This window comes from Schistocerca cancellata, chromosome 9 (assembly GCF_023864275.1).
Source record: "Schistocerca cancellata isolate TAMUIC-IGC-003103 chromosome 9, iqSchCanc2.1, whole genome shotgun sequence".
Taxonomy (NCBI): domain Eukaryota; kingdom Metazoa; phylum Arthropoda; class Insecta; order Orthoptera; family Acrididae; genus Schistocerca; species Schistocerca cancellata.
Genome location: NC_064634.1, coordinates 136,577,520 through 136,721,698, shown reverse-complemented (window position 1 = coordinate 136,721,698; position 144,179 = coordinate 136,577,520). Strand labels below are relative to the sequence as shown.

General features: G+C 41.2%; 1 protein-coding gene across 3 annotated transcripts; it reads left to right on the top strand.

Moving 5' to 3' along the window:
- Positions 1 to 33,836: 33,836 nt before the first annotated feature.
- LOC126101557 (uncharacterized) lies at positions 33,837 to 110,121 on the top strand. Of its 3 annotated transcripts, XR_007522339.1 has the most exons (9): positions 33,837 to 34,044; positions 41,815 to 41,939; positions 46,685 to 46,851; positions 56,109 to 56,306; positions 72,270 to 72,456; positions 81,599 to 81,706; positions 91,428 to 91,545; positions 97,465 to 97,551; positions 97,584 to 97,948. XR_007522339.1 is itself a non-coding variant. In XM_049912196.1 (8 exons), exons 1-7 carry the CDS (start codon positions 33,907 to 33,909, stop codon positions 91,543 to 91,545), a joined length of 1,041 nt encoding a protein of 346 aa, XP_049768153.1. In that variant the 5' UTR covers positions 33,837 to 33,906; the 3' UTR covers positions 110,103 to 110,121. The 3 variants fall into 3 exon arrangements, 2 of the variants coding, with proteins under 2 accessions (XP_049768153.1, XP_049768152.1); XM_049912196.1 differs by lacking the exons at positions 97,465 to 97,551; positions 97,584 to 97,948 and adding an exon at positions 110,103 to 110,121; XM_049912195.1 differs by having other exon boundaries at positions 97,465 to 97,948.
- Positions 110,122 to 144,179: the final 34,058 nt, after the last annotated feature.

The window sequence follows — 144,179 nt, the reverse complement described above, 5'->3', positions numbered from 1 at the left end:
GAAACGTGTTGCTTAGATCATAAAACAACTCAGTAGAAGGCAAACGACATTTGAAGTACCGGGTGATCAAAAAGTCAGTATAAATTAGAAAACTTAATAAACCACGGAATAATGTAGATAGAGTCGTAAAAATTGACACACATGCTTGGAATGACATGGGGTTTTATTAGAACCAAAAACAAAACACCCCATATTGCTAGATGCGTGAAAGAACTCTTGCGCGCGTCGTTTGGTGATGATCATGTGCTCAGCCGCCACTTTCGTCATGCTTGACCTCCCAGGTCCCCAGACGTCAGTCCGTGCGATTATTGGCTTTGGGGTTACCTGAAGTTGCAAGTGTATCGTGGTCGACCGCCATCTCGAGGGATGCTGAAAGACAACATCCGACGCCAATGCCTCACCATAACTCCGGACATGCTTTACAGTGCTGTTAACAACATTATATCTCGACTACAGCTATTGTTGAGGAATGATGGTGGACATATTGAGCATTTACTGTAAAGAACATCGTCTTTGGTTTGTCTTACTTTGTTATGCTAATTGTTGCCATTCTGATCAGATGAAGCGCCATCTGTCGGACATTTTTTGAACGTTTGTATTTTTTTGGTTCTAATAAAACACCATGTCATTCCAAGCATGTGTGTCAATTTGTACCTATCTATCTACATTATTCCGTGATTTATTCAGTTTTCAAATTTATACTGACTTTTTGACCACCCGGTATTTATTAAACATCTAGCTCTGTGTCGCACGCCGTATCATGGTTTTTTCCTCTTACTCTTTGGGAAGTCAGAATTGTACTAAGAATGGCGGTTACCGCTGAAACACCTTAGTTTTTGGTTATACCGGCTTTTTTCAACGCCAGTTTAGACTTTTAAAGTTACAAAATTTTGACTCCCTCTGTTTCAAGATACATAGAATCAAAATACGCTCTAATACAAAAAAAGACGGACTACGAATGAGTTATGCAAATGGGTCACAAACTGATATTAATACAAGTATCGAAGGAAAATGCAAACTTGTAAAGTTCAAGTCCGATAGATGAATATGTGTGGCTGCAGCGCAGTTTCAATGCACAACCGCGAAGGATAGTAAATAGGGGACAATTGATATCAGGGTATAAAACCTTTGCGAATTCCATTCCGTGTATTCACAAGGGAACCTCCCCATCGTACCCCCTTCAGATTTAGTTATAAGTTGGCACAGTGGATAGGCCTTGAAAAACTGAACACAGATCAATCGAGAAAACAGGAAGAAGTTGTGTGGAACTGTGAAAAAATAAGCAAAATATACAAACTCAATAGTCCATGGGTAAGATAGGCAACATCATAGAACAATACGAGGTCAGGAGCGCCGCGGTCCCGTGGTAACGTGAGCAACTGCAGAACGAGAGGACCTTGGTTCAAGTCTTCCCTCGAGCGAAAAGTTTACTTTCTTTATTTTCGCAAAGTTATGATCTGTCCGTTCGTTCATTGACGTCTCTGTTCACTGTAATAAGTTTAATGTCTGTGTTTTGCGGCTGCACCGCAAAACCGTGCGATTAGTAGACGAAAGGACGTGCCTCTCCAATGGGAACCGAAAACATTTGATCGCAAGGTCATGTTGTTGTTGTGGTCTTCAGTCCTGAGACTGGTTTGATGCAGCTCTCCATGCTACTCTATCCTGTGCAAGCTTCTTCATCTCCCAGTACCTACTGCAACCTACATCCTTCTGAATCTGCTTAGTGTATTCATCTCTTGGTCTCTCCCTACGATTTTTACCCTCCACACTGCCCTCCAATACTAAATTGGTGATCCCTTGATGCCTCAGAACATGTCCTATCAACCGATCCCTTCTTCAAGTCAAGTTGTGCCACAGACTTCTCTTCTCCCCAATTCTATTCAATACTTCCTCATTAGGTATGTGATCTACCCATCTAATCTTCAGCATTCTTCTGTAGCACCACATTTCGAAAGCTTCTATTCTCTTCTTGTCCAAACTATTTACCGTGCAGGTTTCACTTCCATACATGGCTACACTCCATACAAATACTTTCAGAAATGACTTCCTGACACTTAAACCTATACTCGATGTTAACAAATTTCTCTTCTTGAGAAAGGTCATAGGTCATAGGTCATCCGATTCCTTCACAGGAAAACACGTCTGATATATTCTATACGACACTGGTGACGGCATGTGCGTCACATGACAGGAATATGTTGTCGACCCAACTAACTTGTACACATGGCGAATGGGTAAAAAGATCAGCTGCTCACGCTAACCACGGGACCACGGCGCTCCTGCGCTCACACGACCCTTGGTGTTGCCTATCTTGCGCATGGACTACTCAGTTTGTATATTTTGCTTATTTTTCATAGTTCCACACAACTTCTTCCTGTTTTCTCGATTGATCTGTGTTCAGTTTTTCAAGGCCTATCCACTATGCCAACTAAATCTGAGGGGGGTGCGATGAGGAGGTTCCCTTGTCAGTTGGACAGTAACTATGCCTCGCAGACAGGCGCGTGAACAATATTCGCAGATGACAAAATTTGAGAGAAGACGTGTAGTTGAGAGATCAAAACAGCTGATTAGAGTAATTGACGAAACCCTCGATATCTGAATAGGAGCTATGCCACTATTCGACGATGTTGGCGGGAATAGGTGGACCATCGTCCAGCATAGCATCGAGAAGGGAGCGGTCGACCTGGAGAGGCGACAGAGCGTCAGGACCGAGCAATCGTTAGAGAGGCACTCAGAGCTCCGGCTTCATCATTATCATCGATCTAATGAGCAGCTGGTGCTTCAATGACCATTAAATGACCATTAATAGGCTAGCAAATGTCCACATCAAGTTCGGAACTCAGCCGATTTTACCAACAGAATGAGGGCTCTCCATCTAAGTAGTACGGATCTTTTGTTGAGTTTTTATATTGTATCTCTTTTTAGACAGGTACCTCTTACTGATTCCTTGGCCCTAATTGATGGCAGCCCCTTGTCTCCCCTGGTGGCTAATTTTGTTATGGAGGATTTGGAGGAAATCGCACTTGAATCAGTGTTTCTTAAAATAACTGTTTTTGGGAGGTATGTGGATGATACTTTCATAGTGTGGTCCCACAGAGAAGATGAGTTAATAGAGATTTTACATAATCTTAACTCCATTCATGAGTACATTCGCTTTACTATAGAATTAGAGAAAGACTGTTGTCCCCCATTCCTGGATGTTTTGGTTAGATAGAAGAGTTACAGCCCTCTGGGACGTTCTGTTTATCGTAAGTCCATTCACACTGATTAGTACTTACACTCTTCAAGTTGCCATCATCCATCCCAAACCATGAGTGTGATTAAAACCCTTGTATTTAGAGCCTATAGAGGTCGGATGCAGATAATTTGCGTAAGGAGCTTGCACATTTAAAGACTGTGTTTAGAGTCAATGGCCACTTTACCCTGAAATTAACAGGGCACTCTCTGCTAAAACCAAGAACCGGGAAGAGGATAAAGAGGAGAACCCGTCAGCGAAGTCCCCAGTTTTTTTTCTCTTCGTTTTAAGAATTTCCTGCAGTATAGCAAGAAACTTTAGTAATTTTCAGATGAAAGTGATTTTCCGCCCACCATCCAAGATTCCGAACCAGTTGCGACCAGTGAAGGATAATTTGTTATTGCGGAAGGCCTGAATTTTTAAAATATCTTGCCAGTGTGATGTGGCCTACATAGGACAAACAACACACACAATGGGAGAACGCTGCACAGAATATAAACGTTTAACTCGCCTTTTGTAACCCAGCAACTCTACAATTATGGAACGTTGTATCTCCAACTGGCATTGAATGGTGTATGACAAAACATTAATTTTGGCCACAGTAACATATTTTCGGGACTCCATTATGAAAGAATCCGTTGAAATGCCCATCACAGAAAATCTAATGAACCGTGACAGCGGCTACCAGCTGTATAGTGCGTGGAATTCCATCATCTCTGAGATCTACTCTAGATGAAGACACCAGAACACTCCGTTGGCAGCGGCGAGCGCCAACGCCGAAGACAGCTGATCGTTGCAGTTCCACCAGCAACTGTGCTGCCACTGCGCGATGTCATCCTGTCTTCGTGACTGACGCATGCGTCGAGTGGAGAATGTCTTCGTCTCCTCTGTTATGCCAGCGTTGCCTGGATCTCCGCACCCACCCACTTTTACAAGGCCCTCCAAATCCTTGAATGCCATGCGCTCCACCTTGCCTTCCGTATCCGCCTTCCTTCCCCCACATGGCTCCTGTATGAACTGATCCCCTTCCCCCACCTCCTCCTGTTCCTCCAACATCTCCGCATCCTTTACATTGTCCACAGGCTTGATGCCCCCCCACCCTCTGGTTTTCTCCTTCCTCTCCACCCCCCATCTGTTGCCACTCCTCTATCGCTGTATCCCTCCCTCTCTCCACCTCCACACCTTCCATCTCCTTCATCAGGGCAATTTCCAGCGCCTCCCCCTCCTGGATGATGAACTTCGCCTTGACATCTACCTTTCCTTCCAACTATAACCTGGCCTTGTTCCCCTCCCTTCCCCAGGGCCCCGTTTTTTCTCTCCCCTCCTTCTCCCAAGGCGGATTTTCCTCCTACCCCCGCACCTCCCCCCCCAAGACCCTGGACCCCATCCTTGCCTCTTTCTTTCCCACATCCCTCCCTACCTGGCCCTCTTCAGCGAGCCCCCCGCCCATCTCCACCCTCTCTTCCCCTCCCTCCCTTGTTCCGTCTCCCTCATCTCCTTGCGCCTGGCAGATCCTCCGTTTTGATCATCGTCAGTGTTGTGTTTAGTGCTGTTTCTCCTGTGCATCAAGAGGTGTGATTTTAATTGTGTGCTGCCTTGAGGTTTGCTGTCAGTGTTTGTTATGTGCTACGCCATCCGTCAATACTTTTATGCTCCGGTCATACTGCGCCTTGTGTTCTTTTAATTGTCGCAGTGTGTGGTTTTTTGTGTGCACTACTTTTTTACGCTTTTTATATCCCTTTCACAGTCGCCCCTTTTTTTGTCTATTGCCTTCCATGATGTTTCCCCTTTTTTATATCTATGTTCAACATATTCTCTCCTTTGTACATTTTTAACTGTCTTCTGTTGTTTGTTCTATGTCTTTTGGCTGAAGAGCAGCGCATATGCTGCTGCCAGCCCATCCCGATGGGGAATTGAAATACAATAAAGGAAAAAAAAAGTCTTCATCAATCTTCGCTGGCTCACCTGAAGATGTCTGGCAGGTGTCCAGTCGAAATATCGTGGAGTGAAGTTTATGATGACTGGTAGCAATCCCGAAATCTCTTCTAACATTTGATTCGCCAAGAAAATTTTAAATTTCACATCAGGCGCCTTTATGATGGAAGTAAGTCACTTAGAATTCTAGTACACTGTTCCCGAACTAATCCTGCTTAGATTTGTTGGTTTATGGGGGCAGTAGGATATTTTGCTCTCTTCTGCATCCCTGCGACGCCTCTTCCCTTGTGCCTGCCGCCGCCACCAACTCACAATGGAACAGCGGGCACAGCCGCCACTATAAAACGTCTGTGAACCTGCAGACTGGAGTTTCCCTCAGAATGCAGCCCTTAGAAGCATTCCTACTGGTTCGCGCCAAATTAGTGGCTTGATGCTTCGAGAACTGAAATAAGAATCCCTGGAGAGAAGAGGATGTTCTTCTCACGTAAACTATCGAGACAAATTAGAGAAGCGACATTTGAAGCTGACTGCAGAAGGATTTCACTACCGCCAATATACATCTCGCACAAGGACCACGACGATAAGATATAAGAAATCAGCGCTCATACGGAGACATATAGACTGTCTATTTTCCCTAGCTCTATTTGCCTGTGGAATATGAAAGGAAATAACTAGTCGTGGGTAGCGGTATAGGGTACCCACCGCCACGCGCTGTATGATAAGCATAAAGACGTAAATTTAGTCTATCTATTAAGATGTCACTCCATCTATTTATATGGACACAAAACTTACAGAAGTTGTCTCCCATTTATCGAAGAAATAAAGAAAGGAACTTCTACTGCTGACTGTCTCTCGGTAAAATTTTTTGTATTAGCCCCTAACTTTATCATTGCAGTCGGTTCGCGAGAGGTATGTGAGAGGTAGTAATGTTTTCCCACACCACATGGAAGAAGCTGTATAGAGATCACCTCTCAACTCATCTTTCTCCAGAGTATCGCTTGCCTGCCATATTCTCTTGAATCTTCCAGTCTTCGTAATATACCATTTGAAACCAACTAATTTCAGTGTGTAAGAAATGTATCTCGTCAAAGCACAGAATTATCCTAATTCTCTCGAAATACCTTTACGTTTCGACGGCACTGTTCCATTAGTTATAAGGCCGTCTAGTCCTCCACGTGTCACTGGTTAGGTAGAGAACAATTACAACGAGAAAAATAGCACACTAACGTACAAGAGAAAAGTCACAACAATGCACAGTGTACCCGAGCTGCACAAACAAGTTCAGAAGCGTAACACCTACAATTCATCGATATAAAATGATTGTCCGCAGCTCGTGGTCGTGCGGTAGCGTTCTCGCTTCCCACGCCCGGGTTCCCGGGTTCGATTCCCGGCGGGGTCAGGGATTTTCTCTGCCTCGTGATGACTGGATGTTGTGTGATGTCCTTAGGTTAGTTAGGTTAGTTCTAAGTTCTAGGGGACTGATGACCATAGATGTTAAGTCCCATAGTGCTCAGAGCCATCAAATGATTATAAATATCCTCGTGTACATGTCGTAATCTCCTTTATCAATTTCCTATGGTTTCTAAGCTAAAAAGACGACAGCGTAATGGTGTCAGAGTCTTCGTTGAGAGCGTAGCATTGCATGAGAAATGCATCCTTTTTTCAGGCGGAGCATATTTCCATAATACGAATCTAACAGTATCACAGAGCATCCAATACAATATCAATTGAATAATTTACATTGGTGCAACAGCCTCAAAGCTTCACGCACATTTCAGGGCTATTGCAAGAGTAGGGGGAGATACGGGATTTAATCACAGCACTGAGCATTTCTTTACCCCGATGTGAGTTCGATAGTGGGTGAACTAAGATACCATATTCTTCTGGAGCAGTGTCTGTCCAAATGGGTAGTAAGCATTCCATAAGACTAGTCATTTATTTAGATGAAAACCCAACACTGACACGCTTATTCAACCATCATACATCGAGAGCAATTAACCCACAAGTACAAGCCACACCAAACCAATGTCAATGTTTTCTCCAGCAACAGCAGTCATCTTAGGACTTCTTACATCTCAATCTGAATTGTAGTGCACCAGTCTCTAGGTGACGTATCGACGGGATCTGCGGTCAATCGCCTACTACACCATCACATCTTAATGGGCGGATCACACTCCTCTTAAAAATCCATGCAGATGAATTTGAGCCTGACATATTTTTCTGATCTAGTTCAAAGACCAGTCAGTTCACAGTGTTTGAACTGCTTCCCTTAATATTCCAGCAAATGAATCCGTACCAGACATTTGCCTTCTACTTCAGCTCACTCCAGTGCTTACTGCTACTCGTTTTACGTCACTTAACGCTTCCTATGACAGATTACGGGATTTCTAGTCCTATTACTGTACAACACATTTAGTTACATTCAGGTTAACTACCAGCTTCAGCACAGGTCTTCCTGCCTGCTTGCAGACAAGTCCATCACCCACGAACATCCCACATTTAAAACATGTTGTTGGTTGGCAGGAGAGCCAACACCGGTTTACTAGAGGAAGCCGAAAGGCACGCGTTTTAGCTTACGCAGGCTGGCGTGAGGTCTGGAACAGGACAAGGAAATTAGACTTTAGAAAAACGGACGTAGCTGGTGGAATACTTAACTTTAATCCATTAATGATGAGCGTCGCTCTTGACTGTACATGATTCAGTATCAATAGTAACTGGCAATGGCGCCTTGCTAGGTCGAAGCAAATGACGTAGCTGAAGGCTATGCTAACTATCGTCTCGGCAAATGAGAGCGTATTTTGTCAGTGAACCATCGCTAGCAAAGTCGGTTGTACAACTGGGGCGAGTGCTAGGAAGTCTCTCTAGACCTGCCGTGTGGCGGCGCTCGGTCTGCAATCACTGATAGCGGCGACACGCGGGTCCGACGTATACTAACGGACCGCGGCCGATTTAAAGGCTACCACCTAGCAAGTGTGGTGTCTGGCGGTGACATCACAAAACAAATACACTGCAAGAGGCTGTACAGTACGTGGTGGAGGTTACACCGCACCAGTATTATCAATTACACATCCATCCCAATCGCACACGCTGGTCGAGTAAAAAATTTCCTGTATACTTACATATATATCACAATCCACGCTGTTTTTCAGGGTGAAATACATCGTCTTTCTCAGAGGTTTTTCTTTGTGCTTCATATATTCGAATGGAGTATCAAAACCTCCAGTCTCACATGCTGATCGAGTAAAAAATTTCGTATACACTTCCGTACATACCCTAATCCACCCTATGTTCCTGAGAGAAATACGTCATAAAAAAAATGGCTCTGAGCACTATGGGACTCAACTTCTAAGGTCATTAGTCCCCTAGAACTTAGAACTAGTTAAACCTAACTAACCTAAAGACATCACACACATCCATGCCCGAGGCAGGATTCGAACCTGCGACCGTAGTGGTCTTGCGGTTCCAGACTGCAGCGCCTAGAACCGCACGGCCACTTCGGCCGGCAAATACGTCATCCTTGTGATAGATTTTCTTGCGTCACGTATTCGAATGGAGTATGCCCACCTATACGATCCTAGCCTCATCCACAAGATGCTTTTGCTTCACAGAGCAGTCACATAACACGAACAGATGTGGACCGGAACTATGCAATGTCAAGCTGTCGAATCGATGGCACTGTACAGCAGTACATATCATATATCCACAAATTGGTATATATATATATCCGTGGCAGTTGGCGGCTAAGTACGACACATTTATGTCACAGCATCCCCATCACCGACAGCAGAAGTGTTACTGCATTAGCACTCAATGTGCTTCATGTTGCTACGTTAAAATCAACAGCTTGAGGGTCACCAAAGGACATATTTCTAAGGCAACAAAGTACCATGACTGTTCTGCATTGAGTGGTATGTGCTGTAGTGGAGTGAGAGTGGCTCTGTTGTATTGTTTTGCTTAAGATTATGGGAGCATTGGCATGAAGATGTGCTGTTCATGATTTTGGTCACTCAGTAATTCTAAGATCAAGGAAGTTAATTGCAAGATAGCGTATCTAAATTTTGCATGCAATAAATGTGGAATTCAAAACATGCAGAAAACAATTCGTTGTGAAATACTGTCACATAGTTTCCAAACGTCAGTCAGTGCTTTCTAAGTACAACGGTGCAGATGTGGTACTCCCTCCCATCATTAACATGTATTCCATTAAAACTAGTCTTCCATGACGAATACCGGCATATCAACTCCATCCTGATTTTGAAATGTTATCGGCTTATGGTGAAAATACAGCCCATCCAGGACCCAGTGAAGCGTTGGAATCAGATGTCCGTAACATAGCTACCAAATAATTGTCCGCCTAATTAAATAAAGTGTTGTGTGTGGTGCTCCCTCCCACTGTTAACAAATGCGCTATTAAAACTACAGCCTTCCATGCCACATATGTGCATATACACTCCTGGAAATGGAAAAAAGAACACATTGACACCGGTGTGTCAGACCCACCATACTTGCTCCGGACACTGCGAGAGGGCTGTACAAGCAATGATCACACGCACGGCACAGCGGACACACCAGGAACCGCGGTGTTGGCCGTCGAATGGCGCTAGCTGCGCAGCATTTGTGCACCGCCGCCGTCAGTGTCAGCCAGTTTGCCGTGGCATACGGAGCTCCATCGCAGTCTTTAACACTGGTAGCATGCCGCGACAGCGTGGACGTGAACCGTATGTGCAGTTGACGGACTTTGAGCGAGGGCGTATAGTGGGCATGCGGGAGGCCGGGTGGACGTACCGCCGAATTGCTCAACACGTGGGGCGTGAGGTCTCCACAGTACATCGATGTTGTCGCCAGTGGTCGGCGGAAGGTGCACGTGCCCGTCGACCTGGGACCGGACCGCAGCGACGCACGGATGCACGCCAAGACCGTAGGATCCTACGCAGTGCCGTAGGGGACCGCACCGCCACTTCCCAGCAAATTAGGGACACTGTTGCTCCTGGGGTATCGGCGAGGACCATTCGCAACCGTCTCCATGAAGCTGGGCTACGGTCCCGCACACCGTTAGGCCGTCTTCCGCTCACGCCCCAACATCGTGCAGCCCGCCTCCAGGGCCAACACCCGGCATCATGGTGTGGGGAGCGATCTCCTACACTGGCCGTACACCACTGGTGATCGTCGAGGGGACACTGAATAGTGCACGGTACATCCAAACCGTCATCGAACCCATCGTTCTACCATTCCTAGACCGGCGAGGGAACTTGCTGTTCCAACAGGACAACGCACGTCCGCATGTATCCCGTGCCACCCAACGTGCTCTAGAAGGTGTAAGTCCACTACCCTGGCCAGCAAGATCTCCGGATCTGTCCCCCATTGAGCATGTTTGGGACTGGATGAAGCGTCGTCTCACGCGGTCTGCACGTCCAGCACGAACGCTGGTCCAACTGAGGCGCCAGGTGGAAATGGCATGGCAAGCCGTTCCACAGGACTACATCCAGCATCTCTACGATCGTCTCCATGGGAGAATAGCAGCCTGCATTGCTATACACAAAGGTGGATATACACTGTACTAGTGCCGACATTGTGCATGCTCTGTTGCCTGTGTCTATGTGCCAGTGGTTCTGTCAGTGTGATCATGTGATGTATGTGACCCCAGGAATGTGTCAATAAAGTTTCCCCTTCATGGGACAATGAATTCACGGCGTTCTTATTTCAATTTCCAGGAGTGTAGATTCCCTTCTGTTTTCGAAATATGATTCGCTTAGCAAGGAAAAAAAAGCGCCCAGTAATCGAGCGCCGCAATGGAATGAGATGAATGTAGCGTAATCTTCAGATCTCTGTCAGGGCTATTTATGTACAGTGATGCTATCTGTGATACTCCCTCTCGCCACACTATGTGTGGGAGGTTCACTTGTTCGGTACCTATACATGTCTGTGATTCATTACATCTACTTTTTTCTGCTCTAAAGTGTCTTCTTGATAGAAGGACGAGTACAACTGACAAACACTTTCAAATGTGTGTGGTGGCTTTAGCAGCTATCTAGGTGATATATTTCTCAAGGTCACCTTTGTCGTGGCAGAGAAACCATGTCTTCTACACGGGGACGACAATGTGATGGCTTTCCAGATAAAAACAGCAAGAAAGGATCTAAAGAGCCTTGATCAAACCATATTAGGTGGTAATGGCTGATGTTAAAAGTTGGTTTTTTGATGGTGCAGATCTCTGGAACATTGCAGTAGATGCCTGTTCTCACCGTTCTTTTTCCTGTAGCTGCGCTTATTTACTTAGAATTTCAAACATTTGTTCACCACTTCATCGGAAATGCAACTTCCTGGCAGCTATTCTCTCACAGACTCTCCCACTTCTGTCGGAGTATGATAGGAATACCCTTCATAACGGTCGTATGTTGGAAGAAACTGAGAACAGCTGTAAAAGAAAATATAACTGTTAGACCTTTCACAAGTAGCGGTGTAGGGGTGAACGTATGTCAGAAATAGCACACTTCATCTAAGTGCTTCCAACGTTGCATGTGAATAGCATCCTATAAAAAGTCATAATTCTTATATGAATGCGTGGTGTCTGTTATTTCAAACACGTTCAAAAAAGTAGATACATTGCATTCACATAATTGATTTTCCTTGGTGGCTAATAGAGTGGATGCACAATTCCATCCGGCCTGCTGCGGGAATATTAAGTACCTAGCGTGGAGGACATGGAGAGGGACTGTGGATAGGTGGCGCTAGGTGGAAGTGTGGGTCAGCCTAAAGACATGCCGAGATAGTCCACACAGTTACGACAAACACTTTGTCCGTGTGGTGCAGTGATTAACACAACTACCTAGTAAGCAGGAGATCCCGGGTTCAAATCCCAGTACATTAAGCTCTGTTTGTAGAACGCTCCTACTATATGCATACTTTGCCTTCTTCCACTCTCATCTCGCTTATGGGATTATACTATGGGGAAACTACCCAATTTCAAAGACTGTTTAAATGGCAAAAAAAGCAATGAGATGCCATGCACGACTACAACCCACAGACTCATGCAGGCAGCATTTAAAGAATTACATATAATGACAGACCCAGGCGTGTATATTTGTAGTTGCCTGATATACACCAAAGAAAATTTAAATAACTTTAACCTTAGGATGGCAATGAATTCATATGGTACAAGAGATCACATTTTTTAACGAATTACCCAAAAGTGCACATTCTATGCCCATGGATAAATTTAAAGTAAAAGTAGCAATATGGATAAAAAGTAAAGTATTTTATACAGTTCAAGAATTTCGAGAAAGTGCAATAAATGATATGGAATTTTGATGGTACATTTTGTGAAAGGAGTATATATTACAAAATTAGAAATATAATACTATGCAGGCAATTTGTCTTGCCAAATATATGTATATATATAGATGTGTACAAAGTATCTGCAACTTTTATTATACGACACCGATTACATGTAAAATGTTTAAGGATGCATAAATATGAATATGGCACACATTCTCATTCAGCACCGCTGATGGCGCACAAAGTCTGATGCAGCTGATACAGATAAGCCCTTCTCTTTCCTTTCTCGCCCCTGCTGCTTCAGTTTACATAACAAGTTATATCCCTGTTGTCGTTATAACAGCTGAACTGTTAAAATCCACCTCACGTAAAATATGGTAGCACGAAAGCACCTCAAGACTGGTGATCGAAACATATAGTTTGGAAATGGCTGACAAAAACTGGTATTCTGATGAAGCAGTTGACCAGAATATCACTCCAGCTACCAATTCTTGCAATTATCTTACATATAGCTTATGCTTATTTTCTTAGAATTTCAAACATCTAGACATGACCTTACCAGAAATCTACCTTCACAGCAGTGACTGTGTCACATACTATTCCCGCTTCTTCAGTGGTGTGATAGGAGGATCCATCGGCTACAAAGAACCTATTTTTAAAGATCTGATTTATAACTATGGAAATGGACTGTTCGAACTTGATCTTATCTATGTGCTGGCGATATGTAAGTACATTTCAAAAATTATTATGGAATATGTATTGTGTGTAAGGCTGCATTGTTTATCGAATATTTGTTAATTACGGAAGGAAGTACCCTGCACAGCATCACTGTACTTCAATATCCTTGACAGTCGTTTAGGACCTATGTTCCACACATTTGATTCCAGTGCACTGTAGAATTACTGGGTGTTCTTTTCTTTGTATGCAAATTATATTTAGAAATTAGAATGGAGTCTATATGCATGTATATCTCATGAAGGACTCTTAGTTATAATGGCATACTTGTTAATGGTGGGAGGGAGTACCGCATACTGCGTCATTGTACTTAGAAAGCACTGGCTGACGTTTAGAAACTATGTGACAGCATTTAACAACTAATTGTTTTCTGTATGCTTTAAATTCCACATTTGTTGCATGCAAAACTTGTTGGAGTAAGCACACTATCTTGCAATGAACTTTCCTTGATCTTAGAATTACTGAGTGTCCGAAATCACGAACAGCACATCTTCATGTCAATGCTCCCACTGTCCTAAACAAAACAATACCACAGACCTACTCTCGCTCCACTACAGCACATACCACTTAATGCAGATCAAGTGTGTTCATGGCATTTTGTTGTTTTGGAAATATGTCCTGTGATGACTCTCAAGCTGTTAATTTTAACGTAGCAACATAAAGCACAATGAGTACTGATGCAGTAACGCTTCTGCTGTCGGTGGCAGGGATTCTGGGACAGAATGTGTCGTATGTAGCTGCAACTGCCCCTCGAGATATACGAGGGGTGTTTTTAAGTAAGGTCCGTTTAAACATAAGTACACAACGAAAGATTATTTCAAAAAAGTAAATTTATTTTCCGAAAGTACATACTATTTTTCGATATAGTTGCCAAGATTGTTGAAACACGTATCATACCTCTCCACCAATTTTAAAATACCCTCTTCATAAAAACTTGCCACTTGCTCCAATAACCAAGAGTTCACTGCCGTTTTCACGTCGTCGTCATCATTGTGACGGTTGCCACTGAGGTGGAGGAACAGATGGTAATCACTCGGCGCAAGATCAGGACTGTAGCGTGGGTGGTCTAAAACTTCCCAGCCAAAACTGTCCAATAAATCTCAGGTCTGACCTGCAGTGTGAGGTCTTGCATTGTCATGGAGAAGGACAATTCCCTTTGTCAGCATGCAACGTCTTTTGTTTTGAATCGCTCTGCGTAGCTTTCTCAGGGTTTGGCAGTATGCTTCTGCAATGAAGTCGACCAACAAAACACCATGCCTATCCCAAAACACCGACGCAATGATTTTGCGCTCGGACAGCGTCTGTTTGGCCTCCACCTTTACAGGCGACTGTGTGTGTCTCCATTCCATGCTCTATTGCTTCGACTCGGGCGTGATATGCGAAACGCATGTTTCGTCTCCAGTTACGATCTGACTCAAGGAGCCGTCACCTTCTTCGTGATAACGAGTCAAGAACTTCATTGCACACTCAAATCTTTAGTTTTTGTGGTCCTCATGCGACTCATTGCTCTACAGTACTAGCATCAAGCACATCAGTACGTAGCATCAACAGGTTAGTGTTCATCACGAACGTGGTTTTGCAGTCAGTGCAATGTTTACAAATGCGGAGTTGGCAGATGCCCATTTGATTTATGGATTAGCACGGGGTAATAGCCGTGGCGCGGTACGTTTGTATCGTGACAGATTTCCAGAACAAAGGTGTACCGACAGGAAGATGTTTCAAGCAATTGATCGGCGTCTTACGGAGCACGGAACATTCCAGCCTATGACTCGCGACTGGGGAAGACCTAAAACGACGAGAACACTTGCAATGGACGAGGCAATTCTTCGTGCAGTTGACGATAGCCATAATGACAGCGTCAGAGAAGTTGCTGCTGTACAAGGTAACGTTGACCACGTCACTGTATGGAGAGTGCTACGGGAGAACCAGTTGTTTCCGTACCATGTATAGCGTGTGCAGGCACTATCAGCAGCTGATTGGCCTCCACAGGTACACTTGTCTGAATGGTTCATACAACAATGTGTCAATCCTCATTTCAGTGCAAATGATACGGATAAGGCTTCATTCCAAAGTGTTCAAACTGTAAATTTTCACAATCAACATGTGCAGGCTGACGAGATTCCGCACGCAATTGTGCAGTGACGTCATCAACACAGATTTTCTGTGAACGTTTGGGCAGGCATTGTTGGTGATGTCTTGATTGGGCCCCATGTTCTTCCACCTACGCTCAATGGAGCACGTTATCATGATTTCATACGGGATACTCTACCTGTGCTGCTAGAACATGTGCCTTCACAAGTACGACACAACATGTGGTTCATGCATGATGGAGCTCCTGCACATTTCAGTCGAAATGTTTGTACGCTTATCAACAACAGATTCGGTGACCGATGGATTGGTAGAGGCGGACCAATTCCATGGCCTCCACGCTCTCCTGACCTCAACCCTCTTGACTTTCATTTATGGGGGCATTTGAAAGCTCTTGTCTACGCAACCCCGGTACCAAATGTAGAGACTCTTCGTGCTCATATTGTGGATGGCTATGATACAATACGCCATTCAAAAAATGGTTCAAATGGCTCTGAGCACTATGGGACTCAACATCTTAGGTCATAAGTCCCCTAGAACTTAGAACTACTTAAACCTAACTAACCTAAGGACATCACACACACCCATGCCCGAGGCAGGATTCGAACCTGCGACCGTAGCAGTCCCGCGGTTCCGGACTGCAGCGCCAGAACCGCTAGACCACCGCGGCCGGCAATACGCCATTCTCCAGAGCTGCATCAGCGCATCAGGGATTCCATGCAATGGAGGGTGGATGCATGTATTCTCGCTAACGGAGGACATTTTGAACATTTGCTGTAACAAAGTGTTTGAAGTCACGCTGGTACGTTCTGTTGCTGTGTGTTTCCATTCCATGATTAATGTGATTTGAAGAGAAGTAATGAAATGAGCTCTAACATGGAAAGTAAGCGTTTCCGGACACATGTCCACATAACATATTTTCTTTCTTTGGCCGTACCTTTTTGTAACACCCTGTATTCATCCCTTTTTATAAAATATGAGAGAAGTTCAATGAGCAATGTAGCACATTTTTTGTCAGCTAATTTTGCTTTAAAAAATGCGTAATTTGTTGTAGGACGTCTTGGAATATTCCTGCTTCAGCCCCTATAGTTTCACGAAGCGCTGATATGAGTGGCACTATACATAGTCTTCAAATTGGCCTTTGTAGTGAAGGTGTGTTCTAAGGAGAGAGCAGTCACTGAGTTTCTATTGGTGTAAAACCAGAGCATGAGAGATATTCGTTGTAGAATGTCTACAGAGATCTGGTAGTGAATAAAAACATGGTGAGTCGTTGGGCGAGGCGTTCTCATCATCAACGAAAGGTCATACAAGCCTATATGATCTCTTGAGTGCTGGCCAGCCACACACAGCTGAGATTCCTGCAATTTTGGTTGTGCGGATCCTCTCATTCGAGGTGATTGACCGATCATAATCAAACACCTCGCTGCACAAGTGGATGTCTCTGTTGGTAGTGCTGACACATTGATTAGCTAATTGCGATACTTGAAGATATGTGCCCGCTGGGTTCCTCACCACCTAACATCTGACCATAAAGAGAACTGAAGGACAATCTGTGCGGAGTTGCTTGCGTGTTATGAGGCTAGTTGTAACAATTTTTTGTCGAACATTATCACAGGTGATGAAACATGGGTCATCACTTCGAAACTGGAAACTAAATGGTAATCTATTCCTCTGACGGAAAAGTTCAAAGCCAAACCATCCGCTGCTGAAGTCATGGCGATGCTCATCTAGCACTCCGAAGGGGTTCTTGTGTTTGATTTCCCCCCTCATGGTGCAACAATCGACTCTAAATGTTTTGTGCTACTCTCATCTCCATGGCAACACAAGGCCTCACATGTTGGAAACTGCGGTAATCTGCTTACCGCAATGCACCATAGGAGGTCACAATACTAAAAATGTCACCTATATCTGCGACGTTTTTCACCATCAGAGGCTGAGCCACCTGTGAAAGCAGTTACGTCACATGTCAGCTCTGCTGAAATCATTGCCCAGCTTTTTATATTGGTATGACTACCAACCATCGGTGATGAAGAGCCATCGCCAAACTGTGGCCCTGTTGCGCAGCATGCAGCTGGACATTACGTGCTGGATTTCAAAGAAATACTCCTCTCCATCACCAGCTTTTCTGAACTGGACAGATGGAAGTTATACTTACAACACATTCACTGCTCCCAAATATTCCCCACCTCAACTTACAGTAGCCTACTGTCCCCACACCTTCTACCCAACAGTTACCACCACCTCTGTCGTATCCACACCTCCCTATTCCCGTCCCCTCACACTCTTTCGGTGTTGACCTCTGTCAATGCATCCATTTGTCTTCCCTCTTCCTTGCCCCTACCCTTTTTTGCTCCTTGTTGCCCTCTCCTAACTTCCCTGTCCCTCAGCCACTTGATGATGCACCCATTAGCACTCTAGTCCCTGTGTATCCAACCAGACAGTGCTCTACTCTGCCATCACCTCTAGCCTGCTGTCCCTTCCCCTTCCTTATCTTGAGATTGCTCCTTCTGTTCTACGTGATATTTGCATTGAGGTTAGAGCCGCCAGAGATGACAGTCACCTGTACGTGAAATATGCTTCCTTGTGTGAATGAATGTGTGAGCATTTCCTCTACTGAAGGTGGCTTTGGCTGAAAACTAATATGTACCTGTCCTTCCTTTGTGCCTGTCTGCAACTCTGTGCCATCTTTATGGTGAGCAACAATATGTATTTTCTTTATAGTGTTGTTACCTTGCAGTGGAATTGAAGCAGGTAGTTCCTGTTGGTTACTATGGGTAGAGGTTATACTTAATTGGTTCCTTTACTGACCCACTAGCTCAGATGGTACAGTTGCTGCATAGTTCAATGAAAACTTGAGTCTAGTTTCAAATTGATACCCTACACATAAAATTATAGTTGGTGATAACTTCAATCTACCCTCAATATGTTGGAGAAAACAGATGTATATAGGTGGCGGATGGCATAAAACATTGTCTGAAATTGTACTGATTGCAAAATGGCTCTGAGCACTATGGGACTCAACTTCTGAGGTCATCAGCCCCCTAGAACTTAGAACTACTTAAACCTAAATAACCTAAGGACACCACACACATCCATGGCCGAGGCAGGATTCGAACCTGCGACCTTAGCGGTCCCGCGGTTCCAGACTGTAGCGCCTAGAACCGCACGACCACTCTGGCCGGCTACTGAATGCATTATCAGAAACTTATTTTGAACAATTAGCCCTAAAGCCCACCTGAAGTGCAGGTGGGTGAAAAATCATACATGATCTTTTAGCAATAAATAATCCTAAGCAAATAGGGAGCATCATGACTGATACAGGGATTAGTGACCGCAAGGTTGTTGTAGGGAGATTCAGTACTATAACATCCGAACCCCTCCAATTTAAACGCAAAATACCTCTATTTAAAAATGCAGATAAAAGTTCGCTTAATATTCTTATCCATTTAAACCTACCTTTTTGAGTGCCTTACAGAGCATTGAATCGTGAGGTTATGCAAATTTTTTATGTTATTAGTATGAGTAGTCAATGAGAACGCATACAGTTTTTTCCTTCTTGCTTTCTTCATACTATAATTCAATAACCTCGTTTGTATTTCTTATAGCAATTGTAGTTCAGCTGTTAGCTGCAATGAGTTAGCTCATAGCAGAGCAGACTTTGCTAGGGCCGAGCGAGGATTCAGGTTTTACAAGGGACGGTCAGCAGTGGCATGTCCTTGGCCTCCAGATACGTGCCTTTACAACGCCAGTGAGGTGAGGGTGCCACAAGGGTGACAACACCCACTGTGGCAGACACTGTGGATCTGCAGTGGGCCTCCGCTCATGGGCAGCCACACGTAGAGGGCAGTTTTTGTCCCTGAAGTAAGCAACAGGCTTCTAGTTCAGCGAAAACTCTGGACAAGCTTTCTCGTTGCCGTTTCACTGTACGGCACGGGGAAAAGAGCGTTCTGCACCCCCACAGTGAGGCGACAGCTGTCCTGGAAGTCAAAATCTTAAAAATTTCGGCAGTCTGACACCTCTCAGAATCACTGCTGATTAGTTTTCTCTTTTTAGAGAAATTCCAAACTGAGCGTGAGAACGCTGTGACTTTAGCAACATCTAGAAAGAGAAGTTCTCATTGGGTTAAATGCCACGACGTCAAAGGAGCGATAGGAGACATTTCCCTGGCAAGCAAAAATGCAACAACATGCGGGACAGGACTCAATTTCTTTTCTCCTTCTGTGATACAGATCTGCACTGTTATGTTTCGTGTGACTGGGAGAGGCATGCAAGAAATGATAGAAAGTGGAAGAATGCGAAGCTTCGTAATTTCCATCGTGAGAGTCTGGCGTCATTCTGCACTCTCGTTCTTCTTCTATCTTCTGACTCAGGCGGACTACTTTATAAGATCAACAGGTATCTCCATGTCTGGCTGCCCTGGTAACAGACAGGAGGTACTTCTCATTGATAATTAGCAAGTGCAGATTGGTTAGCTGCCATAGTACAACCTTCAGTTGTGGCAGACCGAGCTCCGTTGTTAGAAAGCAAAATTTGACAGATTGCTGGTCATGATTATAGAAAGTGAAAAGGGCATAAAATTTTCGTTTGCTGAGCCACGTTAGGGGTTACTTTGGATCTAAGTATGGGTTTACTCGGTAGCTTCATTCAGGATTGTATGTTTACCGTTATGTTAGAAGTTCTTCTTCACTCTGCGTTGAACTTCGCCAAAGTGTAAAGATAGGTTTCGCTTGTGTTCTGAGCGCATGTCGTCGTCCTCTTTAATTCGAACTGGGACAGGACTTTTTCGGAAAATTATTTCAGTGTAGGGCAGGTCTAGTCGTGATTCTTCCACCGCCAGACGAGTCTGCAATCTCAGAGCCGGTACAGAGAACACACCCTGACCAGCGCTAGCCGTCGCGACGCCGACGCCGCAGAACCGTCACTCGCTGTGGTCAAGTACCGCTCAGCTCCGACATGGCAGGGAAGTCAGGTGGCAAGACTCATGGTAATTCATTTCGGTTCAGTAGTGTTTCTTTTCTCTTCCAGGCACGCACAATGTCGTTAGCATCTGTAATGCACGTTCATTGTTACTCGCGAAGGACAATCTGTCTTGTGAACAAGAAGTAGGAAATCTATTGGTTTCTATTTCCACCATTCCCGTAACCAAACACGCGCCATCTAATTCAATTACATTCATTCTCGTTTTTCTAACGGAGCTTATGATTCATGTTTAATCTAATCAGCAGTGTTGGAAACATGTTAAATGTCCATTTTTATGTGGTTAAAATAAATGGTAGTCACTGAACGTAACATCTTGTTTCACCCTTGAAATTTGTATGTTATGGATGCAGATTCAAATAAGTACCAACTTCAGTTCACGTAAGTCAGATGTGTTATGAAGAAGTATTAACTATAAATAAATGCAAGTCAGGTGCATTATTAAGAACCACCAAATTCATTCCACATCCACATCTACATTTATACTCCGCAAGCCACCCAACGGTGTGTGGCGAAGGGCACTTTACGTGCCACTGTCATTACCTCCCTTTCCTGTTCCAGTCGCGTATGGTTCGCTGGAAGAACGACTGCCTGCCGAAAAGCCTCCGTGCGCGCTCGAATCTCTCTAATTTTACATTCGTGATCTCCTAGGGAGGTATAAGTAGGGGGAAGCAATATATTCGATACCTCACCCAGAAACGCACCCTCTCGAAACCTGGACAGCAAGCTACATCGCGATGCAGAGCGCCTCTCTTGCAGAGTCTGCCACTTGAGTTTGCTAAACATCTCTGTAACGCTACCACGCTTACCAAATAACCCTGTGACGAAACGCGCCGCTCTTCTTTGGATCTTCTCTATCTCCTCCGTCAACCTGATGTGGTACGGATCCCACACTGATGAGCAATACTCAAGTATAGGTCGAACGAGTGTTTTGTGAGCCACCTCCTTTGTTGATGGACTACATTTTCTAAGGACTCTCCCAATGAATCTGAACCTGGCACCCGCCTTACCAACAATTAATTTTATATGATCATTCCATTTCAAATGGTTCCGTACGCATTCTCCCAGATATTTTACAGAAGTAACTGCTATCAGTGTTTGTTCCGCTATCATATAATCATACAATAAAGGATCCTTCTTTCTATGTATTCGGAATACATTACATTTGTCTATGTTAAGGGTCAGTTGCCACTCCCTGCACCAAGTGCCTATCCGCTGCAGATCTTCCTGCATTTCGCTACAATTTTCTAATGCTGCAACTTCTCTGTATACTACAGCATCATGCTTTGTTCTATTTGCTAAAAACTCTTGAATCCAGCCACACAGCTGGTCTGATATTCCGTAGGCTCTTACTTTGTTTATCAGGCGACAGTGCGGAACTGTATCGAACGCCTTCCGGAAGTCAAGGAAAATAGCATCTACCTGGGAGCCTGTATCTAATATTTTCTGGGTCTCATGAACAAATAAAGCGAGTTGGGTCTCACACGATCGCTGTTTCCGGAATCCATGTTGATTCCTACAGAGTAGGTTCTAGGTTTCCAGAAACGACATGATATGCTAGCAAAAAACATGTTTTAAAATTCTACAACAGATCGACGTCAGAGATGTAGGTCTATAGTTTTGGGCATCTGCTCGACGACCGTTCTTGAAGACTGGGACTACCTGTGCTCTTCCCCAATCATTTGGAACCTTCCGTTCCTCTAGAGACTGGGGTACACGGCTGTTAGAAGGGGGGCAAGTTCTTTCGCGTACTCTGTGTAGAATCGAATTGGTATCCCGTCAGGTAAGTTGGATGCACTATTAGAAATAGTTAGGAGCAGGAGTCATTTGTGCTAAATGCTGGACCTTAAATTGAATGTCACAGGGCGAAATTCATTCCCTTGGATGCAGTTTTTAGATCCTTGCGCAAGTTTATCAGACAATCAACTTGAGGGAGTAGTATGTCATTTCACTTATGCACACACGAGTCAGACGACAGTTAATAAATCAATCAGTGGCATAAAAATGGCGATCGCTGCCTGGATGAGAAATTTCGTGGTTATCCTGTAAAGCAACCATTAAATAAATTTATCTTTGAATGTGCATTTACAATTCAATAGTAGTCGCGTGATATTAGTAGCGTGGCGCAGACGCGTTTTATAAACGCTTCTAATAATTACAGCTTGGTTCTGTGGGTTCTGCCCTATATCTCGTACTTGTACTTTGAGAACACAAAGGCACTTTTGTGATATGCAAATTAATTCGAGTCAGGATTGCGTGTTGCTCAGTCATACACATTCTATTGTCTTTGTTGTTTTTATTGTTAAAGTAAATGTTAACTAGGAGAGAGCTCGTAGTCAAAAGGAAAGTCAAGTTGACAGAGCAGTCAATAACATGGAACAACAGCAGAATAATTTTCAGATTGAAAAGCCAGAGCCAGAATCGTTTGTTCCGGCAGAACAACCAAATCCTATCGGTTTCGAAAGTGAACCATCTGGTGACGAAATGTTGACACCAAATAACGCAAAATCTGTGGACAGTTTCATATCTGAATATGCAATTCCACAGCACATACAAGCAATTGTAGCCAATCAAAATTTCGGTGATAATGAAGATGAGAGGGCAGTCTCTCCACCATTCAACCATGAAAATGTTCAGATCAACTTTCATGGGTCGTCACCTAACAGAGACTGATAATACAACAAGGGAGAAAGAGAAACTCGATATGTTGTTTGATTTTATGTAACGTTCTATCGAAGGAATCGTTTATCATATTGTTCGCATGAATCAGAGAACGGCAAAGGAGCTAGAGATAAAATAAACCGTGTTGAGGACAAGCGCAATGAAATCGATGAAATTAAAACAGTTCAGGAACAAATGCGAAAATACTTTGATGAACGGATAAAAAATACAGTAACAAAATGCGACATTAATAGTATCAGTATCACAGGTTTAAACAATTCGTTGTCTGCTATGAAACTGCTAGCAAAGCATGCCCCTGCGATGCACAAATCAATTAGCGAATTACAGAAAGGGCAGTCAAATCACGAACAGCATATTGAAGCCGACGAGAATAAGATGAACCATGTAAAACAACACATTGTGACCAAACTTGGCCAGGCTCCCGAACAGTTGTCGAGAAGCAACTGAAATGCGTTAGGACAAGAAATTCGTAAGGTGCTTGAGGGATTAGCTATGACGAATCCACGTCCAGCAGGTGAAACCGAAGAAGTACAGGACCTTTTGGTTATCAAAACGAGACGGTAGGTGTACAGGAAGAGTACACGAAAAGCTTGGAAAAGTGCATTGATGATCTGCAGAGTGAAACAACCCAAACGAGAGTTGTCGAAGTTAGTGAATCTTTGACAAACAATTACGTACCTTTGCGAATGTCTGTTGCCGGAATGCACCTGCAGCGCACGCTGACACTAGTAGAGTGGCGATTTTGTAAGCAGGAAGCTACAGGTTTCGATTTCAAACACTCACGCACCGAGACACCGGAAATTCTTTACATCCCAAGATTTGAGTGTCTCAATTTGGAGTACTTTTGTCAACAAATTGGTCTTTGTAATTCAAGTTAGCCTTCCGTTGTGGGTATCTAGAAGGAAATGTATCAGAAAAAACGTTTGGCATCGCTACCACACGCAAGTCTTCTGAGGAGTTCAAAGAGACGTTCTTGGATAGATACTGGTCCAAGGCTATGCAGGAAACGATAAAGCAAGAAATTACGACGTGTAAAGATTTCGGACCATCCGGTTAAAGCCCTATCAAACATTTTGACGCAATGGTTAAGAAAAATCAGTTGCTGGATAAAATCATCCGTTTGTGCTACAAGAATCTACCATTGCAGCACTGTCAATCCTTACGAGAAAATCTGCTAGAGACGTAGAAGAATCCAAAAACTTATTACAGGGCTTAGAATTTGCGTTTGAGGAAGGCAATGGAAGGGGACGTAGGAGAGGACAGAGACAAAGTAACAACAATAATAATCGGTTTGGCGGATCACCACATCGTAATAAAAATGATAATGGCAGATACAAAAATAGGACTCCGGAAGGAGGAAATTAGAGATCACAGTCACATAACAGAGACAACAGAAACTGTATCACAACTATAGGTATAAAGGAGGTCCATAATCAAAGACAGAGGAACCAGCCTCATTGCGAAAATGGGCAGAGAGCGGAGAATTCCTGACGAGATGAGAGAATGGATGGCCAGCCAGTACAAGTTATTGAAACTAGGTCACCACAGCTGAGATTACAAGACTTAAATCCCAATACATCTCAGCAATGACGTAAAATAGACGTAGAAATGGCTCCTCAAACAACCGCAAAAACATTGGGATCGAGCGAAATTGACTTGCTAACTCATGACGATGGCACACAGGACCTGCCTTACGAAAAGAGGGAGAGGGCCAGTGAAGCTCTCCGTCTGATTATCAAAGTATCGATGAGGAATGTCGCTTTAAAAAGGAATTGTTAATGGTGACAACCAGCTTTCAGCTATTTCCAAAGCAGCATATGATAAATGTACAAATTATGACCACTGGCACACTCTGAAGATGAAGAAATTAAAAATATGAGGAGTCCTTTGAGGCAAATGTGCGGAGGTGCCACAACAAACTCATGTAGATTTTATCTGTCAAGGTAACACACTTGATGGCAACTTCTTATTTATTACAATTCTAGGAATCGAGATCATCATCAGCATGATCTTTCTAAACGAAAATAAGGCAGTCCTTGATATGGGCCGAGGTATAATGCTGCCACACAAGCGAAACGTATAAGATCTGAGGAACAGGTTCTCTCTGCCCAACTTTCAACAAAGTGATTGAAACTGTGAGAAGAGGAGGAAAGAAGCATGATCCATGACGAGAATGTGAGAACGAGTATATAAATGAAAAGACAAGGAAGAGGCAGTAAGAGAGAAAATTGAACAGGGAATCCAAAAGAAGGTAGAGGCATGTGAAAACATATAGGAACAAGAGAGAGAAGAGCTAGCCGAAGATCCTGCCGGCTAATTCTGAGGTGTTTTCATCAAAACCTGGGGAAGTTAAAAATTTACGATAGGAATTCAAAACGAAGAAACACGGCATATTCAGGGTATCTTCATACGCCGTTTCTTTGTCTATGAGACACAAGATTTTTGAGGAAAAAACGTGCTAGAGAATGACATAATTGAACATGCCTTGTCATCTCCACTGGTAAAGAAAAAGGATGGTTCAGTTAGGCTCATTCTGGGCTCACATTAAGTCCAGACTATGATTGCTCCAGAAACTGACCGACGCAAAACCATGAAGAGCTTCTGCAGAAATTACGTGGAGGGTCTGTTTTCTTTTCAACGGATCTACGTTCTAGGTTTTGGTAAGTGGAACCCCAAACCCCCGTCGGCCGTGTACTGCGTTCTTGACCTTTAGACGACATCATAAATATAAAAGGTTATCTTTCAGGTTAAATATCTCGTTAGCAGCGTTAATTTGCAGTCTGAATGCCATTTTAGAGGACAACTGAGGTCAGCATATTACGATGCATGTCAGCGGTATTTTAATCGCAGGAGGTTGTCGAGAAGAATATTATAGTATCTTGAATGGTTTATCACATACGTTCAAGGAGTACAGGGTAAATGTAAACATAGAGAGGTCAGATTTCAGCAGACAAAGGTGAATTTTCTGGGGCAAGTAATCTTGAGTGAAGGAAACTCTCCTGATCCGGAAGAATTAGATTCAATCAAACATTTTGCTACGCCAACTGTGCAAAAGTAATTAAGAGGATTTTTCAGTCCAATTAAGTTTTACGAAAAGTTTATTTACATCAACAGCCTTGCCTCCCCAAGTCCCAACTGTCAAGAAAACGCCATGGGTATAGGACGAGGTCGTTGAGAGAGTTTCAGGCATTGAAGAAAGCGTTGTTGTCTGCAGCAATTCTTTCACATTCTGACTTGAGCAAAGAATTTTGTATGACCACGACATGGCAAAAACGGAATTAGGAGTTGTCCTTTCCAGGGATTTGAAACCAAGGATGGCAAGATGATAGGATTTGGGAGTCAGGTTCTGCCTAAATTTGATAGAAACTACTCCGTCACGGATCTGGAGACACCCATGGTGGTTTGAGCGTTCCAGAAATTCAGATATTTATTTTTTGGACCCAAGACAAAGGTGTATACGGACCATAAAGTTCTTAACTTCCTGTTGGTGTCAAAGCTGACCCCAGGAAATTAAGAGAGATGGATGTTGTACGTACAGCAGTACAACTTCACCATTCTACATATATTGGCATCAACAATAATTATCATTGCAGATGCCATGTCCAGATCTCCTATCCGATCAAACTGTACAGTGCAGGAAGACCTAGAACAGAATAATTTCACTGCCTGTTATTTACGAAAAGTTGCATTCGAAAACGAAATCACTGCCTCCTTGCGAGATACTGAAAGAGAACAGCACAGGGACGTTGCGCTTATGGACGTAGTGAACTCACGTTGGTGTCTCGGCGACCAAATTCGCCCGATATAAATCCCATGGAACCCATCTGGGTAGCTATCAGACGCCATCACCGCGTACGCACATTAGCGGCTCGTTATTTATGCGAATTACATGACCTGTAACACATCTAATGCCACATACATTCACAAACATACTAACAAACTGTCGGATCCCTGATGCGCAGAATCAATGATGTATTCCGTTCCAAAGACGGACAAACAAACTTGTAATCAGGTGGTCATAATGATTTGGCTCATCGGTGAATCTATCTCAACAGTGACGACAGAAGTAGATAATTACACGGATTAGTGCCTCCGCAAGTAGATAATAGTTCAATGTACCTATATACCCATCCAGAACCACCGTCTACCCAACTGACAAAAGCCCAACAAACATAAAATATGAGATAAGACAAATCTAACGGAAATTTTGTACTTAAATTAAATATGACATTACAAACACAGGATATGCACTGAAAATAAAAAATGATAATCAACCCTTCATCTTTATATTACTTAATATGATTTTGTTCTTATTTCTTTGAGTTGTAATGATAAATCCTGGAGCAAATGGTCTCAGACGTGTAAAAAAATAGTAAGTTAGTACACACATCAAAAAAAGTTATGCACCACCTCGGTTCTGAGAATTCCGGAACCTGTACAGAATATTGGAATAGAAATCAACGTAAACATCATTTCCGCACTTTTTATTTCTCATGAAAATCACACATAGCATGTTGTACCACCATACAGCGAGACCTTCAGAGGTGGTGTTCCAGATTGCTGTACACACCGGTACCTCTAACACCCAGTAGCAAGTCCTCTTACTTTGATGCATCCTGTATTCATCGTGGCATACTATCCACAAGTTCATCAAGGCACTATTGGTCCCGATTGTCCCACTCCTCAATGGCGATTCGGCGTAGATACCTCAGAGCGGTTGGTGGATCACATCGTCCATAAACAGCCCTTTTCAATCTATCCCAGGCATGTTCGATAGGGTTCACATCTGGAGAACATGCTGGCCACTCTAGTCGAGCAATGTCGTTATCCTGAGGGAAGTCATTCACAAGATGTGCACGATGGGGGCCTGAATTGTCGTCCATGAAGATGAATGCCTCGCCAATATGCTGCCGATATGGTTCCACTATCGGTTGGAGGATGGCATTCACGTATCGTACAACTGTTATTGCGCCTTCCATGACCATCAGTGGCGTATGTTGGCTCCACATAATGCCACCCTGAAACATCAGGCTACATCCACCTTGCTGCACTCGCTGCACAGTGTGTCTAAGGTGTTCAGCCTGACCAGGTTGCCTGCAAACACGTCTCTGACAATTGTCTGGTTGAAGGCACATGCGATCCTCATTGGTGAAGAAAATGTGATGCCAATCCTGAGTGGTCCATTCGGCATGTTGTTGGACCCATCTATATTATGCTGCATGGCATCGTGGTTGCAAAGATGGACCTCAGCATGGCCGTCGGGAGTGAAGTTGCGCATCATGCAGCCTATTGCGCACAGTTTTAGTCATAACACGATGTCGTGTGGCTGCACAAAAAGCATTATTCAACATGGTGGCGTTGCTGTCAGAGTACCTCCGAGCCATAATCCGTAGGTAGCGGTCATCCACTGCAATAGTAGCCCTTGGGCAGCCTGAGTGAGGCATGTCATCGACAGTTCCTGTCTCTCTGTATCTCCTCCATGTCTGAACATAGCTTTGGTTCACTCTGAGATGCCTGGACACTTCCCTTGTTGAGAGCCCTTCCTGGCACAAAGTAACAATGCGGACGCAATCGAACCACGGTATTGACTGCCTAGGTATGGTTGAAATACAGACAACACAAGCTGTGTACTTCCTTCCTGGTGGAATGACAAATTGATCTGCTGTTGGACCCCCGAAGGTCTAACAGGTGCTGCTCATGCATGGTTGTTTACATATTTGGGTGAATTTAGGGACATCTCTGAACAGTCAAAGGGACTGTGGCTGTGGTACAATATCCACAATCAACACCTATCTTCAGGAGTTCTGGGAACTGGGGTGATGCAAAACTTTTTTTGATGTGTGTGTATTAGCATTTTTGTATTTTTTTCTTGTGATGTTTTTGTTCCATATTTCTCTCTTCATGGGGCAAGTTGTCCCAAATCTGTAAAACTAGGATATTTCGGAAAGTTTGTACTATTTATGAATACCACAGGGTATTTCTATGTGTGTGTTATGTTGTACTATGCATGAGGAAGAGAATTCTTGTCGATCCATACAAAGATGCTGAGCACGTGGGTGCAGACACACAAGCAACACAGACAACAGTCCTTCTGATAGGACGACAAAACACAACTAGCAAAACCCATGTTGTCAGCAGGGCCTACCCTCGCATTACAGCAGGCAGCAGCAGGTGTGCGGCAGACCAGAGATCGCCCGCTAAATAAGCTTCGCCACAGCACGTTCTCGTTGCCATTTCACTGGGTCATCACCTGGGTGCAGCAGTTATATTTTCCAGGCAACAAGATATAATGCTGTCGACCCACAGTTGGTCACCGAGCTTAGTGTTTAATTTTTGGGATCTACAGAATGAGTTAAGGAGGCCTGAAGGGATGCTCTCACAGCTGCAGCAGTTTGTGAGTAGTAATGGGGTGTTTAGGGAAATTGCCAAGGAGCACAGGAAGCTACTCTTGAGATATGCACATTTGAAAGAGCAGACACAGAAGGTAATCAAACCAGTACCAGAAGTCAACATGCTGTAAAAGGCCAGAAGGGTAAAAAAGGGATGGATAAATGCAACAGGTAGGATACTGGAAACCTTGTTTGGGACAGGAGGTGCATTTGATATGAACAGATTGAATGAAACTGTGGAAGATGTGAAAGAGTTTGCTGAGCAAACGCAGCAACAGCAGAGTGGCATTTCATACAAATTATGAATCTAGGGGTTGGATGCTAAATAACACATGCACGCTGCAGTTTACTAAGAAGATTACAGATTATACCATGCCCTTTGCTAGTACTTTGAATGAAGATTTGGGTGCCATATAAATGAGAATGCAGATACTGGCTGTGAGGATAACACTAACATGATTGTGGCAATCTGTATGAGATAGCATTTGGGATGCAAGAGTGGAGCTGATAAACTTACAGGAAGCCATGTATCAGAAGCTTCAAGAGCAAATAGATCTGGTCTTGCTGTCACCTGAGCACGGTTTAAGGAAGGTTCAGGAAGAGCTACTACTGAAATTGCAGCTGGTAGTGGAGCTGGGTTGCCAGAATCTGTCATTCTAATAGTGTAGTGCCACACTGAAGGTGACAACAGATAATGCACAATTGTTTGTGTCAGTTAGGGTACCAGTAGTGAGCAAGCATGCACTATTTAAATCTTACACCTATCCGGTGAAGTTGATGGCATTGGGGATTTTGTGCAAGTTAAATAAGAGGGGGTGTTGTTAGTAGTGGAAGACAGGGATCAACATCTGGTAATGACTGAGGATGATTACTATATGCCTGGCATGCAAGGTTGCCGCAGGTGGAAGTGTGTGTGTCATGCAATTTTTCAGAGGCGGAGTGGAGGAACGTCAATGTTAGAAAGAGCTGATCAATCTGAAATCATATTTTCACACATTTTTGTTGTGCCTATTGCATCTCAGCATCTCCAGTATATGGTGAGTAGCAACTTTCTTCTCAGTATTGTTTCACAGATGAGGTTTACACCACTCAGTATACAACAACGTGATAGTGGTAGCCAGTTGTTATGAACAGGGGAGGATTACAGGAGCAAAACGTTTAGAGTTGCAGGGTAGTGGATTGCTGATCAATGGGCCAAAGTGTGATATTACAAGACCTATGTTTCATTTGCTAGCTTCTATGGTGGTAGTGACTCTACTAAACATAACACAGCCACAACTTGTGACAAAGCAAGTTGTGATCTCTTAATTACCTTTCTTGTTTTGCCACCTGCCTCCTTAAATTCATTTTATTTTCATTTTTGCCTAACTATCATTAACATACATGAATATAATCTGCATTTCCATAAACGAGAAAGGTTATCCCTCAGTCTTATGGAATATAGCACTAGGTCTAATTTTGTGCTTAGTTTTGTGTATGTAATTAATTTTCTAATTTATTTTGACTATTCCTAGTTAATATCTTTTGTTATAGGGTGAAATCAGTGATTGTTTCATGACATAGATTCTATTGTTGTTGACTTACAAACAAATACAAATTCTGTACTAATTATAATTATTTGGAAAAAGAACTGCTAGGATTCTTAAAGTGTTTATTTGGCTCTATTAAAAACAAATTTGCAAAGCCAGCCCTTAATTAATTCCAAAATAATTACCAGATTTGTCAAAAGTATTGTTTGTATAACTATATCTGTTATTTTCATTATTTAAACAAATAATTTTGCCTAACTTTTGTGGTAGAAGGAACTGTTAAAAAGAAGAAATTTTTCCATGGATTCAGTGGCAGTGTTTGTTCAATTTATTTGAAAATAGTGTCACGCTTACCGTATTATTCTGCAATAACTGTGAACTGTGTCATTAGGTTTTTACTGCTCATAGATGTTCAACAGCAAACTATTGTAGCAATATGCCGATGTTTGCCTGCAACCTATTAATGTAGTGTATCAAAATTTACCAACAGTGAACTGGCCATATAACTGTATAATGTTGGGGGATTGTGAAACAGTGAAAGTAAGGAACTGTGAACAAAAAAAATTTGTGTGACGTTCTCCTGCTTTATTTCTTCATTAATAGTCCTTGGTGTCGATGTACTGCATTGTTATACTGGCTGAAAAATGGGGGATGGAAGTTCATCACTGACTACTGTAAATGATGTAGCCAACTGTTGCACAGTTGTGTTTCACAGTTCTTTACTTCCACTGCTCACAACCCTCCAATATTATGCTGTTATACGGCCAGTTCACTGTTGGTAAATTTTGATAAGCACCATTAATAGGTTGCAGGAAAACGTTAGCAATGCAGCCTCATCAATGAAGAGGACACTCACTGTGGAGCTTCAGTCTTCAGTTGATACCTGGAGAAACCACCACACATGTCCCATGCACTTGTTGCAGTCCCCTGGTTGCTATGCCTGGGCATGTTGGAAATAAAACAAATGGTGGTCTCCATTGGGACAATGCTCCAGACAGAGGGTTAGGGGACATCAGTAGAATGGGATACACCTCATGTGCTTATTGACGGCGTATGCTGCACCCTTCTGAGAATGCTTCCTTCTGTCACAACTGTCCATGTTTTCTTTGGCAACCAGCATCCAGCTTATGTGCACAGGAAGAGCCAGTTTTGCATGATCAGTCATGCAGGGTGGTGAATACTGTGTGGCATGGCACCTTTCTATTTGAATATTTCGTACAACACAATTGCACGGCTTGTCATCCAATGCATTTTGCCACTCTACAAGTCAAGTGCATCTGAGCCATTTTATGGTACATGTAGCTAGTAATGTCACTCCCAATGCATCCACAGCTCAAATAGCAATGGTCTCCATGTGCTCTGCCCATGTTTGTACAACATTGCCCTCTTGTAACCATAGCACCCTATCGTGACCATGGCGCACTCTCATGATATTTGCGACCCTTGGTTTCTGTATGGTTACTGACCCTTGTTTTATGCCTGATGTGCTACATCAGTCTATAAACCTTTTTTTAATCCCCCTCTATAATGTATATCTTTATATATTATTTGTATTAAAATATAAAGACTATTGTCCATCTAAATGTTCCTTTGAGTATTGAGTAAAATTTTAAGAATATCTGCCAAGAACATTTTGTGTTGGCACACACACACAACTTACAGACACTCAGCCATTATTGACTCCTAATAATGTGTCTTGACTGGTAGAAGTAGTGATTTTGTCTATAACAGGTTGCGCATAAACGACCCGCCAGGGTAGCCGATAATGCTAATGCGTTGCTTCCTGGACTAGGGTAGAAGCGCCGGCCACGGATCGAATCCGTCCAGCAGATTAATGATGAGGGCTGGTGTGCCAGCTAGCCTGGATGTGGTTTTTTAGGCAGTTTTCCACATCGCACTAGGTGAATACTGGGCTGGTCCCCATGTTCCGCCTCAGTTACACGGCTCGCAGGCATCTGAACACATTCGCACTATTCCATGGATTACACTCGACGCAGACAGTTGGGGTACACTAATTCCTTCCCAGGGGGTACGGGGTGGTGGCAGGAAGGGCATCCGGCCACCCGTTAAACATTAACATGCCAAATCCAATTAACGATGGCTGACCCTGCAGGACAAGGCTCAAGCGACAGATAGATAGATAGGTTACCCATAAATGAAAGGCTGTGGGTTTGAGAGGAAGAGAAACAGGAGAATATTTGATTGGGAGAGATCCTCATGTGAAACACATAAGTGTGTGATGGGGAGGTGACAGGAACCTACTCTGGGAGCCAAGGGCAGGAAAGAATGTGCTGCAAGAAATGCTGAACAAAAATATTACAGGGTATAGGCAGAGGTTCCAGGGTGAGAGATAGAGATGAAGAGAAAAGTTAAGATTAAAATGGATTCATTGACATAATGTTGTAAAGTAACCAAGAAGTGTTAAGCTGGTGTGGAAGCAATAGGTTGAAGTTGGTTGGAAACAGGTCTCCTGTGAATCCCTATGTTTCTTTATCTGTATTATTACTGATGTATAATGATTGTTAAATACTGCTTACATTACCTGCAAATAAAATTTTTCTGTTCAGTGACTAAGGTATCTGGTAACTGAGAATCTAAATAATCAGTTAATATTGAGAAGGCTACACTTTTAATATTTTTTTAAATAAATATGAAAGAACCAAGAACTTCATTTTGTGCCCTACAAAGATGCACAGGATCATAAACTAAGTAATTATCTCCCAACTTTATTGTACTATGATTTTTGTCCCTGTACCTGCATGTTGATGAATCTCATATAAAACACATCTGAGGTATAGTGAATAACAAATGTAAAACGTATAAACAGTGTTTGTTAGTAAATCTCTCATTTATCACAGTATGTGCTTCGGTTTTCTGCTGCCAAGAAATCTGCTTTAATAAGATAATTTGTCAAACATGTATTAATTATACAACAAGGATAACCCCAGCATGTCACAGTTCACTTCTCTTATCAGTGTTATATAAAGCTACTCTCATTAGCCAAGTTGCCTCTTGACTCAAAATACTTGTTTAACTTCAAGGCACAATAGTTTATCCAGCAATGGAAGCATTACAGTTCAATTCCAAAACCAAGACAGTTTCACTAATTAAAAAATCTGTACCATCAGTTAAGGAAGGTTGGGTCCTAGTCAAAGTTGCATATTCAGGAGTGTGTGGCACTGATCTACATGTTTTTGAGGCAAGTACCAAAATTATTTGTTTGACAAATATGTTTTTGACAAAAGATATTTGTGTGTGTGTGCGTGTGTATGTTTGTGTGACTTACATGAAAATACAGAATTAATGTTTTCCTGGAGGTAATTATAGGCACTGTAAACTGGATTTGCCCATCACAGTTTCATCATTTTTCTAACGTTATTGATTGGATATGTCATATTGCTAGCTCAAGCTGTGTGTAAGGTTTTGAGACTTAACTGGTCAGAATCAGTTCTTCCAGGTTATTTCTAGCAGTATCATATTAAATAATGTCAATAATTATTGGCCAGTATCCTTGCTTACAGCATTATCAAAAATCTTTGAGAAAGTAATGTACTCAAGAGCAGTTAGCCACATCAACAGTAATGGTATACGTAGTAAATCACAGTTTGGATTTCAAAAATGCTGTTCCACTGAGACAGCAATATACAGTTTCACTGTCCACATAATAGAGTCTTTAAATAGTAAAATGTCATCAATATGAATTTTCTGTGACTTGTCCAAAGCATTTGACTGCATGAACCATGACATTATGTTACAGAAATTACAATTTTATAGTATAAATGGAATAGCATTTAAATCATACCTACAGAACAGGAAACAAAAGGTTTCTTTATATGGGTCAAGTGATCTGAATAAGTTTGCCACTTCATCTAACTGGAGTGAAATTACATTAGGTGTTCCACAGGGTTCAATCATGGGTCCCCTTCTGTTCTTGATGTATGCGAACAACTTCCCTTCTTATCTGAAACAAGAAGCTGAACTGTTTTCCGATGATACAAGCACCATTATTAATCCAGTAAAAGAAACTCCAATTGAAGATGGTACAAATAAGTTCTTTGGAAAAGTCATTAATTGGTTTTCTGCAAATGGCCTTGCTTTAAACTTTGATAAAAAGAAAAAAAAAAAGAAAAAAAAAGAACAGTACATCCATACATCCAATTTTCTGCTGCAAAAAGTAAAGTTCCTTCAATAAATCTAATGCAGCAACAGAAGTCAGTAGACAGGGTAGAGCATACTACGTTTTCAGGTGTACATATAGATGAGAATCTTAATTGGAAAATTCATATTTTGTATCTTCTAAAGCGACTAGGTTCAGCAATGTTTGCAATCAGAATAATTGCCAATTTTGAGGATATAGAAATTATAGAAATTAGTAAGCTAACATACTTTGCATACTTTCACCCTCTGATGTCATACGAAATAATATTTTGGGGTAACTCAACACTTCAACAAGAAGTATTCACTGCTCAAAAGAAAATGTTTAGAATAATGTGTGGGATTCATAGTCACACATCTTGTAGGCATCTTTTTAAAAGATTGAGAACTCGTACAACAACCTCACAGTACATTTACTCACTAATGAAATTTGTTCTCATCAACAAGGACCAGTTTAAAAACAACAGTGACATTCATGATTATAATACCCAAAAAATAATTCTTACACTATCCTTTACTCAACCTATCTTTGGCACAAAAAGGGGTAAAATATGCTGCTATAAAAATTTTTGAAAAATTACCAGATGAAATAAAATGTCTAATAGCAGTAATAGCTTCAAAAATAAATTGAAATCATATCTCCTTGACAACTCCTTCTATACCATAGATGAATTCTTGGATAGGAAGAAATAAATCTATAAATATAATATACTCGTGTTGTGCCATTTAAGGGAATGGGGTAAATATTAGAAATACTAATCTTTAAAACTGTAATATATATATATATATATATATATATATATATATATATATATATATATATATATATATATATATATATATATATATGTACACTCCTGGAAATGGAAAAAAGAACACATTGACACTGGTGTGTCAGACCCACCATACTTGCTCCGGACACTGCGAGAGGGCTGTACAAGCAATGATCACACGCACGGCACAGCGGACACACCAGGAACGGCGGTGTTGGCCGTCGAATGGCGCTAGCTGCGCAGCATTTGTGCACCGCCGCCGTCAGTGTCAGCCAGTTTGCCGTGGCATACGGAGCTCCATCGCAGTCTTTAACACTGGTAGCATGCCGCGACAGCGTGGACGTGAACCGTATGTGCAGTTGACGGACTTTGAGCGAGGGCGTATAGTGGGTATGCGGGAGGCCGGGTGGACGTACCGCCGAATTGCTCAACACGTGGGGCGTGAGGTCTCCACAGTACATCGATGTTGTCGCCAGTGGTCGGCGGAAGGTGCACATGCCCGTCGACCTGGGACCGGACCGCAGCGACGCACGGATGCACGCCAAGACCGTAGGATCTTACGCAGTGCCGTATATAATATAATATAATATAATATATATATATATATATAATATATATATATATATATATATATATTTTGCCTTTAAATATGTCTGCTTGTGTCTGTATATGTGTGGATGGATATGTGTGTGTGTGCGAGTGTATACCCGTCCCTTTTTCCCCCTAAGGTAAGTCTTTCCGCTCCCGGGACTGGAATGACTCCTTACCCTCTCCCTTAAAACCCACATCCTTTCTTCTTTCCCTCTCCTTCCCTCTTTCCTGATGAGGCAACAGTTTGTTGCGAAAGCTTGAATTTTGTATGTATGTCTGTGTTCGTTTGTGTGTCTGTCGACCTGCCAGCACTTTCATTTGGTAAGTCACATCAGCTTTGTTTTTAGGTACATTTTTCCTACATGGAATGTTTCCTTCTATTATAACCATATATATATATATATATATATATATATATATATATATATATATATATATTGTTTTTAGGTGTGTGTATGTTTGTGTGTCTATCGACCTGCCAGCGCTTTTGTTTGGTAAGTCTCATCATCTTTCTTTCAGATATATATATATATATATATATATATATATATATATATAATAGAGGGAAACATTCCACGTGGGAAAAATATATTTAAAAAGAAAGATGATGAGACTTACCCAACAAAAGCGCTGGCAGGTCGATAGACACACAAATAAACACAAACATACACACAAAACTCTAGCTTTCGCAACCTACGGTTGCCTCGTCAGGAAAGAGGGAAGGAGAAGGAAAGACAAAAGGATTGGGTTTTAAGGGAGAGGGTAAGGAGTCATTCCAATCCCGGGAGCGGAAAGACTTACCTTAGGGGGAAAAAAGGACAGGTTTACACTCGCACACACACACATATCCATCCACACATACACAGACACAAGCAGACATTTGTAAAGGCCTTTACAAATGTCTGCTTGTGTCTGTGTATGTGTGGATGGATATGTGTGTGTGTGCGAGTGTAAACCTGTCCTTTTTTCCCCCTAAGGTAAGTCTTTCCGCTCCCGGGATTGGAATGTATCCTTACCCTCTCCCTTAAAACCCAATCCTTTTGTCTTTCCTTCTCCTTCCCTCTTTCCTGACGAGGCAACCGTTGGTTGCGAAAGCTAGAGTTTTGTGTGTATGTTTGTGTTTATTTGTGTGTCTATCGACCTGCCAGCGCTTTTGTTGGGTAAGTCTCATCATCTTTCTTTTTAAATATATATATATATATATATATATATATATATATATATATATATATATATATATATATATGGTTATAATAGAAGGAAACAATCCACGAAGGAAAAATATACCTAAAAACAAAGATGATGTGACTTACCAAATGAAAGTGCTGGCAAGTCGATAGACACACAAACGAACACAAACATACACACAAAATTCAAGCTTTCGCAACAAACTGTTGCCTCATCAGGAAAGAGGGAAGGAGAGGGAAAGACGAAAGGATGTGGGTTTTAAGGGAGAGGGTAAGGAGTCATTCCAGTCCCGGGAGCGGAAAGACTTACCTTAGGGGGAAAAAAGGACGGGTATACACTCGCACACACACACACATATCCATCCACACATATACAGACACAAGCAGACATATTAGCAGACATGCAGTCTCCCATCCTTCATCAAAGACACCAACCACTTTCTCGAACGCCTGGAATCCTTACCCAATCCGTTACCCCCAGAAACCATCCTTGTAACCATTGATGCCACCTCCTTATACACAAATATCCCGCACGTCCAGGGCCTCGCTGCGATGGAGCACTTCCTTTCACGCCGATCACCTGCCACCCTACCTAAAACCTCTTTCCTCATTACCTTAGCCAGCTTCATCCTGACCCACAACTTCTTCACTTTTGAAAACCAGACATACCAACAATTAAAGGGAACAGCCATGGGTACCAGGATGGCCCCCTCGTACGCCAACCTATTCATGGGTCGCTTAGAGGAAGCCTTCTTGGTTACCCAGGCCTGCCAACCCAAAGTTTGGTACAGATTTATTGATGACATCTTCATGATCTGGACTCACAGTGAAGAAGAACTCCAGAATTTCCTCTCCAACCTCAACTCCTTTGGTTCCATCAGATTCACCTGGTCCTACTCCAAATCCCATGCCACTTTCCTTGATGTTGACCTTCACCTGTCCAATGGCCAGCTTCACACGTCCGTCCACATCAAACCCACCAACAAGCAGCAGTACCTCCATTACGACAGCTGCCACCCATTCCACATCAAACGGTCCCTTCCCTACAGCCTAGGTCTTCGTGGCAAATGAATCTGCTCCAGTCCGGAATCCTTGAAGCATTACACCAACAACCTGACAACAGCTTTCGCATCCCGCAACTACCCTCCCGACCTGGTACAGAAGCAAATAACCAGAGCCACTTCCTCATCCTCTCAAACCCAGAACCTCCCACAGAAGAACCACAAAAGTGCCCCACTTGTGACAGGATACTTTCCGGGACTGGATCAGATTCTGAATGTGGCTCTCCAGCAGGGATACGACTTCCTCAAATCCTGCCCTGAAATGAGATCCATCCTTCATGAAATCCTCCCCACTCCACCAAGAGTGTCTTTCCGCCATCCACCTAACCTTCGTAACCTCTTAGTACATCCCTATGAAATCCCCAAACCACCTTCCCTACCCTCTGGCTCCTACCCTTGTAACCGCCCCCGGTGTAAAACCTGTCCCATGCACCCTCCCACCACCACCTACTCCAGTCCTGTAACCCGGAAGGTGTACACAATCAAAGGCAGAGCCACGTGTGAAAGCACCCACGTGATCTACCAACTGACCTGCCTGCACTGTGATGCATTCTATGTGGGAATGACCAGCAACAAACTGTCCATTCGCATGAATGGACACAGGCAGACAGTGTTTGTTGGTAATGAGGATCACCCTGTGGCTAAACATGCCTTGGTGCACGACCACCACATCTTGGCGCAGTGTTACACCGTCCGGGTTATCTGGATACTTCCTACTAACACCAACCTATCCGAACTCCGGAGATGGGAACTTGCTCTTCAATATATCCTCTCTTCCCGTTATCCACCAGGCCTCAATCTCCGCTAATTTCAAGTTGCCGCCACTCATACCTCGCCTGTCATTCAACAACATCTTTGCCTCTGCACTTCTGCCTCGACTGACATCTCTGCCCATACTCTTTGTCTTTAAATATGTCTGCTTGTGTCTGTATATGTGTGGATGGATATGTGTGTGTGTGTGCGAGTGTATACCCGTCCTTTTTTCCCCCTAAGGTAAGTCTTTCCGCTCCCGGGACTGGAATGACTCCTTACCCTCTCCCTTAAAACCCACATCCTTTCGTCTTTCCCTCTCCTTCCCTCTTTCCTGATGAGGCAACAGTTTGTTGCGAAAGCTTGAATTTTGTGTGTATGTTTGTGTTCGTTTGTGTGTCTATCGACTTGCCAGCACTTTCATTTGGTTTCATTTGGTAAGTCACATCATCTTTGTTTTTATATATATATATATATATATATATATATATATATATATATATATATATATATATATATATATATATATATATATATATATATATATATATATATATATATATATATATATATATAAGACGATGAGACTTACCACACAAAAGCGCTGGCAGGTCGATAGACACACAAACAAACACAAACGTACACACAAAATTCAAGCTTTCGCAACCAACGGTTGCCTCATCAGGAAAGAGGGAAGGAGAGGGAAAGACGAAAGGATTTGGGTTTTAAGGGAGAGGGTAAGGAGTCATTCCAATCCCGGGAGCGGAAAGACTTACCTTAGGGGGGAAAAAGGACAGGTATATACTCGCACACACACACATATCCATCCGCATATACACAGACACAAGCAGACCATTATGAATGAAAGCAAAACCCAGCAGATGGTATTCAGATTAAGAAACAAGTTTCCATCAGATGATCCTAGTTGTGTTAAATTTTTGGGGGTATATTTAGATGATAAACTTTCTTGGAATCCACATATTAGGTATATTAGCGGTAAATTGTTTAGGGTAATCTATTTGTTATGGCGATTAATGCACTGTGTACCTAAAAATTATGTTAGAGTATCTTACTATTCATTTTTCCAAAGCATCATATCCTATGGTATTATTTTATGGGGAAACTCCACTTGTATGCATGATATACTATTGCTGCAAAAGAAAGCTATTAGGATAATTACAGGTTCACCATACAAGGCTCATTGTAAACCTTTGTTTACTCAACAAAAAATCATGACAGTAATAAACCTGTATATTTATTATGTTTTAATCTACACACAAAAGAACTTACCTAAAGTAAAACACAGGGCAAATATACATTGTTACAACACTAGGACAAACAGCTGTATCCATACGCCCTACCACAGACTGTCAAAATCAGTTAACAGTTATGAACTTATGGGCCACAAATTATTTAACAAACTTCCACAAGCTATACAAAATTTACCAGAGCAACAATACAAACAAACACTTTATGACTGGTTAGTTGTAAATCCATTCTACAATATAAAGGATTTCATGACCTGTGATATTAAACTGTAATGTTATTAACAATTCTGTTCTTTTATAGCATGTACTGTATTGTATTATGTGTATGACTTTGTCTATTGCTATTATGAAAATATGGTAATTCAGTTTAAAGATATCTAGACATATTCTACTACAGAAAAACTGGAAGAAGTTTGCCTGTCATGCATGGTGAATGAGAAATTTAATTCATTTTTGTAGATATTCGTTTCTCAAACTCTGTGAAGCCATCTTTTCCCTAATACAAATAAAAGTTAATAAAAGAAGTAGTGAGAAAAATTTACTGGTATGTGAGAAAATTTTGTGTCCTACAAAGAAAGAATTTTGTCTGAAGTAAAGGGCTTGTAAGAACCAAGCAATAAATTTAAATCATAGAAACTACTGTAAGTTTGAAAATGTGTAAGCAGAAATGTAAAAATCTTGTATTGTGCACATAAAGTAAGTGGATGAAGTAATAAAATTAAATATTTTACAGTTTTATCAAGAGACAAAGAACAGAAACATAAAATCAGAACAGGCTAGAATAATACAGTCGTCTTACACTAAGACAAAGTGAAAGAAAAAGAGTTTCCATAAAATTCTCAGGTTTTTCACTCATCATGCCTGCATAAAAAAATCCAAAGAAGGGCAGCTCATTTTGTATTATTACAAAATAGGGAAATGTCATATGCAAGGTGGTGTGGCAATCACTAAAAAAAAAGGTTCCTTTATATTTTAAAGGCTTTTTATATTTTGACAAAATGTGCTGAATGGGAGATTTTTTTGTAGTTTTGAATATGTCCAAAATGCAGTGTTTTCATCTACTATGATTTGTCATAATAATGTTTATAGCTATTATGAACCTCTGTGTTTTTGTAATAGTTTCAAAAAGTACCTGATGAAAGCACAAATTTTCCTGTAAAAATAATGGTTTCTATGTTAAATAGGGTTCATTTCCATGCTCTGACAGTCCAGTTGTCATGGGACATGAGTTTAGTGGAACTGTTACAGCTGTTGGATCAAACGTGACTCACTTAAAAGTAGGAGACAGGGTTGCTGTTGACCCAAACAGGTAAGAATCCTGCACATGAAACATATGGGATGTCAGCTTCTCAGTCATTAAGCAGCTTGTTTGTTTTTATTAAGAGTAAAAAAAGGACACTAGATAGTATAACTACCACAGACAGCAAAGTATTCCCTGATGCTAGCATGAAAGAGGTGATTGCCAGTAACATTGTTACATCTATGGACTGACTTTTATAGTTAATCTCTTAAGAAAAGTCATAGAACTAACAGGTACAACAGTCAACATGAGAGCAGTCTGATACAGTTTTACCTAAAATGATGTAGTACAGAGTCAGATGACATAGGAGTGAATTTTATAACTAGGGGCCTGTGCGTGATCATTTTAAATCGGAACAAAATATAGGCTCTATAAACGCAAGTTACTCATAAACGTTCAGCTACTTTGCTTGTTTTTAACTTCCATAACCTTACATTATTTCTAGATTTTCTTCATTCATTGTTCAGACATACATTGTGTTCCATACATGCCATGATGGACAGGGATGTTGAATGAGTCGAGGTACAAAGTAATAGAGAGAAGTACCGGTACCTGCCAGAGACTGCTGCTATTAGCTGTAGTCATTAACTAGCTATGCTCTATTTGTTCTCTTAAAGTCATAAATGATGATAATGAATTAAAAGGAAAAAAATGTATATAAAAAGAACTGTTATTTTCCCAGATGTACAGAGTAGCTTTTGTTTAACTTTTACTGCTTTCTTAATAACATATACTGAAAATTTTTATAAGTTGACAGTTTTCAATATCCTGTAAGAATATACAGTTAAAAGTTTTGCCTATTTGGTGTTACCTTCTTCAGTTCCAGATAATCTGGATGTGACATTCACCTGCTTTATTCCTTCATTAATAGTCCTTGCTGTTGACAAACTGCGTTATTATACTGGCTAAAAAATGGGTGGGGGGGGGGGGGGGTGGAATTTCAACACTGACTACTGTAAATAATGTAGCCAACAGTTGCACAAAACTACTTTCACTGTTTACAATCCTGCAAAATTACACAGTTAATATGGCTAGTGGACTATTGTTTAACTTTCAATAAGCCTCATTAATAGCTTGTAGTCAAACATCAGCATACTGCTACAATAGTTTACTGTTGAATATCTATGAGCAGTAAAAACGTAACCAAACAGTTCTTGCAGAATAATGTGGCATGTATTGAACAGACACTGTCATTGTTTTAACACATGGCCTGTTACACTTATTTCACAGTTAAGTTGATGCAGCTTTGTTGACCTAACCAGCATGAGTGTCTTGTCTGAAAATCGGCAGTTAATTGACTGTCTCGGGACCAAATTTCGGGCCCTTATATATAATCACAATAATAGATACTGAAACTATACATTGTTTGATGTTAGAGTTACAGAAATTACAATTAAGTATACCTCATTCAATTAACTGAATACATGGAAAAATTCTTTCTTTTTAACAGTTTCTTCTATTACAAGAGTTAAGCTGAGTTATTTGTTTAAATGGTGAAATTAACAGATATAGTTATGCAAAAAATACTTTTGATAAAACTGGTAATAACTTTGGGATTAATTAAGGGCTGGTTTTGCTGATATGTTTCCGTGTAGTGCCAAATAGGTACTTAAAGCATAACAGGGTTTTGTCTTTCAAATGTTTATAATTAATACAGAATTTATATTTGTTTATAAGTCAATAACAGAATTTAAGTTAAGAAACAATTACTGATTTCATCCTATAATGAAAAATATTAACTCGGAATAGTCAAAATGAATCAGGAAATTAATTACACACACAAAACTAAGCACAAAAATAGATCTGGTGCTATATTGTTTAAAAACATGGGCCAACCTTTCTCTTTCATGAAAATGTAGATTGTACTTATGTATGTTAATGGTAATTAGCTAAAATGAAAAAAAAGAAAGAATTTAAGAAGTCAGATGGCAAAACAAGAGAGGAAGTAAAAAGATCCCAGCTTACTTCTTCACAAGGAGAAGTGGCTAATAAAGCACAATTTTAATTTTTTGTTAAATATTGAGAGATTCTCAGTTTTGTACTTCACATCTTCAGATAGCATATTGGAGACCATAGTCCCAAAATACTGAATCTGACCAAGAGCTATTGACAGGAGGATGTGGTAGCCCACAGAAAATTTTCCAAGATCGAGGACCTTTTCTAAACTGGCCTTTTTGATATGACAAATGTGGTTAGTTTTGAAATATGTATTTGAAGAAATAAATTTGTCAAGAAGTTCACAAAATTTATCATATCTCAAATGATTGATAGTTGCTCAGTAATTTTCAGGTAAATTTCTGATACCTAAACAGTGAGGATATTTCAATAGTATATGCAAAGCAAACCATTTTATATTATTAATGTCAATATGGATGCCATACTTTTATTTAATTATCTGAATTTAAATCTTCATATTATTAAATTGTGGGTATCCAAAAAATTACACTGCACAACACAATTAAAGGGTCACTTTTTTGAAACTCCATAATTATCTTCCACTGCATTGTAGAAGTCTGAAATTTGGCTCAAAGATGCCTACAGCCTTCATCTGTAATAGTTAAAAAGCATGACATCTTGTGACTTCAGCCTTAGGCTCAGTGATACTTCTAACAGCAAGGTGTTGACACATGTGAAAAAAAGGCAGAACTCAGAAGTTCACATGAGGTATAGGATGGGTTAATAATGTCACATTAACATAACATTTCACATCAATTATGCCCATTGTCACCATGGATGTGTCAGACAAGGGGAAGATCATCATACCCTTCTTATCCAATTTTACGCCTTTACTTGATGCCACTGCAATAGAGGTCCTAACCTCAATGCCCAGTATTGAAATCATGTAGTTTTCTTGTGGTGGCTGAATAAAGTATTTCAGACACAGTGCTGCTCAGAATCAACACAGAAAGGCTTCAGGGAGTGGGATAAAGTACATCAATTAAATCACCCCTTCCTTTTGGGTGTTGATTCCCACACATTACACAGTAAAAAATGACTGTTCCCAGTGTGATGAACAACAGGATGACATTCTTTAGAACCTTTGACACTACTGACATCCCCCTGGACAATTCACCCTTCTCTAAGAACACTGTGGGCCTGCAACACTGCTGATCATGATTGCACATCCTTTGGAGGGTAGTGCAACAAAAAATTTTGCTCTGGTGTACTGAGTGAAACCACTAGGAACTGTTTAAAACCATTTGATGAAATTTTAATATGAGCTGAAGCATCAGATGGTGTTTATGCTTTATCAGCCCTCCTTTTCACACCCTTCTGTACCTGGTGCTTACAAAAATTCACTTCTGATCTTGTTAACAGAATTACTGCATTACTTTTATGCTTTCTGTTTTTTAAATGTGATTAGCATAAATAAATTTGAGCAAAATGTTCTTGGAAGATACATTTTCTAGGCTGACAAGTAAATTGTAGCTGAAGGTCAGTATATCACTAGATGAATATGGGAAATCTTCTAAAACCATCTTCAGATTGGCCAAAAGAATTGACATTCAACAGCAAATTACTGTACCTTACCTCTCCTGTACATCACGTTATTGAGTATCCATGCCAAATCATGCGCAGAATTCATTCCATGTCCTAACTCCTGGAGAGGACATCATTTTGATCCTAAAGTTCACACTGTTTTCTCTCTCTTCTTTAGTGAGAGAATGATGTTTGCTTTTACTGACAGATGTATATGGTCCAGAGATTAAGTATAGATGTGCACATCTATCACATAATAAGACTGTGTTTTCAGCCATGTAAAATGGAATGTGGAATTAGCAAACCATCACAGATCTTCTTTCTCCTCAGACAAATGATAAACTACTGTTGTGCTTCCATTGTCAAGCAAAGATAAGGGGGAATGGGTGAGGCATTCCTGTGGAAACTGATAATGCATGACATGCACATATACTGCTGACATGTTTATGGTGCTTGGAAACCATACATCTGAGTGTTGGTCCTGTCCATTTTTGTAGCTCAATAGCTCAACATCTCAATAGCTCTGCAAGGAGGTGGCAGGTGAAAGATTGGGGGCACATTTTCAGCACTGCCCTGTAATTATGAACATCAGTCTTGACTTCAGGACAGTTCCAAAGCCTTCACCAATGAATCAACATAATTTCCTGTGAACAGTATGGCAACCAAAAAATTCCAAGATTTGTAGTGACTGCTGAAGTCACAGTACTTCCTGTCACACTAAGTAATGTGTAATCTGCAGACAGTTGTTGTAAGCCACAATTCATCTGACATTGCTTTATATATATAATCACAAATGCTACTAAAGAGAAATATACTGGAAACTGAATGTGATGATATCACAATCTTAGAAGACTCCTCTGTAATATGTCCTACTTTATACTTTAAACTGGATTCTTATGCTTAACACTATGTTCTTACAGCTCATTTTTGTAGGATAAATATATTTTTAATTTTAATTGTTACCCCCAGAAGACTATTCCACAGTGCAACAGAAAATCAAAGCATGTTTGTGTATTACCATTTTTATCATCAATGGTATGCTCACATATACTTCATAGATTTTACTACAAACATCAGGCCTTAATTGTATCTGATCTAGGATCTTACTTGTGGTATTGAAGAAACAAATCCAAATGGTATATTATTAAAGGAGAAATTTCAGACTCAAAAAGTTAGCATATTTGTTACTTTTTGTTTGTATCCATGTCTACAAATTATAACATTTCAGTGTCATAGTCATTGATGCTTCAGACTACATATGGTACACATTTCAGTGGCTGTGACACATGTGATGCCTGTACTGGAGGACAGCCTCACTACTGTGAGATTGGTGGCATCTACAGAAACTTAGGAATGATGAATGATGGTGGGTGGGCTGAGTATTGCCTTGCACCTGCCAGACAAGTGTATAAACTACCAGACAACATTACCTTTGAGCAAGGTGAGTGGAGCTCTCTCTCATTCTCTCTCTGACCTTCTGTGTGGGTGTATTATGAAAATTTATTTTCATTTTTTATGAATCTTGAGTTATCTAGCCTATTAATAAGGACAAAATACAGCGTTCATTCATTCATACATCACATTTCATAGATATAGAGGACATTTTTTTTATAATATGAAGCAAGTTGAAACAGATATTAATACAGAGCAGTAGTTATCCCAAACTGCTTCTGTAGGTTGTATTACCAACTATCACAATTTTTAATTAACTAATTCATTCAGGTAACATGTTCTATAAATCTTACAGTGAAAGAGAGTGTTATGGGATGTGAAGCAAATCAAGTTACACATTAACATAGAGAAACAATCACTGCAGGCTATCACTGTAAACTTATGCATGTATGCTGTAAATAAAATTCCACCATGCCCTCAATCTCCTTGATTCACAATGCTGTCAGTTTCAGAAGACTAGGCCTCTGTCTTCAGACAGCTGTCAAATATAATTAGATTATTGCCTATTTTTCAAAACTGGCAGCATAAAGGACATTGCGACAGATGTGTTATTTTAATTACTGCATTTATGTTAAATTGTACAAGCTACTGGTTAGAACTAGAAATAATTTAGTCACACTGATAATTAAAGGAATTGCAGTACCTCTTGGGTATTAGGAGAAAACCAGTTAATGAAAAAATGGCCACTGTTCTTCCTCTCACCTACTGCTTTCATTTATTGAATTGTTTATATGAGTTTTTTGATTGCTTTGATCCATGGCTTTCAGGATGTAATGTCACAATATCACAGATTATGTCTTGCAACACCAATGTTTTTGGAAAACATTTTAGTTGGCATGGAGTAGCCATTGTATTTGAGGTAATAGTTACATTTGAGATCACAGTATGTTTAAAAATCCTGCAACAGGTGGATATCGTGATACTGGATAGTAAATCTGTAAATCACTTTTGCTACCTTTCTTGTAGATCAGTGTGACCTGTGTTTTCAACATATGAATTGAACATGATTTGTATTATCAGTAGCAATACAGTATTTTTGTTAGTAACCAGTTTTGTAATGGAAAAAAATTAGAGGTATTCTCATCATGTGGCCTATAAATTGAGAGTAATAGCATGTGCAGAAGAACATGGAAAAAGAGTAGCTGGTCAGCAATTTGGCCCTCCACTAATGGAAAAAATCATTCATGAGTGGTGTGCTAATAAAGAAGAAATGAAAAAAATGAGAAAGGTTAAATGTGCAAATAGAGGACTGAATGCAAAATGGTCAAAACTAGAAAATTATGTTATGGGGATCAAGATATATGTACGGTAATATCAAACCCAACATTAAGTATTCGCTTGTTCATAATGAATTAACTTTATTTTAATCAAGTCGGTACAAACACATCGGCTTGAATACAGAGTTCGGAACACACTGAGATCAACAGTTTTATTGAGTTATCTAGCCTATTAATAAGGACAAAATACAGCATTCATTCATTCATACATCACATTTCATAGATATAGAGGACATTTTTTTTATAATATGAAGCAAGTTGAAACAGATATTAATACAGAGCAGTAGTTATCCCAAACTGCTTCTGTAGGTTGTATTACCAACTATCACAATTTTTAATTAACTAATTCATTCAGGTAACATGTTCTATAAATCTTACAGTGAAATCTTACTGGTTCATTCTCAAAGATGAGGTGGTCAACTCTTGCAGTCAATAACTGCCTCAGAGCCCTTGCCGGTAGTGCAAGGATGATGAGAGGCGTGTGTGCACCCGGCCAGCTGATGGCGCAGGTGCGTGTGACCAATCGTGTCATAGCTGGTGCTAGTGCGAGGCACGATCGGACCGTTTCTTGATGTCTTGGTAGGCACAACCGTGGAGGGAAGCAGGCGTGGAAGGTGTCCGCAGGTTGACCGTGCCATGCTGCTAATGGCACTGTGGGGACAGAAGGTGGTGGCGTGTCAGTGGAGAGAACATCGTCATGCCGAGGCTGTGTGGCACAGCAGAGTTTTGATCCGATCAAAGGCACGGTGTGCGTCGAAGATCTGATGCGATGTATTGCTGAAGTATTTGCCGGCAAGTGCCACGGTAAGTGAAACATGTCTGGTAACAGTTTGTTATTGGCTGTATGACATAAAGGAACAAGCATGCTGTGGCTTAACAAGTTGCGTAAGAGATGCCGGATGAGCAACACTCGCAATAACGACGGAGTTATAGAGGCCCTTGATGTCACAGCAGGGGAGAAAGCAGCAAGCTGCACATGACAGACCTTGGCGGCGGATGACTTTGGCGTAGATGGAAGCGTCACCTCAGAGTCCGTGGACGGTGGGTGTGGTACAGCGGTAGATGGCAGGATGTTCCAAGCTGTGATCGAAGGTTGGGGGGTGTGACCGTGAGCCCTGTGCATGAGGCATGGCGACGGCGAGAGGTGGTGGAAGGCGGACGTGGTCAGCGAAACCATGGTCGGAGCAGGAAGGCGATGAGACATAATGTGAACGTGAAGAAGTCGAATTGGTGGATGAACTACTGGTCCGTGGCAGAGAGGTGACACAGTTCGATGGAACTGGAACAGCATGTGTGCTGTTGCTGTCAGCGCTGCGGTCAAGTCATAAGGCTGCAAGCTGCTTGCGCAAAACTGCTGCACAGTCGTGTGTCGGAGCGGAAGGATGCTCACTCGTCGAAGCAGAAACGGCAGATGTTTTGGTCGTACATTGCGGAGATAGTGAAGAGGGCAGCAAAGCAAGAGGCACTGGAATGCGGCTGGTTATGCTGCGGTACAGAAATGAGGTGTTTGGAACTACCAAGGAAAGGTGGCAGCGGCATAAATAAGATGCTTGTATCACATCAGTAACGTAGAATTCCCACTTGAGGTGGCGTGATGATGACAGTTGTGACATCTGGGACATAGATCCATGTAGCGTGATCATCAAGGTATTAGCTGTAGGTGGTAGTAATGGCGAAGGATCGTCAGCAGTCGGAGGCGGAACAATGACAGGAGCATCTCGTTGCATGTCGTACTCGGTCAGTGAAGGCTGCAGCATGTGTAACTGATCTTGTACCAACAAGTTGTATGTTGCAATTTGCCCATGTAGCTGTTGCAGTTGTTCAGGCGAAAATGTATGTCGTGAAGCAGTCTGCTGTGTATCACTGAGTAAGATGGGGTCGACATCAGAATCTGTCTCTATCAAAGGGTAACCTGCCATACAAGACAAGGTCGCGGCACAGTAATGACGTAACAGTTCGAGTAGAAGAGATCATGTGGGCAATCGTGAATGTGAAACTCAGTACTCGGCGGCAGCAGAGTGAGAACACGTTCATTGCTGTATGAAGCACTGATACGGCTGAAATCGTCTTCTGGGGTGAGTAAACAAGTTGCGGGCAACATTGAGTAGTGAACGGCCGGGCAGTAAGCGTGCGTAGTGTCAGCGAGTTGCTGACATGCGCAGCTGATTGTTTTGACTGGGTCGAGTTCAGTGAGCCAGCTGGCAGTGGCCGTGACGTGGCTGTCGATAGCGGACAAGCGGAGTCAGTGCGGCTCAGGTGCTGCGTAGAGGTAGGCGTGGCATGTCCAGTGTTGCACTGAGAAACAGCCAGCATTGTCGTTGGTGTAATTGGTGCACTGTCATTGATTGGTAGGATGTCCTTGATGAAATTGTTCCTGTGAATTCAACCAGGCATGCAATTTAGCCATAATTTGGAGTTCGTGCTCACTGGGATTTGCAACATAGTCCCCATTTGTTGCAGTCCATTGTTTGGCATGATTGTCCAGTATCAAAGCACTGCACAAAGTTAATTCATTACACAAAAGCAAGTCAAGATAGTCCAAATTAATTGGCGAAGGAGCACTGTGCTGTCCGGAAGTGAAATTACCGATGCGTTGAGCGGGTTTCGACGGACGACGTGTGCGCCTCGGTCACATTGTTGATGTGTGAGAAGGCGATGAAAGTTGTCAAAAAGCATGATTCACACAAGAGTCAGGAATTTACACATTAATTACACTTCCTGTACACTGCATCCAGATGTGGCGCGATGCAAAGTCGATGGACGTAGAAATCCGACAAAGAGTTGCTGCATTGTTTGTCCATGGTGATGTTCCAGTACACATTTCTGGCATCATAAGCGGCATTCATGAGGGTCAGGCTCACCAGTGTGGGGATCACGATGTTATGTACAGTAATATCGAACCCAACATTAAGTATTCGCTTGTTTATAATGAATTAACTTTATTTTGATCAAGTCGGTACAAACACATCTGCTCGAATACAGAGTTCGGAACACACTGAGATCAACAGTTTTCAAAGAAGTTCATTCTCAGAGATGAGGTGGTCAACTCTTGCAGTCGATAACCTCTACAATGTATTGAAATGCATTCAGTGACACCATCAAAATGGCATTGGAATTAGTACAAAAAAGATTCAAACACATGCTTGTAAGCTAGCGCTACACTGGAACTTAACAGACTTTAAGGGTGGAGTTGATTGGTGCTACAGGTTTATGGAGTGTCATGGACTTAGCATGTGAACCAAAACCAAAATATCTTATAAAATGACACAAGAGTATAAAGAGAAAATATTAACCTTCCATCACTTTATTACTGTACGCTGAAAGAAAACTAGTGTAGAATTAAGCCAAATAGCAAATATGGAAAAAACACCTTTGACATTTGATGTGTCAAGTAAGACAACTGTTGCAATGGAAGGTACTAAAATTGTAACTATAAAAACTAGTGGACCTGAAAAAATGTATTACACTGTTTTCCTTTCATGTTGTGCTGATGATACTAAATTTAATCTACTGATCATTTTGAAGAACAAAATAATGCTAACACCTTCTGAAATACCACCAGGTGTTGTTCATGTACATGAAAAGGGTTGGGTGGATGAGGCTGGTATGAAATTATGGATTAATAGGGCATGAGAGAGAAGGAAAGGTGCTTTGTTGAAGAAGAGTTATCTTATCATGCTACATCAATTTGAAAAATTCTGTGAAAGAGAAATTGAGACAGGTTAATACAGAGCTTGCCATTATTCCAAGAAGACTTACTTCACAATTGCAACCTCTTGGTGTTCTGCTAAATAAACCATTTAAAGTATACAGGGTGTTACAAAAAGGTACAGCCAAACTTTCAGGAAACATTCCTCACACACAAAGAAAGAAAATATGTTATGTGGACATGTGTCCAGAAACACTTACTTTCCATGTTAGAGCTTATTTTATTACTTCTCTTCAAATCACATTAATCATGGAATGGAAACACACAGCAACAGAACGTACCAGTGTGACTTCAAACACTTTGTTACAGGAAATGTTCAATAGGTCCTCCATTAGCGAGGATGCATGCATCCACCCTCCGTTGCATGGAATCCCTGATGCGCTGATGCAGCCCTGGAGAATGGCGTATTGTACACAGCCGTCCACAATATGAGCATGAAGAGTCTCTACATTTGGTACCGGCGTTGTGTAGACAAGAACTTTCTAATGCCCCCATAAATGAAAGTCAAGAGGGTTGAGGTCAGGAGAGCATGGAGACCATGGAATTGGTCTGCCTCTATCAATCCATCGGTCACTGAATCTGTTGTTGAGAAGCGTACCAACACTTCGACTGAAATGTGCAGGAGCTCCATCGTGCATGAACCACATGTTGTGTCGTACTTGTAAAGGCACATGTTCTAGCAGCACAGGTAGAGTATCCCGTATGAAATCATGATAACATGCTCCATTGAGCGTAGGTGGAAGAACATGGGGCCCATTCAAGACATCACCAACAATGCCTGCCCAAACGTTCACAGAAAATCTGTGTTGATGACGTGATTGCACAATTGCATGCGGATTCTCGTCAGCCCACACATGTTGATTGTGAAAATTTACAATTTGATCACATTGGAATGAAGCCTCATCCGTAAAGAGAACATTTGCACTGAAATGAGGATTGACACATTGTTGGATGAATAATTCGCAGAAGTGTACCCGTGGAGGCCAATCAGCTGCTGATAGTGCCTGCACACGCTGTACATAGTATGGAAACAACTGGTTCTCCCGTAGCACTCTCCATACAGTGACGTGGTCAATGTTACCTTGTACAGCAGCAACTTCTCTGATGCTGACATTAGGGTTATCGTCAACTGCACGAAGAATTGCCTCGTCCATTGCAGGTGTCCTCATCGTTCTAGGTCTTCCCCAGTCGCGAGTCATAGGCTGGAATGTTCTGTGCTCCCTAAGATGCCGATCAATTGCTTGGAACATCTTCCTGTTGGTACACTTTTGTTCTGGAAATCTGTCTCGATACAAACGTACCGCGCCACGGCTATTGCCCCGTGCTAATCCATACATCAAATGGGCATCTGCCAACTCCGCATTTGTAAACATTGCATTGACTGCAAAACCACGTTCCTGATGAACACTAACCTGTTGATGCTACGTACTGATGTGCTTGATGCTAGTACTGTAGAGCAATGAGTCACATGTCAACACAAGCACCGAAGTCAATATTACCTTCCTTCAGTTGGGCCAACTGGCGGTGAATCGAGGAAGTACAGTACATACTGATGAAACTAAAATGAGCTCTAACATGGAAATTAAGCGTTTCCAGACACATGTCCACATAACATCTTTTCTTTATTTGTGTGTGGGGAATGTTTCCTGAAAGTTTGGTTGTACCTTTTTGTAACACCCTATATATGAGAGAGGAATGGAACAAATGGATAATGGATGAAACACAACATGAATTCACTCTGAAGGGAGGTTTAAAATGACTTACAATCCAACAAATGTGTCAGTGGATAAAACAGTCATGGCCTTGAGTGAGAGAAGACATTGTTAAATCTTTCAAGAAGTGCAGCATAAGTAATGCTCTCGATACAGTGAAGATTGTCTTAAGTATGAAGAGGAAAACAATGACAAAAATGAAGAGGAAGAAGAAGAACAAAGTTCAGATGAAGATTTTGAAGGATTTTAAAAGTCAGTTTGGTTTTATAAACTAAGATGCTTTTTAGTCTGGCGCTGCAGTCTACTTGTAAAAGTCATAAAAAATGTTATATTTTAAAAAAGTGCTTAAAAATTTAGGCGGGTCATATAGTCCATAAAATACAGTAGTGATAAAAGTTTCAGTGCGGATATCCTCAAAGGATCATGTCTACCTGTTGCTATTAAAACTAATATATTTCTAATCATGACTTTGCTCCTGAACTATATGTTCTAAGCAGTGGCAGCTGCTGTGTAAGAGGACAAGAGTACGTGACCATCCTAACTTTCAACACCTTGCAGATTTATTGGTTATTTTTCTGTGAATGCTGTTAAACATAACATAGATGCTCCAAACTGAAAGATATGGCACTTAAATCTACTGCATTACTGTTCATATAGATTCCATGAAACTTGGCATCTGGGTCATGAGCACAGCTTCAGTTGTGCATGTTTTAAGGAGCTTTTGCACATGAATGACTTGTGTGACATAATTGACTTAGGGGCCAAATGCATATGGATTTGATAAACAGCTTGTATGGTTCACAAGGTGCACAGCTAACTCTTGCCACTCCACTAGAAGTTTACACCACTGCCACCAGAGGGTAGCACACTGCGACAAACTTTTATCCCCATTCACGTGACATAAACCTCACTAGATGATAGCACACTCCTCAGATACACTAATTCATTCACTATATAGTAAAGTATGTTAAAGTTGTACCGACAGTAAACCTATTTTGTGCATTTCTTAATGAGTTATAAAATATTAAGTTATGAATTTTATCATACAGAAATCCATTGGAGGTGGTGACAATCATAAGGGCCAAAAGCACATCACTGTTTATTGTGAGATTGTAGCATTTATTCATATTTCTGAAATTTGTTGATCTTAATGGTGAGTCAAGTTTATCTGTGTTGTAGGCACAAAATATACATATAGTAAAATTCCTCAAAAGCTATATCACTGGTTTCTCTGATATTCACTTAAATGTGGAACCAATGGTGGTGTCCTTTAGGCCATTATGTATCTTGGCACCTCTTTTGAGTTCTAGTCAAGTGACCGTGTTGGTAGTCATTACTACTTGAGTTTAACCATTTCTCCCAAATGGCAGTTTGTTTGGAGTTGGTTGTTTACTGTGTGGGAATCGGCTTTTTTGTGCAGTGTAAACATGAACTGTGTTGAATCTATTTTAAATGCTAACAGAAAAGTAAATCTGTGAGGATATGTCATGAGTTCTGTTTGGGTAGCTCATTCAGTAGAGCACTTGCCCACAAAAGGCAAAGGTCCCAAGTTCAAGTCTCAGTCCAGCACACAGCTTTAATCTACCAGGAAGTTTCATATCAGCACACAATCTGCTGCAGAGTGAAAAATCTCATTCTAGGAATGTAAAAGTAAATTATTAGGAAACGTTAGCCACAAAGGAACTAGAACCATTGAGAACAGATCCTTTGACTGTGGGAGTGATGAACTCAAATAAGCGTGACTACAAGTGAACATTTAACAAGGAAAGTGTACAGTTAGCACAAGATGTTGTTTAGGTGCAGCATAAGAATATCTGATTTTCTGCCCGGAAGTAAATTTGTGAATTAATACATCTGTTAGGGATCTTGCACACTTGTCCAAAAAAAAGTAAAAGCACAAAAACTCCCACTTGCACAAAAATGTGAAACAGAGAGTTGTGGAAGCTTACACATTATTGTCCTAAACTGTACATAATTATGTACAAAACAACAAAATTCCACAAAACAATTCTTACTTTTGTCAGATCGGTTATGAATCTTATTATTGTCATTGTTATTATTATTGACAGTAGCTGTAGTTGTATAAACTTGTTGATAAGCACAACTGTTATAGAGCAGATGCTTTTAATTTCACACTCCCAAATTTATTTGAATCTAAAAATTTGTGAACACCCACAATGTACACTCACGAGCCACCACTAGTTCTAAGTAGGTTTCAGAGAAAGCAATCCCCTTACTAATTACCTACCACCTGTGACATTTGCTTCACAAGAAACATAATGACCAGTCTGTGGTTTTCAATGGCAAGAAGGAATGCCACTTGGTATCTGTAGAGGATAACTTCCTCCAGGAATCTTAGACTCCCAGAACATGATGATTAGGGAACTTGTAGAAATATGGAACCAGTATGATACTGTTTCTCAGTTGATAACCTAAGAACAGTTCACCAATCTTTATGATGATTTAATTTTATCATTATTAAGATTTTATTCACTTACATAGTGTACTTTTTTACATTAGTTCACAAGTTTTTCTCATTATTTTTCAGGTGCACTGGTAGAACCAATTTCATGTGTGTCCCATGGTTGGGACATGCTCAGCCCTGTACCTGTAGGATCTCACATTCTTATCATAGGTGCTGGCATTATAGGCAACTTGTGGGCCTGTATACTTCATGTCCAGGGCCATCGAAAGGTTACTGTTTGTGAGCCTATGCAAGACAGGCGCAAGATTGTTGAAAATCTTGGTTAGTACTCTTATCATACTAATTTTGTGACAACCATAAGTAACTACTAATTTCTGTAGCAAATATCAAAATTAACTTTCATCAACTGTAGAATTCCAAAAATTGTGACAAAATGCTATGGCCTTCAGTTAGGCATATGTCATCTAATAACATTATTTTAATTGATTTTGATTTAATTCTATTAAGATGTATTGTGAACTTCATAAAATTTACGGAGTGAAGGTAACAGCTCACTGAACAGTAGAGGCTATGAACATTGAAAGGTACACATGACATGTGGTTATAAAATAACAGGACCATGTGAGGTGGAGCCATGGTTAGTTCATTGCAAGGATAACAGTTCAAACCCATGTCTGGACATCCAGATTTAGGTTTTCTGTGATTTTCCTAAACTGCTCTAGCAAATGCCAGGATGATTCCTTTGAAAGGGCACGGCTTATTTCCTTCCCCTTCCTTGACACAGTCCAAACTTGTGCTCTGTCTCTAATGACCTCTTGACAGTTCAAACCCACATCTGGCCATCCTGATTTAGGTTTTCCATTATTTCCCCAAATTGCTCTAGGTAAATGCCGAGATGGTTCCTTTGAAAGGGCACGGCCGACTTCCTTCCCCGTCCTTCCCTAATCTGATGAGACCGATGACCTCGCTGTCTGGTCTTTTCCCCAAAACAACCCAATCTAATGACCTCAATGTTAACATGACATTACATCCAATCTTCCTTCCTTTTCTTTTAGAACAACATGCCATACCGTGAATGACCAATGGCTGTGAAGAGTGGAGCCTTCTCAGTCAAATGCAGCATCTCCGGTGTCTGTAGTCAAATCACCGTGGCTGTGGCCTTAATTTGTGTAAGAGGTGTTATTTTGTTTTCCCAAAAGTAATATGTGTAATAATACAGCAATGAACTGTTGTGAAGTTTCATATGAAACTTGGAAAAACTGCCACTGAAACTTTTCTTTTTCTAAAAGAAAACATACCAAAGACTGTTCATCACATATACAAGTTTTAAAGAAGTTCAAGCATTTCCAAGGTGACCCAGATGGTTGAAGATCAATCACACTTGATTCACCATTCAGCATTAGAAATGGATTAAAATATTGAAAATTCCGCAATGTGATTCAATCTAATTGTTGGTCAAGTATTTGATTTCTGAAAATGTAGGAATTGACAAAAAGTGCTTAAGGCAAGATTTACATAATTAATGTAAGTTTAGGAAAGTGTGTGCCAAATTCATACCAAAAATTCTCATGATCAAACAAAAACAAGACCACAAAAAGGTTAGCACTTACTTGGAATACCATTTAAAATGATCTTAAATTCTTGGAAAGGGTGACAACATGTGACAAATCTTCATTTGTCACTTATGATCCAGAAACTAAGTGCTAATCCTTGCACTGGAAATGCCCAACTTCACTGAGTGGGAAAAGATAGAATGAGCTAATCAAGATTCAAAGCAATGTTGATTGTGTTTTTTTCAATATTCATGGAACTGTATATCTTCCTGAAGGTCAAACTATCAATCAACATTATTACCTTGAGCATCTTGCTCAACTCTGTGAGAAAATAAGGGAAAAAGACATGGACTGTGGAAGAACAAGTCATGGGTCATGGGTTCTGCATCAAGACAAAACACCGCCATGTACTGCATTAAATGATAAGTATTTGAAACCCTTAGCTGCCGCGTAAGCAGGAGATCCCGGGTTCGAGTCCCAGTCGGGGTACACATTTTCAGCTGTCCCCATCGAAGTATGTCAACAACACCTGTTGGCAGCTGAGGGTTTCAATTAATTATCATTTATTTTAGAGAAGCTGCCCGGTCATGAATGGTATCTGTTCTTTCGAGAACAATTACTATCTTCGTATATATTGCATTGTCTGTCTCTAGCAAAGTACAGCATCCCATTGTTAGACCACCCAACTTATTCACCTGACTTAGCACCATGTGATTTTTATCTATTCTGAGATCAAAGCTGTATTAAAAGGAACAAAACTTCAGTCTGAGGAAGCAGTGAAAGAAAAAGCTGCACACCTCATCACGGAGCTTGCAGAGAAAGACTTCCAGCACTGTTTACATCAGTGGAAAATTCTCATAGAGTGTTGCAGGGCTAGAGGAGGGGAGTATATTGAGGATTCCAATAACTAAATATGTATGTTTTTGAAATAAAATTTTTTCAGCAATTGCTCCATTATTTTATAGTGACACCATATACAGGGTGGTCTATCTGAAGTTTCAGATGAGATTATCTCAAAAACTATACATTGGGTAAAAATAGTGGGTAAGACAAGTTTGTGAATTCAAAGGGGGACATCAAATGATACTACACATGACTGGCAGCCCCTGCCCCATTGGGTGGGGCGGGGGGCAACTTTTAAATCTTGAACAGAAACCCCCATTTTTTAATGCAGATTCGGATTCTTCATAAAAAGGTAATCAAGTTTAGTCTGAAACATTTCTTTAAACCATTGACAGATGGCACTGAAATGGAGAAAAATTAAAATTGTGAAGAACTACAATTTATTTAGAATGATCCGAGAAGGACACATCAAATAGATACAAAATCTGCACCAATTCTTTCGTTACACCAATTAAGCTATTTTTTTACAAAATGTATCCTACCCGCCACAGTTTTTGATGGAGGGAGGTGGAATGGTATTAAAATCTCATTAGGGAACTCTTCACAATTGCATTACTCACCCAACTGTGGTGCTACCATGACCATACTGTGAACTATGGCTCAGTATTAAAGTCAGTGCAATGCGATTAGACGTCATTTCACTTTCAGATTGTGAACCGTAAATATCAACTGACGAAAGTAAATTATTCTTTAGCAAAACATGCTCACTATCCTCCTTCAGAGATTGTTGATATGATGTTAATTTTAGGTGAATGCCATTACAATAATGATGCAGCTGCGCATTTGTATGCGGAAGATTTCCCAAACAGACGACATCCAAGTGAAAACATTATTCAAAATTGCACTCAACAAGCTTAAAATGGATACATGCACCGCCCACCTCATCATCGCGAATACAATGAAAATGACACTTGTACCCTTACTGTTCTCGCCTGTGTCAACTGGAACCTGAAATGAGTAGTCGTGCGATTCAGAGACAAACTGGAATACCGAAATCAACTCTTTTGAGGATTTTGAAGGCACATAAATATCATCTACATCTACATCTACATCTACATCCATACTCCGCAAGCCACCTGACGGTGTGTGGTGGAGGGTACCTTCAGTACCTCTATCGGTTCTCCCTTCTATTCCAGTCTCGTATTGTTCGTGGAAAGAAGGATTGTCGGTATGCCTCTGTGTGGGCTCTAATCTCTCTGATTTTATCCTCATGGTCTCTTCGCGAGATATACATAGGAGGGAGCAATATACTGCTTGACTCTTCGGTGAAGGTATGTTCTCGAAACTTTGACAAAAGCCCGTACCGAGCTACTGAGCGTCTCTCCTGCAGAGTCTTCCACTGGAGTTTATCTATCATCTCCATAACACTTTCGCGATTACTAAATGATCCTGTAACGAAGCGCACTGCTCTCCGTTGGATCTTCTCTATGTCTTGTATCAACCCTATCTGGTACGGATCCCACACTGCTGAGCAGTATTCAAGCAGTGGGCGAACAAGCGTACTGTAACCTACTTCCTTTGTTTTCGGATTGCATTTCCTTAGGATTCTTCCAATGAATCTCAGTCTGGCATCTGCTTTACCGACAATCAACATTATATGATCATTCCATTTTAAATCACTCCTAATGCGTACTCCCAGATAATTTATGGTATTAACTGCTTCCAGTTGCTGACCTGCTATTTTGTAGCTAATTGATAAAGGATCTATCTTTCTGTGTATTCGCAGCACATTACACTTGTCTACATTGAGATTCAGTTGCCATTCCCTGCACCATGTGTCAATTCACTGCAGATCCTCCTGCATTTCAGTACAATTTTCCATATGCTCTTACTTTGTTCAATAAACGACTGTGGGGAACTGTATCGAACGCCTTGCAGAAGTCAAGAAACATGGCATCTACCTGTGAACCCATGTCTATGGCCCTCTGAGTCTCGTGGACGAATAGCGCGAGCTGGGTTTCACATGACCGTCTTTTTCGAAACCCATGCTGATTCCTACAGAGTAGATTTCTAGTCTCCAGAAAAGTCATTATACTCGAACACAATACGTGTTCCAAAATTCTACAACTGATCGACGTTAGAGATATAGGTCTATAGTTCTGCACATCTGTTCGACGTCCCTTCTTGAAAACGGGGATGACCTGTGCCCTTTTCCAATCCTTTGGAACGCTACGCTCTTCTAGAGACCTACGGTACACCGCTGCAAGAAGGGGGGCAAGTTCCTTCGCGTACTCTGTGTAAAATTGAACTGGTATCCCATCAGGTCCAGAGGCCTTTCCTCTTTTGAGCGATTTTAATTGTTTCTCTATCCCTCTGTCGTCTATTTCGATATCTACCATTTTGTCATCTGTGCGACAATCTAGAGAAGGAACTACAGTGCAATCTTCCTCTGTGAAACAACTTTGGAAAAAGACATTTAGTATTTCGGCCTTTAGTCTGTCATCCTCTGTTTCAGTACCATTTTGGTCACAGAGTGTCTGGACATTTTGTTTTGATCCACCTACCGCTTTGACATAAGACCAAAATTTCTTAGGATTTTCTTCCAAATCAGTACATAGAACTTTACTTTCGAATTCATTGAACGCCTCTCGCATAGCTCTCTTCACACTACATTTCGCTTCGCGTAATTTTTGTTTGTCTGCAAGGCTTTGGCTATGTTTATGTTTGCTGTGAAGTTCCCTTTGCTTCCACAGCAGTTTTCTAACTCGGTTGTTGAACCACGGTTGCTCTTTTCCATCTCTTACGATCTTGCTTGGCACATACTCATCTAACGCATATTGTATGATGGTTTTGAACTTTGTCCACTGATCCTCAACACTATCAGTACTTGAGACAAAACTTTTGTGTTGAGCCAACAGGTACTCTGAAATCTGCTTTTTGTCACTTTTTCTAAACAGAAAAATCTTCCTACCCTTTTTAATATTCCTATTTACGGCTGAAATCATCGATGCCGTAACCGCTTTATGATCACTGATTCCCTGTTCTGCGTTAACTTTTTCAAATAGTTCGGGTCTGTTTGTCACCAGAAGGTCTAATATGTTATCGCCACGAGTCGGTTCTCTGTTTAACTGCTCAAGGTAGTTTTCAGATAAAGCACTTAAAAAAATTTCACTGGATTCTTTGTCCCTGCCACCCGTTATGAACGTCTGAGTCTCCCAGTCTATATCCGGCAAATTAAAATCTCCACCCAGAACTATAACATGGTGGGGAAATCTACTTGAAATATTTTCCAAATTATCCTTCAGGTGCTCAGCCACAACAGCTGCTGAGCCAGGGGGCCTATAGAGACATCCAATTACCATGTCTGAGCCTGCTTTAACCGTGACCTTCACCCAAATCATTTCACATTTCGGATCTCCGTCAATTTCCTTCGATACTATTGCATTTCTTATCGCTATAAGTATCATATCACACTGACACAGGCATTAATGCCAAAAGACAGGCAAATATGCGTGCATTTCTGCCAGTGGGCCTTGGAAATGATAAGAGGTGACAATGATTTTTTTTAGATACATCATGTTCACTGATGAAGCCACATTCAAAAATAATGGCAGATTAAATTGTCATGATTGTCATTATTGGTCCCCTGTCAATCCACACTGGCACAGACCTGTTGACAATCAACACAAATGGTCGTTAAAGGTCTGGTGTGGAATTTTAAACAGTTACTTGATATGACCATATTTTTTTGATCGAAATGTTATTGGGGAATCTTATTTACAAATTCTCCCTGATGATTTGTTGGAGCTAATGGAAGATGTTGATTCAGAAACTAGGCAACAAATGTGGTTCCTACAGGGTGGAGCAGCTCCCCATTATGCTAAAAATGAGTGGAACATTTTAGATTTATGGTGCCCTGGTCAGTGGATAGGATGCGGTGGACTAATTCAGTGGCCTCCATGTTCACCAGACCTAACATCTCCTGATTTTTTTCTTGTGGGGTTATTTAAAAAATATTGTTTATCAAAGACAGCCAACAACCCAAAATGATATCGAGCAATGCATTTGAAGAGCATGTGCAGCCATACCACAGGATGTACTGCTCAAAACTGTGGGCAACTTTCACAGACGATTGACGTTATGCATTGAAGCAAATGGGGATAATTTTGAACAATTTCTTCATGACTAATTTCATTAATTAAGCACCCCGTATTGTGAAAGGCAACGGGACTCACACTTATGAAACACCTCATGGGAACATCATTCTACTGCGTCCATGTCATTGTTCCTGAGTAATGCTAAAAGTAGGATACAGTACATTTTGTACAAAAATAGCTTAATTTGGGGTAAAGAAAGAATTGACACACATTTTTTATTGATTTGATGCATCTTTCTCGAATAATTCTAAATAAATCCTAGTTCTTCCCCACTTTTACTTTTTTCTTGATTTCAGAGCGGGTGGGCGCTGGAGGTCACATGTAGTATCGTTTGATGTCCTCCTTTGAGCTTACGAACTTGTCTTACCCACTATTTTTACTCAATGTATAGTTTTTGAGATAATCTCATCCCTCTCTCTCTGTCCATCACCTCCTCCTACCTCTCTATCCGTCCATCTCATCCTTCAGACAGACCACCCTGTATACACACAGATTTCAAAATTCGCATTCTTATTTGTGTTCCTTTCAATGGACCTGTGTGTGTGTGTGTGTGTGTGTGTGTGAGAGAGAGAGAGAGAGAGAGAGAGAGAGAGAGAGAGAGAGAATCTATAGCTCTGAAAAAAGGTTTTGTCCAAAAGCTAGCAATTTTCTCGTTCTCTTTTATTTGCCTTTCAGAAAATCACTGACTTTACTATTCAATGAGTTGCTACCTTTGTTCCTTAAATTATTTACATGTGCCCAGAACTTACCATTAACACTTTTCTATCTCTAGCGAGACAAAAACACTTCTTTATTGGATAAAATACCTTCAATTCTTCCCTGCCAAATTTCAATAAATGTATTTCTTTTTGTGGCTTACTTCTTACTAGTTTTCATTATTCTGTATGTTTTTTCCACTAGTGCTCTTTGCTGTTGTTTAATAACAATTCATTTTACTCTATCTTTGCTTTTCACTTTTCCTCTTCTATATTCAATTCTTCTTCTTCTCATTTGTTTCAATGTTTCCTCCCTACTATCTTTCAGTATGCTTGTTGTAATATATATCAGTTTTCAGGCAATTTACTGTTTCTTGTATCTTTCTCTGATTTTTACTTGCATTTGCATACTTTTTCACCTACTTCATTTTTATATTTCTTGAATATAATTTTGCTGTCTTGTCATTCTTTCAGCTTATATAGATATTTATTGTAAGTATTGCTCACAACATTTTCTTCACTAATTCATATCCTACAGAATGGGAGACTGCACGTGATGGGTTGAAGGTATTGATCTACATAGGCAGAGATGCATTCTGTGGGGGCTTGGTAACCAGCTACAATGGGACGGCCGGGATGATTGGGTTTGTGAATTTTAGGAAGAAGGTAGAAGGTAGGGGTGCGGGGTGTTGGTGGGGTCAGGAGGTTGATCGAGTCACGTGAAAGGTTTTGTAGGGGGCCAACCCATCACATGCAGTCTCACATCCTTCATCAAAGACACCAACCACTTTCTCGAACGCCTGGAATCCCTACCCAGTCTGTTACCCCCGGAAACCATCCTTGTAACCATTGATGCCACTTCCTTATACACAAATATTCCGCATGTCCAGGGCCTTGCTGCAATGGAGCACTTCCTTTCACGCCGATCACCTGCCACCCTACCTAAAACCTCTTTCCTCATTACCTTAGCCAGCTTCATCCTGACCCACAACTTCTTCACTTTCGAAGGCCAGACATACCAACAATTAAAGGGAACAGCCATGGGTACCAGGATGGCCCCCTCATATGCCAACCTATTCATTGGTCACTTAGAGGAAGCCTTCTTGGTTACCCAGGCCTGCCAACCCAAAGTTTGGTACAGATTTATTGATGACATTTTCATGATCTGGACTCACAGTGAAGAAGAACTCCAGAATTTCCTCTCCAACCTCAACTCCTTTGGTTCCATCAGATTCACCTGGTCCTACTCTAAATCCCATGCCACTTTCCTTGACATTGACCTCCACCTGTCCAATGGCCAGCTTCACACGTCCGTCCACATCAAACCCACCAACAAGCAACAGTACCTCCATTATGACAGCTGCCACCCATTCCACATCAAACGGTCCCTTCCCTACAGCCTAGGTCTTCATGGCAAATGAATCTGCTCCAGTCCGGAATCCTTGAACCATTACACCAACAACCTGAAAACAGCTTTTGCATCTCGTAACTACCCTCCCGACCTGGTACAGAAGCAAATAACCAGAGCCACTTCCTCATCTCCTCAAACCCGGAACCTTCCACAGAAGAACCCCAAAAGTGCCCCACTTGTGACAGGATACTTTCCGGGACTGGATCAGATTCTGAATGTGGCTCTCCAGCAGGGATACGACTTCCTCAAATCCTGCCCTGAAATGAGATCCATCCTTCATGAAATCCTCCCCACTCCACCTAGAGTGTCTTTCCGCCGTCCACCTAACCTTCGTAACCTCTTGGTTCATCCCTGTGAAATCCCCAAACCACCTTCCCTACCCTCTGGCTCCTACCCTTGTAACCGCCCCCGGTGTAAAACCTGTCCCATGCACCCTCCCACCACCACCTACTCAAGTCCTGTAACCCGGAAGGTGTACACGATCAAAGGCAGAGCCACGTGTGAAAGCACCCACGTGATTTACCAACTGACCTGCCTACACTGTGAAGCCTTCTATGTGGGAATGACCAGCAACAAACTGTCCATTCGCATGAATGGATACAGGCAGACAGTGTTTGTTGATAATGAGGATCACCCTGTGGCTAAACATGCCTTGGTGCACGGCCAGCACATCTTGGCACAGAGTTACACCGTCCGGGTTATCTGAATACTTCCCACTAACACCAACCTGTCAGAACTCCGGAGATGGGAACTTGCCCTTCAGCATATCCTCTCTTCTCGCTATCCGCTAGGCCTCAATCTCCACTAATTTCTAATTTCAATTTGCCGCCGCTCATACCTCACCTGTCTTTCAACATCATCTTTGCCTCTGTACTTCCGCCTCGACTGACATCTCTGGCCAAACTCTTTGCCTTTACAAATGTCTACTTGTGTCTGTGTATATGCGGATGGATATGTGTGTGTGTGCGAGTGTATACCTGTCCTTTTTTCCCCCTAAGGTAAGTCTTTCCGCTCCTGGGATTGGAATGACTCCTTACCCTCTCCCTTAAAACCCACATCCTTTCGTCTTTCCCTCTCCTTCCCTCTTTCCTGACGAAGCAACCGTTTGTTGCGAAAGCTTGAATTTTGTGTGTATGTTTGTGTTTGTTTGTGTGTCTATCGACCTGCCAGCGCTTTTGTTTGGTAAGTCTCATCATCTTTCTTTTTTGACAATATTAACATATTTATTTCTATTAATCTGTATAGCTAGATTTATTTCCTGTCTGACATTTTTAATCCCATCATTTGTATATACATTAAATAAGGTTAATGATAGGCTACAGGCTTGTTTGAGTCCCTTATTGGTAGTGATTTCTTCAGATGTATTATTACCAAACCTTATTATTACTTTTGTGCCCATGTATAATATTTTTGTAGTTTCAATAAGATGTCTAGGATATCCAGCTCTACTCATTAGGTCCCACAGTTTCTTCCTGTTCAGCCTGCAAAAACTTTTTTTGAAGTCAATGAAAACTATGTTTGTCTCCAAATTGAATTTTCATAACTTCTCTAAAATTCTTTTTATGGTAAATATATTGTCACTGCAGGAATGGAACCTGTATTTGCTCAAACAGTCCACAGGTGTACTGCTGGTCCATAGTGTCCAATGGGCAAATATGCTATTCAATACCGCTTCAACCACATGCGAGCTATGTGCTGGACATCTATCATGTTGGAAGTACATTGCTATTCTGTCATGCAGTGAAACATCTTGTAGTAACATCAGTAGAACATTACGTAGGAAACCAGCATACATTGCACCATTTAGACTGCCATGGATAAAATGGGGCCCAATTATCCTCCCTCCCATATTGCCGCACCATACATTAACCCACCAAGGTCACTGATGTTCCTTTTGTCACAGCCATCGTGGATTTTCCATTGCCCAATAGTGCATATTATGCTGGTTTACAGTACCACTGTTGGTGAATGACGCTTTGTCGCTAAATAGAACGCGTGCAAAAATTCTGTCATCATCCCGTAATTTCTCTTGTGCCCAGTGGCAGAACTGTACATAACATTCAAAGTCATCGCCATGCAATTCCTGGTCCATAGAAATACAGGGTGTTCAAAAAGAATACCACAACTTTAGGTATTTAAAACTCTGCAACGACAAAAGGCAGAGCTAAGCACTATCTGTCGGCGAATTAAGGGAGCTATAAAGTTTCATTTAGTTGTACATTTGTTCACTTGAGGCGCTGTTGACTAGGCATCAGCGTCAGTTGATGCTAAGATGGCGACCGCTCAACAGAAAGCTTTTTGTGTTATTGAGTATGGCAGAAGTGAATCGACGACAGTTGTTCAGCATGCATTTAGAACGAAGTATGGTGTTAAACCTCCTGATAGGTGGTGTATTAAACGTTCGTATAAACAGTTTACAGAGAATGGGTGTTTGTGCAAAGGGAAAAGTTCTGGACGGCCGAGAATGAGTGATGAAAATGTAGCACGCATCCAACAAGCATTTGTTCGCAGCCCAGGAAAATCGACTCGCAGAGCTAGCAGTGAGCTACAAATTCCACAATCAACTGTATGGAGAGTCCTACGAAAAAGGTTAGTTATGAAACCTTATCATCTGAAATTGGTTCAAGCACTGTCTGCAGCTGATAAGATTAAAAGAATCGATTTCTGTGATTTTATCCTTGCTCAAATGGAAACAGATGAATCTTTCATTTCAAAGATTGTGTTTAGTGATGAAGCAACTTTCCACACTAACGGGAAAGTCAACTGTCACAATGTCTGTATATGGGGCACAGAGAATCGGCGGGAAACAACTCAGTATGAACGTGACTCGCCTAAGGTGAACGTTTTCTGTGCCATTTCAGCCAATAAAGTTTTTGGTCCCTTTTTCTTCAAAGGTGCTACTGTAACTGGACTACAGTATCTGGAGATGTTAGAGAATTGGCTGTTCCCTCAGCTCGAACAAGAAGCACAACAATTCATATTTCAGCAGGATGGAGCGCCACCACATTGGCACTTATCTGTCCGTAACTACCTGAACGTCAACTACCCGAGGCGATGGATCGGCCGCCAGGCAGCCCGTGACAGAGCACTTCATCACTGGCCTCCAAGAAGCCCTGATCTTACCCCCTGCAATTTTTTCTTATGGGGGTATGTTAAGGATATGGTGTTTTGGCCACCTCTCCCAGCCACCATTGATGATTTGAAACGAGAAATAACAGCAGCTATCCAAACTGTTACGCCTGATATGCTACAGAGAGTGTGGAACGAGTTGGAGTATCGGGTTGATATTGCTCGAGTGTCTGGAGGGGGCCATATTGAACATCTCTGAACTTGTTTTTGAGTGAAAAAAAAACCTTTTTAAATACTCTTTGTAATGATGCATAACAGAAGGTTATATTATGTTTCTTTCATTAAATACACATTTTTAAAGTTGTGGTATTCTTTTTGAATCACCCTGTATGGTACAGGTGCAATTGATGTTGATGTAGCATTCTCAACACCGACGTTTTTGAGATTCCCGATTCTCATGGAATTTGTCTGCTACTGATGTGTGGATTAGCCACGACAGCAGCTAAAACACCTACTTGGGCATCATCATTTGTTGCAGGTCATGGTTGATGTTTCACATGTGGCTGAACACTTCCTGTTTCCTTAAATAACGTAACTATTCAGCGAACGGTCCGGACACTTGGATGATGCCATCCAGGATACCATGCAGCATATGTAGCACATTCCCGTTGGGCATTTTGATCACAACAGCAATACATCAACACAATATCGACTTTTTCCACAATTGGTAAATGGTCCATTTTAACATGGGTAATGTATCATGAAGCAAATAGCATCTGCACTGGTGGAATGTTACGTGATACCACGTACTTATACGTTTGTGATTATTACAGTGCCATCTATCACAAAGCGAAAAAAGTAGTCCAGCTAAAACATTCACATTTCTTTATGTACTACACGAATATGTAATAAAAAATGGGGGTTCCTATTTAAAAAGCACAGTTGATATCTGTTTGACCTATGGCAGCACCATCTAGTGGGCCAACCATAGCGCCGCCTGGTTTCCCCTGTCAAGCTAGACAAGTTTTGTTCTTTGTAGTTTTCTTGTTTGACGCTTATTTCGTGAGATATTTGGCCCGGTCATGATCAATGGACCACCCTGTATAGGCAGTGGCTATCTCTTCCTCCATGACTTCTTCTGTTTCCACACGCTGTACTGTAGAGGTGGGGTGGAGAGCGTATCTGATCTGCCATCCCGAGTACCCGTTTTTCTGGAAAACAGTTTTGAGGTGTTCCAGCTCATGGGGCAGACTCTCTGTGTCAGAGATGGTGCACACCCTGTGTATCAGTGTTTTTAGCACCCCAATCCTCTGTGAAGAGTCTATGAAGGGCCAGATCATGAACGTGTCATCCACAATGGTGGAGAAAACAAGTAAGTTTCCGTTTGGATGATGCCAAAGCTTCCTGCTCGAAGTACTCCATATAGAAATTCGCAACCACAGGCAAGAGTTGGCTCCCCATTGTGACTCCTTCTGTTTGTTCATAGTAATCTACATTAAAGAAAAAATGCATGGAGGTCAGGACATGCCTGAAAAGGTCGGTCATCTTCTTGTCAAATTTATGTGCAATAAGCTCAACTCACACTTGAAGAGATACCCTGGTGAATAATGAAACAATGTCAAAACTCACCAGGGTATCTGAGTCTTTCAGCTTGAAGCTGTTGAGACATTTTACAAAATCCACAGAATTAAGAACGTGATAAGGACATTTACCCACATAAGGGGTTGGTAATTCTGCCAGGTATATGGCCAGCAAATATGTATGTGCCCTAATGTTGCTGACAATTGGGCGTAATGGCACCCCTTCTTTGTGGGCTTTAGGGAGTCCATAAAGTCTTGGCGGTACAGGTCCTTGAGGTGTTAAATTTTTTGGCAACACACTCCGGTACATCCATGTCCTTGAGAAGGGTCCTAGTCTTGTTCTCCACCTTCTTTGTGGGGCCAGCATTGATCTTCCTGTAAGTTTCATCAACTAGCAGGCTCTGCATCTTCTCAATGTAGTCCTTATGGGAAAGAATAACCGTAGCATTGCCTTTGGCAGCTGGTAAGTCAACAATCTCATGGCTCTGTCTCAGATCTTGAATGGCTGCCCTCTCCCTGCTGGTAATATTCAACTTGATCGGTTTAGTTCGTATCAGAGCACGGCAGGTTTCCTGGCATACTTCTTCAGCTGCTTCAGGTGGTAGTCGCACAGCAACCTCTTCAACTGCACTGTCAATGTCCACTACCAGCATGAACCTAGGTGTGGGAGCAAAATTAAGTCCCTTCTCCAGAACAGAAACTGCATCCCCAGTCAGCTCAATGTCCATGAGATTGATGACCATCTTGCATGGGGCCTCCAGTGATGGTTTGTCAGAGAGATGAGAGAATTTAGATATCTGACATCCCGAGGCCTTCTTATGTGCAGAATTGGTGGTCACCCAGGTAACACAATCAAACCAGTTCCAGGTCCCAGAATTAAAATGATTGGCTAGTTGTAGATGCAGTTTAAGTTGTTCCTAGGAGTTGTAGTCAATGCTGCACCTAGTAAAGTGCACCCTATCATGAACCAAGGCAAGGCTAGCACCTTCTTAATTCTCTTAGCTGCTGCAGAATCGATGTGATGCGTGACCTTAGCAAGATTTGGCACAACCTGATCAGCATGACACCTCTTCAGAAAAGCAAGACCACTCAGCAAATGGCTCCTTTGGTGGCACAGCTTGTCAAATTTTTTCATGCTGTGATACAGCTCCTCCTCGTAGTAGTATATGATGTGATCGTTCAGTTTCTCCCAGCATATTTCTTGGTTGAACAGCCCACGGGTGTACTGCCAGTCCATAGTGTCCAAGGGGCACAATATTTCAGCGATCAGAGATGTCACCATCATCAGGTGCGCTGACGAACTGAGCTCCTGAGGGTGGGCGGCCATCTTAAATCCCCTCCCTCTGCAAGGCATTCTCTCCGCGGTCTGTGCCTGCTGCCGCATGTCAGCTGCTGCTGAGACCCTGGTGTCGGCATCTGTGGTGGCATCATAGCTCAGTTCGTCAGTGCACCTGATGATGGCGACATGTCTGATCACCGAAACATTTTGCCTGTTGGACACATGGACCGGCAGTACACCCTTGGACTGTTCGAGCAAGAAATACACCAGGAGAAACCGAAGAATTGGAGCCTGTATTTTATTGTTTATTAGTAGATGAAGCATTTTCTGAACTGCAATGAAGTAATCATTGAATATGGTTACCAATGATTTAAAAGTGCCACAGTTTCTTTCTGGTAGAGCAATCTTCTAGGGGATCAACAGCCACATGTGGTGGATACATTGTTTCTGTCAGGTCATCTTAAGCACTGTCAGGTGCAGTTTCCACGTGGACTGGTAGCCATCTGAGCAGCCATATGCGGTTGACCTTCCTGGGAGCAGTCAGCCTCATGATGTCAATTGAGGATTTACTTGACTGAGAGTAGTGGCTCCAGGTCATGAAAACTGACAATGGCTAGGAGAATGGCATGCTGACCTAAAACCCCTCCATATCAGCATCTGAAAACAGCAACTGGCTGAGGATGACATGGTGGTTGGTCAGCAAATTGGGCCTTGGGGGAGGGGGGGGGGAAGGGTGGAAGAGGGGGGGGGGAGAAGAGGGAGAGAGGGGGATGGTCAGAGGGAGAGGGAAAGAAGGAGGGAGAGGGAGAGAGGGGATGGGGGAGAATTTTCTAGGGGACTCAGATTCATTTGTGTTGTACTTTTGTTTGTATTACGTCTAATAATATTTCAAATTCTTTTTGCATTATTCTGGTTGTATTTCATTTCTCTTGAACACTGCAAACAACTTTCACTCTTTTAATAACAGACTGGATGGTTTTATAATACTGGTCATAATAGAGTTTCAGCTCTTAAACATAGCTCTCCTCTGAATTAGGTAACTCTCTCAACCTAATATAAGATGCCTCAGTCCAAACAGTGATGAATCACTTATTCTTGCCTCTCTTTGACTTTACCCCTTTGGGTTTAGGGGAAATGACCCACAAAGTACAATTATAATATGTTTCAAAAAAAGAGTGAAATTTTCCATCTAAACTGTCTGGTGTTCAATTTCAGTGATTTGCATAAGATTTCTAATATGTGTAACAAGTTTTCTTTGCATCCATGGTATTTAAAAGCTGTACCAACACCCTGCACCACCCCAACCTCAAAATCTAATCACATCTTTGACTATATCATCCAAAAAAAACCATTATTACAAGCTTTTTTTCAGGAGTTCTCTTTGTCATGAATCACTTTACTAGTTGAAGGAGTAGCCTTTAGGGGACACCTAAATTTCATCAAACTACTCTAGTAGTGAGGAACTTACTTTCCTTGTTCACGGTAATATTGGAAACTTTGCTTCATCACCCACTATACAAACTTTCTGACACTGAAGCTTCCATATAGCCACGCCTAGACCTGTTTTTCTTGAAAATATCTTACTCATAACCATCACTACAGACACACCCATATATTCAATATAATAAAATGATATATCCACTATTATTTCAGCAGCTTCTTTGGGGGATTAATGTACAAGCTACTCTAATTTCTAGGATTTGGATTTCAAGTCATCACTCCAGACAGTTTAAAAAAACTGAAGGAAAAAGATGAAAAGTTTGGTTTTGATGTTGTTATTGACTGCAGTGGAAATGGAAAAGCAATAGAAGATGCTGTGTGGATGCTCAAATGTGGTGGGAAACTGGCCATCTTTGGTTGTGCTGCACCAGAAACAAGAGTAAGGTATAGCAACTGTGTTTAATTAAATCTTGAGGTTGATACTTAAACTGATTATGAGATTAGTTTTTTTTGTGTTGTAAGTATTTGGAATTAACACTTTAGGTATTATACACAAAAACTTGGAAGCCATCTGTCAAACAATAACATCTATTTAATTATACTTTATAAAGAAACATTTAGCCCACATAAGAACAAAAAAATGATTGACTGAGCAAATAAATTACACAGGCAAAGAGATATAATCATCACTAATCAAACATGTCACACAGATAATAACATAATGGGCAAAAACATATGTAAAATGAAACAAGAGATTCTAAAAATAAGTTTGCATCAGATTCTGTGTGAGAAACATAGGAAAACAGTTCCGACTTTCGCGTGAAACTATATTGTACCACAACTTTGATGTGTCTCCTTTACCTGAATCAAATGATTTAAATTATGTCTGTTATGAGACTAATAAACCACAATTACAAAATAAGTTCAGGTTTTGGAAGACTCATGTCCCCTCCATCTCAGGTTAATAATTCCTACTTTTCTAAAAACATGACATATATAAACTGTTAGGTTACAGCTAGAAACTTTTTATAATCTTGAATACAAATTTAAGGATGATAGACAAATCCAATTTCCTTTAGCACCAATCACATTCTGAAACACAGTAATCTGAACAGTACAGTTTTAACAGAGTTTGTCAGGACATCCATCACTAGTTCCTCGAAGCTGGTCTATTGAGCATACAAATGTCCTTTGTTGTATGTTGGCATATCAAGTTGTATTTAATGTCTAAATGTTTCAGTTGATGGTGCTCCAATTTCTGCAATAGTATTATGCATGGCTGGTTGTCTGCAAAAGTTGTTGGAGTCTTTTGAAATATTTTAAATTTTTCAAGAAGACTCTTCAGCCACAAGAATTCTGTTGTAGCTACTGCAAAAGCAACATATTCTGCTCCTTTTTAAGATACTGAAACACATGTCTGCCTCCTTGTTGTCCAACAGACAGCATTTCTAAAAATTTGGAGACTGTATCCTGTTTTAAATGTTGTGCATTCTTCACTTCCCTAATCAGAATCAACAGAAATTTTATTAATCAGATTAAAATCAAGTGTTCCTTTAATCTAATGAAGAATTCATTCCAAACATTTCCAATATCATTCAGTACGTTTATTTCAATGTCTGCTGAAATAATTAACTCGTGCACTGATATCCGGTATTGTAGCTGTCACTGCATCCAACAGAGAGCCTATTAATTCTGTATGTTGTTTGTGTTTAACTAAGTCTATTGAAATATTCACTGAGGCTGACTTCTGCTGATTTCTTTCAGGGTTTACAGTTCACCATATTGGAAGTTTTCAATAAATTCTGGAAATAAACACATTGACTAAGGAACGGTTTCCCAATGGTTCTCTGTATATTAATTCCCAAGAAGCACTGGTGCTTTTCAGGATCTCTCACTTATGTTTGATTTCAGTTTGAATTTGTTTTTACAATTTCCAGCAAACAGAATATTATCAACATATAATACAAGGTAAATATTAGAGTTATCAAAGCATCAAACACAGAGGCATCTATTAACCTCAGATTGTTGTAGACTGATTTCCTTCAAAACATTGTCATATGTGAATTTCTGAACTCTTGGTGCCTGATTGATCCCATATATGGCTGTATTTTCAAGCCTTCCTTAATCTTTGATCCCTGAGGCACTTTCACATAATTTTTTTTCAGTTTGTCCTATACGCAGAAATGCACTCTGTTTGCCCATTTGTTGAGAAGATCGTGACCATTCACTGCACTGAGTAAGGTCTTCAGTGCAGCAGGATGAAAAACTGGAGCTGTCCTTGTAATGCATTGTTTAATTTGTGTTTAACTTTTATAACAAAATGTTGCAGACAATCAGCTATGTGCCCGGAAGAAGAAATTCTTCATGTTAATTCTTCACTTCCACAAATTTTGGAGTACATCTTCCTCAAACCGTTCTTCATTCTAGCCACATAGTCATTCATTCATCCATTCTCCATAATTGTTATAACTTCAAGTTGAACAAATATATTTCAAGGAAGACGCAATACATGAAAGTCACAGATCAAGTAAACAGAGTAAGACGTGAGTACACTTTAACAGTCAAATCATAACAGAGTTCGAGTCTAGCGGCTGCTGGCTGGCTGGCCTCTTAGGTGGTGCTGCTGCTGTATGGCTGGCAGACAGCGCCGCATGTAGAGGACGCGCGTAACTGCGCGGCGGCACTTTGAAAGATCGGCGAGTCACAACACCTTTCCCCCTTTGTAGTTTTTGCACAGGTCTTGATGGAGGTGGCCTGTAGATTGCTAATGTCCATAGGTGTTGTTTGACTGGCCGTAAAGTCTCGAGGAGGAGGCTTCCCGTACAGTCAGAAGTGTCCCCGATGGTAACAGGTCGAGATGACAGGAGACATGGGGGTCGAATCTGCTGGGGCCCTGTGCACCAATCGGCCCGTTGCAGCAAGTCCGGTTGTTATAACAGGAGACATGGGTTATACGTCCGCGTCCGTAGGAGAAGGAGGCGAGTAGAGTCGCTCCGACAGATGATGGTCATCTGGTTCCTGCATGGGCATGTCTCCTGTTGGCGTCAGTTCTTGTGCTGGCACTGATATGATGGTGAGAGGACTGCATTGTGAGTAATGATAGATTCCAGTATCCTGAGCATCAGATAGAGCCGAAGGTGGTGTAGCGGCATCCAGAACAGGCGTTGCCGGCACACGAGGCTGAAGCTGGTCTGAATGATGCACTGCAACACCTGTGTCCATCTGGATTTCATACAGGCGTTGGCCACGGTGTCCTAAGATGCGGCCAGGACTCCATTTTGGCTGCCTGCCATATCCCTGTACCCATACAAGGTCATCAGCAGTGAACTGACCAAGCGAAGGCACCTGCGGCCATGAGGTGGAAGGCCGCAGAAGATGAAGTAGCGGGCGGGGTTGTCGGTCATGTAAGAGCTCAGCCGGGCTGTGGTCGCCCATGGGGGTGAAACGGTAAGAAGCCAGAAGTTGGAGAAGCACATCATCAGCAGCAGAAGAAGTCAGGAGTTTCCTCATCTGAGCCTTAAATGTGTGGAACAGTCGTTCAGCCTCACTGTTTGACTGTGGCTGGAACGGAGGGGCCGTGACATGCATGACGCCATGACGGGCACAAAAATCTGCAAAATCGGAAGAGGAAAATTGTGGACCATTATCAGTAACAAGAGTAGAGGAAAGGCCTTCCAAAGAGAAAATGCAAGCTAGAGCATTGGTGGTTGCCGCGGTGGTAGGCGGCGTGCAATGGACAATGAAAGGAAAGTTAGAGTAGTCATCAATAACGAAAAGCCAATAAGTACCTAAAAAAGGTCCTGTGAAGTCGGCATGAATATGCTCCCGGGGCTTCTCAGGAAAAGGCCACGGTGACAAAGAAGACTTTGGGGTAATGCCCTGTGACGCACAAGGGCCGCAGGCAGCGACCACGTGTGTAATTTCACAGTCGATGCTGGGCCAGTACACATGACAGCGCACCAGAGATTTTGTGCGAGAGACACCCCAGTGCCCTTGGTGAAGGAGGTGCAAGAGCGAAGCACACAAAGACGCAGGTACCACAACATGCGGCGAAGCATTTTTGGTGGAAAGGAGGATAACACCATCCCTAGCCGTGAGGCGGTAACGCAAAGCATAGTATTTCTGCAACAGATCAGAAGTCTTAGTGGATGGATGATCTGGCCAACCCTTCTGAATACAGCATAAAACCCAGGAGAGGGTAGGGTCAGAACCCGTAGTAGCCGCCAGCCGGTCCCCGGTGGTGGGGAACCCATCCACAACACGCTGCTCGGCAACATCCAGGTGGAAACACAAAAGTTCGTCCCTATCGAATGCCAGATCAGGACCCATGGGAAGGCAAGACAGTGCATCAGCATTCGCATGTTGAGCCATCAGCTGGAAATGAATCTCATAATTGAAACGAGACAAGTAAAGAGCCCAATGCTGGAGGCAGTGTACAGCCTTGTTGGGAAGTGACATTGATGGATGAAACAAGCAAACAAGTGGGTTGTGATCTTTAACAAGATGAAATTTGGATCCATAGAGAAAAACACCAAACTTATGAAGAGCATAAATAATGGCCAAAGCTTCTTTCTCAATTTGAGAATACTTTTGTTGGGCATCCATGAGCGTTTTGGAGGCATAAGCAATGGGTTGTTCAGAACCATCGAAAAACGGTGAGCAAGGACTGCACCAACCCCGTATTGAGCAGTGTCCATGGCAAGAACAAGATGTTGGCCAGGTCGATAAGAAGCCAGGCACGGGGCCTGTTTCAGCATAGTCTTCAATTTCTGGAAAGCCGCATCGCATGATGCGGACCAGTGAAAAGGCACGTTTTTATGCAACAGGCGATGCAACGGCTTAGCCACCAAAGCAGCAGACGGAAAAAACTTGTGATAGTATGCTATTTTCCCCAAGAAGGCCTGCAGTTCCTTAACAGATGTAGGGTGAGGAAGGGCATCGATCACAGCGACAGTTTGCTGAAGTGGACGAATACCATCCCGAGAGAGTTGAAACCCCAAGTACGTGATAGATGCCTGAAAAAATTGTGATTTCTGAAGATTACACTTAAGACCAGCAGTCTGTAAGACATGAAAAAGTGTGTGGAGATTTTGAAGATGTTCATCAGTGGTGGAGCCAGTGACAACAATGTCTTCCTGGTAATTTATACACCCAACTACAGTGAGCAATAATTGTTCCAAGAATCGCTTAAAGAGAGCAGGGGTGCTGGCAACCCCGAATGGCAATCATTGGTATTGATAGAGGCCAAAAGGCGTGTTAAGGACCAGAAACTGCCAGGAAGCAGCATCGAGAGGAAGTTGATGATAAGCTTCTGACAGGTCAAGTTTAGGAAAATACTGGCCTCCAGCAAGTTTAGTGAGCAATTCTTCAGGTCGAGGCATAGGGTAAATGTCGATAAGGCATTGAGCATTTACAGTGGCTTTGAAATCGTCACAGAGATGAATATTACCATTTGGCTTAGCAACAACAACGACAGAAGAGGACCACTCACTGGAAGTGACAGGAAGCAAGACCCCTGAAGCAGTGAGATGATCCAGCTCCCGTTTGACCTGATCACGAAGAGCCACAGGAATGGGCCGCCGAGCAGTGGGTTTGAGCATGATATGAGCTTCAGAGTCATTTGCACAGCCTAACCCAGGAGAAATAAGGGACGAAAATGTCATCGACAAGGAATCCAATTGAGCATAAGGAATAGCATCAGAGACGATATTGACAGAGTCATCTAAGGAGAACCCAAAAACGTGAAAGCCATCGAAACCAAAAAGATTCTCCGTGTTACTATGGTCGAACACAAATATGGGAACAGTGCGAACGACAGATTTGTAAGATACCTCAGCATCAAATTGTCCCAAGAGAGAAATCTTCTGTTTATTGTAAGTCCGTAATTGCCTAGTGACAGGTGACAGGATTGGAGAACCCAACTGAATATACGTCAGAGAACTGATGATAGTGGCAGCGGAACCAGTATCCACCTGCATGCGAACATCTCGACCAAGTATTTGGACAGTGAGGAATAACTTCCTTGAAAGGGAAGAAGAACAATTGACATACAACACAGAATCAGAAACAGCGACATGTTCATGAACATCATGTATGTGGTCGAATTTGCAAACGGATGACACATGACCCTTTTTTTTGCATTTGTGACACACGGCCCAACGTTGTGGACAATCTTTTCATGAATGTTTCGTATAACACTGTGGACATGAAGGAAATTGCCGTGGGTTTTGCTGCAGTTTCTTAGAGGTTTGTTTACGGTTAGGCCGAGGCTGCGCTTGGGAGTGTACTGCGGCCACATCACACGCTTCGTCAACATCACACAGAGGTTGTATTTCCCTGACGTCGCCCCAAGCCTCTATTTGCGCTCCAGCGGCGTGAGAAATTTCAAAAGACAGAGCGATGGATAGGACTTCATCTACAGTCGGATTTGCCAACTGAAGGGCACGCTGCCTAACTTCTTTGTCGGGCACTGATCGGATAATAGCATCCTGTACCATGGAATCGGCATAGGATTCTTTGTGAACTTCAGTAACAAATTGACACTTTCTACTGAGGCCGTGAAGTTGAGCAGCCCAACGCAATAGGATTGATTCAGTTGTTTTTGACAATGATAAAAGGCAACACGAGAGGCTACCACATGTGTTTGCTTTTGAAAATAGACGGGCAGAAGTGAGCACATTTCAGCAAAGGACAAAGACACAGGATATTTCAAAGGAGCCAATTGCGACAACAACCGATACATTTGAAGTGAAATCCATGAAAGGAACAGAGACTTACATGTTTGTTCATCCGCAACATGAAATGCCAAGAAGTGCTGTCAAAGACGTTTTTCGTAATCAGACCAGTCTTCTGCTGTCTCATCGTAAGGAGCAAGAGGAGGTAGAGACAACGATGAGAGATGCCCCACATTTGATGCCGCAACAAAATCATGAATCGCATTCATGAGAAGCGTTTGCTGTTCTTGCAATAGTTGCTCTAAAGTAGCCATGGAAACGTGTGGGTCAATGATGGAAAAGAAAAATCACATCCTTGTCACCAATTGTTATTACTTCATGGTGAACAAATATATTTCAAGGAAGACGCAATACACGAAAGTCACAGATCAAGTGAACAGAGTAAGACATGTGTACACTTTAACAGTCAAATCATAACTGAGTCCAAGTCTAGCGGCCACTGGCTGTCTGGCCGCTTACGTGGCGCTGCCGCTGCATGGCTGGCAGACAGCGCCGCATGTAGAAGATGTGCGTAACTGTGCGGCGGCACTTTGAAAGATCGGCAAGTCACAACAATAATCATCCACATATTTTCGTCTTCTTGTTAGTCTACTGCTTCATCCAACAGATCAGTTTGCTTAATTTCTTCTGAACACACAATTCTTGAAATTGATTTCATCAGATGTCCTTGATGTTCTGCTGTATTTTGTCTGAACAGTTCCCTTTATGAGTCATCCATCACTTGTTTCATTTTTAAACAAAAACCTCCATGCTTCGAGAATGACATATTTTCTGAAAACAATTTTACATTCTTCAGGACCCAATAGCCCATAACCATCTGGACAATGATCAGTCATGAAACACTTCAATGATTTCATTTCAGACATGTTTGTGATTAATTTCTTAGGAATCTGCAAATACGTACTTTACACAAAAGTAAGTAATGTTTCTTAATTTGATTTCCAGACAGAACATAGTGTTTATGCAATTTCTCCATCCAAACCTGAAGCAGGGGCATAATTAATGATAAAACTTGTGCCATTATATCTTTTTATGAAAAACTGCTTTCCAAGTTTTCCTGTAATAATCATGATGCAACCATTTTCAATTATAATATGACTTACTGGTAACAGCATCCTAAAATCAAACTGTATGAAATTTTCTTTGAAGAATGTTTTCATTTTATTTTAAATACATTTTCCACCATCACCACATTTACATCTGCTGATTTTAATGTTAAAATGAGCAGTAATGAAAAATTTCTGGCTTTGAAGAGTATGAGCTGCTCTAAAGTGAGTATAATCATCAACAAAAGTCACTATATATTTCTTTACATCTAAAGCCACAAAAATGTTAGAGGCCCATATGCAATACTAGGTACCAATTGAAATGGTTTTTAGTGGGAAAAGAGACTGAATGTGAGATAAATGAGTCTACTTATCTCTTAGGCAGTCCAAACATATATTTAAAGGATCTGAAACCTTGGCCTTTCCCTGTCCATGTATTAGCAAACAAAATTTCTCTATATTCTTGAAGTATTTATGCAATGAGGTTTTGTCACTAATGAAAGACAAACACTTGACATTGCATTCATTCATTTGAACATGAAAACATACAATCCTGAGTCTTTTCTGTGAGCTGCAGCTGTAATTTTTTCATCATTTCAAAACAGAGTGAATTTCTGACAATAATGTGATCATCAGCCATTTTTAAGTTCCTCTGGCAAGAAGCTGTTTCATAATCATTGTATTACAAGAATATATTTTATTTTTATTTGAAATACTTTTCCAAAAACAGTATTTTCAGCATCAGTTTCTCAAAACTTCTGAGCTAGCAGAAGTTTGCAGTTGATGATATCAAGGACATCTTCTTTTATGTTGAAATTCATTGTTAACAACATTTTACATACTGTCACAAAATGTTGAATCATCATAATTTTCTGCTCACAATTTTTTGTTAGTGAATTTCACAAATAATAGATGGTCTCCATGTCATTGATATACTCCGAGTAGCTGTCCAAGATTCACTAGATTATTTATGAGTTACTTTCTCTATTCATGTTGTGGTGTTCTTTCGTCAGTTCTCCTTCTGTGTCCAGCTGTGTCATCTCGAAGAAGGTCCAAAATTTCCTTTTACTGCCTTTTGAAAAAAAAAATAGTAACTTAAGTTTGCTTATGAGAGTTTTCAGCCTGAGTTTTCAATTGCTGAAGTTTGCGCCATCAAACAAAGGTATGTTATATTTTTTTCCATTACCTGCACCATTATAGTAGGATATGTAATTGGTACACTGTATTTCACATGCTACTGGTTTTACTGGTACACCATAACACTTGGATTCACTGTGTCTGGGCCCATAACTGGTTGTAATAACCAGGAATGATACTTTACCTGTTCCATTCAAATACTGGAAACCAATCTGACAAATAATAACATTCATTTAAAATTTAGTTAACTGCTGTTTCCAGAAGAATTGCTGCTCAACGCATGAATGAAAAATGGATGATTGACCAAAGGTATTACACAGGCAAAGTGACCACTAATCAAAGATACTACATGACAATTAAATTGTTCACATTTTAATGTTCTGAAATACTGTAACCACATTATTGTTTGAAAATTGTGAAAAGACCATGAAACTATATAACTGTGAAAGAATGATGCTAGCAATGCCTGTAAATATGATGAAACAACCTTCAAATATGAAAATGTTTTTCTAAACATCTAATATTTTGTGGGATGGCTTATTAAGTTATAGAAAAGCTGACGAGTCAGTGTTAGTAATACTTGCCACTTGAGTATGTACATTTGACACTAAAGTTATCACAGAGTAACACAGTGAACGTTTGATGTGCATCCTTTTCTTCTGCTTTCAGTGTATCACCATACCTCTTGTACAAGAATGAAATCACAATTTTTGCAGTGAAGATCAACCCATTTAGCTTTCCGAAGGCACTGGGCTTTCTAGAATCCATGGGTGCAAGGTAAAATGCTTACAACTTTTAGTAGAATGTTTTAGCATACTCCTTTTCAAATGTGATATTTTTATTATTTTGTTTTGTTTGTCAGTGAACAGCATCTTACAAATACTAGATGAAAATGTGCACCAAAGGAAAGGATACCTGTAGTCCAAATACAGTAAAATTGCAATGTCTGATTGTAGTGTCTGATCTGTTGATTATGAGTGATATGAACAAAACTGGGGAAATCACTACCTATCATTTCCTTATCACACAGGTAGTAACACTCACTTGAAAGTCTGCTATCCATGGACCATGAGACTTATTCATTTGGCAGGTGTTTTTCAGTGCCTGATTGATTAACTAAAAAAAGGGGGCAGGGGGGAACCTACAGATCAATGATAGCCAGTAAGAGCAATTAAATTTGAATAATACAGTACATTGCAAGAAGAAAGACAAATGCAAGGTAACCAGTCATAGTATTTTATAGAAACAGTTTTGGACAACTTGGCAAGATGTCACCATGCTGTGGGCCAGGAATGAGACTAAAACAACACATCTCACACAATGAAAATCTAATCAAGAATAGGTCCAGTCCCCAGAGAGAGTGAGGACTGTTTCACTGAAACAAACCAACAAACTGAGAGTTGCTAGCCATGCCACGATTTTTGTGTTATAGGCACAGAGGCAGGATCCAAACAGCAGAACATACCACATTGTGATCAGTGGAATTGCAATTCCAGATTCTTGTGGTGAAAAATGGCATGATCATACAAAATCAATCATTTTAAGAGCTGCACATTTCCTAACAAGAAACATGCTGATCACACCAGATGGTCCCATTACAATGCTGCTCCCTGGATGGTGGAAGGCAACACTTACATACCAGAATGGCTGTAAATGCCACACTCTCCTTCCTATATTGTGTATTTGTCCAAATCAGCAACTGAATTGACTTCAAGAGTGGCCCTTAGTGCTGTTTGTGAACTTGGATGCCACGCCATAGTGCATCTCCATAATTAACAAGTAAGTCTTTACAGTCAACATGACAGAGGAAGAAAACAAACTGTTGGTGCAGTGTTGCCTTGGCAGGTGGCTCAGTCTCTTTGTCGCAAAGGTTGGGCCACCTGTTTGGATGCAAATTCCCCAAATGAGGTAGAAACTGGTATGCTGACAGTACTGCATGCAGTCACCTTAAATTAATATAAGTTGGTTATGAACTTCTAAGGAAATTTGCCATCTAGAGGATTTTCTGCATGAAACAAATGGAGAATGTTGAAATTACTTTGCCCTTCCATTTGATTGTCCTCCATGTAGGCTATCCATTGGTGGTACTCATTCGCTGGGGAAAATTAATATAATTTCACAAACTGACTGTTTAATTTTTATGTCTTTTTAATTGATGATCCATTTTGTCTGAGATTATTGTCAATAAGTTCAAAATCTTGTAGGCAGCTGAATCTGTAGTTGGAATTACAAATTCAGTTTTATTTGACTCTCTTTCTTTGGGATAGGGACTGGTTTGGACAGCTATTGTGTCTATGCCATTCATGCTATATGCCCTCAAAAGGTCTCCGCATTGCAAAATATTTTTTGTGCTGCCTTGGTCATGCAGCTTGAGGCTGTTGCCAGTGAATAGCACTGTGGAAGAGCAAGACATGGGGATCCAAAAGGTGTCCAGCATGTCCCTCATGTCCCCCAATCATTCCACTGCTGTGGATTTCCTGGTTTCAGCCTACTTAGAGATTGACCCTAACCCAGAGTCGAGTAGAAGGTTGTTTTAATGCCAAGCATAAGACTTTCCTGGAGACTGGTCAAAAGGCCTCCACAGTATGTCTGACAGTCATGTTGCAGGTGCTGTCTGTGGCTGATAGAGATCCTGAACCAGATGCAGCCAATTTCTCTGTTTCTGAGCAGACTGCAAGATCTGGGCATTTATAGAGGGTGGGATTATTGTTGGTTGGTGGCTGCAGTGTTAGGTGCATGGCGGAGCCCCTTAGGAATATGTCTGCCAAGGAGTGGAACAAATCCAGTGTACACATAGAGTCCACTCTGGAGGCAGACATCTCAGATGTGGAACAAGTACTACAAAATGACATAAAGGGCAGAGGGTGCAGCCAACTGCTGGTGGTGGCTTATGTTGATACCAATTATGTGTGTCACTTCAGATCTGAAGAGATGTCTCCACTATCTAGTGACTATCAGAAGTGGTAAAGACAGCCAGACTTGCTTGCAAGATGAAAGCAGAGCTTACCATGTGTAGCATCATTGACAGGACTGACTGCAGATTTTTTGTGCAGAGCTAAGTGGAGGGTCTAAACAGAGGCTCAGATGGTTCTGCAACCATGTAGGCTGGAGATTCCTTGACTTGGGCCATGCAATGGAAAGGTGTCGGGATCCACTTAATAGATAATGGGTCTACTACACACATGATGTGGCTGCATGGGTAGCGAAGGCTATGTGAAGTGGACTGGGTGGATTTTAAGGTTAGAGGGTCTCAATAAAGTACAAACAGAGGTACAGTCTCAAAGGGAGCAGGCTAAACACAGGACAAGGATAGATCTAGGAAGCATTGGTAGTAGCTGTATTTGAAAAGAACCAGAGCTTTAAGCACTCATAGAAATCACTGAAGTGGAATTTGTTATATCTGCTGAAAGCTCGCTAAAGCCAGGGATAAGTTCAGCAGAAGCATTTACCAAAGTTTCTGTGAGCTAGTATGGATAGAGGTGATACTCAACAACTGGGATAAATTAATAATTGGTTCCTTTTAGTGATCATCCCTACCCCTCCAGCCCACTCCCCTGACTCAGAAAATATACCACAGCTTCTGAATGATCCAAGGAAAATTTGAACCTCATTTTGGATAGGTACCTGGCCTGTACAATTATAGTTGGTGGTGACTCAATGTACCCTCAACATGCTGACAAAATACTGGTTTAAAGTTGGTGCTAAGCATAAAAAACCCATCAAAAATGTACTACATGTGTTCTCCAAAAATTATTTTGAGCATTTAGTTCATAATCCCACACAAAGTGTAAATGATGGTCAGAACAGATTTGGCCTATTAGCAAGAAATATCCATGAGCAAATAGAAGCATCATGACAGATACAGGAATTAGTGATCCCAAAGTGAGTGCAGCAAGACTGAAAACCATAACAGTCAAAACTACCAAAAATAAATGCAAAATACATTTATTTAAGGAAGTAGATAAAAATTAATTTCATGCCTTCATAAGCAACAGTCTCCATTCCTTCCACAGTAACTACATAAGCATTGACCAAATGTGGATTAAATTCAAAGAAATGGTGCTCATGGCAACACAGAGTTTTATACTGAGTAAGCCGGCCGGGGTGACCGAGCGGTTCTAGGCGCTACAGTCTGGCACCACGCGACTGCTATGGTCGCAGGTTCAAATCCTGCCTCGGGCATGTGTGTGTGTGATATCCTTAGGTTAGTTAGGTTTAAGTAGTTCTAAGTTCTAGGGGACTGATGACCTCAGCAGTTAAGTCCCATAGCGCTCAGAGCCATTTGAACCATTTTTATACTGAGTAAATTAATAAGAGACAGAATGAACTCCCCTCCTTGGTAGAAAAAAAAGATCAGGACACTGTGTAGAAGCCAAAAAAAAATCCTGATTTAAAAGAACACAAAATCTTCAAGACTGACAATGGCTTATAGATGCTCAACACTTGGAATGGACTTTAGTGCGAGATGCTTTTGACAGTTTTTACCCTGAAGCTCTACCTTGAAATCTGGCAGGAAATCCAAAGAGATACTGGACATATGTAAAATATACCAGTGGCTAGACAGCTTTGTTGGTGGCAGCAGCCTATATGCATGCTGCCCAGGGGGCATTATCCACATGTAACCTGGGGGCATGTCTTGGTCTTGTCTTGTCATAGTTGTGCCTAGTTCAGTACCTGCTATGCAATGTTTCCTAGGGCCAACCAGTGTGCTGGTGAAGGCATATGCCAGCACATTCCTCCCCCCCCCCCCCCCCCCCCCCACACACACTCACACCAAAACACCACACATTGTCATGTACTGGATATGTGAATGACAATGGGGAGGGAGGAAGGAAGCTGGATATAGAGATAAGCTGGGAGCCATAGCTGTGGAGGGCCGTGTACTCTCGGCTGTACCCCATGATCTGGCTTGTGAGAGCAGAGGAATATCCTCCTGAAAACACTGATCAGGACACGTATGTCCAGTCCTGTGGGCATCTACTTGGGCAATGATGGTGATGGAAACTGTGACAGCAGGTCCAGATCCACTGAGTCGAAGAGTGGTGATGTCAATTGGCTCATCCTGGTGTGCTATGGCTGTGAAGACAATGTGATCCTGTGAGGCCATGAACCTGGGGGAAGAAAAGCAGCAGAATCATGGGGCAAATGCCAAATGTGAATTTGATTTGGAGGATGGTGCTACAAACCATCGGGACCTGCAATCAAGCACATAAAAGAGCCAATGTGTTCTTGGATCATGACTCTCTCCCAGTGCCAACGGTTGCCACAAACCCTAAAAAGGACAGGACCATGTGGTGGAATGTGATAATATGTGGATGCTGCAGTGGGTGTAGCAAGTGTAGCAGCATCCAATGGCGGTGGCCATGCAGAAGTTCTGGTGGTGATGGTCTGTCTCGTGAATGGGAGCTATAGGAGGTAAGGAAGCGTTGCACTGCCTGTTCCTATGTGTGGGAGGTGTGAAGCTTGGATATCTCTTGTTTAAAAGTGCATATGAAGTGTTGTGCTTTGCCACGGACAGGGGGTGATTACACTTTTTGAGACAACACTTGAGTCCTGCATTTGACAACACTTGAGAAAGAGTACGCAAATTGGCAATGTGTTCTTCTAGTGTACTACCTGAGATGGATAAGTGTCAATTATTGTCTGTGGATTGACTGTAGTTTTGAAGTCAACACAAATGTGAATGCAACCAGAAGGCTTTGGCATCAAAACCAACGGACTTTCCCACTGACTAGCTCGTATTGGCGGAATCACTCCATAATCTTTTCATTCACTGGCCACTTTGTCTCATAAAGCAATGGTAATGGGCCAAGCCCAGAAAAACTTAGGCTGTGCATTGTCTTTCATGGTAATGTGCATTACAAAATTATCAGCGTTTACAAGTCCATCAGAAAGGAGTTCAGGAAATTCCTTGAGCAAACTAGTGACACTGTCGTCGGATTAAAAGCAGTCACTGAAAGTAGACTGTCTTGGATGCTAAGGCCAAATAAGTTAAACAGATCTAAGTATTCACTGTCTCTTGATTGCAACACAGTAAATTTCACTGTCCTAGTGTGAGAGTTGTAAGTGACAGGCAAACTACACTGTCCAAGCACTGGGATTTCCTGTCCATTGTACACAGTGAGGTGGATGCTAGACTTTGACAGGCTTGTAAGCCTAACTGTTTGTACATGGCATGATTAAGCAAAGTTACAGAAGCACCTGTGTCCAGTTCAAAGCCAACATGATGGACAGCAGTCTATAATGTTACAAATAATTTGTTGGAATGGCATCAAACTGCAATGGGGCAAGATGAGCATACAATCCTACTTGAATTACTGCTAGAAACTGTAGTCAGTTTTGAAAACACTGCATTCACAGAATGTGCATGAGACTTGTTGTTGTGAGAATGGGCAGAATTGACATTCTTTTGCCATTGAAAGCAAACTGCCTGGACAGGGCCTTCCTTTCCACATGAGTAACATTTTGCATTGTGTGACGGGCAGTTTTGCCACTTATGGCAAGTAAAACAGTGAGGGTAAGACATCACTGGATTTATAGGCCTGGCCACTTGTTTACTGGGCTATCTGCATGTCTGTGCACATTCATTGTGGCTGCTGAGTGGGGCAGTAGTGAGCAAATTGGGATCTGATCAAGTTTATTGGTGGTTATGGCACTGGCACTGGCATCAAATTGTTCTAATATTTGATGGAGCGAAGGATCTGAGTACTTGAGAATCTGTTCTCTAATTCTGTTGTCAGGGACATTGTATGTGATCACATCACAGATTATCATGTCACTATAAAAACTGCCAAGACTACACTTGAATTTACACTTCTTAGTGAGTCCCTGTAAGTTGGTATACCACTGACAGTACACGCGTTCAGGTTTTTTGTAAGGTGAAAGAACTGAAATCTGGCTGCCATGACCTGAATCTGCCATTCATAATACTGTCTTAATGCACCTACTATTTCATCATAAGAGAGTGCATCGGGAGAGGATGTAGGGAAGACTTTTTGAATTAAGCAAAACACAGGGGTTCCCATGACAGACAAGAAATAATGAGATTTCACAGTACTTTGAAGTCAATGGACTTGACAGTGGGTCTGGAACTGGGTGAGATATTTAATCCATTCCACTTCTTTTGCATTGAAGTGCCAAAATGGTGGAATGTTGTGTGGTGACACATGTTGGATCAGTTGGTTGGTTGGTCAGGCAGCTGACACAGTTTGTGCGGTAAGCAATTGCTGTACAGTAGATAGCAATGTGGTGATTTGCTGGTTCTAAAACTGAAAAATCTGATTTAGTTCCAGAGCAAGAGCGGTCTGCAGCTGAGACGCCAGGGCAGGAGTGGAGGGGCAGGATAGCCTTTCTGACACTAACAAATTACAGCAAAATATGAAAAGACAAAGAAAAAAGGAATGTGTAAAGCCTCTGAAAAGAGAAGTAGATTAGTTCTGCAGCCTCCCTTCTGTAATACATTAAACAACAAGAACAAATGAGCAAATAGAATCACTGCAGCAACCTAGAACACATGAAAAACAAACAAAACTTACTGGTCAGACTTGTTGCCACTTATTATGGCTGTGCCCTCTTGTAATGTTTTGTGGATGGATGAGGAGATGGCAGTATGGCAGGTGGGTGGCCAGTTTCCCCTCACTACAACACAAAATGCACATGTGGTTAAAATACAATTTATTACAGGAATCAATTGAGTACTTAACTTGAGTGATGTCCAATCTGGAGTGCTGCAGCTAACAGCAATCTTATAATATGTACTAATTCTTGAATCTTGTGTGTGTCCATAATACAACTACAGGGTGGAGGAAAATAGTGTCATGAAATTTTAACCCTGGGTAGTTGATGGCCATTAGGAACCAAAATTACCAATGCTGTGTAGGTCGACAACACACCATTTTTAAACTATGGAAACTTGGCACCATTTGCTCCAATTGGCCGTGGGATTGCCCTGTTGCCATTCGTCAGTTGATGGGCAGTGCTATGGTTGTCAGTTCACATACACAAACATCTCTCGCCTCGTCACTGCCACAACATGATATGCACATGTGTCCGATAGGTCACCACCTCAGGTCAGAGGCATTCACATGTAAGCTTCACTTCGGAGCACACACATGTCACCTGCAATTTAGTCATACAGTAAGCATGGCGGCACAGTATTCGTTTGAAGAACAATGAGATATGGTTTTTGTTTATGGACTAGCTGGCAGTAATGCACATAGAGCTCAATGGTTGTATGAGGAACAGTACCCAGTAAGACACCACCCACACCTGCAAACGTTTACAGCAATTCACAGGTGACATGGCAAACTCAAACACGATGGGATGCTGCATTTGAAGAGACTGTTCTCGAGCACTTCAAGAAAGCACCTACAACAAGTACTTGAGCAGTTGTACATGACATGGGGATCACTCATTGGTTACTCTGAGGTTTTGAAGGATGACGGCTAACATCCATTTAGTTTTTACCCTGTTCAAGACCTAAACCCTGTGGCAGACTATGAACACAGGCTAGGATTTTGCCAGTGGTTAGTGGTTTCTGTGATGTGTTGCACAAGATCCCAACTTCCCTGCCATTGTGTTGTTTACTGATGAGTGCATCTTCCATTGGGATGGCCTTTACAACACTTGAAACATTCATTACCGGGCAAGGGGAAATCATCATGTCATGTATGTCCACGAATACCAGGAATGATGTTTGCTAAACATATGGGCAGACATTGTGGATGACCATCTGACTGGGCCGGTCCATGTACCTCCTCAACTTACTGGGGCAAATTACCTTCACTTTTAGCAAGAAACTCTACCCGGCCTGCTGGAAGATGTTCCCCTGGACATACAGCTATGCATGTGGTTACAGTATCCTGCACATAGCAGTCATGCTGTGTGTGGATATTTATATGAACTCTTCAATGGCTGGGTAATTGGCAAAGGTGCTCATATGACATGGCCCCCACAATCACCAGATCTCACGCAACCAGACTATTTCCTGTGGGGATTCTTCAAGGTTGTAGTTCACCCACCCAGAAGCAAACCACCTAGAAATGAAGAGGAATCAATGGATAACATTCAATATGCCACCAATCACATCAGGGCAATTCCAGGAATCTTTGAAAGAGTTTGGCAAAACACCGTTCAATGCTGCCAAGCTTGTGTTGTGTCAGAGGGTCGCTAGTTCGAGCACCTGCTTTAAGTAAACAATGTCCTAGCTATAAAAAAGGCCCTTTTGAGGGCCAATTCAATTTTTAAAAGACTTTCTGTTCACAAACTAACAGCTGTTGATGGTTTTTTTCCCAGTACATTTTATCATGAAACTACAATGGACGTGTCAGGACTCTGGCGGATTCGCCCCCAGGGTGGAAGGCTGACATGCTACCACCAAGCATGCAGGTCACATTGGATACATCGCAATCTCTGGCAGGCAAAGCTTTTGCAGTCATGCGTTGTCCAGAGCAGCCAGCAACAGGGCAATCCCACGGCCAATCATAGCATGTGGTGCCAAGATTCCGTAGTTTAAAAATCATGCATTGTCGACTTACACAACACTAGTAATTCTGGTTCCTACTAGCATCAGCTATCCAGGGTTAAAAATTCACGTCACAATTTTTCTCCACCCTGTATATGCAATGACTATTGTTCCCTCACAGCCAGGTAAGGTACAAGCCAAAGACTATTGCTGTGGAAGATTAGAGCACAGTGTGACATATTGAGCTGCAATGAGAACTGAGTCCCGATGCTATGTACTGAGGTACTGAGATTGAGAGACTGAGAAAGCTCGGTCAGCAGCAGCAGCCTATATGCATGCTGCCCAGGGGGCATTATCGGTGCCTAGTCTGGGGGCATGTTTTGGTCTTCTCTTGTCATAGGCGCACCTAGTTTAGCACCTGCTATACAATGTTTCCTAGTGCCGACCGGTGTGCTGGCGAAGGCATACACCAGCACAGACAGCTTTCTCTGAACTGCCTCTTCCTAATTTCTGTATCTTTATTGAATTACAATATCACAATGAAAGTCAGTGCAGTTTCATTATCACTTAAATCAAATACAGGGCTGTCATTTTAGCTTTGCAATTTACATACTTAATTAATCTAACTCATTGCCTCAGTTTTTGGCACAAAAATTGGATTTGGCTTATTAATTAAAAAAGAAAAAGTTAAGAAGGTAGCTTCATGAAAACTTCTACCAAATCTTTTTATGATAAACAGAACCTAATTCCAAATGTGGAACACACTAATAATATGCACTTTTAAAATTTTGTAAACACTGGAATTTTGAAGACACTAATTATTGAATTATTGCAGATAGTTGCAGTAGTTGTGATAAATGGTAAGTACCATATGCAATGCACTCCACAGTGGTTTGCAGGGTATGGATGCAGCTGTAGATAAAGTTAATTGAAACTAAGAAGAAAGAGGACAGTACTAATGTGAATCGCCTATTTGAAGCCATGTTACCTGAAAATGTCCTGTGTGATACTCAAATATATATTAATTTGTTTCAGATATATGGACTATGAAAAGCTGGGAGTAAAAGTTTTTTCAATGAAACAGCACAAGGAAGCCTTTTCAGAGCTGAAGAAGGGACTAATTGCTAAAGCTGTCTTTAAAATTGGGGGCTAGGTAAGAACATAAACCTCAGTCAAATCAAACAGAAGAATTTGTAATACGAAATTTGTAAACATGCTCAAATTGAATTAAAAATGCGTATGATTATGAGGTGGATGTAGCTGGTTTGCATAAAAATGAAGCTGAGTGGCATCAGTTTATACATGATAATGATGGCTGGTGACTGTGGATTAAAGTACTGCCGGCCGCGGTGGTCTAGCGGTTCTGGCGCTGCAGTCCGGAACCGCGGGGCTGCTACGGTCGCAGGTTCGAATCCTGCCTCGGGCATGGGTGTGTGTGATGTCCTTAGGTTAGTTAGGTTTAAGTAGTTCTAAGTTCTAGGGGACTTATGACCTAAGATGTTGAGTCCCATAGTGCTCAGAGCCATTAAAGTACTTGAACAAAAGTGGCTGGTTGCTGTATTTCTTTAAGTACAGCTGTCTCAAGTTTCACTTTCCTAGTTTATGTGTGAATCAGTAGTGAAGCACACAAGGTAAGGCAGCTAAAACAGGCCACCCAAAATGGAGGTGTAGACATAAAAAAGCAGCAGGTAGCAAACACTTTGCTAGAGGATGGAGGTTTTAAGCAAATAGTGACTGAGACCATAACCAAGGAACTAATTTTGGATTTGTTTTGTACTCAAAGAAAGTATGTATCCTGCAAATTATGTTTCTTCCTTGCTTGTGTAGAATTTGTCACTTAACAGCATCAGTGATGACAGCTTGCAAAAAGTGGAATAAAAATTCACTAAATAATTCTCTATGATCATGTTTAATGCTGACACTGGCTAAGACATCCACAACAGAGCACTCAGTTGTCAGAGAATGCATGATGAAGGGGTGCAGAACTAAACTTGACAGCCATCATTTGTGACTCCAACTATGTATAACTAACTCTGACAACTACAACTCAATATATTCACTAGTTCTCAATTTATTAGAAATACATCATATTGCAATGAAGCATTCATTTTTCTGTGGCAATATACATTTTAGTTATATTTACAATCACTGAATTTCATTTAATCTCTTAGTATGCCCTATTTCAGCCTCTTCCTGAAACACTGTAGTGTCTTAAACTTGGGATATAAAACATTTCTGTCAAATGTTCCACTCCTGTTTCCATTTACCTATGAAAGAAAACCAGCTCTCAGACTTTTAGCACTGTAGTACATTTTTTATATGGGAATGATCTAAACTCTTGACTTCTCCTCTATTTCTCCACGTTAAAACTTACTCTTAGTACAAGCCACTGCACTGCAACCTGCAATGGACCTAAACATGTTACCTGATCAGTGATTTTACTCTCTGGCTTTCCAGTTATTTCTATTTCAGCTCCCTTGTCAGGGCAGTGACATTATTAGATTTGTTGAAAAACCCCTGAACAAATCTTGCTGCACTTCTTTGTATGCCTTCCAGGTATGATGTCAGGTATGACTGGTATGGGTCCCATACAGAACTGCAATACTCCAGCTGAAGCCTTACCATAGAACAATGTATCTGTATTCATCTTGCTTGGAGCCCTTCCAGATTCTTGTCTTGTGGAAGAGGAAGTTATTTACCTCTCAAACTAGCCCTGTCACAGGAACACCCATATGTATTGTTCTGTCAGATTTCACTCCTAGATATTTAAAATTAGTTGACATTTAAATTATTTCTTCCCGCATCTTATACTCAAGTGCTGTCTTGGATATTCTGGAGCATGAAATGACCACTTGGCCCTTGTGTACATTGTTGATCATTCCATTTATTTTTATCCATTTCCCTGTTGTTGCAAGGTCTTCCTGGAAAGTCTCACAAACCATAATTGTCTTTATTGTGAGATATTCCAACAGTTCATGTGCAAAGCTCCTAATATTACAGTGGATCCTTATGTCAACATAATTTATAAATATTTTACAAATAACATGGGTCTTAGTATACCCTCTGGATTAGGCCCTGCTGAAATGCCTGTATCCAAGGTCTTCTATTCCAGCAGTTTGTAATTTGTGCAATGAGAACTCATGACAGACTTACTCTCAAATGCCTTTTCCTCAAATGCTAGTGATGCAGACCAGTTGCCTTATCTCATATAATCTGTCTGCTGCATCCTCAGCAAAACCTACAAATTATGATTCAGAAGAGTGCTGTTCCCTAAAACTTTGATGAGTTCCCTTAAGCCATTGTGTTGTGTTCTATGTAGTATAGCTTTTTGCCAGTGATATGGCACCTCCCCTCTCTGTAAGCTTAATCTGAACAGTTGAACAGTTATGCCAGGTAGTGAACTAACTGCCAAATCAAGCTTTCTCAGGAGGTCAGAGAGATATTGTCTCATCCACATGCCTTTCCAGTCCTGCTGTTTCTAAGTATTTTCGTGATTTCCTTCATGTGCAACTGGAATTTCCCAGAAACATTTCATGCTACATGCCCACCTTGTTTCTCTACTAATGTCTAGTTTACACACCACATACTACCCACCATCTTTCCACACAAATAACTAAAGGTTTTTCCTTGCAGATGTGACTGGATCTGTCTTCCTTCCTCCACAGATGGAACATTATTAGTTTCTTTTACATATCCTACATAATCATAAACCCTTCTTGTGTCTTTTTATCTTTTTCTACCATATGTGACATTAAATTATTTTTTGCTCCTCACATTGCTTATTTGTCTTAAGTAAAACATTTTCTCAAACCTTTTTTGTACCTTATTGTGCGCTGTCCTGCATCTGCTTTTTAATCTTGTTATGTTTCTGTTATAATATGCAGTTCATGTCCTCCTCTTGCCTTTTTTTGTCCTTTCTGTTCCTGTACCCTCCTCATCAATACTCTAAACTGTCTCCACTTGTCATATATTGTTGTTCCAGTTTCTATTCACTCTCTCTGCCATTTTATATTTGAAAGACCTGCAGCTCTGCTACTTTTGTTAAATTGTAATGGTAAAATCATTTCTTTTCTGTTGTCACAAAACCTTAACCTGCCCCTGTAATTTCCATTATAACTGACTTGTGGTCATGAATGCTCTCCATTTATTACTGCTGTGATACAAATCATATGGTCTTACCAAAACAAGGTACCGCAACTGTTGCTTTGAACTAGCAACAATCTAATACCCATCTGTGTCTCAACCTATGTAAATACTATTGTAGTTCATGAGTAGGTAAGTAATTTTTATTGTTAATAGCTGCCACATTAAGACACTGATTGTTTATGTAATAAAACAATATACTTACTCCTCTGGCATTGGAAAGAGCCTTCAGAGGGGACTTCAGCAGTGTGACGGGTGTTGAACTTGATCAAATAGTACTGAGGTAACAGTTGTTGCAAACCACTGTTGCCATCATGAGAGGTCTCACAAATAACCACTTGACTGCACCTAATATAGGGCAAGCATGTGACAAAAGTATGGTCTGCTTGCTGCCCATCAGTCTGTGCCCTGCTGCTACAGTAACCAGACAATTTGCTCCTGAAGCCACTCAGATTTTAAAAGCATATACAAAAATCAAAGAGATGGATACGGTTTTCATTTATAGGAAATGTCACCTCACTATCAGTTTTATAAGCTGAAAGGTATCCTGATCATGCCAAGCTCTCATGAGCAACTTCACAAAATTTATAAAAAATGTCTCAGCAAACTGGCAGTGAAAAACATAAAATACATAAAGACAAAAGAACAACTGATAAGATAAATGCAACTAATGTCTTAGCAGTAGTAACACAAAGTCCACATGCCACTACAAGGCAGCTTCAGTGTGCAAGTGGGATCAGACAAAGGAGTGTTCTATAAATACTACATTCCACTGCAGTTCATCTCTTACATATCTATTACAGTTCCGTGGAAATGACTTTCAAAATCAGTTAAAGTTCTCTGACTTGTGGCTACAAAATCTGCAGCATTTATATGCAAGATTTTTTTTAGGGATGAAGCATCATTTACCAACCATGGGCAAATTAATGTGTCAATATACTCTACTGCCGGGATGATAAAATCCACATGAGGTGAGAGGAGTGCACAAAACAACCTTTGTCTTTCAGAATATTGTCCAGGCTTTTCAAGAATTGCCCTTTGGTCCTCCTTTTCTTGCTTTGACTCTGAACAGACAAAACTATCTACAATTCCTAACTGTTAAGCTACTGCAGTTATTGGAAGACAACCTCAGTGGACTTACAGCATTTCATGTAGTACCAACATGGTGGCTGTCCCATACATTCTGCACAGATAATTACACTTATTCTTAGCAGAACATTTGGATTTAGTTTGGTCATTCAGAAAACACAAAATGCTTTGATTGCTCACCAGGCTTTGGACTTTTACCTATGGGGAAAGTTAAAATAAGAGGAAACAACGATGACACCCAAAGCTATAAAATGCCTTATAACATTGGCCTTTACTATGAGAAGTTCTAATGGAAATCACTGTGTAAAATCGTCTCTCCAGAAATGCTTTATAGCCTGTGTCAGTGCTCAATGTAATAATTTTTAACACTTGCTACAACAGTCATAATACACTGCCAGGGAGGGGGGGGGGGGGGGGGGTGAATTAGTACATCTGGCAGGCTGTACAGCTACCACAGCACAGACAAAAGTGTTGGCAATATGAACTGCTGCAAACTAGTTATTAGCAGTGGGGCTACAGGCACACACACTCCTAGCTCACCTTCCACTCATGCCTTGCTAAGCTCAACTGGTGCCATCAGAAGATCACTTGGGAGACCGGAATGGCACGACGTGATCTTCAGTGCTGAAAGCAGATTCTGCCTGCATGCAAGTGATGGTTGTTTGTATGTACAATGTAGACCTGGTGAGCACTGTCTTGTAAAGTGAATTCATCCAAGACATATTGGCCTTGTGGTCTGGGTTGCGAAATGGTACAGCTCTCATTTATCTTTTGTATTTGTGTAGGGGACACTAACCAGTGCTTGGTGTGTGCAGAAAGTTGTTGGACCTGTTCTTTTGCTGTTCTTCTACATACTGCCCATGACACTCAATGTACTCTGCATCTGGCCAGCATGATATGTGGACTTGTCTCCAATCAATCAGATACGGGCTATGATGGAACAAGAAGTGACTCATGCAACTTGTCAGTCAACAACTCTTACAGAACTATGTGAACAGGTCAAGCAGGCATGACGTAACACATCCCATGACAGTATTTGCCAGCTGTACAATCAACTGGATGCCAGAGTCAGCACCTGCGTTTCCGCCCAAGGAGCCTACACCACTTACTGATATGGATGTTTCAGCATGGGTTGATACCTGGTACCACAGAACCACTTGTGTTATTGATCTGTAAATCATTTTATGTTCTCTATGTCCAATGATGTAGTCACAATAAATCTTGAGAGAATTGGAAACCTCTAAAAGTGTTTTCTATTGTCCCCCACCCCTCCTCTGCCCTGTCAGTGTAATAAATATTTGAACCATACCAGAGTCACTGTTGGTTTGGATTTGGTTTAGCAGAGCAAAAAATCGTTGGACCTCTTCTCCTGGCAGCATATCAGATAAAATTCCATCTGATCTGTATGTCACTCAAGTATATAGTTTAATTTTAAAAATTGTAGTCATAATTCAGCAACTAAAAACAGTAAAAATTAGTTGCATGGATCAGAAAATCTGCAACAGTTTGCTGTAACTTAACAAAAATCACACAACACATTTATTGTAACAAAAGGAAAGTTCCCTCAAGAAAAGTATAAAATTATGAGGCAGAGTTACTAGCTATTATTTACTTTGAGAGGACTTGTCAGTGTTACTGCTAGACATGTATAAAAATACACATATCATTGTGAGCCATTTGAGGTGGGCTGTCTTAGCTGCTTCACCTTGCACTTTAACTATAAAATATACTTTCAGAATGTCTCATAGGTCAAGTAGGCAGACCATTATGAAATAATTAATTCTAGAGAATTCATTAATTCAAATAACTGAAATAATAATTAGAATGTTTCATGTTCCAGATTTCTATCATCTATGCAAAAACAGTGAAGCATACAGTGTAGAACAATAAAACCACTATGAAATTGAAAATATGGATATAAAAAATTACATGGGAATAAAGATTTATTAACCAACCATTTTAAAAGACCCATGAATAAACATTGTGACATTGCTAAGGACCATATACAATAGAAATATACCTGGCTGTTCAGTCTTGTTGTCACCTTGCGATTTAATATTCAGATTCTGATTTTCCAGTCTCATGGATGGTATGGATACCAATCAACCTGTGAAAACTTGAAAGATTTTCCAATGTAATTGTGAGACGATATCAATTGTCTCACTGCAACATCAGAATATTCCTGATAGTGATTTTTGTTGTGTTCTATTTCTAGTTGAAAAATTTAACTGTGTCTGTTGCAACAGAAACTGTCATTCAAAAGACTTGTTGGTTCTACATTAATCTAGTTGCTTTCAGTATATAAACTTCATATCTTAGTTTAATGTGTGTTGTAGTTTCTTTTTCTGTGCAATGACTGAAATTGTGCTTGTAATGCATTAAAAAAAAAAAAAACTTTCACTCTGTACTTTAAAAGTTTTGTTTCTGTCCAAAGTCAAACCACTGTACATTATTACAAATAGCTATTAGAGAAATGCTGAAATTAATTTCAAGATCAGTATTTATGAGAGAAGAGAGATCAGTAAAAATAAAAGTTAAGACATACAGGTAGTGAAGGAATGGGACGGTCTTTCCAAATACTGTTTCAGGGAAACATATCACAGGAAATGTCCAGAAATAATTGTTAGCTTACAACTGAGATTGATATTCTTTTTCTTGATCTGTATCTGGTGATCATGTTAGTAAACAGACTTGAATGATTTCCATAGTTTGTCTTTTGTTTATTTTTGATAAAAGTCCTGTTAATCTGTCTGACAGTTCTGCAATGTGTGAGATATCATTTTTAACTCTACTAACCTATCTTTCATTCCTAAATTCCAGCAAACTCCCAAACTTTGTGTAGTAAGGTCCAGGCATGAAAGTATCTGGATGTGGTCCATGGCTGAAAGCCATTGCCTGAATTACCTCAGTCCACTATGACCAGCATTCTTTCCTCTGGGCCAGAGTATTGCCATATCAGTAACTCTCATGACGCATTAAGGCTTCTGACAGTCCTATGCTTGGTACACATGTTTACCTAGCTGTAAATAGTCTGGCAAAAGGAACTTTGAACAGTGCTGAATTGTGGCAGAGTTATGCTCACATGACTCTCAATTAAGACCTCAATGCTTCTGGTTCTCAGAGCTGGGGATGAACATGGTGAATTGACATACTAATCACATGCTAGCAGAGCCCTCAAGTCTCTAGCCACATAATAATTTTGCAATCAGTCATTCTTCACATCATGCTTAATGTATTTAGTTGTGAGAGTAGCAGTCTGGTGAGTTACCATGCTGTCAGTACTGCAGGTTAGTAAGCAGTACATCCATATTTATTCCTCATTGGGCATTCTATCAAGAGTATTACCTTATGGCCCATACTAACAGTTGAATGGTATCAACATCTCAACTGGGCATTTTGGTCTATCCTAGTTGGTTGCCTTATACCTCACTAAGGGGCAATTAATTGTCCCCCCTACCCCATTTCATCTACTCATAGTGTAAAGATTGTCCACTGCAAGAAAAATAACACTATAATAGTCATTGGCTACAGGATTAATGAGCCACATTGTGAATAAGACTTATCATTGAAATACCCGAAACCCACAAATTGGACAGTGATCATGGAGGGTCAACTGTAAATAAAATAGATAGCACATACAGAGAGAGTTGAACAAGTGTCAAAGAGTTTCCAGGATGGAGACGAAGCTGAATGTATGAAGGCAGGTTATTAGTCACATCTCAATTACCTAGCTGGTAAGAGCATTGATTGTGACAGTCAAGGAAATGGGTCTGAGTTCTGGTTTAACACAGCTGAAACATTTAGGCTGACAGAATTCAAAAACAGATGTCTGATAATCCACAAAAACCTATTTTGAAAATTTTAAGAGACTGTTTCAGAGCAAAGTCTACAAATTTTCTTCATCTTCCTGCATATTGCTCCCACAAAGGTAAAGCAGATAAAATAAGGCCAGTAACAGAATGCACTAAGGCATATAAGCAATCAGCCTTCACGCTCTCCATTTGTAAATGTAATAAGGAAGTAAGATCAAGGTAGAAGAGAGAGAGAGAAAGAGAGAGAGATAGATAGATAGAGCACTAGTTCTTAATGAAGAAGGATGAGAAAAGTGACATATGGGCTGGAGACCCATATCTGTTTTAAGTCCAAAATGCTACTTGTGACAGTCTTTTTTATACTTAGCATTGGTTTGTCCACCTTGCTCTAATGGAAGGGAGACGGACTGTCAGCAGCACAAGCATTCCATTACCAGCCACATATAAAATTAAACAGATGAAACACATATATGTTTTTAAAATTATTAAAAAGGTGATTTTCATTTGTGATACTAAACAGTAGACTGATCACCTTTCCAAATTAAAAACTGAAATAAGAAAGATTTTTCAGAAATATGAACTTAAAAGGCAGTCCTATACAGCCTCTGAAAGCGGAATGATATTTACAGGGAATGAGCAGTTATGTGAGCGATGCTGAGGCATTTTGTAGGGTTGTAGGATCTAAATGGTTAGTTGAAACTGTGGTGATGGAGGTAGGTTTTGGGGAGGATAGTAAGAAACAGAAATGAAGTAGGAGATTTGGGTGTTTACCTGGCCATGGCATGAAGAGGAAAGAGAGAGCAAAAGATGTGGAGGTAGTGGGAACTCTGATGTGGGGTGGAATAGGGAAGAATGAGATAGGGGTGATAGGATGGATAAGTATCGGGGTAAATTTAATTTTCTGGGTAAAAAGTTTCATTGAGAAAGAATTGGAGTATGTGTTAGTGTAACAGTTGATGGGATGTGGAAGTAGAGGCTCAGCGGCATATCAGGACTGATAATTAGTATGATAGTAAGCTCAGATCTTGCAAAGGCAGCAATACAGACATCACTGAATAAAGATCTCTCTTTAGAATTTATAATACAATTGGAAGAATTGTATTAAATGCAATTCCCCTTTGATATTCTGACAACTTTGGTGACTTTTGTTTTCTTCTCTTTACCTTAAGAGTTTATCCTCTCCCCATATTTCTGGAATGTTATCATGCTGCAGAGCTACTTTGTAGCATTTGGCCAGGTTACCATTAGAAAGGTTTAGTGATTTTGATGACTGACAGATGGTAATGTAATGAAATGCAGCCTAGAGCAAGCTAACAATATGAAACTTAAATCAGCCATTGTGTCATTTAGCACCGCACCAAGACCGTACGTACAGTCTCTCGTGGTGTATGTATGTGTGTGTGTGTGTGTGTGTGTGTGTGTGTGTGTGTGTGTGTGTGTGTGTGTAAAGAACATACCTATAATGAGATAAAGCAAACTATATAGGCAGTACATAATGGAAAAAAAGTAACCAACATGCACATTCAAAAAACAACAGATACAGCGATCAGACTAATCCTTACTAAACTGATGTCCAGCCCTTTCTTTTTTGCTGGCATAGGTATGGGGCTATATAATACTTTGCCCTAAAAACCAATTATTGGAATTTAACAAGTACATTTTCATGAGCTGTATAATACTTTTCTGTCCCATATTGGTAGCTCTTCTGTTACACTTTCCCCTGACATGAGTAAACTATGGCTGTGATGATACACAATGCTCTTCATTGAGTATGTTCAAGTTGTGCTGTTATCCAGTCTCATATGGATCTCAAACATTTCAATATTTCAGTATGTGCTGTACAAGAATTTTATAAGCCATCTATTAGTTGATGACTGCTATTTGCTTTAACTCTAGCTAAGCCTTTTTGATATTCATCTTCCTACTCTAACAGCTTAGTTATGTCCAAGTATTTGTGCAAAGTAAGGGGTAATATTTATGACACTTAAATCAGGTAGTTTAAGGATACATTTTTATGTATCATGAAGAACACTTGTATAGATTAAGAACTGGTTCATTGTGGATCAGTGCTCATTTGAAGACAAGGTTACAATGTAACCTGATACCCTGCCCACCTCTATAGAGCAACTGGATGTGGTAAATTGAACTTCACCATGTACCCATATACAGTAAAACTTGATCAGAGCACAACATATATAATTCACAAATTTGGCCAAGCTGTTCAGCCATTTTAGAGATGACACATGCAATACACTTTTATACATTAATTTTTTGAAAAAAGTGGAGCTTCACTAATGTGGAAATGGAAAACAAATTTTAAGTCTTAATAAACAATTCATTGTATAATGTGAAAAAAAGGTTACACAGAACTGCTGTATTAAAGTATACCTTAGCTATTCACATCTGTACAAGGACACAACCTTTTACATGAAGATTATACAGCCATGACAACATTGTTTAAGGGAAAGAAGTGATTGTTATTCCCCTAAACAATGATTTTACCTGGCAAGGTCAAGCATTTCAAAAAACTGCACTACGTGCATTACCTTCTCCCAGTTTCAGTTTACTTGTAGCAATTTAAGTGACAACATAATGTTGAATAAAAAGTGTTTGTCACTGACACTTAATGAAAAAATTAAGATAATCAAAGCAAGTGAGACAGACAATCTCTCTGTGCATGAAATAATATTGCATTTCACATGTGGAAAAACATAAATTTGTGAGACTTTATGAAACTAGGGCAACAGATCTAATAGAAATCTGCAACACAGAAGGAAACGAGTAAGAATCAAAGGAAGAAGAGGAGGAGTAAAATGATATCCCAAGAAAAAATAATATGCCTGATGAAGGTATTGCATGCTTAGACGATGATGTGCAATTTTCAGCACACACAAATTCTCTAGCTGCAGTAATTATTGTATAGTGGAAAAAATTGGGGAGGGGGGAGACTGAACAGGAAAATCAAACAAGTTTCCCTCTTTGATATGTGATAGAAAAGTAAAATGTGAAATGAATAAATACAGGAATAATAATTATAGATGTATAACAATATATTAATTTGAAGTCACAGTAAAAATATGAACCTGCCATATTATCTATCAGTTAGTGTAATAGTATAGTGATCTATCGTAAAATATACAGTAAGTGAATATCTATTGTACAGCAGTAATGGTACATAAAAACATGCATAATTATGGATTTATACTTTTGTGCATGGTAATTTACAAATTATATATAGCATAGTGTGATTTGTGTAATGTGGAAACTTGCACATATTGGAAAATTATTTTAATCCAATGCAATTTCGTTTTGAGAAAGTTTTACTGTGCCTATCATGTGTCAAGATAAGGTCCCTATTTTGCTGCCCATACCCATTGTCCAATTGTATGGCATAAGAATGGCAGGGAACAGAAGGTCATCCATCCACTATGCTGTCACAAGGACACAATTCATGGTCATTCTTCCCCCATTTATTTAGGCTAATAGGATGACTTAAAAAGTTGGAGAAAACAAGCTCCCTCTTTCTCAGACCTTGTCTCTCTAGGCCAAGTGTGGGGGTTTTGTTGTTCTTTGTCTGTGCACTATAGTGGAAGGATCATCATCATGAGCAGAGATCAGATTTAGTTGACCTGCCAATGTGGTATGATTTGGTGAGATCAGTATGCGAGCTGTTTTATTTTATTTATTTATTTATTTATTTATTCATCCATGGAACAATAACTATTGTATGGAGGTCATCAGTTTGCAACACATGAGCACACATTTACATTTACAATGAAACAGGTTTCTCATATTTTGTGTAGTTTTTAACTAGTCATACACACATTTATAATTACATAATATTTTGGTGATAATGACATATGTTGCTAATAATCTACATCTATGTTAAATATTCTTTTACAGTATAACAACTTTTACTTACTAAAAAGGTTTTAAGCTTTTGTCTGAAAGTGAGGGGCTCATTTATTTCTTTAATTTCTTGTGGTAATTTGTTATACAGTTTTATCCCATTATAAAATATACATTTTTGCGTCTTTGCCTTGTTCTTTCTATCTAGATGGAGGTGGTAACAAGCTCTTGTTTCATGGTCATGTATTAGGCTGTTTGTGTTGTACATGTTGAGATTTTTCTTAATGAACATTATGTTCTGAAAGATATACTCACAAGAAACAGTTAGAATGCCTAGATTTCTAAATAATTCTAGACAGTGGGCCCTGTTGTTGCTGTTTGTTACTATCCTTATGGCTCTTTTTTGTACTTTGAACACAGTTTGTATGTTACTGGCACTTGTTCCCAAAGACAGGACTGAGTGTAGATATCCGTAATATGTTATTTTAAGACAGGTATTATTGCATACCGGTGCAAGGATTCTAAGAGCATAGCATGCTGTGGATAATTTCTTTGCCAAAATGTTGACATGGTTTGTCCATTTCTGTTGGCTGTCTACATTCATCCCTAAGAATTTGGTACTTGTTACACATTGTAATTCATTATGATTAACTTTTATTCTAGTGGCATTGTGTTTTTTGTTCAATTGGAAGTTAATATAGTTAGTTTTCTTTACATTTAGGGTTACTTTATTTTTTAATGACCAGTTGTGGACATCATTGAGAGCCTTATTTGCTCTTTCTGACAGTTGTGTTGGATTTTCACCTGTTATCACTATGTTGCTGTCATCGGCAAAAAGTATTTTTTCTCCATGTCTGATACTTTGTGGAAAGTCGTTTATGTATATAAGAAACAATATTGGGCCTAATACACTTCCCTGTGGGACGCTTATATTCACATTTTCTGGGTCAGACAGGTGTTTTATAAGGGAATTGTTTGAAACTTGTGATATCTCAACTCGTTGAACTCTGTTTTCCAAGTATGATTTGAACCACTTCTTTGTCACACCTCTTATTCCTATTTGCCCTAATTTGTGAAGTAAGATTTTGTGGTCAACTGTATCAAAGGCCTTGGACAAGTCTAAAAAGATACCACTTACATTTTCACCTTTGTCCAGTGCTTCTAAAATTACTTTAGTGAACTGTGCTATAGCAGATTGTGTGCCTTTTCCACATCTCCGTTTTTAAGGGTAGGTATAACTTTTGCTTGTTTTAGGTACTCCGGAAAGTATCCAAATTCGAAAGATTCATTAATTATGTCTTTTAATGGGCCCTTTATGGAGTCTATACAATCTTTAATTACGCAGACTGGGATTTCATCAAGTCCTACTGAAGTTTTATTTTTTAGTTGGTGTACTACTAGTACCACTTCCCTTTCTGTAGTTGGTAAGAGCACCATTGAGTTTGTTGGCTGGTTCTGAGTAGGTAAATCATACGTATCTGGAAATTTCTGCTGTAATTTTTTTGCAATACTACTGCTAATTTTTTAGGGTTACCTACTGGTATATCTTTGTTTTTAATATGTGAATTGAGGTCCTTTTTAGCAGAGTTAGATGTTTCCTGTTTGACGATGTTCCAGGCTGCTTTGTTCTTGTTTTCAGCTTCAAGTAATATTTTGTTGTTTGAAAGTTTTTTTGCGGCTAGCAACACCTTCCTGTATATTTTCCTGTACTTTTTGTAGAATTGCAGAACTTCTAGGTTAGATTGATTATTTTTTATGGAGTTGAGATATCTAAGAGTTTCTGATGATTTTTTGATACCTGTAGTCACCCATTGATTTCTCTTTGTAGTTTTAATTTGATAAAGAGTTTTGGGAAACATCTCTTCAAATCTGAGTTTAAAAATTGACATGAACTTGATAAATTTCTGATTTGCATTGGTTTCTGCATAGACTTCCCTCCAATCTTCATATTCTATATGGGATTTAAACTGATACAGGGCTGATTTGGAAAACATTCTTTTGTATGTACAAAGTTTAGGAGGAGTTTCTACATGAATGTTAGTTTTTAAGATCTGGCAGAGGTGGTCTGATAGGCCCAGGTTTTGGACAACAATATGACATTTTTTACTATCAATATCTGTAGCTACATGATCTATAGATGAGGAGGATTCTTTCGTTATTCTAGCTGGACAATTAACAAGGGAGGATATTCTATAACAGCTTAGAATATTGACATATATGTTGCTAGCCTTATCAGGCTTCATCATGTTAATGTTTAAGTCACCACAGATAATTACATTTGTTTTTGGTCCAGAAACCTTTCCTTCCCTTTGCACCAGTGTTCAGTGATACACAAAATATGGCTATCAAAATTTCCCAATTCTACTTCTAGCTGTTGTGCTTTGTTCTTTATGGCTTGAATGTTTTGGTGAAACACTGTTAGGTATTTGTTTTCACTTATCTTGGTGGCGCCTTTCCCAACGTCTCCACTGGGAGAGCAGTACACACAAAATATGACTAATTTTTTTGCTATGCGAGGTCCTATTATTTCAACAGCAGAAAGTTCGAAATGTTTGTCCTCACCTACATCTAAAAGATCATATCTAACTTTAAATGACATACCTTTTTTTACATAGATACATGAACCTCCACCATTCATTGAGATTCTGCTATAGTAACATGCAAGGTCAAATGAGGCTAATGCAATGTGTTCAATTTCCTTCCCTTTGCACCAGTGTTCAGTGATACACAAAATATGGCTATCAAAATTTCCCAATTCTACTTCTAGCTGTTGTGCTTTGTTCTTTATGGCTTGAATGTTTTGGTGAAACACTGTTAGGTATTTGTTTTCACTTATCTTGGTGGCGCCTTTCCCTTTAGACCTGATGCTAAAAAATCCTTTAGATGAGCTGGTGGCATGGTTATTCTTCTGTTGATGACAGTGGAGGTGAGTCTGTTGCCAGTTAGACTTGGAAGTTGGTGTATCTGAAGGTATCTGCCTTATGTTAGCCTTGTAACTGAGGCCGGGTACCAAAAATCCTTGTTGTAGATTCCTCTGCTTGCAAGCATTTATCTCTTTCCCTGTTATGTGCTGTTGTTCACTGCTTTGCCCCAGCAAAAATCCTGGCTTCTCAAGGGTGGCTGCCTTCTTCTGGTGTGATGACTGCTCCTATTACCACTGCTGCTGCTGTGTGCTGTTGCAATGAAGCCAGTGATTCTGGTTGCTTGGTTATTGATGTTAGTAATTAGTAGTAGTAGCAGCAATAATAGTAATAGTACTAATACTAATAATAACAGTATGCATATATATAATAAATTAATCCCAGCCTTATTAGCAATATGTACATATATTTTCTTTGTTAATAAAGTTTTTTGTGCAATACATTTAGTGTATTTGTTAACAATTTTTGTTCAAAGATACTTTAATAATGAGCAGAATCTTATACATATGTTGAAAGATACTTTTTTTTACTGTAAACTAGCAAATTTTTTGTACAGAGATACTTCAGTATTGACTAAAAACTTATATTAATACTTACATATACACTTTTTTTACACTAATACTAGTAAAAAGAAAAAGACTAAAAAATGAGTCTATATGCTACATTTTCCATGGCCATCTAGCAGTATGTACAAAACACACACACACACACACACACAAATACATAAATGTGCTAAACATGTACATATGACCACAAAATTCATCTGCCCCATCAATGCATGTTCGGCAGTTCTGAACCATTAGCCTTGGGCAGGCCTGTCTTATTAGCCCGATTACATCATCTAACATGATGTACCCTATGAGTACTGGTGGTATGCTGCTATCTGTAACAAAGAAAAAAATTCCGCAGACTGCAGCTACATACAATTAACATATAGACATATACTAAAACTAATAATATTGTTTATATTCTAAGAGGTTAATTTATTTAGTTAGTTGGTTTGCAGCTTATGAGGCCATCATCACATTTTAACTGACTATAATCACCAAAGCAGTTAAAAGATTTGTAAACAATCTTGGAGAAGATGTTACTCTTGTACACTGAAGCACAATCAAACATTAAATGTCATCTTTTGCAATGCAGTGGTAATGCAATTAAAAAGGTAAAAAGTTGAACAGTAAATAAATATAAAAAGGAGCAAAACAGGAAAAACATTAACACTAAACTTGTAAAACAGTGCCTCTAATAATAACAATTTACATTAAATTAATAATAATAATAAAATAAAATAGTACTTGACAAGACTGTTAAGGACTAGCTTGAAGAGGTATTACAAATGATAAGTGACGCAGAAATAAAGTAAAATACAGAAATTATAATTGCAACAACAGAATACGTGGAGTAGTCCTACATAGGAAATCACAATAAAATAAAGATTGACAAATACTAGAAAATGGATGAACAGAAAGGAATACACAGTATGGGAAATAATAGAAAACTGAGAAGATAAGTGGAGTGATCTTAAGGTATCAGGGACTTCTCCAGAGTCTGTTATTATTAATAATGGCTCCTGCATTAAATAATGGAAAGTCAACACAAGAAATAATTCACATATAGTTAGCCAATAAGATTCCTGAAAATATTATTTGCTTTATAAATAAATGTAGCTTAAATTATATTTCAAATAGCAAAATATTTATGAAAACAAAAACCTTGTAAATCAAACTGAATATGAACAGTTGTCAGTACACTGTTCTTATCGAATGACAATACTTGTTTATTAATAACATCAGTTGATTATTTGTCCTAATAAGTTTTAATTGAACCACATTGTCCAGATTTTAGGCAAAATCAGGAATGAGAAATATAAGTACGTTATTACAAGGATGAACAAGTACTATTGATCAACCAGAACAGTATATTACAGCAACTGTAGTTAAGTGTTGACAGTCTTTCCCTTTGACAATATCCAGCGAAGTGTTCACACTAACATAGACCATGGGCCACTTACAGGTGAGTGTTTCAGCACATGTGGTCTAATTGGTTTTCATTAGCAATCTGTTTTAAGTTCAACCTAACCTACTAAAAGGGCCACAATACAGTTCAGTCTTTCATGACAGACAGCTTTCACAGCACCACATTCGTTGGCCTTGCCAAACCACAAACAAAGTTTTGTAGTCTAACCTATACTAGACCTTGGGCCACACTACAGATCAGTCTGTCACCACAGACTGCTTTTTCACTGTCAGATTCATTGGCTTTGCCAACGCATGATGAAACTGTTGCATTCCCACCCAATCTAAACAAGTAGATTTTGTAGTGATCAGCACATAGAAGTGTGTTCTTATGAATTAATACTGAAAAATAGTTCACTTTTAATTGTAACTGTATACATATGGAAGCGCCAAAGAAACTGGTATAGGAATTCATATTCAAATACAGAGATAAGAAAATAGGCAGAATACAGTGCTGCTGTCGGCAACACCTATCTGAGACAACAAGTGTCTGGCACAGTTGTTAGATTTGTTACTGCTGCTACAATGGCAGGTTATCAAGATTTAAGTCAGTTTGAGCATGATGTTATAGTCGGTGCATGAGCAATGAGACACAGCATCACCGAGGCAACAATAAAGAGGGTATTTTCCCATACAAACATTTCACAAGTGTACCATGAATATCAGCTATCTGGTAAGACATAAAATCTCTGACATTGCTGCAGCTGAAAAAAGATCTTGCAAGAATGGGACCAATGATGACTGAAGAGAATCCTTCAATGTGACAGAAGTGCAACCCTTGCACAAATTACTGTAGATTGCAGTGCTGGACCATCAACAAGTGTCAGTGTGTGAACCATTCAACGAATCATCATCGATACTGGCTTTCGGAGCCGAAGGCCCACTCCTGTACCCTTGATGACTGCAAAACACAAAGCTTTATGCCTCACTTGGGCCCACCAACACCGACATTGGGCTGTTCATGACTGCTTGGATGAGTATCGTTTGAAATTGCATTGAGCGGAGGGACATATACGGGTGTGGAGACAACTTCACGAATCCATTGACCCTTGATGTCAGCACTGGAGTGTTCACATTGGTGGAGGCTCTGCAATGGTGTGGGGCATGTGCAGTTGTAATGATATAGGATCCCTCAGACTTCTAGACATGACTCTGACAGATGATACATACATAAGCATCCTGTCTGATCACCTGCATCCATTCATATCCATCGTGCATACCGACGGACTTGGGCAATTGCGGCAGCACAATGTGACACCTCACACACCCAGAATTGCTACATAGTGGCTGCGGGAACGCTCTTCTGAGTGTAAACACTTCTGCTGGCCACCAAACTCCCCAGACATGAACATTATTGAGCATATCTGGGATGCCTTGCAACGTGCTGTTCAGAAGAGATCTCCACCCCCTCATACTCTTAAATATTTACGGCCAGCTCTTCAGGCATTAATAGAGTCCATGCTACGTCATGTTGTGGCACTTCTGCGTGCCCGCAGGGGCCCTACACCATATTAGACAGGTGTACAAGTTTCTTTGGCTCTTCAGTGTATTATTCACTGACGTGCAGGAAACCAGAAAATTAGAAGCAGGACTTGACAATAAAGCGGGACCTGCCTCTAAATGTACAGAAACGAGAGAAAAACAATTGAAATAATTTGTTATCAGTTTTTTTTTAATTTGAAACAAAATTAACAAAATTCTTTGTTATTACAAAGTAATCACAAAAAATTTTGACACAAATCAGTAAATAAAGCACTTTGCACAATTAGTTAGTTTTTCTTTTTGAAGGAGTGGTTTGGAACATTTGAACAATTTTTTATTCTTCAAAACGTAATTATAAAAATCAATGCAATTGTACTGATAGTTAATTTTTACTTACAGTTCCGCCTTTAAGAGTTCAACACTCAGTTACTTCTCAAATCAGTCGAGGCGTTTCCACAAAGTGAAAATGCCATCACAGCAGCAGTATTAGGACATGGAACGGACACAATAAACTGGAAAGTTTTTAATGAGTTCGGTGTATTCGAATGCTGAAACTGTTCATGCCAAGTTTAATAGATAGGGTTTTTTTTGCTTTGACCAATTTCCTTAACACTGGAGAACTCATTATAAAGTTCGTCCATATCTATGAGTTTGGTAAGTGATAATTTTCCACAACACAAGACATATCATTGCAAATAATTGTGTTTTCCTAAGCAAATATTCGCGTTATTGCCAAATTGTTACCTTCCGCAAAATCAAAATGATCGTTCAGGTATTTCAATGTATTTTTGTACCATGTAATCAAAACAATTTTGATAGAGTTTTGTTCATCAGCTGTGAAATTGAAGGCATTTGAGCAAATAAATCCAAATATTTTGTTATTTATTCTTTCCTCTATTTTTTGCCGTAAATTTGTTAGGATGTTGTAGGTTTCACAAGATAAAGCATTATCTTTTTCCAAAAGCATGATGGCGTCCTGAAATATTTTTAAAACATTATCTAGATACCAAGAAAGCATTGTGTTTTCTTTGTGCGTTTATCATCAAAATATTTTCCTAATACAACTGAACCAGTTATCTCCAAGAGTTATAAAATATGATTTCAATGCTGGAAACTAGCATAGAATTTTCTCAATAACAGGATGCAATGACAGCCACCTTGTTTTGACCTGTCTTTTAATACTTTGAAATTCTATTCTAGATTCAGCAAAGTTCTCTTATGGTTTGGACTCTCTGAGCATGATATGATAAGTACCCATACACTTTAAGTACCAAATGCTCCACGTCAAACTCGCACCTCTCATAGCGTGAAGGACATCATGTACCATGTGTGCCTAGCACACTGCAGACAAGATGTTGGTATTATCTTGAGAAAGTATAGTAGTTTGTATACTGAAATGTATTCGCCAAAATTAACATCGGCATTGTTGGTTGAGTAAGCAGATACATTTGTGAAATCCTAAATCCAGCGCTTTGATTCTATTTTTAATATTAATGTAAATATTGATCGATTTTTCATCAGGGTCCCCATAAAAATCAAGCAGGTATGTGACGATTCCATTCCCTGGGACTATAAGTCTGACAGTTGTTGGGAATAATTTTGTGTGTCTATGAGTAGTATGTGGTGTAGGAGGTGCGACGGCAATTTGTTAGTGCTGGTTGCCCATATCAGGGGCAAGCATACATTCAGGTGAAAACTTATTGTTCTCATCTGATTGACAGATCCCTAACCTATTGTTCTGCTAAGAGTCCCTGGGGATCCGTCCTTTCGATTGACAGGTCCTTATTCTATTGTTTGGTTAAGTGGTTTACCAAATCATCCCTGTCCCTCCCCTCCTCCTCCTCTCCCCTCCCCCATGCCACTGGGAACTCCACTCACCAATAAAAGCACATTTTTGATATCAATTTGATTTACTAATTAATTAACTCAGTCAATCAATTAACCCCTCCCTCTCTGGGAAAACCTCCAGCCCTCCCCTACTCTTTCCTCACCTGGAAATTGGCAGGAAAAAGACTCAATTAATAGGCCATATGGGGGTGACGGGGGGGGGGGGGGGGGGGGATTGAACAGGACGACTCGCCAGGTGGGCACTACGTTTTCAAGAGTATGACATTACCATAGTGTACAAAAGTGGAAGAAATCACCAAGATGCCAACTGTCTCTCAAGAAACCCTGTGAAATACCATCAAGACTTTGATGAAGATAGTGACTGTCTCGCTGCACTCCAGGATCTCTCTGCTGAGCAGAAGAAGGACGCCAAGATATCTCAAATTCTGCTTGCCTTAAATCAGTCAGAGGACGTGAAGCGACAATTTAAGGTAGTTAATGGATTACTTTTGAAAAAAAAAAAAATTTGATCCATTTGGAAAGAGGTGGCTACCAGTGATTCCTAAACACATGTGCTTAGATGTTCTACAGAAATTCCATGACAAACCTGAGGCCCGACATTTAGGAGTTATTAAGATATGCGAAAGAATCCCCAAGAGATTGTTCTGGCCAGGTTTATTTAAGAGTGTCTGTCACTATGTGTCGCACTGTTGAGAGTGCCAGAGGAGAAAGGCAGTTCCTCAGAAATCACCTTGCCAACTCATACCAATTCCACCAGCCGAAACACCTTTCCAGGTGTTAGAATTGACCTCCTCGGACGATTTCCAACGTCTGCTAGTGGCAATAGACGAATTATTGTTTGCACTGATTATCTGACACATATGCCATTACAAAAGCCGTGAAAACAGCCGAAGCATCAGAGGTAGCCAAATTCATCGTGGAAGACATTGCATTAAAACACGGTGCCCCAGGGTCGTTAATTACAGATCGAGGGAAGGTTTTTAAATCGAATCTTGTGACAGAGATAAACCATCAGTGCAACGTTACTCACCACATGACGACTGCCTACCATCCGCAAACTAACAAGCTTACTGAATGCCTTAATAAGACCTTAGCCGACATGCTATTAATGTTCGTCAATGTTGAGCAGAGCAACTGGGATGAGGTGCTACCTTTCGTAACGTTTGCCTACAACACCGCCAAACAAGACATCACAGGATTTACGCCATTTTTCCTGGTGGATGGGCGTGAGGCGACTACGACGGTGGACACTGTGTTTCCGTTACATCTTGATGACGTAGACGACGACTACATCGGCCAGGTGTTAACCAGAGCTGAGGAAGCTCAGCAGTTAGCTCGACTCTGCACGCTGCAGGCTCAAGAAAACGCTCGCTGAAGGTATGACGCCAGCCACCGCCCTGTTGTCTACCAGACCAGTGACCTCGTCTGGCTCTTCACTCCTGTTTAAAAGGTTGGTCTCTTTGAGAAGCTCCACAGGCGCTACTTTGGACCTTATAATGTTGTAAGACAGTTGCCTGATGTTACTTATGAAGTTGAAGATTTCGACCCCAACACAAGACAACGAAAGGTCAGAGATACAGGTAGACCGAAACTGGTAATCTGTTAACAAAAAGTTTGTGACCATAGACGTAAATTAAAGGAAACTTATTGTATGTACGGGTCACTGTTTTATTCTCGACAATGTCGCAGCTTATGTTTCAAATGTCTCTGAGGGAATTAACGAGCAACGTCTCACTCTGCCATACATTAAAAGTAACTAAGGAGTGCATGTGTATACTCTTTGTGCATGTTTCATCTGTCACCATGTGACATATGAGACAGAGCGTGTTCGGGCACTGACGTTAGAGCAGGAAGATTGAACTGCTTGTGCAGTGTCTACAAAGCCTCGGTTGTCTGGAGGGTTCGGAAACAATATCGTGAAACTAGTACATACACAAGAAAGCCGGAGCAAGGGAGGAAACGGAAAACATCGACCAGAGACGGCTGATATACAGTTACCTCTCCTCTCCGCCGGTGCAGTGCAACTGCCCGGAACCTACAAAATTATGTAAGGCCAGCAACTGGTTGCAGTGTAAGGGTGGATGCCATTGTGGATCCGTCAGCGGCGGACCGCTTTCTACGAAAAAGGAGCTGAACTTCTCGTCTCCCAGTGGGATAAATATCTCAACATATGTGGTGATTATTTTTGGATGGAACAATTCCATGGTCCCATTGTAGTGGGTATGAAGTATTCATTTGACTGCCCCTCGTACTCTGTTAGAGGGCCGACAGTATTATCCCAGGTAAACTATTTTTATTTATCATAAAAAACATCAGCCATATTATTACAGATATCATGAACGTAAGCAACGAAAATGTTGAAGTTTTTTTGTATATTGTAATTAGCATAATAGATACATGTTTGCACTTGTTTACTTTAGGGTGACCATTTCATTTTCATTGAAAAAGGGGACATCTAAAATAAATTAGAGAAAAACCTGGGACAATGAAGAAAAAAAAGGGACATAAATATTGTATTGACTAAATTTAATACACATACAAGTTTGCCTTTACAACGTGCACCCAGATGATCCCAAATCACTTTTTACAATTATTCTGCCACATTATCACCGTACTTTTCTCTTTTATGTACTTTATCAAGAAGTGCATTTTCGTTTGAAATTGTATCATAAGTCAGTACACGATACACCATTAAAGTGTGTTTTGACAATGAGCAAGTCCCTCACTGTTTCAACTTTCATTCTGTTTTTTTCATCTGACCACAAAGAGTTCACAAACGATAACACACGTTCCACAACAGCATTTGACCCAGGAATTGCCAGACAAAACTCCACCAAATGAATCATGTTTTTCATGTTAATGTTTTTACTTTTGAAATAAACAAATATTTTACACCACCTTGCACTAACACTTTCTGTGTCTCATGAAAATTCATCGAACACTTCGTTTTCATCAACAGGAAAATTTGGTACAATAGTTTTAACAAAAACACAACAGTCCTGAATATCCTTTCACTGTAGCTGCTCCTTTTCAGTATTAACCCAGTCAAATGCTTTAAAAGGTGTGAGAAATGGTAAACGCCATGGTAAACGCAATGCAAGAGTCATAGAAGATGTCAGCATAAATATGAAATTGTTCTACAGTAATTTCACCCTCTTCTTCGAGCTTTCTTAGAGTCTGATGTACAAAGGATGTGAGAAATCTTTCGGATTTTCTACATTGTAATTTGCCAAATAATCTGTTTATTTCTTGATAAACTTCCACTATTGTGATTTCTTGTTTCTCAACGCATTTAATTGTTGTGAAGAAAGGTTTTAGCTGGCTAACAAGAAAATGTAGAAGAACGATAGACACAGCGTTATCAAAGAATTGTTTAAGGATAACAGGACACTTGTCAATGGAAATGAAATATGATTTCAAAGCAGGAAATATCTCTACAATTCTTTCCAATGCTGGAAGCAGAAATAGCCACCTTGTCTTGCTGGGCCAAAGTGTAGTTTTGTATTTAGTTTCAGTAAACTTACAGAATGACTCAGAGCTTCAATCCTTACTGTATATATATGGAAATGCTGGAAGACTTTGTTTACAATTAATTGGCAGTCGATGGGTAGGTAATCTGAGCCAGTTTGTAAGGAACTGTGCACCACATGTGCTGGACAGCCAACACCTACTATATTATTCACTGTGTTCTGTTGCAGTTTATAGAACAAATTTTATTTTCCTTTCCTCTGCTTACCGCCAAAATTGGTGTTAGTGTTGTCTGCAGAAATTGCAGTCACCTTTCACTCAAGATCATATTTCTTTAAAACCTCCAGCACATAATTCTGAAGTAAATCTGAAGTTTCTCCAGCTAAATTAACCAATTCGAGCACTTTCACCGTGATGCCATTTTCAGGGTGACAATACCTGATAAGGAGAGGAACCAACTTCAAATCCAGATGATTCGATGTATCAATCATTACAGAAATGAATCGAGCACTTTTCAGTTCATTTAAAACCTGCTGAGCTGCATACGGTGCAATAACATTTGAAATGATTGCATTACATTTTGTGTCCACATGTGAATTTAGGATTGAACAGTTTTTTCACAACTGCTGTAGTACAGTCCATTGCCTTAAAGCTATGGTTATGCTTTGCACTGTGGTATGCAAACGTAGCTTCTTATTTCTGTTACTGATTTTAAGTTTACATAGTAGTCACTCACGCATTCATTTGCTCTTTTCGTTTGATCACTCATGCGATGTTTCTTCGTCTTAATGTGATTCACAATGTCAGACCTTCCACCATGACCAATAGCAAATTTTGATCTGCACAACGTACATTCTACAGTTTCTCCACTACCAGTGATAAAAGGAAACTCGCTTTTTATATTGCTGTTAAAATTAAACTTTCGTTTTGGCATAATGAAACAGTGATTACACAGTGCAAAACATTAACAGCGTGGTGACGAAAGCCATAGAGCAAGTATCAGTGGTGTAGAGTATCTCTGGGCCGAAAGGACGGATTCAGTGGATCGATTTAGAAGAGAAGAATCTTCGTTGTTATTCGTAACATATAGTGCGTTTAAAATTACTTGCGATTTTTGGCAGTTCGGTACATGTTTGGGGTATGCTGAAAGCCATCACCCGCTTCCTAGCGTAAATAATTGCGCAGTTAATAGCAAGTCAAACAACCAGTAGCGTAAAATACCCTATCCAAGCGGAATCATAAAAAAACGGGACATTTGAGCGTCCCCAAAAATACTTTCGGGACAGCAGGACATTTTGGTAAAAAACGGGACTGTCCCGGGAAAAACGGGACGAATGGACACCCTAGTTTACTTGCACTGTTCTCTTTCTTTTTAGTAAAACGAGGGTCGTTCACAAAGTAAATTCCTTTTATATTTCTACCCGCTGCAGCGCTACGATCGCAGTTCCGAGCATGCGCGGCAGTTACTCTGACTCAAGGAGAAGACATGTACGCCATTTTCAGATCGCTGCTGCCGACGTGTGCTTTGTAGTGCTTCTTTATAATGTCAGCCGTAATTGAAAATGCCGCCGCCTGTGAAATCAGATCCGTGATTCGTTTTCTAAATGCAAAGAATGTTAAACCAAAGGAAATTCATTGGCAAATCTGCGAGGTTTACGGACAAAATGCTATGAGTGAGTCAATGGTTAGAAGATGGGTCAGACTGTTCAATGAAGGACGTGATCAAGTGCACGATGAAGGACAATGTGGACGCCCGTCTGTGGTTACTGATGAACTGGTTCGCACAATTGGATAGAAGATTAAGCACAACCATAAGTTTACACTTAGTGCCCTTGCTATCGAAGTTCCGCAATCTCACGATCACAAATTCATGAAATTGTTACTGAAAAACTGAAATTTCGGAAACCTTGCTCACGTTGGGTACCCAAAATTCTTACTGAACGATACAAAAAACAATGGATGGGCAGTGCTCTTCAGTTTTGACTACAATGTTGAAGGCAATGAATGAAATGGAGGCACACTTCATCCCCAACGAAGGTTAAACCTAAGCAAATCTTGACACCTCGAAAAGTCATGTGCACCGTTTTTTGGGACAGAAAATGCATATTGCTGATTGATTTCTTACCACGAGGCCAAACAATCAATTCACATGGTTACTGCGAGACCATTAAGTAATTGCGCCGCGCAATACAGAACAAGCGCCGAGGATTACTGTCAAAAGGTGTTGTTTTTTTCCACGATAATGCCCGACCTCTTACGGCAAATGTGACCAAACAACTCTTACGGCAATTTCACTGGGACGCGTTTGATCATCCTCTGTACAGCCCGGACCTCGCTCCTAGCAACTTTCATCTCTTCTTACACCTAAAATCTGTCCTTGGTGGTCAACACTTCAACGATGATGACGAGCTGAAAGAACATGTTACCACATGACTGAATACAGAGGTGGCAACCTTCTATGAAGAAGGCATACAAAAACTTGTGCCACGCTATGACAAGTACCTACAAAATTTCGGAAGCTATGTAGAAAAGTAGTTTAACAGTTGAAGATTTTTGTACAATAATTTTTTTTGTATCTATTCACGTTTGTTTTATATAACCAAACGGAACTTAATTTGTTGACATACCTCGTAACAGTTATGAAGCTTGTATTTATTGACTCCATTCCCGCCTAATGCAAGCAGTTAATGAATTAATCGTTTTTATTATGCCCCAGTAGAACCTGTTTATTTCTTCTACCAATCAAATTATAGCAGTTTAATTTTCAACCAGTTACATTTCTTTTCCTTTGGCATTTCAGCTGCGGATCTCTTGGATTTGCGAATCACATACAGTATATACCCATCTACACCTGGGTCAAAATAATAAAGTGACTGACAGTTGAGTATGGAAGGAGAGGATGTTGTCAGTTCGCTATTATAAGTAAGCGAAGTGTGGCCCCATTAGCAGGAGCTGTGCTGTTCCATACTGACTATGTTCGTATGGTGATACCTCCGCTGGGGGTCACTTTCCCGACTCAGAGCGCCAGTTGCCCAGGGTGATGGAAAAGCCAGACCTCATACAGAGAGCGGCGGAGAAGCATTCTGCAAACATGCAAGGGGTAGTCTGACGGATGCTCTCGCCTCGCTTAAAAATAATGGACACCTTGTGAAGAGCCTGGCGGACTCTTCGAAACGTGCAGATAACGGCGAAGATAGAGTGTAGACAGAAAAGTGACAGGAACGCACACTTGCAGGTGTGTGAAACTTTTGGCTGGCAGCACCCATTTTCGCCTGTGTTAAAAAGCGAGACGTGTACCAATAACTGATGGACGCTTATGGTATTAGGGTGGAGCGTACTCACAAAGCGCGAAGAATTCACACAGGAAGGCGTGGGGAACTAAAGAACTGGAGAAGAAGTCAGCTCACTTAAAAAAAAGAATGTTTTCTGGACAGTAAGGAGGTTGATTATAATTTATGAACGCCAACAGATTCTTAGACGAAGCACAGACATAAGGTTGTCCAGGCCTCAAGCAGAGATGGCTGTCACAAAGGAGTGTTTGTGGCTGCTTTCATAGCAACTAAGGAACGCAGAAAAGCATCGAAACGATGTGCGACCAACACTGGAGCAGTGTTGACAGCGAAAACATAAGAAAGACGCCATTTCTCGAGTCAGACAGCAGTCCACGCAAGACAGAAAAGTTCCACCCTGCACTGGGAGGCGTGGTCATGAAACGGCGATCAGTCATTGGGCGACACTGCAAATTAGTCCGCCAAGAGGAGGAAAAATTCGAGGAGTCGGTGAGCTTAGCAGAGTGAAGAGAAGAAGAGAGGAGAGGAAAGTCGGTGAGACAGCGTGGAAGCAACAAGACACAGTCTCTCTTATATCCAACCCCTACCCGGTTTGCTGACTTTGAAACTGATCCTTACTCCCACCCCAACGTTCATCGTCACATTGTGACTTATTCCTGGCCTCTTCCATGTTAACTGGACGAATCCTTACGGTCCAATGCTTGAGAATGAAGCACTCAACGGAGCGCAGCAATTTCCTTGCCTAACATTCTCGTCCCACTCGGTGATAACGGTGCAAAAGCTACGGAAACATACGGCGACAACGCGGAGACAGTTCCTGGGCCTCACTCTAAAGCCTTGGGACACCGAAGAGGGTGGCTGACTCGCCATTGCACAGAACCGAGACGACGCGTCGTTCTGACCCAGCGCCTGCAGGCGACATCACAGTACGACAAAAGACTACGAAGAATAGCGATATGAGTCATTTCACCCTTCTTCCCCTTAATAAATGAGTCAGTCCACGTCCAAACAAATCGGTCTTGAGGAAATGAAGAGGCTACAATGGCTGCAGCTGAGGGAACATCTGCATACTGTACCATGGATTGCATCACAAATGCCATTAAAAAATGTGTCAAGTCGTGTTTAGTTGTAAATAAAACAAAGCTGAAGCCATCGTTAATAATGTATTAGTTCCTCGGTACATACAACTTCTTAACGAAGGTCTGGACCATGTAAACTTGTAAGTTTTTCCGCTCCTACCAGTAGTCACAAATCAACAAAGTTTCTTCTAGTATTGATTAATTATTTTATTTCAGAAAGCAGGTGAATAAAAAAAATATCTCAATTCATTACTATTGAATACAAAACTTTTAATCTAATATCTCAAATAAGACGTCATTTCTGTTTATGTGCTGATAACATGAAATGTATGTTTGATAGAGCAAGCAAAAGTGACAGAGACTATATTTTTGCTAAATTACAAGCAAGCCTTGGTAGCAATTATGTTATAAGCGTGGACTGCATGGTACATATAATCAACAACAGTGTGGAAACTGCCGCTGAGAAGCCGCCAATTGGTAAAAGAAAATCATTTATGAAATTTATAAGTATTTTCATATTTATACTTGAAGGGAGGAAAGATTGAAAGAGTTATGCGCTTTTGTGTCAGTTATGGCCAACTGCGTAGTACAAGGTCGTTGGCATTACTTCGTCCTCTTGAAAGAACTTTGAATTCATATCTTTTTTAAAAATCAGTTTATTCCTCTGTATCAGGTTGTTCTTTACCTTTGCAATTAGTTTCCAGGAATAAGAACTCTGAATTACGGCTGTGGATTGCTCATAGTCAGACCATTCTCTTTGAAACAAGCATTCGAGAAATCGAAAAGCAGAGTGTTTATTTTGCATTACAGTATGCTGTTATGAACTTAGATAAAAAACAGGAAAGGAAATAATTTCGTGAGCTGTAAGGAATTTAGTACTTTACCTGTCTTCAGCAACTACAAAAGTATTTGTTGAAAAAAACCGCAACCAGTTGCACAAAAGAATATTTATTTCTTTACCAGTTTCAGGCACCTAGTGTCCTGCTTAAGAAGACTAAAATAATCGCATTATTAGTGACAGTCAAAAATAAGTAGGTGCATGCAGCATATTACTGTAAACATATAGATGATTGTATGTTGATGATCAAGGTAGGTTTTATTCCTTTGTTTGTGCTTTAAATAATGTAGCAGTTGAATACTTGATTTTATGAGGAAGACAGTTTACAGTTTATAATTCAATTTGTTGGACAGCTTTGAAAAGGGAGATATGATGGAATGATATAGAATCAGGTACACCACTGATAAAGTATGCAGTGTAGAAATTGATAGCACAGAACTGTTTGATGAATATTGTATTGTCAAAAAATTGTATTTTAAAAATCAAATTACTGATACGATTTCAAGGAAGAAGTGCATGATACAGCAGATAGTTTGGAACATTTAAAATGTTAAAGGAAAATGCATAAAAGTAAAAGTTCTGACTGTTATTGTTAGAACTTGCTCTATGCATCCCAGTGTCGAATGTGGGAAATGAGCGTTTGTTTTGAAAAAAAATAAAGATTCATTATTGGTCATGTGATAAAGCAGATGTTTTAGGTAGCACAATTGCCAGTGTGTAATCATTTCATCTGCGGGCTTGTATGATAGATTGTTATGCAATAAGTATTTGGAAGTAGGGTACTAAGGCATACTAGAACCACTACTAAATGACGCTCTACACGATTATGCATGAATCGTTTCATCGCATAAACTGAATGTGCTTAGCTTCGGCACCGTTACCGTCAAGAACGTACTACTAGTCTCTGCTTTTTCTTCCCTCAGAGATCTTCTTCCTGGGACATCAAAGAGGTTTCGACCTCTCGAAGCTTTCGATGTTCCCACAAGCAGTTAAGTGAGCAAATTTTCTCAGGCGAAAAATACACAAAAATTGTGGTAACGAAGGATCTGTAAGAGCACTTCACTTTCTGTATTAATAACCACTGATCTACTGCAAAGTGCATTTATTCAGTGTCATGTTTCCGTCATCCTAAGGTTCTGTTAACACAATATTTAAAAAATTATTGATCAGTTGATCACAGCCTTTTCATATGTCCCGTATTTTCATGGAAAAAAAAATGGTAGACCTACCCCTCCATAACTCATGTCAACAATAACAAAAGTAGTCAACGTAACAGACGAAAGAGTTCTGTACTCTTTAGCGCGAAAGCGGAGGCTACATGAACTTCCTTGGATGGTTAGCTGAAAAATCGACAACCATCGGAATACGAGCGAACAGCTGCGATTGCGAACCGTGCACAACCTAAATGCCATTAGCTAACAAGCGCCTAGCGTTTACACCAGACGGAAATCTCGTCCGCTGTTGCACATTCGGTTGCGTTCGCTTCGATGTAATGATCCTAAGTTGCGACGTGCTGTCTACATCCATCACAATGCGAGATAGAAAGTCTCTTTAAAAACTCTACCTGTCACAAAAATTATGTAAAAAAATCTGACATTCATTTAAATTTCTTATCATGTCTAGGCATGTCAAAAATTTGTTCTTAATTCTATATAGGGCCGAAGCGACGTTAATTTTTTTGAAACCGGTTAATTTTTGCCGTCTAGGGAAAAGCTTCAAACTTATTACGTCACGTCTCGAAAAGTAATTAAGTCACTGAAATGCTGTTTTTCGTGTTTACTATCAAAAACACCTTGTTCGTCAATGAATCTTAGAAACATAGTCTTTTTCAGTTTCATTAATACCGAAGTCCTAGCATATATGAAGTTTAAAATCTCTGTATTCGGTAAAAACCACATAAAAATTCTGAAATTCACATATTATAAGACTATCCTTGGTACTAAAACGCTCTCCTGGAACCAGGGCCGGCCGTGGTGGCCAAGCGGTTAAAGGCGCTACAGTCTGGAACCGCGCGGCCGGTACGGTCGCAGGTTCGAATCCTGCCTCGGGCATGGATGTGTGTGATGTCCTTAGGTTAGTTAGGTTTAAGTAGTTCTAAGTTCTAGGGGACTGATGACCTTAGAAGTTAAGTCCCATAGTGCTCAGAGCCATTTGAACCATTTTTTTGGAACCAGGAACCCGGTACCAGTTGCAGCGGAGTTGCCTGAAAAAAAGATTTTTAATATTTCTCATAATTATTGTCCGAATTTAATTTACAATTACTCTTCATCCACCCTTGCTAGGAGGGACGATAGTGTGACAGCCATCATATATAAACAGCCAACGATAAATAAACCACGTAAACCAACACCTTTATTTTCATCTCTGATTTATTCCAAAGGCAATCAGCTTCGGCATTCCACTATGCGATCATCGTGATTTCTATGGGAACGTAATGGCTGAGGTTATATTGCCAGAGAAAATATCTTGCAAACGCGAACCAGCATCTGCACCATCGCATGTAACACGGCTCTACACTCGTAAACAATCTGAGCACAACTTTATATGATGGTGCGGTTACTGCTTCGCTTTTGCATCATTTTTCGTCTGGCATAATGATGAAAATACAGCTTATGGTTTATTTACTGCTGGTTATACTTAAAGTTCTGTCATAATCTACTCTTTAAGAGGTATAATCTCATGTCAAAAGTTTAACACAATTAGACAAATACTGAAGTTAGAAGTTGTTCTTTGGTCTTGAAGTAGTGTAACTGACGACACGCAAAAACCCCGACTTACTTCATCCAGTAATTAAGAATGAGAGCACTTGTCGACTTCCAACAAACCTTACACATAACACATAATTTAAAACCTTTGCGAAACTATTTTTCGCTGAAACCCCTCAAAAAAAGATGAAAGGAAAAAAAGTTTATAGCTTACTACGCTATCGCTGTTCATGTAGGGCAACGGCAGCATCATGTATGATGTTTTTTAATTTATTACTTCTTTACTGCTGACTATATTCGTAACACAGTTTTTCAAACTAAATCCACCTACACCACTGAAAATACCTAAGTTATGTCACTGAACGATACGTGATTCAGTAAATATGACGTAATGAACATTTAGATTCGTAACAGACTAGCTTTTGCTCAAAATGGAGCGCAAGTTGTCCTGTTTATATTCATCAAGTGTTCCATAATGACACCACTTAGCGAATTCTAACTATCTTGAAGCATAATTTCAAACCCTTCCTAAACTTTTTCTCACTTTCTTCCTTAAAGGCAAAGATTTGACAGAAATTCAACTGTTAAGTAATCAACCGCTTGAAGCTGTTTTATGCATGGGAGCTGGATTTAATAAACAATCGGGGGTTGGCTGGGAGATCTCTGTAGTTTCTGTAACCATTCTTAGTTTTAGTTATGGCTGGAGTTTCTTTTTAATCGGTGAATTTTTTACGTCCGGGAAAGTTGTCTTATTGGGAAGTGACACTCACAATGCTTAGTTCAGAGAAAGTGGCAACATAGTGGGAGCTGACAAGGCCAGACTTGCAATGGTGTATTGGTGGCGAGGCAGTACAGTGCGCCAGCTGTCGCATGCCAAACACTTGAAGAGCCTATAACAAGCCAAGCCACGTTTCTGGAGTCCATGCTTGGCTGCGGCCGCTCACAGTAAACGTGACTTCGATAAGATCATCCGCGCAGATCTGCGGGTAACGACCAGCGAACTGTGTAAACAGCCTAATGCGTTACAAACGATGTTGGCAATGGTTTACCGCAAACTCTGCGCTGACGAGTGGAAATCTGCCACGATGTGCCGAATCCATATGAGACAGTCGTGTCCAATTTTCTGCCCTTCGGTTTAAGTGTCATGTCCCCGTTTGCTTCTGTACCACAGCCACGCGTATTATCGAAAGCACCGCCTTACGTGGTATCAAGCGTAGCTCACTCCTGGATTGAAGGTTTATTGGTGGGGTACGTAGTATGTCATCTTAGATGGAGAGTTATCGACAGACGTAGACGTAATTTCGGTTTGCCCAAGGGAAGTGTGTTGGGACCCTTGTTGTTCATGTTGTATGTGAAAGACCTTATACAAAATACTTATACAGACCTTATACAGACTTCTCACAGACGATCCGGTTTACGAAAATGAAATACTGTTTGCAAAAATCTGTTCACATCTTAATAAGATTTTTAAGTGGTGCAAAGATTGATAACTTGCTTTAAATTTTCAGGAACGTAAAACTGTCCACGTAACAAAACGAAAAATGTAGTAACCTATGACTACAACATCAGTGATTCATAATGGGAATCAGTCAGTTGATACGAATATTGCGTGTAACACTTTCTAGGGGTATAAAATGGAACGATCACACAGGCTCATTTGTAAATAAATCAGATCGCAGATTTCAGCTCATTGGTAGAATACTAGAGAAATATAACCAGTCTACATAGGTGATTGTGCACAAGACTTTTGTGGGATCCATCCTCGAATACTGCCGAAATATGTGCAATCTGTTCCAGACGGGACTAGCTGGGGTATTCAACGTACACAGAAACGGCAGCAGGAATGGTCACAAGTGTGTTTGATCTGCGGGGGAGTGTTACTGAGGTGTTGAAAGAAATGAACTGAGAGACACTTGCATACGGACGTAAATTAGCTTGTGAAAGCCTCACTACAAAGCTTCAAAAATAAGCCTTAAGCGACGAAGCAACGAACGTAGTACAGCCCTCTACGCATCACTCCTGCAGGATCCAGGAAACAAGATTAGACTAACTGCAGTGGTTCAAATGGTTCAAATGGCTCTAAGCACTATGGGACTTAACATCTGAGGTTATATGTCCCCTAGACTTAGAACTACTTAAACCTAACTAACCTAATGACACCACACACATCCATGCCCGAGGCAGGATTCGAACCTGCGACCGTAGCAGCAGCGCGGTTCCGGACTGAAGCACCTAGAACCGCTAGGCCACAGCGGCCGGCTAACTGCAGTGCAAAGAGGCGTTTAAGCATTCACCATAAGCGAATGGACGGGAAGAAGCACTAATAACTGATACAATGGGAAGTGCTCTCTTCCACTTAATTTATTTACAGAGTACAGGTGTAAATGTAGAACTAGATGAGCTGGAACCGACAAGACGTAGCCTTGTACTGTGATATACGAGTTCCTCATCAAAGAGATGCTTCGTAAGCGTGCAAGGAGATTGTCTGTGTACTATTTTTTTTACCTATTTGGCCGGCCGGTGTGGCCGTGCGGTTAAAGGCGCTTCAGTCTGGAACCGCGTGACCGCTACGGTCGCAGGTTCGAATCCTGCCTCGGGCATGGATGTGTGATGTCCTTAGGTTAGTTAGGTTTAATTATTTCTAAGTTATAGGCGACTGATGACCTCAGAAGTTAAGTCGCATAGTGCTCAGAACCATTTGAACCATTTTTTTACCTATTTGAGAAAATTTTTATGGGTTTCGTGGACACTAGTGAAACTGTCAGTTTTGAACGCTGCAGGAAGAACTGCCTAATTCCAAAGACGCCGAAGCCGAAATACAGGTTTGGTCTGCAGTACCTTAAATAATGCTATATCTCGTTACAATTTTCTGGGCAACGAGATTATTGCAAAAGCTGTCATCTTACCTTACAACGTTGACTATATCATCTAGATTTAGCGTGGACAGGGGTCTTTCTTAACAGAAATTTTTTCACCATCAATATCCATAGGTTTTTGGTAATTGCCAATATAGCGATATCCGAGTCGACGTCGGATGCAATACAAACCTTCTGCAATCCCAAGTGGTCGACCGATTTCTACCGATATCTACTGCCAAACCATCTTATCACCTGCATGGTTCATCGTACCTTGTACAGTCTTCTCATTGTACTTTCTCTTGTCTACACTAAAAGTGTGGAGCAAATTGACGATTCCTACATCTGAAAATATAACCTCGTTACAGAATAGTTATTTGCCCAAGTCGTGAGTTTAAATATATTCGCTGGGAGCCCAATTCGTGACAGCAATACCGAGTGTTCCTCCATGCGCAGAAGTCAACTGCTAGTACTCAACTAAACTCCGTCCGAGAAAGCTTTGGAAGATCCAACGGTACGGACCGAACGCCGTGTCAACCTCAGCCCAAAGGCGTCATCTACCAGATTGGAGAGGCGTAGGGTCAGCATACGGCTCACACAGCCGTTGTCAGTTTTCTTGACCTGAAGCAACTACCCCTCAATCGAGTCGCTCCTCAGTTGGGCTGACAAGGGCTGAACGCACCCTACTTGCCAACAACACACGGCAGACCCGGATAGTCACCCATCCAGATGCTAGTCACCCCCAATGGTGCTTAACTTCGGTGATCGGACCGGAACCATAGCGGCAAGGTCGTTGGCAGTTGCTAGAACGGTTCTTAGGAGACGTTTTGAGGGTTCTCATGTGTGCACAAAAAGTGTCAAGAAGCCACCAGCAGTGGTGTCGAAATGTGATAACGAAGCTCAATGGGCGAAATATTAGATACCTATTAAAGGACCACACTGGCAGCTAATGAGAGCTGTACAAGGTGTAGGACTCCACCGACGACGTAAGTCATGGTAGCGAGGCGTGAAATCAGGGCAGTAAGATGGTCGATGGTGAGATATGACAGAATGGCAGAAAACAGCTATCCTTGTTTGATTATGCCCACAACTGCACCAGATTTGTTGGTGCATCAGTGCGGACTGTCCATCAAAGTCTGCGAGGAACGGTGCACTGCTGACCGATAGGTAACACGGTGAAGAACAGTGGGCGTACAAAGATTCTAACTGACAGGGACTAGAGACGAACGTTAAGCCCTGTCAATGAATGTCGGTTTCAAATTTGACGAGAACTCCTTGCCAGTGAATACAGATCCGTCTCAACTAGTTTCTGAGCGAATATTGCGAAGGAAACGGCCTGCAATGGGCACTTGGAGTAAGGCAACTAGCAAAAGGCACATCGAGAAGTTCGTCTTCAATGGGCCAACGTAGAACGGACACTGGGCAGACGCTGCACGTAGGTGTGTGGTGTGGTCCGAAGGATCTCTTTTAAAATGAAATAAAGCGTTGACTGCACTAACGGCCCAATGAGGCATTCAGCATGCAATGTGCGGAGAGTGTAGTTCAGACCGGGGGTGGTTCGGTGATCTTTTGGGGGTGTTTTTCGTACCATGACTCGAGCACACTCATTCAGATTACTGTGAACATAAACCATCGTCATCATCATCATCACATTTCTTTGAAGGATTAGCTTGTTGCCTGTTCCGAATACATAAACAGAATAATTTCCATCTTCTTTGAGGTCTTCCAGTATCTCTTTTCCCGTTCGGTTTGTAGTTAAGGATCTTCTGGGAAATTCTCTGAGCTGGAATTCTCTTAACGTGTTCTCTCCAATCTTCACGATATGATGAAATTTTTCATTCATGTTGAAAATATTAATTTTGCTGTAATATCTTAATTTATAATCATGCCTCTCCTTGTGTACCTTTCTTCTTTCATAGAAACTTCATCTCTGCTGTTTAAATTTTGTGTTTTGTTGAGTTCTTTCTTCCTTTTTCTGAGAACCCAGGTTTTGCTTCCATAGAATAAAACAGGAACCACCATCACTTTATCGAATTTTATGATGCTCCTTTTTTGTACATTATAAACCAGAGTGTTTACCCACATCTACATGGTTACTCCGCAATTCACACTTAAGTGCCTGGCAGAGGGTTCATCGAACCAGTTTCATACCACTTCTCTACCATTCCACTCTCGAATGGCGCGTGGGAAAAAGGAACACGGAAATCTGTCCGTTCGAGCTCTGATTTCTCTTATTTTATGGTTTTAATCATTTCTCCCTACGTAGGTGGGAGTCAACAAAATATTTTCGCATTCGAAAGAGAAAGTTGGTGATTGAAATTTCGTAAATACACTCCTGGAATGGAAAAAAGAACACATTGACACCGGTGTGTCAGACCCACCATACTTGCTCCGGACACTGCGAGAGGGCTGTACAAGCAATGATCACACGCACGGCACAGCGGACACACCAGGAACCGCGGTGTTGGCCGTCGAATGGCGCTAGCTGCGCAGCATTTGTGCACCGCCGCCGTCAGTGTCAGCCAGTTTGCCGTGGCATACGGAGCTCCATCGCAGTCTTTAACACTGGTAGCATGCCGCGACAGCGTGGACGTGAACCGTATGTGCAGTTGACGGACTTTGAGCGAGGGCGTATAGTGGGCATGCGGGAGGCCGGGTGGACGTACCGCCGAATTGCTCAACACGTGGGGCGTGAGGTCTCCACAGTACATCGATGTTGTCGCCAGTGGTCGGCGGAAGGTGCACGTGCCCGTCGACCTGGGACCGGACCGCAGCGACGCACGGATGCACGCCAAGACCGTAGGATCCTACGCAGTGCCGTAGGGGACCGCACCGCCACTTCCCAGCAAATTAGGGACACTGTTGCTCCTGGGGTATCGGCGAGGACCATTCGCAACCGTCTCCATGAAGCTGGGCTACGGTCCCGCACACCGTTAGGCCGTCTTCCGCTCACGCCCCAACATCGTGCAGCCCGCCTCCAGTGGTGTCGCGACAGGCGTGAATGGAGGGACGAATGGAGACGTGTCGTCTTCAGCGATGAGAGTCGCTTCTGCCTTGGTGCCAATGATGGTCGTATGCGTGTTTGGCGCCGTGCAGGTGAGCGCCACAATCAGGACTGCATACGACCGAGGCACACAGGGCCAACACCCGGCATCATGGTGTGGGGAGCGATCTCCTACACTGGCCGTACACCACTGGTGATCGTCGAGGGGACACTGAATAGTGCACGGTACATCCAAACCGTCATCGAACCCATCGTTCTACCATTCCTAGACCGGCAAGGGAACTTGCTGTTCCAACAAGACAATGCACGTCCGCATGTATCCCGTGCCACCCAACGTGCTCTAGAAGGTGTAAGTCAACTACCCTGGCCAGCAAGATCTCCGGATCTGTCCCCCATTGAGCATGTTTGGGACTGGATGAAGCGTCGTCTCACGCGGTCTGCACGTCCAGCACGAACGCTGGTCCAACTGAGGCGCCAGGTGGAAATGGCATGGCAAGCCGTTCCACAGGACTACATCCAGCATCTCTACGATCGTCTCCATGGGAGAATAGCAGCCTGCATTGCTGCGAAAGGTGGATATACACTGTACTAGTGCCGACATTGTGCATGCTCTGTTGCCTGTGTCTATGTGCCTGTGGTTCTGTCAGTGTGATCATGTGATGTATCTGACCCCAGGAATGTGTCAATAAAGTTTCCCCTTCCTGGGACAATGAATTCACGGTGTTCTTATTTCAATTTCCAGGAGTGTAGATCTGGTCGCAAAGAAAACCGCTTTTGTTTCAGTGACTGCCACCCTAACTCGCGTATCATATCAGTGACACTCTCACCTCTATTGCGCGATAACACGAAACGGGCTGCTCTTCTGCGCAATCCTACCTGGTAAGGATCCCACACAGCGCAGCAATATTCCAGCAGAGGATGGACAAGTGTAATGTAGACGGTCTCTTTAGTGGGTTTGTCGCATCTTCTAAGTGTTCTGCCAACAAAGCGCAGTCTTTGTTTCACCTTCCCCACAATATTATCTATGTGGTCTTCCCAATTTAAGTTGCTCGTAATTGTAATTCCTAGGTATTTAGTCGAGTTGACAGCCCTTAGATTTGTGCGATTTATCGTATACTCAAGATTTATCGGATTTCTTTTAGTATCCATGTGGATGACCTCGCGCTTTTCTTTGTTTAGTGCCAATTGCCACTTTTCACACCATACAGAAATTCTCTCTAGATTATTTTGTAATTGGAATTGATCGTTTGATGATTTTACTAGACGATAAATTACAGCGTCATCTGCAAACAATCTAAGGGGGCTGCTCAGATTATCACCCAGATTATTTACGTAAATTAGGAACAGAGAAGATCCTATGACACTACCTAACGGAACGCCAGATATCACTTCTGTTCTACTCGATGATTTACCGTCTCTCACTACGAATTGTGACGTCTCTCAGAGGAAATCACGAATCCAGTCACACAACTGAGACAATACTCCATATGCACGCAATTTGATTAATAGTAGCTTGTGAGGAACGGTCTCAAAAGCGTTCTGGAAATCTAGGAATACGAAATCGATCTGAGATCCCTTCTCGACAGCCTCATTACTTCATGGGAATAAAGAGCTAGCTGTGTTGCACAAGAACGATATTTCCTGAATCCGTGTTGGTTATGTATCAATAAGTCATTTTCTTCAAGGCGATTCACAGTGTTAGAGTACAGTATATGCTCCAAAATCCTTCTGCAAACTCAGGTCAGTGAAATGGGTCTGTAATTCAATGGGTTACTCCTATTTCCTTTCTTGAATATTGGTGTGACCTGTGCTACTTTCCAGTATTTAGGAACAGACTTTTCGTCAAGTGAGCGGTTGTATATGATTGCTAGGAAAAGCGCTATTATGTCTGCATACTCTGAAAGGTACATTCTCGTTGACCAAGTGTTGATCTTTCTTCTACACCTTCATGAAGAGTATGGTATGGTTGAAATGGGTCTAAGCAGTATGGAACTTAACATCTAAGGTCATCAGTCCCCTAGACTTAGAACTACTTAAGCCTAACTAACCTAAGTACATCACACACATCCATGCCTGAGGCAGGATTCGAACTGGCGACTGTAGCAGCAGCGTGGTTCCGGACTGAAGCGCCTAGAACTGCTCGGCCACAGCGGCCGGCTGTATGGTACGGACACTCCCAAGATTACAATAGCTGTGTTCACAGAGCTGCATGCATATACGAGATACATTCAAGTTACAACACCAGCGAATTTTTTCTCACAAATTTGTCACTCGAAAACTGTGAGACTGATGACACTTCTCGACGTAATCTCCCTGCAACCGTACACGTTTTCCACAACGTCGACGCAATAATTCGATGGCCGCAGGGGACGCTTCATTGGGAATCTGGCCTGACTACTGGAAAACCGGCGATGCAGTAGTGACCCAGCTAATGGATGTGCGATCACATGTATTTCACAGTTGGAAAACAGCCAAAAGTCGCCAGGAGCCGGTTTAGATGAGTAAGGAACATGATAAATCGTATCAAAGTTGTCACGAAGAAACTGCAGCATCGCGTTCACCCGATGCTCTGGTGCGTTGTGGTATATTATGTTAATAGCGGGCGAGTTTTTCGCTTCCGCTAATTTTTATAAGCTAATATCGCCACGTAATGGCGTCATTGGCTGCATCCGCCGCTGCGATTGTTGCACTATAAATTACTCGAATGCACATTAATTCAAGGAAGGCGGACATGAAATCAGGATCACCTCTTACAAACTAAAAGTGAACAATAATATTAAATCAATATATTATCTGCTTAATTAGTACAAATATGCTTACATTTGCCAGCACTCGCAAGACGTCCGTCTCCACGCAACCAAGACAAGAAAAGAAGTGAAGACGACTAAAAAAATTAACAAAAGAGCGCATCTTGTCGTCTCTTTAGATCATTTTGTTTCGAGTGCATCTTTATATTTCTTTGCCCTCGAAATTTCACAGAGAAATTATTATAATACAGATACATGAGAAAAATACATGTTCACCTGAGCGCCTAGTGTCCACTTATTCAATTTTTAAATGTCTCTTCTTTATAAATACTGTTTATAAGTCTTTTCTTAGTATTTCACTGGGGACGGTATATTGTGTAGGTGCAAGAGCACACGGGTGGTCTTTTCCGACCGTTATTCACGCAATGCTGGAAGAATTTCCTCCTTCGAAACACCTTGGTAGGGATGCACCTTGTACTGTAGCGTGCTATGGAACGCAATGAGTAAGGATTTTGTCATCGCTGTCCCAGAACATGGTCACCATCATTTTTCCAGCACTAGAGCTTACCTCAAAATTCTTTTGATGGCAGTGAGTGTGTGAGCTTCCACTGAGCTGACTGGTGCTCCGTTTCAGGATTGAAAAAAGGTATCCATGTCTCACCTATTGTCACAAGCCTTGAAAAGAAAGTTACATTCGCGCCACCATCATGCGTCAACATTGCCTGTCAACATAGCATCTGCGCAAACTTGCCGTCGTCCGTCAGCATTCGTGGCAACCACCTAGAGGACTTTTCCGCATTTTCAGGCACTCATGCACGATAATGTGCACAGATCTCACGGAAATGCCAACTTTGTAGGCGATGTGTTCCACACTCACTCAGCGATCCTCCAAAACAACTGTCTTCACTCGCTCGATCATGGCTGGTCCGAGGCCGTGATTCCTTTGTTTTATTGTACGCGGAATTTCGTGTTCTGTGAACTGTCACACCAACAAACGCGCTTCAGACACATCCATGACATCGCCACTACATGTCTTACTCAAGTGGTGATGAATTTCAATTGGTGTCACACCAAACAAATGGGGAATATGAATGACTGAACACATTGTTCTTGTAATGAAGACGTCGCTGTTTCAAGTATCATTCTCGTCACCGCCCTAGAGTTTGTGTGCCATACGGTGCTACCGACCTCGTAATTTGGTAGGTCTACGGGATCAGCAGCTTAAGATGGATATAGCATACAAAACGAAATTTGTGGACTCTCTTCCCTGTCTAATTAAGGCCATTAACAAGGTTGGAAGCGGTGTTACAAGGTATTAGAGCGATGTCTTCTGAGCGAAGACTAATTTTTTGTACTGTATACTTGCATAATGAATGTGACTCGGAATTGCGGCCTTAGAGTTTCACCTTAGACGAAGACGACCAGGAAACATAGGATGGTCAGAAGCAGCCTGAAAAGTTTGTGAGGCTGTTCCAAGTTACCTTGTACTGAGAAATAAGCGTTAAGAAAGAAATTCGGTATGTTGTACCGTTTCCAAATTAATTAGCATTGAAGTTAGCCAATCGGGCCATTGAGTGCTGTAGTGAATCTTGCCTCCTAAGAACTTCCATACTTCAGTTGAAATGTTCGATTCCGTATAAATTTCAGCCTGACTTAATTTTTACGCTTAAATTATATATTCCACATCTAAAGACAATTTTGCATATATAGGATGACCAAAACACTCTTTTTGTGATAATATAATTTCATTTTTTATTTATACGCCCGACTTAATTTCCACACTTAAATAATATATTCCACATCTAAAGACAATTTTGCATATATCGGATGACCAAAACACTCTTTTTGTGATAATATAATTTTATTTTTCGTATCGATCCATTTAGCAATATTGATCTCGAACCATGAAAATTAGTAATGACAGTTGTTAACTTAAATGAGTCAAAGACCACTTCACAATGAAACTAACATTGCTTTTGCTTTAGTTTCCATGTAAACAAAATTTCAAATTTCATTTTTAAATTTTTTAATTTTGTTATGGATAATTAAATCGACAGTTACACAAAGTCTGCTTCACGTCTGCTGTGCAACGAGCTACCTCAATTTAAGTATTAACTGTATTTTTCTTACTTGTCACTTCTTCTTCCGTGTGTATTTGCTTTTAGGAAGCTTTAATTGTCGGGTGCTATTAATAGTGTTCCATAGATTTCGTGTTTTTGTTTTGAATACAGTCAGAGAGAGTCCCTGTAGTCAACCATAGTGCCAGTAGTGCTAGTGTTTGTTTTCAATACAGTCCAGAGACAGGTAGTGCTATTTTCATTGTTTTCTACAAGAAGTGGCTAGCAACCACAGTTTAGTGAATAAACAGCCGCCTTTAGTGAATTAGCAGTCTAGTTAAAGGTTGATTAATTCTCTTCAGTAAATTGATTCCTTAGTATGGATAGGATGTGTGACTGCTGTGTACGGACGCAGGAGGAGCTGGCCACTGTTCGCGAACAGCTGAGCGTGTTGATGGCCGCGGTCAGCCGTCTTCGGGCTGCTGCCTCGGAGTGTAGCGGCAGTGGGGAGTCTGGTGCGTCGGAAGGTACACCCCAGGTGTTACATGCTTCACCCACTGTCCCTGCTGTCGAGACATCTTCGCGGGTACCGGGCGCGGTTCACCCTCTCCCCAAGGGGAGTGGCGGGTTCAGCGGCGTTCGCGGCGTACGAGGCGGAGGGTCAATGTGGAGGCTGGCCGTGTGGCGTCGCCCGCTCTGCCTATGAGTGGACATGTGGCTGCTCCTTCAGCAAGGTCCGAGCAGGCACACGGGGGGAGGGGTTTATTAGTTATTGGGAGCTCCAACGTTAGGCGGGTGATAGAGCCCCTTAGGGAAATAGCGGGAAGGTCGGGGAAGAAGGCCAGTGTTCACTCTGTCTGCTTGCCGGGGGGTCTCATCCGAGATGTGGAGGAGGCCCAACCGGCGGCGATAGAGAGCACTGGGTGCACCCGACTGCAAACTGTTGCTCATGTCGGCACCAATGACTCCTGCCGTCTGGGTTCAGAGGTCATCCTCAGTTCGTACAGGCGGTTGGCGGAATTGGTGAAGGCGGAAAGCCTCGCTCGCGGGGTGTAATCAGAGCTAACTATTTGTAGTATCGTTCCCAGAACCGATCGCGGTCCTCTGGTTTGGAGCCGAGTGGAAGGCTTAAACCAGAGGCTCAGACGATTCTGCGGAGATCTGGGGTGCAAATTTCTCGACCTCCGCTATCGGGTGGAGAAATGTAGGGTCCCCCTGAATAGGTCAGGCGTGCACTACACGCCGGAAGCGGCTACAAGGATAGCGGAGTACTTGTGGAGTGCACATGGGGTGTTTTTAGGTTAGAGAATCCCCTCCCTAGGCCCGACAAGACGCCTCCTCAGACGCGGCAAGGTAGGAGTAGGCAAAATGCAACAGGGAATAACAATATTAATGTGCTAATAGTAAACTGCAGGAGCGTCTATAGAAAGGTCCCAGAACTGCTCTCATTAATAAACGGTCACAACGCCCATATAGTACTAGGGACAGAAAGTTGGCTGAAACCAGACGTAAACAGTAATGAAATCCTAAACTCAGATTGGAATGTATACCGCAGAGACAGGCTGAACAGTGAAGGGGGAGGCGTGTTTATAGCGATAAGAAGTGCAATAGTATCGAAGGAAATTGACGGAGATCCGAAATGTGAAATGATTTGGGTGAAGGTCACGGTTAAAGCAGGCTCAGACATGGTAATTGGATGTCTCTGTAGGCCCCCTGGTTCAGCAGCTGTTGTGGCTGAGCACCTGAAGGATAATTTGGAAAATATTTCGAATAGATTTCCCCACCATGTTATAGTTCTGGGTGGAGATTTTAATTTGCCGGATATAGACTGGGAGACTCAAACGTTCATAACGGGTGGCAGGGACAAAGAATGCAGTGAAATTTTTTTAAGTGCTTTATCTGAAAACTACCTTGAGCAGTTAAACAGAGAACCGACTCGTGGCGATAACATATCAGACCTTCTAGTGACAAACAGACCCGAACTATTTGAAAAAGTTAACGCAGAACAGGGAATCAGCGATCATAAAGCGGTTACGGCATCGTTGATTTCAGCCGTAAATAGGAATATTAAAAAGGGTAGGAAGATTTTTCTGTTTAGAAAAAGTGACAAAAAGCAGATTTCAGAGTACCTGTTGGCTCAACACAAAAGTTTTGTCTCAAGTACAGATAGTGTTGAGGATCAGTGGGCAAAGTTCAAAACCGTCGTACATTATGCGTTAGATGAGTATGTGCCAAGCAAGATCGTAAGAGATGGAAAAGAGCCACCGTGGTATAACAACCGAGTTAGAAAACTGCTGCGGAAGCAAAGGGAACTTCACAGCAAACATAAACATAGCCAAAGCCTTGCAGACAAACAAAAATTACGCGAAGCGAAATGTAGTGTGAGGAGGGCTATGCGAGAGGCGTTCAATGAATTCGAAAGTAAAGTTCTATGTACTGACTTGGCAGAAAATCCTAAGAAATTTTGGTCTTATGTCAAAACAAAATGTCCAGACACTCTGTGACCAAAATGGTACTGAAACAGAGGATGACAGACTAAAGGCCGAAATACTAAATGTCTTTTTCCAAAGTTGTTTCACAGAGGAAGATTGCACTGTAGTTCCTTCTCTAGATTGTCGCACAGATGACAAAATGGTAGATATCGAAATAGACGACAGAGGGATAGAGAAACAATTAAAATCGCTCAAAAGAGGAAAGGCCTCTGGACCTGATGGGATACCAGTTCAATTTTACACAGAGTACGTGAAGGAACTTGCCCCCCTTCTTGCAGCGGTGTACCGTAGGTCTCTAGAAGAGCGTAGCGTTCCAAAGGATTGGAAAAGGGCACAGGTCATCCCCGTTTTCAAGAAGGGACGTCGAACAGATGTGCAGAACTATAGACCTATATCTCTAACGTCGATCAGTTGTAGAATTTTGGAACACGTATTGTGTTCGAGTATAATGACTTTTCTGGAGACTAGAAATCTACTCTGTAGGAATCAGCATGGGTTTCGAAAAAGACGGTCATGTGAAACCCAGCTCGCGCTATTCGTCCACGAGACTCAGAGGGCCATAGACACGGGTTCACAGGTAGATGCCGTGTTTCTTGACTTCCGCAAGGCGTTCGATACAGTTCCCCACAGTCGTTTAATGAACAAAGTAAGAGCATATGGACTATCAGACCAATTGTGTGATTGGATTGAGGAGTTCCTAGATAACAGGACGCAGCATGTTATTCTCAACGGAGAGAAGTCTTCCGAAGTAAGAGTGATTTCAGGTGTGCCGCAGGGGAGTGTCATAGGACCGTTGCTATTCACAATATACATAAATGACCTGGTGGATGACATCGGAAGTTCACTGAGGCTTTTTGCAGATGATGCTGTGGTGTATCGAGAGGTTGTAACAATGGAAAATTGTACTGAAATGCAGGAGGATCTGCAGCGAATTGACGCATGGTGCAGGGAATGGCAATTGAATCTCAATGTAGACAAGTGTAATGTGCTGCGAATACACAGAAAGATAGATCCTTTATCATTTAGCTACAAAATAGCAGGTCAGCAACTGGAAGCAGTTAATACCATAAATTATCTGGGAGTACGCATTAGGAGTGATTTAAAATGGACTCATCATATAATGTTGATCGTCGGTAAAGCAGATGCCAGACTGAGATTCATTGGAAGAATCCTAAGGAAATGCAATCCGAAAACAAAGGAAGTAGGTTACAGTACGCTTGTTCGCCCACTGCTTGAATACTGCTCAGCAGTGTGGGATCCGTACCAGATAGGGTTGATACAAGACATAGAGAAGATCCAACGGAGAGCAGCGCGCTTCGTTACAGGATCATTTAGTAATCGCGAAAGCGTTACGGAGATGATAGATAAACTCCAGTGGAAGACTCTGCAGGAGAGACGCTCAGTAGCTCGGTACAGGCTTTTGTCAAAGTTTCGAGAACATACCTTCACCGAAGAGTCAAGCAGTATATTGCTCCCTCCTACGTATATCTCGCAAAGAGACCATGAGGATAAAATCAGAGAGATTAGAGCCCACACAGAGGCTTACCGACAATCCTTCTTTCCACGAACAATACGAGACTGGAATAGAAGGGAGAACCGATAGAGGTACTGAAGGTACCCTCCGCCACACACCGTCAGGTGGCTTGCGGAGTATGGATGAAAAAGAAAAAGGCAGGAAGTTGGTAGCTATCATATAGTCGAAATTTGCAACCTTGATTATAATTATTAGACGCATAAATCTTTATGTACATAATTATTTCCAGAAAACTTTATGTAAATTATATGTGGAAAGTGATTTCAATTGAGGCAGTCATAATGAAATTCATTTAAACTACATTCTGTTCTATAAGGATGTGGAAGCTATATACGTTACATTTATAGAAATTTTAGTTGCCAAATCTGCCATAATAGTTCCCATTGCAATCGAAGGTAACTATCAAGTGTTTTACGTTGTGTTGAAATATTGCACAATGCATTTACTCGACAAGTGATGTAGTAGAAATTGTCAATAATTTATGAATAAGTACTGTTGATATCAAAAAGCAACAATATTCGAGCGACTTTTACTGAAACAAAAAACTTTGGACCTATTAATTAGAAAGCATAAACAAGAACGGGCACACTAGACAACAAGACACTCATTGCAAGAAAAGTAATATTTATCTGCTAGTATAATGTTTCTGCTGTTACGAAATTATACAACATTTCACAACATTAGAATAGTTAGTTCAACGTAGGGGATTTATTTCTGCGCATCTACGAACATTTTGATAGGGAGGGATGTGTTACGTTACAGTGCGCAAATTCAAGAAGCCCGCCAGGCGTCATCAGAATTGTTCTTTGTTCGGTTTCCTAAAACCGAACGAGAGAGCGGTACGAAAATTGGTCATGGGGTGGTAGTAAGGACCGAACTCGAGCCAAAGGTTGAGCAGTCTCGTGTCCAGTCATGCACGCCAGGCACAGACAACCTTTGGTGACCGGCGGGCCTGATTCACGTCATGAAGTTCACGGGCCGCCATGTCACGTGACGCTAGAACAGTGCTCCTAGCGCAAGAAGTCACAGTTATAGCGTCTATGACGTTATTGTTTATGGGGTAACGCACGGATACTAATGGGATCGCTTTTCCCGACACGTCACGCCAACAAATTATGCTTCTAAATACACGTTTTTGAGAGTACATTCATGTACACTACTGGCCATTAAAATTGCTACACCAAGAGGAAATGCAGATGATATATGGGTATTCATTGGACAAATATGTTATACTAGATCTGACATGTGATTACATTTTCACACAGTTTGGGTGCATAAGTCCTGAGAAATCCGTACCCAGAACAATCACCTCTGACAGTAATAACGGCCTTGATACTCCTGGGCATTGAGCCAAACAGAGCTTGGATGGCGTGTACAGGTACTGCTACCCATGCAGCTTCAACACGATACCACAGTTCATCAAGAGTAGTGACTGGCGTATTGTGACGAGCCAGTTGCTCGGCCACCATTGATCACTTTTTCAGTTGGTAAGAGATCTGGAGAATGTGCTGGCCAGGGCAGCAGTCTAACATTTTTTGTATCCAGAAAGGCCCGTACAGGACCTGCAACATGCTGTCGCGCATTATCCTTTTGAATTGTATGGTTTCGCAGAGATCGAATGAGGGGTAGAGCCACGAGTCGTAACACATCTGAAATGGAACATCCACTCGTCAAAGTGCCGTCAATGCGAACAAGAGGTGACCGAGACGTGTAACCAATGGCACCCCATACCATCACGCCGGGTGATACGCCAGTATGGCTATGACGAATACACGCTTCCAATGTGCGTTCATCGTGATGTCGCCAAACACGGATGCGACCATCATGATGCTGTACACAGAACCTGGTTTCATCCGAAAAAATGACGTTTTACCATTCGTGCACGCAGGTTCGTCGTTGAGTACACCATCGCAGACGCTCCTGCCTGTGATGCAGCGTCAAGGGTAACCGCAGCCATGGTCTCCGAGTTGATAGTCGATGCTGCTGCAAACGTCGTCGAACTGTTCGTGCAGATGGTTGTTGTCTTACAAACGTCCCCATCTGTTGACTCAGGAATCGAGACGTAGCTGCACGATCCGTTACAGCCATGCGGATGAGATGCCTGTCATCTCGACTGCTAGTGACACTAGGCCGTTGGGATCCAGCAAGGGGTTCCGTATAACCCTCCTGAACCCACCGATTCCATATTCTGCTAACAGTCATTGGATCTCGATCAACGCGAGCAGCAATGTCGCGACACGATAAACCGCAATCGCGATAGGCTACAATCCGACCTTCATCAAAGTCGGAAACGTGATGGTACGCATTTCTCCTCCTTACACGAGGCATCGCAACGACGTTTCACCAGGCAACGCCGGCAACTGCTGTTTGTGTATGAGAAATCGGTTGGAAACTTTCCTCATGTCAGCACGTTGTAGGTGTCGCCACTGGCGCCAACCTTGTGTGAATGCTCTGAAAAGCTAATCATTTGCATATCACAGCATTTTCTTCCTGTCGGTTAAATTTTGCGTCTGTAGCACGTCATCTTCGTGGTGTAGCAATTTTAATGGCCAGTAGTGTATGTTCACCACATGTTAAGATGTTTACATTTATTTAAGCAACGTGAACAATGTTTCATTACAGAATGAAATGTGTGCGCTGATATGAAGTTTGGAAGGTATTGAAGGTTTGGAAGGTAGTGATTGTAGTGAAGTTCAGAAGATGGAAGTCTGCAAGGCAGGAAGGACGAGAAGTAGGAGATGAGGTACTGGCGGAGGTAAAGCCGTGAGGACGTGTCCAAAGTCGGTAGAACAGTTGCCAAAGACAGGGGAAGGTCCGGAGTTCGAGTCTCGGTCCAGCCAGTGAGGTAACATACCAAAGATCTTCGGGCTCACATGCGGTTCCTCTTCGTCGAAATGTCTTGGCTCAAACTCGTCTAGGGGTTGAACCGCACGTGTCGCTTTAGACACCCTAAATTAGACGCTTGTGACCCTTTGGTTAAATTGTCTAGCTGATGGTAAGTTCGCGAAATACAAAGTTAACATGACATGTAATAACAGTGATAATAATATCGAGAACTAAATTAACGACCCATACATGATGTAGGCCACACAGTTGCGATTTGGTTAGAATAATGTTTATTCAGAAAGGAAACTAATAGCGAAAGTGATCGTATTTAGAATTGCTATTATACTCGAGCGCATATCCATTTGAGACAGTTAGATCATTCACAGTCTCATCGTGAATTACAAGTCCGATACTCCACCTCGTTAACTATGCGAAAAGTTAGAGTTCACACCAGCTGCGCGGCTGCTCACCGCTCAGAGACTAAGTCCCGCGGTGCCACACAACGCGAAATTTTCTAAGTCGTTTCACTTCCTAGCTGCCTAAAGACCGACCGTCCGCTTTCGCGTCTGCATCCGAACTGTGCCCTTTGGTGTTTCCAGCCGAACTGTACTATTTGGTGTCTAGACCAGAACAGTCTCTCTCTGTCCGTCTCCGGTAGCGTTTTCCCACGCGCCGAACATCGTCGCTCAACTGACTAGTGCAGTTCCCTTTACTGAAGCCGTCCATCTGATTGGCTGCAGCTTATTCTACATTATTTTACATTTTGACATATTTAAATAATCAAAGCTTGACCACTTTCACGTTCTAAATATAGTAACAATAATATCCGTTACATAATAAACGTTAAATTCTTTTACATAAAACGAATACAATTTCCTTCTTAACTTTGAATGTCACGGCCAGTAGCCTTGCACCAATGTGCTTCCTGATAAATAAATAAAGAACAAAAGTAACTATTATTCACTAAACTTTACAACGAACATTCTATTACCTAATGATTCAATAAGGTGTCATGCTGTTATCATTCTGTGGTGTCACCGCCAGACACCACACTTGCTAGGTGGTAGCTTTAAATCGGCCGCGGTCCATTAGTACATGTCGGACCCGCGTGTCGCCACTGTCAGTAATTGCAGACCGAGCGCCACCGCACGGCAGGTCTAGAGAGACGTACTAGCACTCGCCCCAGTTGTACGACGACTTTGCTAGCGACTACACTGACGAAGCCTTTCTCTCATTTGCCGAGAGATAGTTAGAATAGCCTTCAGCTAAGTCCATGGCTACGACCTAGCATGGCGCCATTAACCATTTCTGTAGAGAGTCTCACTTGTATCATCAAGAATGCTGTATACAAATGATGGAGTAAAGTTAAGTATCCCAGCAGCTACGTACTTTTCTTTATAGCATTCATTACGTATCCTGTTCCAGACCTCACGCCCGTCTGCGTTAGATTATAGCGTGCATTTCGGCCTCCTCTATCTACAAGGTGTTGGCACATTTGCCAACACATCACATTCAATGTGTTTTGTGTGGAGGAAATGATGATCTGATGCTTAACTGAAAATACCGATAGTTTAAATTTGCTATATCTTTCAAGGAAATAAAGTTGCAGAGTTGGTATTTACAACGTTTGCCATTTTAATGACGCGCTTCTATATGAAATGTCGATGGTTCAGATCGACCAAAGCGTTCAGATTTCAGCATTGAGGTATATGTTACAAAACTTGTTAATTTCACTTTAACAGTAAATCCTGAACTGTTATAGATATGATCAATATTCAAGTTTTAGGCCGGCCGCGGTGGCCGAGCGGTTCTAGGCGCTGCAGTCCGGAACCGCGCGACTGCTACGGTCGCAGGTCAGAATCCTGCCTCGGGCATGGATATGTGTGATGTCCTTAGGTTAGTTAGGTTTACGTAGTTCTAAGTTCTATGGGACTGATGACCTCAGCTGTTACGTCCCATAGTGCTCAGAGCCATTTGAAACATTCAAGTTTTATTGGGATCACCATGAAAATTTATGGAGGATGGCAGATTAAAATTACTGTGGCTTGATTCCCTGCATTACTACAGAATTAAGTAGTTTTCATAAATGTTTCCTTTAATGGCCGATCTTAGGTCCGCCATATTTAACACTGCCACGTCTCCTTGGCCACAAAAGCCTTCTACTGGATTTCCCTATGACGTAGTTTCTCGTCTCTCTCACTCGCACACTATAGCGCTTAGGCCTCTATAGACAATAGACGCCTGTGAGTTTCCCCATCTCGTGGTGAATCTGCGCCCTTTGTGGCAAGCGGTCCTGGACGACAGGATTCGTTTCTCAATTCCTGTAGGTTGACTCTTTCGGCCATGTATTTAAATGAGAGCGCAGTGGTCGTTAACTCACAAGCAGAGAGTTTTAATCTGTCAGTTTCACTGTTTCTTTACTTACTACGTTTTACAACAGCTGTCCTAAAAATTTCCATTGTAAAATTCTGCAACGCCTTTAGTAAAGGAACAACGTTCACTACGCGTAAAAAAATGTATGTATGTGAAGATGAGATGCCAGGCATCTTGCATTGTCATCAGACAAAAATAAACTCGTGAACCGGCAGCAGATAACTGGTTTGCTCACCAAGTTATGGGCTTTGCTGCCGCTGATCAAGTCGGCAAATTTTGCTAGTAGTCGGTAATTTTCGTTCCATTTTGGCTTACAGTCAACAACGTTTGCAACGTATGAGTGTTCAGCACAGGCATAGAGTGTAAACAGTAAATGTCTGCGTGTCATGAGCACTGTTCCAGAGGCGAAAATATTTGTCCCTGCATCCCTTCAAGGTAGTAAGCTGTTTGGCGACTGTCTGCTGGGCCTGTGCGACGACTAGAAACTTTTTTCTCTTTGCTCAAAACCAGAAGCGGCAAAGTGGTTTTGTGCACGGATTAAGTAAAACGGAGACTGGTCTGTGTCATGAGCTACAAACCCAAGGCGAACCAAATGTCGGTGGAAGTATCCGAAATTACGTCCCGGGCACAGTACAATTCCAGCGCCTCGCTCTCTCTCCCACGAATTCCTTCTGCGGGCAGGATTGAAACCAATCACGGGCCGATCCCCGTTGCCCGCCCGTGAGCTACGCCATGGGCTCAACTGACACTAATTGTATCTGGCGGCCGCTTGAATTTTGCGCGTCCGAGCGCCTGATGGCTAATTTCGACGCTAATGAACTAGGAAACAGCGCAACATACCGAATTTTTTCTTAACAGTTGTTCCTCAGCACAATCTATCCTGCGACACCCTTACAAGCGTTTCATACTGTTTCTGGTCACCCTGTGTAGTTCATAGCCACATTATTTAATGATAAAGTAATTGTTACTGTTATTTAACACGCTGAATTAATTTGTGATATTTCTGTTCCCCCCGAATCGGACTGAAGAAATTGTTATCTCTCGACGACGCTTCGAGACCGATGTTACTGCCATTTCCAATTGCTGCTGGCGCAGACTGCTTTCTCGCATTTTCAAAACGCCCTAACTATGAGTCCATTCTCAGACTTTCATTTGACCTAGTTCAGATGGAATAATTTGTAATATTCTTTTCTTTTACTCTATATCAAATCAGATTAAGTTTTTTTCTTCCGTAAAGTCGCAAACTGTTTCTTCCAATTTTGTTCCTACGCAACACATTTTCTTTAGACGTCTGAATTTGCAGTGACAGCAAACTAGGCTCTAGGTCAGATAGGAGAGGCGTAGAAAGCGTGAAGGAGGA

Coding starts and splice junctions, on each gene's coding strand:
- LOC126101557 (XM_049912196.1), top strand. CDS start 33,907: ATGGAAGCATTACAGTTCAATTCCAAAACCAAGACAGTTTCACTAATT. Junction 34,045..41,814: donor CTGATCTACATGTTTTTGAG/GCAAGTACCAAA, acceptor TATGTTAAATAG/GGTTCATTTCCATGCTCTGA. Junction 72,457..81,598: donor GCACCAGAAACAAGAGTAAG/GTATAGCAACTG, acceptor TTCTGCTTTCAG/TGTATCACCATACCTCTTGT.